Below are 127,705 nucleotides of genomic sequence, written 5' to 3'. Positions count from 1 at the left end.
GTTTTGATTGTACAATCAAGCAGTTCAATATCAATTCCCCCTTCTTCAAGTATCTTCAGATCTTTCATGAGATTCATAAACACTCTCTCTTGGCCAAAGGAATCAAAATCTGTTTCCTTACAAAGCAATACAAGCCGTACTGGATCAATTTTTGATCTGCTGAATGTGTGAAGGTTTCCCAAAACAATATAACACTACAAGCTCTTCGTGTTTCTTTATGGCACTAACCAGAGGATTTACCACTTCAAAGGCGTTTTGGTACAGGGTAGGTCTCAAAGAAGAAGGATTTTCTCTAAACAACACATTTTCTTTAAAAACTGTGGCATCTAAACAATCGTGTAAGTCTGCATGGTGTGGTCTACTTTCTGGATGCAAATAATGGTATCTTACAGTCCTATCACAGAATATGGCTCGAAGTGTCTGAAGAATTGGCATATAATGACACACACTCGGTTGGTTCTTGTAGTCTAGCCCCAGATTTATTGCCACTGGTGAGACATATCTGAAGTGTTCTTTGTAATAACTTTGTCTAGTACAATGGCTTCTCAAAATACCATTTTCCACAGAAGGACACCTCTTAAAAATATCAAGGCTGAAGGTATCTCTCACCACACTGCTGACATCATCATGAGATAGACCTTTATCTAACAAATGTTTTCTGAGAACAGACTGGATAATTTCCTGATTTAAACCATTTATGTTGGATAGTTGGCCTATCAAAGTCTGAATCACTATGTTAGAGACATGATGATTTGCTTGAAGCTTTAAACAAAGTAATGCAAGATTCCTTTCCACTTCCTGTGATATACATTCACTGCTGTCTGGTTCAAAGTGTGTGCTGGGTGAGCTGTCGGGTTCAGAAGACTCAGAGTTATTTTCGTAAGAACTGTGGTCGACAGAAAGTCTGTGATATCTTGACGGCAGCTTCAAAGCAGATTTGCTCACATGGTTTCGTGTTATATGCTTTGCAAATGTGCCTCCTGAAGTTAACATTTCCTGGACAGTCTGAAAATGGGCACTGTACAACCTCGACCTTGCGGATGTGATGCTATAAATGTCATATCTGGGATTTTACACTATCGATGTTCACATCCTCACAAACTGAACCTGAAGTACATCGGAGTTTTATGTGCTTATCACCAGTTCGTCGTTCCCTAGCCGACTGTCGTTCAGCCTGATGATTACGACAGCCGTGTTGTCTGTGTGTTGTTTGGGATCCAAACGCTGAACGACAATTTCTTACACCATGAGGAAATCTCACATTCGGTGTATTGGAATGTACTCTGCTGCAATGCCGCCAATATGTCGCCACAGATTTAAATTCTAATTGGCACAGTTGGCAATGCAACATAGGTCGATGGCAAAACTATATGTAGCTCATCTCACAAGACCAGACTGGCTGCAAATAAATCACTTACTGTTTGTTTGGCGCCTGTTTCTACGTCTTCTTCCCAATTTTCCGCCAATTCTCAATCAACTTGAGAATTGAGCAACCAAAGGTCTCAATCTTTTCGCGAGGGCAGGCGAGACCATTCGGAACTCCAGGGCCCGTATTTCCTACTTCAAGAATTCAAAAAGAAGAAGCGCCATATTTTGGCACAGAGCCTGGTGAACTGAGCATAGCCTGAGATGACACTATCCGAGGTGTCCGGAATGGGACAAAACTCACAAGACAAAATCCAAAGGAAAGGCGAAGAATGCTCAAGTAGGGGGGATCATTTTGGTCAACGCGTGGCGACATCTTGCGGAAAGGAGAGGGAACAATAGGCGACATAAAACTTGTTTTAACTTGTACGCTCCACGCTTACCAAACTACACCAAAACTGAACTACTGAAGGACCCAGTTGGCAGTTTACATTTTCAGATTTGAGATGAACATTTGTGTCACTTTACATAACTTTACGTTTAAACAAGCCTTCCCTATAATTCCCCCACTTTAACTGGGTGTGAGACCTCGTGACAAGTGGTCGATGAAAACCTGTAAATCTACAGCCCCGTCATAGCAGTGTTTTATATAGTTGGTTGGTGTTAAAAACTTGCAACAGTTTCTTCTGTAAACGAAACAGTTATCTGAGAACTTCACACAGGACTGTAAAACAGCAGTGTGCAATGCAAATACACAACGGAGATTGCATAAAATTACCGTGAAAATGATGTCATCTTTTTACAGTGAAACATGATGTGAAATTTTACAGGATAATGCATTGTAAAATGGCAAATAATTGTAAATCTATGGCAATTTGTAGATATACACCACTGGAAAGTAAAGCAACACCTAGTGAATGCCTGTATTATTACACCATAAAGGGGTGTAAACGGATCAACAGGGGAATGCAATGTAATAATTAACATTAGTTTACACTGTATTTTTACACAGTTTTTACAGTGTAGATGCCCTGCTGTTACTGCACGTGGGACCTTTGTGACAGTTGTGTGGCAATTCACTAAGTTTAAAGTTCATTCATGACCACTTGTATTCCACAAAAATGGAGTGCATATTTGTACGTCACATATGGAAAAGTTGTTCAATAACTTGCCACAGGCAGATGGCGATCAATGGGCACTCTAATTTCATCCATCCATAATAATGATCGCCATGGTGTAAGTGAAAAATTCTTGAATATGGCATTAAGAAACAATCAGTTTACTGAGCACTCATAAATTGTAAGAATGGTTTTCTACTCGGCAGTGTGCGGGTTGTGTAAGAATGGTTTTCTACTCAGCAATGTGCGGGTTGTGTAAGAATGGTTTTCTACTCGGCAGTGTGCGGGTTGTGTAAGAATGGTTTTCTACTCAGCAATGTGCGAGTTGTGTAAGAATGGTTTTCTACTCAGCAATGTGCGTGTTGTGTAAGAATGGTTTTCTACTCAGCACTGTGCGAGTTGTGTAAGAATAGTTTTCTACTCAGTATTGTGCGTATTGAGTAAGAATGGCTTTCAGCTCAGCATTGCGTAGGTGATGTGAGAATGGCTTTCAGCTCAGCATTGTGTGGATTGTGTAAGAATATTTTTCTACTCAGCACGGATAATGTAAGAAGAGTATTCTACTCAGCACAGATAATGTAAGAATAGTTTTACGTTCAGCACGGTTAATGTAAGAAGAGTGTTCTACTCAGCACGGATAATGTAAGAAGAGTGTTCTACTCAGCACGGATGATGTAAGAAGAGTGTTCTACTCAGCACGGATGATGTGAGAAGAGTGTTTTACTCAGCACGGATAATGTAAGAATAGTTTTACGCTCAGCACATTTAATGTAAGAAGAGTGTTCTACTCAGCACGGATGATGTAAGAATGCTTTTCTACCCAGCATTGTGCTAACTGTGCGGATTAAGTAAGAATGGTTTTCGACTCAGCACTGTGCGGATTGAATAAGAACGCTTTTCAACTCATCACGGTGTGGGTTGTGTAAGAATATTTTTCTACTCAGCGCTGGTTGTGTAAGAATATTTTTCTACTCAGCACTGTGCGGGTTGTGTAAGAATATTTTTCTACTCAGCACTGGTTGTGTAAGAATATTTTTCTACTCAGCACTGTGCGGGTTGTGTAAGAATATTTTTCTACTCAGCACTGGTTGTGTAAGAATATTTTTCTACTCAGCACTGTGCGGGTTGTGTAAGAATATTTTTCTACTCAGCACTGGTTGTGTAAGAATATTTTTCTACTCAGCACTGTGCGGGTTGTGTAAGAATATTTTTCTACTCAGCACTGGTTGTGTAAGAATATTTTTCTTCTCAGCACTGAGCGGGTTGTGTAAGAATATTTTTCTTCTCAGCACAGATAATGTCAGTAGAGTTTTCTACTGAGCACCGACGATGTCAGAAGTTTTCTGCTGATACTGATACGGGTAAACCAGTCGTTGTGCTATACCTTCAATGCTGAACGCCAAGCGAGGAAGTTACAGCTTCCTTTTTTAAGGTATAGTATTGAACCTTGATTTTTGACCCCCGCTTTACCAACTGATCTATCGGAGAGAAGAGTTTTCAACTCAGCACTGTGTCGACTGCGTAAGAATGGCTTTCAACTCTTTGGATAATGTCTTCTACTCAGTGCAGATAATGCAAGAATGTCATCACAGATCAGATGAGAATAGTTTACAACTGAGCACAGATAATCATTTTCTATTCAGCCCAGAGGAGATAAGAATATCTTTTCTACTCAGGACTGTATGAGGAATGGTTTATTCATCTACGCGGCCCAGTGGCCGAGTTGATCATCGAGTCTCCTCTCACCAATGCAGTTCTTTGCGGTTGTTCACGTACTTAAGAAATTGTTCTTTGCGGTTGTTAACGTACTTAAGAAATTGTGTCAGCAACCTAAAGATGGTTGTTGGTTTCCTCTGGTTTCGTTCTACCATAATGCTAGCGGTCTTCGTAAATGTGAGATATTCTTGTGAGCGGCGTTTAACAGTGATCAAATAAGTAAACAAATTTATATCTTTATAGGGTGAGACTGGCCGGGCACTGGATAGGAGGAAGGAAATCCTGTATCAAGCAGACAAACGAACATGTGAGACGTCAGATCACTGACGTAAGAGTAATACACAGTTGATACAAATACGTGTACTGAATTTGCCTTCCGTAATGAATTTAAAGCTCTCGCTGTTTTGGGGCTTGTGGCCTTATCGCAGTCCAACGTTGACTTTCGTTGAAGACCACTTGTCTGCCATGAAAGTGACCGTCTTCGCTTCCGCGAAAAATTATGGAACGTGCCGTTAAACAACAGTTAACAAAAATTAATTAGCAAAAATTAACTATCTTAAGGTACAATACATGTATAACTAATTTCTGCAGTCAGTCTCTCATTTGTTTTGAAGGTCCTCTGTATTTTATTTATATCTTCCTAAACGGACTTAGACGTGATAATTCACCATTTTGATAATCCATCAATTTGGCACAATTATCAAAAGGATGAATTATGAACATTTATAGTTACTTGTTTGTTGTGTGTCTGTTTTCTTTTTCTTTTGACCGGTCGCGTTAGCACAGTTGTTAGAGCGTCCTCTTCAGGAGCGGTAGATCCACGGTCAACCCTGGGTCGAGTCACACCTAAGACTTGAAAAGAGGAAGTTGCGGCTTCCTCGCTTGGCGTTCAGCATGAAGCGGGTAGTGCGACGACTGGTTGACCCGTATCAGTATAATGGCTAGGGCGGGGCGAATTACTTGCCTTCGGTAAGTCGTCTCAGTGAAGCAGTACTAGATAGAAGAGTGACAATGTAAACGTTTAGCGCTGTAGCTCAGTCCCAAACATTCCGTGACCAATAAGCTTTGGTGCATACCTGGCCCAGCCTGTGAGAAAGAAGCCATTCAAATCTTGACATAGGTTGACCGTCAAAATCTGGACCTTTCTATGCCGGCAGCTGGGAGGGGTGCCTAGCAACGCCAAAGGCGACGTAGCTCGCAGCCTCATCACCACCTGCCTCCTTGTGTCCTCTCGCCTAGAATTTCACGCTTTCATCATTAAAAATCATACCAACCCAAAGCTTAGACAATTTCCAACATTTTGATACCAAGCATGCACATGCACACCAAAAGCGGTAGGCTGGCAGCAAAAAAAGACTTCCAAAAATACACAGAATTACATTCGTCCTCCCGAAAAACGGAAGTTGTAATGGGGGTTTGTGTCCATACTGGTAACATCCAGCTCATGCCGTAACGGTACACCGACTCCACTGCCACGTGCCCAGCCACCTGCCAGTTCTCAGACCGAGCGGCTATCTGCATGCTGTTAACGTTCCTATCTAGATGAGGCCTTATAATAGGAACCTACTGCCCCATTCCCGTGTGGAAAATAAGCAGTTGCGGTCGATACGATATACGCGACTGTAAATTTCCATTTGTCCCACTCCTGTATAGGGACTATAGTTTTAAAACTCAGCTTGTGATTGTGGTCGCTTTTATTTGGTGACGCAAACTATATGAACTACCTGGCCTTTTATTCCGTGGGCATGTGGGCGGTATCACTAAATTTAGCTATACGCCAGTCACCCCTTATATTGCCACTATCCAGATAATTGGAAATTTTTGCTAGAACCAGTGGCTCTTTATCCAGATTTTATCCACCGTCATTTCTGCTCTCTGTTATCGCGGCAGGGTTCTTTGCTATAAATTTATCACGATTGTCACCTATAAGTGTCGTCTGTATTCATCTGTGTGTAAACTCAGTTCCAGGCCTACTCACTACGAGAACTGCCATTGACACGTAACACTACATGTTCTACACATCGATATGTCATCATTTTCTAATTCACATGTTAAATTTCATAATTTAGTTTTCCAGATGAATACTGCGTCAAAAGCAAGTACATGCATGCAACATGCTGGACAATGTTACCTGAACTGTGATCTGACAGTTCCATGTGTGAAATTAGTTTCAAGTTTTAATATAGCTTAACCGTAATAATGGAAATTTATGTATCTTTTCTAGCCATATGTGACTTACAACATTTGTATAACTTTATGAACATGTTGTGCGCACAAACAGATGTGACTTTCATTGTATGTATATTACTTATAATATTTTTATTACAACAGTATTGCTGCAGAGATCGATGTTAATTTGAACTTACATGTAATCTGTTCGCAGAGACTGCAGTGTAGGCTGTGTTAGTGCGTGGCGTTTGTTGTATCTCCCTGGTGAAACACTCTACTCACTGAATAATTATGACGTCGCCCGAGGCAACAAAATGATCTCAAAAACAAACAAATGATCTAGAGAAAATATTATAAATTATATTAAAATTATTATATATTATATTTTTCTGACAAAGGGTACGCTTTTGTCAGAAAATAACTGCAATCAGTCCACTGCTCAGTCCTTCAGGCTACTTTGACATCGAACAATTTTGTTCCAGAAGTGCAATTAAATATTTCCAATGCACACATAGCGTGCAACGCAGGCTGACGTGAGCATGCCAAGAATCTGTACCTGAGCGGCTAACAGTGACAGCATATCTACATGTATTAGCAAATTTGAGCCACTTGTGTTTTGTGTGCATGCCTGTTTGTTAGACAAATCCAATTGTATCCAAGAACATATCAGGATTAAGATTTATTTAGTCAGCTTAATGGTGGGAGGAAACCGGGCAGAGCCCAGGGGAAACACATGACCATCCGCAGGTTAAACATATTTCACATATGTTGAATTGTGGTTAAAGTCTGCTGCCTTTAATTTTGCAAAAGCGTTGCATTGTCCGAGATAATGTATGGTACAAATTATTAAAATTAGGATAACGTGGAAAAGTTTTTGAAGTAAGTGTTACCAAGTACAAAACTGAGTCAATTACAACACTTGCAATGATCAATAATATCTTTACGCTCACTCACTCTATATCATATATGAAACCAGGTTAACTCGGTGTCAAAATTACATAATTTGTTCTCTTTTGTTTCTGATGGAATGGGTATCTTCTCGTTTCGCCTTAGTAGCGTTTCGCCTAAGCAAAATCAGTGACCCCCTGGGTCACTTAAGAGAACTAGCCCATAGGAGAATTGATAAACTTGTAGACAATATTGGGGTTTTTTGCGACGACTTTTTGTATGTAGCCATATTTAAGTACCATTACGATCAAGAAGTTTAGGATAGCAATAGCCAGAATAAGAACTTCTCATATAGATGAGCAATCGAAACTGGCAGGTGGTACAAGTTTCCACTTGACCACAGAAAATGTAGTGCTTGCAGAGTTGTTTATGATGAATATTATTTCCTACCTATTTGTGCATGATATAAAAAAAATACTGGGAGAAGTAAAAATCACAATATTATACTGTCAACCTTGAGAGAAGAAAAGTTTTTGAATTACTGACACCAAGTAATGTACAACTACAAAGCTTGGCGCTGTAAGCTGATAAAATGTAAGTCAATAACTTAATTTGTGGATTGTGCTTTCTCTCCATCTGCATGTGTAGAAATGAGTGAGTGAGTGCTTGGAGTTTAACGTCGTACTTAACAATTTTTCAGTCATATGACGACAAGGAGTCCTAGTGCTGCTTCACTGAGACGACTTCTCGAAGGCAAGTAAGCCGCCCCGCACCAGTCATTATACTGATACGGGTCAACCAGACGTTGCACTATACCTTTCTTGCTGAACGCCAACCGAGAAGTTACAACTTCCTCTCTTAAAGTCTTAGGTGTGACACGACTCAGGATTCATCCTGGATCTACAGCCTCCCGAAGTGTATGGAACTGTGCTGACACTAGTGTATATGTTGCAAATGTTGAATGACAAGTGCCCGTCATAACGAAATAAATTGTTACATACTTGTGTATGCTCATAGGCCAAGAGTTCTATGTAATAATAAACCTGCGCCTGGAACACTGACTGGCTCTTTCCGGCGTTATTAAAAACTGCATGACTCGTCTTAATTTCTTAAATTATATAAACAATGTACTTTCATAGTTCTTTTATGGTCTGTGTCTGTTAAGGCGATTGGCACATATGAATGTATGTTTCGACGCCTATATTACATATTTAGTACGTGTTTTAGTATACGATGATGATATACACTGTAATTGTTATCACAATAGCAGTGCATGTGAATTACCGCACATACGTAGGTTGAAATTGTATAGCATGTTTATAAGATTAAACTTTCAACACACCCCACTCTACATGTATGTATATATACATACATTGTGTTGTCTATACTGTATTTTACAAGGAAATATTTTGTGGTTCTACAAATTAATCATGTCTGTTGTCAATTAATTAATCATTAAATTGGTAATCACATTCCCACCCGCGTGCGCGTGCCTGGGTCAACCTGCGTATTCCATGACAGGAACCCATGTTGAGGGTCACTCACCAACTGACCAAACTGTTCTGTCCGACCGAGACACGTCGTTAACCATATCGCAGTAGGTGTAACAGTTTGTTCAAAACCCGAAAGGTTTGAAAAGGAGAGTTGTTCGTATGCACAACTTTCTACACCAGCGTTATATCATCGTGTGAGTGTTACATTAAACAGACCTAAATACAAATTACAGGTAAGTTCCTCGTATGAAGATTTCATCTTACACCTTTTTAACGTTAGAGATGAATTTTCGATGTCCGGATTTCCTTGTCGTTTATTTAGTTGGAAGAGGATTTTATAGAGTTTAGTTATGTATGGGATAGTATTGGATGTGACATTAGGAAAATGCTATCAAGTGATAAAGCGAGATTAATTCTGGCTCAAGATAGTCCATTAACAGATGTATGCCCTATAACTCCATAGAAGACGCTTTGTTGACCACAGACAATGTATTGAGGAGCTGCTGTGTGATTTTCAGAGGAGTTAACACACCAACTTCTGATGGAACCAAGCTGAACTCTGTTGTCTGAGTGATGCTAGAATGTATTCTGTTATCGCAGTAGATTATTCAGTTAAATATAACACACTTACTCCATTAATTCAAGTCAAGCTCATACTGGCTTCCTCTCTTACCGTACGTGGGAAGGTCTCAGCAACCTGCGGATGGTCGTGGGTTTCCCCCGCGGTCTGCCGGGTTTCCTCCCACCATAATGTTGGCCGCCGTCGTAGAAATGAAATATTCTTGAGTGCGGCGTAAAACACCAATCAAATAAATGAAATAAATATTCCATAAATTCAACATAACTATTCTGTTAGATAACTTGTTTTAGTGGCATTTAGAAGTTGGCATAGAGGTACACTGGACAAGGTATTACTTATGGATTTACAGCTTCTTGGTTTATTGTCACGACGTTTCGATGTTGATACTAGCATCGTTATCAAGTGAATTACATTTTTTTTAAATACTGGTCTTTCCTGGCGGATATCGTGGCCCATCATATCAGTGTTCTATTTTTTTTAACACATGAATATTTCTGATACATAATGGCAATGCGTTGGTATACTATTTACATGAGTCAATTACTGGAATTAATCCTTTTTGTGGTCGTATGTATATAGCTTATTATACAGGTTCAAATGCTGCAATGGTTATGTTTTCTTGCTTCCTCCTCTGTGACGTGGAGTTCTGGTGCTCCCGCCACTTATGCCCGCCGTCTGTATGCCGTTGGGCCAATTGGTCTTGTGCAATAAAGTATTATCTATTTAATTGCCCATAATGTAATACGTCGTAAAATGTACATGAATATTTTTTATTCATTATCTTGATTTGAGTATTTTTTTTTTTACATTTATTTATTACTGACTCAATTGTAATTTCAACAAATCCAAATTCATTTCACTTATACACGATGACGGTTTCACTAAAGTCTCAACGCTCTAACACTATCACTTAGGGTTAGTCACAATTAATAATGTAACATTATTATACTAAGAGTTATGATTATAACCCTTGGTGTACGGTACAATAGTTATTTCATTATAAGCATTTTTTTTTTTATTCCTTTTGACAAGTAGCGAGCCAGTTGATCGTTGTCAAGTGCTTAAAACGCTTGTCTTTCAATCTCTATAAAACACACGAAGCATAGGTTCAAACTAGGCTTTGGCCGGGCAATAACTCTCCGGATCCCTCTGTTTGTCGGGCCTTCGCGTCAGTAAGCGGTCAAGCACACTCGTTCGACCGTTTGTGTATTATGTTTTCTCCCAGCCGTATGTAACCGCATGTTTTGACACCCGTGCATATGTTGCAAATGTCGGACGGCTATTCTGTCCATCAACACGATGTGAAATGTTACCGTACATGGTGGTGTATGTTCATGCATGAGCCATGAGCTCGATGCATTAATAAACCATATATATTACAGTATCACATTTCAGGATGAAAATGGCTGTGGTCAAGTGGTTAAGATGTTTGTCTTTCAACATTTTCTTTAGTTTCTCGCGTACCATGGTGTGCTTGTCAGAGCGTCACGCCGGGAAAAAGTTAGTCAGTAGTTTAACAAATGTCAGCGGGTTTTTCGCCCGGTCATAAACCTGACCAACGCCGTGTAAGTGAAATTTCTTTAGTAGGCTTATGGTGTTAAATAACAAGGCCACCTTTATGACTTTTAAAGTGTTTGGTGATATGATCTTTAAAGCAAGGGTAATGTTTAGGCACATCATCGAGCATGTGGACAGAAGCAGTGGAAAAGGTGCAGTGCATGTACCGAAGTGTTGTTGACGTTTTTCAATGACAGCTGAGGGTGGGGGGAGGTGGTCAGGACGTTTTTTTTTCTCTCTCTTTTTTTCGATAGAGTCATTACTTTTTTTATTAACCAGTGATCAAAACAACAGCACTTACCTACACTGTACTTACCGGAGGAAGTAGGGGCCTATGTTTGTGAATATATAAAGCAAATCAACAGGGATAAAAAAAATCAAGGAGTATAAACAATTTACGAGTGCAAAAATGAATGACTTAATTCTATGTAATGCCCGTTATTTAGTTCAATCATAATTATTTGTCCAGAGGATATACAGTTGTCTTTTGCTCACATAGGCCTATACAGATATCTTATATAGGACCACGTATATTACTTGCGACCAGCAAGTTGTGCAAATGGCGCCAGGCTTTCCCCTTCGATTGTATTGCTCCCTCCCTTGGAACGTCGATTTTGCATGGTTTACAGCCTTTATACATTGACGCCTTCACCTTTAGTTTTCCTGTCCTAGGGTACCACAAGCCTAAGCCTATATTTATACGAGCTGATAAATACTCACACTTACACATCCACCTAGACCCCTACCCCAAGCTCTCTCCCGTCCCCACCTGTCACTGTGCTCTAAAAATCAGTTCCAAGGGCCCGTAGGCTACTGCCCAGCCCAGCCTACATTTGAAACCCCTTGGGTGCGGACTCAGTGCCTTCTAGCCCCACGCATGTACCGATTAAACTAAATACATCAAGAAGATGGTCTTATTTCCACATGCAGGTGCATATAGCCCTGTCCCCACTTCCCTATCCCCAATGTGCCATCAGAATCGGAAGATCTACCTCATGTACTGGTTCCACGGGTTACATGTGGAAAGGGGAGGTAAGTCATGAGTGGCGACCAGTCACGTTTTGCAAAACGCATCTGACGAAAATCTTAATTCAGTGATACAAAAACTATCTAATGGTATACATAGAAAGAGGACATTAAGTTTAGTATAGATTGTGTTTAAGATAATAAATTTATCGCTTATAAACGAAGATTTTGAAGAAATTATACTTGCTCTCCTACATGCGGTATCATTCGTAAAATACATTTGGCTACTACACTTCTATCACACACTGTCGACTCATGGAGACACGCCCTACATTAGGATGTTTGCAAACAACGTATTGCTGGGAGAAGCAAAATTTACAACTAGCAAAACTTCCGTTAACGGAGCGGACAATAACTTAGCATTTTATTTTTATTTTACTAATAGCATTTTATCGAGATTAGGAACGGTGAAGAAATCAGTATTACAGATTTACAACTGTAATAATTTTATCTGTTGATGACTAAAGTGAACTATTTATTGATAATGTTTGCTTGTGATCTCTTGTTCTCTTGTTTAAATAGGTTTTGAATGTATTTAAAAAAGTGTCAAAGAGTAATCTCTTTTATCAGAAGTCTATTACTGGATTTCTGTTTATATCTACATGTGGAAAAGCAGGGGGATTGACTGACATGTATGCTGGGCCAATGTCAAATCTCATGTAAAGCGAGTTTAGCAAGAGGCAGGCCCATATACAGATGAACAGAAATCCTGACCGTATCATTCACTTTACAATAACAAATGTCGACAGAAAACAAACTTCATCCAGGTTAAAAAAAAATTCAGACTGCAATGCAAAAAATTCTACGGATACCAGGATCTATGTTTCTTAGTTGATGTATAATTCTTGTTCTGGCCCCAGGAAAATTACAACGCTTAAAATGAAATATACGTCACCAAAACGGTTAGATACCATGACAGTTCTACGCCAAAGGAACTTCAATTGACAATGTATCACTGTGAAGGAAATAATTATGTTTCGACAATATGAAAATGATACCCATGTGCATGAGCTGAATATTTATCAACATCACTTCAATTAGTGAAAGATTAAGACAGTACATACAAGCAGATCTAGCCCTGGGCTCATTGACTAGCCTTTCTTTCGGATCTCCTCAGGTTGCAAATTTGACTACACCTTAAATCTGTGTGTTTTCATTGGCTATTCTTTGTAAGGAAACGGTCAAATCAATAATTAGTGAGAACTATACCGGAAAGAGAATTTCTGACCAATCAAAAGCCCTTTACAACTAGGTAATCTACTACAGTCCATATGTCCTGCAGGTTGTCAGCGATACCCTGGCCGATTGTTTTGTAAGTATTTTACCTATTTAACAAGTGATTTAGCGTGGTAGATGGATCGACAGGTAGGTAAGTCATTAGTGATGCTATTATTTTATTTTTTATGTAGTTAGATGGTCTTAACTTGCCGAAATCCATCCTGGCCTAAAATGGAATATTGTATGTACAATCGGTCTAACGCAAAACGTCCTTGACCGAAGTCGAAATGCATCCAATCCATGTGATAATGCCCCATGGGCTTATCAACCTGTTCCCACCGGATAGTTTGGTATATAATTCATTCTGTATTATTTATTTGCTTATTTATTTATCTGGTTCTAAGGTGCATTGGGTGAGATTGATAGTCTAATCATGTCATAGACGTGCCAGGAATTTCAACATGGTAAAATTTCTATGTAGGTGGAATGGTCATTAATTTATTTATTGCACTGATTCCTTAAGTTAGACCCAGAGAACTACAACTGCTTTTCTTAGACCTATAATGGCGGTGCAGTGGGTGTGAAAAGCAGAGGTTGGTGTCTTTTATTTGCACTGGGCTTTTCTCTAACAAATCGGCTTGGACCATTGTTGAGCACGAACCTAACACTGTTAGTGTCAAGATTCCACTGATGTTAGGGCAGCATGAAAAAAGGAATTGGAGTCTTTCGGGGCCACCAATGTGTATATATGTCGAAGCCAGGCGAGTATCAGTAAATTATCTTCTAACTGTAACCCAGCCCTTTCAACTTGTTAAATCAAACAGCTTGAAACAAGTGCTGGCTATTCGAATATAAGGGTACTCTAGATATTGGATTTTATTTTCAACAGTTTATCATTCCTAGAACCAGCACGTAACTTGCTGAGACTTGGCAAAATTTCGAATTAGAAAATAGGCAGATGTTGGTTAGACCTGTTCAGTTCAAGCGTTTAGATGGCTGGATTACTTTTAAAAGATGGTTTACTGATGCTGACTTTCACAAATTTACAGTTCAGCACACATTCCAAATATAAGGACTGGTTCGATATGTTATTGTAGTGAAATTGTCTGCACGGGGGAACGTTGGACCGATGCTGACGCTATGTTGTTAGTGTCTGAGATACCTTTAACAAGCATGGTAGGTGAATGCCAGCAAAATATTTTATTTTCAGACTTTCTTTGAATGGTAAATTTTGGTGGCAATGGAAGATGTGCATAGTATGTTTTTATGTACAGTAGAACCTCATAAACTGACTTTGCCAAAGGCCGGTTGGTTACCCAGGGTACTCCAGTTTCCTCCACCCATAAAACTGACTGACATCATATATACTTTCTGGAGTATTACCTTAAGCAACAAACAAATAAATAGACAACCTGTTGGCTCATAAAAATTATGGTGGTAATGAGAAACAAAGCAAACAGTATAAGTTCAGATCAAAATTCAAGGATATTTCATTGCATATTATAAATAAAATATCACACAGTGCAAAGATTGTAAACAGCTCAGGTAGACTAAGCCTACGTATGAAAGGTTGATCCCAGCTTCTCGTATCCATGGGCTTGAACCCTACCTTATTTTGCTATCAACCTACGTTTTGTACATAGGCCTAGTCTTGCTGGGCTAGATCACAATTTCATCAGGACACCATGCAATTAGCCGTTTCTCACTCCGGTTTTGACCATCAGCCAGGGAGCCAGGATTAGGTATGGTGTTCATTAAGACCATAATTACTTAGGCATTCTTCTACTCTGTTTTTATCTAAACTGTCATTCCTAGATCGAATAAATTTTCCAGACAGTTTACTAGAAGAGCCATCGTTAGAAAAATATCAGTTTCACCGATCGGTGAAGCAAGAAGAGTTTACCATGACAAATTACACATCACGTTTGATTTCTGCTGGGACTCCTCCTCTGGTTTTGTCCTATTTTTGACATTTACATATATACTGTAGGAGCTATTATTCTGATTAATCAAACCTATAGGGAACTTGCAAATGTTCGAGAAATTGCGTGTGCTTCATAGACTGGGGTTTAACATGTTCCCATTTAAGAATCGCCATTAAAACATGTTACCGGAAGTGTTGAATCTGGATAATTGTCTTCATTATCACCTTGCTATGGCTGGGAAAACAGTGGCACGTGTATCCACACACGTATTTTGGACAGGGTTAAGTGCATGGATTGCAGACTAAACATCACAGTGATGGGTAGTAAAGCTTTTTCAGAAGGGCACCAAGGTGTTCGAAAAAAAAAGGACCAATTCTTGAGTTGTAGGAGAGCCTGGCCAAGTTTATGGTTAGGGAATCAGCACTAGGAAGCCATCAAGGCTAAATATTTCTCATGTAGACATTAATCTTGATTATAAGGTCAGCTGATAAATGTAGCAAAAGAAATTGAACACACAAATTACATTCTTTTTAAATGGAGACAAAACATTGATAGAAATCAAGGGAGCATCAGTAGAAAGACTGACTGTCTTGGAAATAGCTTTGTTTTTTCTAACCCTTTTGAAATTTGGCATTTGGTTGGGTTACTGCCAATGACCATACTTCTAATGCTGGCCTTGAATTCATGCCTGACACGTAATATAACTGACGGATCCCTTTTTTTATAATTGTAAAGTAACATTTGTTCACTGCATGTTGAAAACAGGCCAGTTATGTGCGGAAGGTAGAAATACGCCCAAGGAATGTAGGTAGAACTGGTTTGTGAAGCCACAAAGCCATGCACTTGTACCTATAATAATTGTATGTACATGTAGACGACCATATCTTGGATGGTGTCTATTTTTTGACCAATCATAGTGCCCCATTTATTAGTCTTCCTGATAATATTTAAAGTCAAAAGTTTGTTGTTCACTAAATGATTAGATGGCCTTATAATCATTTGATTTACCTGGACAGGAGTATTTAGACAGCTCTGGTTCCTCGCTGGTGCAGACATAGAGGTGAGGGGTTTGTAGTAGCAAAGCCTTCAATATGGGTTGTTGCTCTGTAAAACCTGCAGCATTCAGATATCAAGCGGACATGTCTATTACAAATTTGTTCTATAACGAAAACCGCATTTATATACTAAAACTTACCAGTTGTTTTTACTTGCTTTTGTGTGTTCTTATAAAAGAATCCACATATATACATAAATATGCTACATCAGTGAACAATACTTGGGTGCCACCTATAGGCTTACTACACGATGACACACCAAGATGATATTAGCGCTATGTTCTGTTACACGTGTAATGTGCCGCTCTCATGGAGACATAACTAGACTAATTCTTCAACCTATTCAACCACCTATGAAACCAATATTTTGAAACATTCTGAGAGAACTATGGGGTGTATATAGAGAGCTAATTTGCACAGGTTATGACTTTGCATCTTTTGTGACAAAAAACAAATCGTTTTAGCATCAATTTGGTAGTATTTGTATGCATAAATTCCACAGATAAAAGCTTTTTAGAGGTCGATATGGTTGAAGATCTACAGAAGGCACCAACCATTTTGATCACACAGTTAATGGCTACTCTTATAATGTTCCAAGACCTGAAAGTTTGTCCTTGTTTATCTTACGTCTTTAGTTTGTGCATTAAAATCTGATATAATTGTACATGTAGTTATGACAGCAGGTTTTTTTGCCCTCCAGAAAGAAAAGAATATCTTGCAGATTAACATATGTGTACATGTTGCATAGCATGCAGATTTTATGTGTGACACTTTGAATTTATAGGCCCCTAGCTCTGGATGGTGAGAAATGTTTCAGGTTTGGCACTGACTGTACTGGAATGGCCATCTTAACATTATGTGTTTGTAAACTCACCAGTAACAAGCCTACAGATGACACAGTACATGTAAACAGACCTCTGATATATACTGCTCTGGTATTTGATGACCTACATAATTTGGCCTCAAAACTGGCAGAAATAATAAACATTGTATCTTAATGACCTTGGTCTGATTTTGAATTACTGTTATCTTGTATACATGGTAGCTATTTTTTACAGCTGTGATGTGTTGCAGTACCCTAATTCCTCAAATTTTTCACATACTAAAGAGCAACTTTCAGTGCAATTTATGCACATTTTTATGTTGATTTTGGAGACAGTAAACAGTGCCTTCAGAATATGCTGCCATAAATACCTTGCAAACATGCAAAAATGTTGAAGAATTACAGTTTCCACAGAAGTCCATGGTTTTTTTTTTAATTTGTCAGATAGATAAGTAAATGACAATTCACTTGATCATGCATACTGTAAATGTCATAAGTTGCATGTTTTGCCTCAGCCTGAGAGTTCTATTGATCCAAGGAAGGCGTTTTGAAGTTTGTTTGAAAGAATGATATCCTATTAGAAAAATGTAAGATTTAACACCAAGCGTACCATTTTTGTGATCTTTATATGTCTTCTCTTTAAATGCAATTTAAATTACTCATTTTGCAAAACTCGTTTTTTGAAAGCTACAGTGTACATTTAGGACCATTTCCTACAAGAAAGATGTGAGCGTTATACATTCAGGAAAGTGGTGTTTTATGATTTTGTATTTTATTTGCCGTTAAGAATGCATTTTTTCAGGTGAATTTTTAGGGCAAACATTCCTTCACTTATTTAGTTGAAAACTGTCTTTATGTAACATGGATTTATGGTGTTCCTCAATGCTGTCTATTTGTTTGATCTACATGTATGTACTCAGTACATAATTTTTGTTTTGCTTTGACAGATTTGAGAATTATTGGCCTGGGCCCGGAGACTATGGCAGATCAGTCGGATAAGGGCAATTATTCTATGTCCATTTCAAACAGTTCAAATAACAGGTAAGATCACACAGGGTCAAGGGCAGTTTCTTCAGTTGGGCCAATGTTGAATCCCATAATTTGGGCTAAACTGAAGAAATTGTTGACATATATGTGTATCAAATATTAGCCTAAATATGACTTAGTAATATTTGATATCATCTGGCACATCATGTAATATACACTGTTGTGACCCTGACAATCCCTGTGATAACTCAATAACAACACAAACGAGGGATACAGCAGAATAGTTAATGCTCCAACCCTGATCCCAGCGGTCAAAATGGCTATGTCACATAAAAAAATTTGCGCATACATGTACTGAACCCAGCAATTTTTATTTTTCTTCTTTTTAGGAGACCAATACATGGTTAACCTATAGCCATTGTTCCATTTATTTTTTGGAAAATATTTTAAATATATTGAACTGTTTAGTGTTGCTTTCCTCCAAGGCCTTCACTACATTACACATACAGTTGGTGTGCTTGAAAGATGCACCTGATGTCGCCACAAAACTAGATGGACATGTATGCTAGGCAAGACAACTAGCGTATTTCAACTAAAAGTCAGCTGTTTTAACGTGACACGATTTAGTCACTAACCTTACAGGGTCACATATGAGTTTTTTTTGCGTTTTTTTTTTCTGATTAGGAAAACTTAAGTGTTGGCCTTTGAAGGTTCAGTGTGCTTCAGAAAGTGCATTGTCACATACGAAACTTTAGGCGAAATATAGTAGTTGAAGATGTGGCCATTAAGTGTAGCTGACAGGTGGAAAGTACATGTTTGAAAAAATATAACAAGATAAGTATTTCAACGCATTTACTTTATTGCGTACAAAAATTATATGGCCGTTTTCCCCTCCTTGATGATGTTGATAGTAGGATTTGGAGCAGTCTCACCATGTTTTCTACTTCAGGCACTTATCCTTAATTTTGCTGCATTTTGGAAATGGAACAAATGGTTTCCCACTGGCTGAACATTCAGGAAACGTACCATTACCCTTTTCTCCACCACAAATGTTTCACCCTGAAAAAAATCCCGTATATTTTTGGGAGTGTTTTTGTCTGACATGCAGAATGATGGACATTTATGAACTAGCTTTAAGCTGGAGGCAATACTCTCTATCATTCAATAGCTTTAAAACCGGAAATGTTTACACGATGTTTTGTTTGTTGCAAGGCATTGTTGGTAAAACCAGGGTTGATGGCTCAGTGCAACATTGTACATTGTAGAAGGAGTCCTTGGTGGTGTTCATACAGATTGGCACACAATAGCGAAATGTATGCAGCTTCCAAACAATTTTGCATGTTTTACAAACCAGACAAAGAAAGATGGTGCCTTCACACCAGTAGCGGTTTCAAAAACAGTGATGTAATTATGGTTTAGGGCTGTTGAGCCTTGTTTATGATTTGGCAAGTGTAATAAAAATGTTTGTAACAAATGTAACCATGGCAACATGTTATGTCAAAAACATGATGCTGTATTTGACTTGTCCAGGCGTAAAGTTTCACGTGTGGCAAAATGTGACTGTGTTTCTGCACTTCCACAGCTATATGTAACTGAAGCAGTTACTGAAACAGTGACTCTATACGGCCATGGAAAATCTGTCTTGTCTGGTGCAGACAAGCCTGTTTTGTATACCTTACATCCTCCACAAATTGGACCAGTATAGTATAATTTTGACAAAAATTCAAAAATATGTACCATAAGATTTTGAAGACCAAAATGTTGTGTTCAGGTAAGAACATAGATGTATGGACTTAAAAAAATAAAAAATAAAATAATAATAATCTATTCTGATGATATAACATTCATCTGATATGCCAAAACATGACACATGTTTGATATGACACTTAGAAAGTCCGTTAGCAGCATAACTCAGTACAATGGAAACACCTCTCACAATAATCAATCACTATGATACCTGTGTATGTATCTATCCATTGTTTCATAATTACAGTAAAACAGAAAATGTCATGATTCTGTTCCCATTTGTTAGTGTACATATGACACATTTGTTATCATGAAGTAACATTCAAATGATGTCTGATGGTGAGAGAGGGCTGGGGGGTGGGGGAAGAAATAAACAGAGTTTGGTTGCAAAGCCTTTCTTTTAGTGTACAGTAATACATGTGTGTGAAAATGAGTGATTTAAAATGTTGAGTTATTTATTGTTAACTTTTGCTGCCGACATCAAGCTGGTATTATACCAGCCATTGGCTATCAGGCTTGGTAATGTCAGGCAGGATCTGTGTGTGGAATGTATTTATATTGTACTGTGTGAGTTAAACATCTACTAGTGTCAGCTTACTTAGTGTAATCAGCTTACACAATAGATGAACGTGTACAGGTATTGGCCAGGGGTCTACATTGTGATGTGGTAATGTCAGCTGTGCTTCAGACGAATGTTGATGTACAGAAGTTATTCTCAGTAGTGGGTTGTAACCAGTCATATTGAGACAGGCGCTGACAGCAGGACAAGTAAGCCTACGTTCATGTACATGTATGTCACAAGTCATGCATCGAAACATGTGACCGTGTCCTTCTGCTAGAGGTGACACAATGCAATACACGACCTCTTCTCACAGGTGTGAATAGGGATTGATTAACATTCAGCAGCTTGGTTGAAGTAATTCTATGACGTCCTGTATAAATCTCCCACGAACTGAATATAGCGCTGAATTACATTAATCCGTCATCATTACAGTGCTTGGTATTTCCTTACTATTTATGATAGTCTTTTGGGAAGCCTTACATATTGGCACGAAATATAAATACATGGATATGTAAATAACATGAAATAAGTACATGAACTCAATAACTAGCTGTATTTTACAGCAGACAGCCCTAGATTTAACCAGACTTACTGTAGTTCTTAAACCTTTTCAACAGCTTGTGCTGTTTTAAAACCATTCTTAGCCTCGTTTTCAGTATAATTGTCTGAATGATTTCCACAGGAAAAAAAAACTGCGCTACAGGTTGAAACGGTGAAAGATATACAGCATGTCTCCTGTCCGTGTGATTAAACGTGAAATATGAAAGTTTATTGAAAACTTAATTTTTTTTAAGTATTGCAGTTTTGTTGGTGTTTAGGGATAAATTAAGAAATTTCTGCACCATACCCATAGCAAAATATACTTTATTTTAAACTCAGTCTATCTGCATGGGTTTAATGGTAATGGTCAGAGGCTTATTGTAGAGGGGTTAACAATTTTTGTTAAATTTCCAAAAGTAGTTTGATTACCAAAGTATGGTAAATGTCCTGAGATTAGCCCTAAAAAGTGAATTTGAATTCAAGCAAATGTCATAAAATGGATATATTACTTTAGGTAGTGAAACTTACATTTTTCCTGTTGGAAATCATCTTCCAGGTAATAGTCAAATCACCTAAGATAAATAGAATGAGACTAAATGTGGAACATGTTATGGACAGAATTTTAGACCATTTACCATGCTTACCATTTACCGTGAGCCCAATCATAATCCTTCTATGGTTTATTAATATAAGCCTTAAGTTGCTTTAGAGTTGCTGAAGAAGGGGAGGTAACCCGCCATTATATAAGTGAAATATTCTTGAGCATGGTGTAAAATACCAATCAAACAAATAAATAAATGAAGGGAAGGTAACAAGGTAAATCTCTACTGGAGCCCCTTTCTTTGCTGTTCTTGTGGCTGACTGCTGGTGACTAGGACATCTTTTACTAATTCTTCACTGGACAGTCCAACCCTGTTAGAAAAAATGTGGCTGGTCAGCCAAGAAAATTTTTTTGGTTTATTTCTTATTATTTTTTTTTCTAGCCAATTAAAATATACAGATTTGAAAGAGTTGACATTGTGATGGCAACAAAATCAAATGAGAGCTTTCAGAGAAAGGCCCTTTTCTATAAGGTTGGTTGTGTTATACCCAACACATTTTTGATGGCGGCTTTGAAGGGTGCATGAAATGCTTTGGGGCGCTGAGCTGGTCCTGCGCTCCCAGTATGTTCATCAGTTATGTTATTTCCAAATATTTCCTGCCACTGATGGAAAATATGCATCAGTAAAATAGAGGACTTTTAAAGAAGTATAAAATATGCCTCTAAAATGAATTTTTTTTTTTGGCCTAAGTTTCTTAATTTTCCCTAAAACCATAGCCTTCATCTTTTAGCACCTACATGTATTTATGTGCATGTAGGTGTGGTCAGGTACAAGTTATACATGTGATGTTTATGTAATCTTACCCTGTGCCAAAAACCCATTAAGTTCTCTTACCTGGGTCAATCCAGCATGTCTCAGGTGTTAGTGCAGATCATCATTGACTAGTCAACAGTATGTGATGTGGCCAGAGACTGTACGCTGTGCTAAAGTTGTCTTCTACTTCAGGAGCCTAAGCTATTGTTATGTTACTTGGTTTTGAGAAGTTCAGACTTGATCCGACTCCCTCAGAGTGCAGCTGAGCCTGTATATTTGGGTGTGCCTCTGCCATCAGTGAGTGAGCTGGTGGTTAGTGCTCCTTGCCACTGGAATAGAACTGTTTTCGTATGCTGTCAAGTGTCTTTTTTCTCTAAAGGCAGACTTTGCAGGAGACGTTCAGAGGGCTTTCTGGTTTAATTTGGGAGCTGTAGAAATGCCTGGCAGCTTGCCATATTTAAATGCAACAAGGTTTGTTTAACTCAGAGTAAATGTTTGGACACATTCGGGCAGCTGTCAGGCTGTTGGATTTTGGAGTCAGGCATTCAAGAGATCAGATTCTTCCATTCTGTATCACATTTTCAGTTATTTGTCACACTTTTTATTTATAGCAGATGTCTCATTACCTCTGTATTGATATTTACCAAGATGGTGTTTATGATGATGGTTGGGAAGACAATGTTAAAACATTCAAAATTTCTGTTCATTCTGTAAAGCAGAGGCTCCAGATTTTGAGGTACATGGTCTTTGTTATTTACTTCTGGCCACTCTGACCCTGCGCCTACAGCTCCAGCCATGTTCACTGGACTTGTCAATATTTTCTTAGGCTTTAAGACCTGGTTTCCTGTCTGTGACTGCAGGTCAATTGTACCTCTTGCACCCATCCCAATAGACCATCACCTTCTCTCCACCCCCCCCCCCCCCTCCCCGTGCTCCTTGCTGCCTCATCCGGCATCGTTTGACCTCTACAACTAAGTCTCTTCCTGCTACACTGTATGTGCTGTACATTGGTGTGCTGCTACACTTCATTTCCTGCACAAAGACAGATAAATAAAGATAAGGTCTTGTGTCGCCATTTTGAGTCCATCAAATGAACTGGAACTGCTGATTCGCACTTTTTCAAATCCTGTTTTTGTGTGCACATATAAAATCTGTGTGGCGGTGCCAAGGTTTGATTTTTAATCATTCCTGAGGAGTTTTCTGCTTGTCCTGATTTCAGTGAAGTGAGAAATAATGCTTTTGTTAATTTTTTTTATACAATACATGTGTTTCTCCATTAACACAAACCATTAACATTTATTTGTTGAGTTGACAATATAGTATTTGAGAGAACAGTTTACATTGTAGGTACTTGTAGGTTTGGATTGTGTCCATGGTGCTCTACCAGCAATTATGTGAAGCCATATATACTTATAAGTAAAGCTATGAACACGTCCTTAGATAGATTCTGCCATTACTGTTTCACGTTGTGACAAATATCGTCAACAGTTCTCTGTTTGTTCCATTTTGTGCCCTGACTGATATTAGAAGAAGATGGCGTGCCATTATAATGTTATGTCTGTTTAAAACCAGATACTGGTACCAGATGTGAGACTGGGGTCACCATCAGACCACGAGTGTGTCACGGATACGATAGAGAACATCTGTGCCCCATGCTTTCTTCAAAGAGGGACAGATTTGCAAAATTACCCAATATCTATGCTGCATGGGAATCAAATATGCATTCCACATTCCCTCAATTAATTATTAATTATGAATTCACCTCCAAGTCAGAGGGCTATTAGATTGCAATGTCTTGCCTTGCTCTTTTCTTGATATGTAGTTATTGTTGTTGTTGATGCATCAGAATTGTCTTCTTTGCAGTACAGTGTATGTTCCCTATCAGGTATTGAGCCTTTGCCTAAGCATCCCGCCACCCCACCCCCTGTCCCCCACTTCTTACATGCACACAGAAATAATTCACCCAGCTGATCCATGTGCAAGGCAAAAGGGAAGTTACTGTGTTGTCATACACTCACGTGGCACAGAGCATGTTGTTTTAAACTAGCCAGCCCCCAACTCGTGTGCTCAAAGACAAAGTCCGGTGTTTGCTGAGGGCTGCTAAAACTTGTTTACTGAGAGTTTCCCACCTCACTGGCTTGGAGGTGAAAGAGTTCAGATTCAAATATTTCAAAGAAAAATCGATTATGGTATTAAGCAATGGGGGGGTTTCTGAAGTAAGGGTATGCCGAGGTATTCTGGGTACATACTGGGGAGCGACTGTTCACGAAGGGAACTTGCCCACTTACATGCACAGTTCTACTAGCCTTACTACAGGCCAGGTTGTCTGTAATAAACTTGGGTGTTCAATAACGGGAAAACATTGCTCTTTTTGGATGGGTGCTGGATAATGTGTTGAGTTCACATGTTGTCCTGATAGTGACCATTTGATTGAACTTTTCCATCAGCAATGAGCATCTGCCTTCAAGGATTTGCAGCAAGAATTGTGGTGTTCGGTTTCACGGTTATTTGATGGCTGATGGTAGGGAGAGTGTCAGAGTCTGCGTATAAGGAGATACATGCTCAAGGGAAACTGTTTGGATTACCTTGCAAAGCAAAATGGCATCACTAAAAGCTCAGCGAAACTGTTCCACAAGAACTAAGCGGAAAAGACCGATTTTGATCAACTGGCCTTGCTTTTGCCATGCCTTGGAGATGCAGGAAGACAGTGAGAGCGATTCCTTCTGCAGCTATTCCATGTCCACGTGCTCCAGCTGCTCACATTGCTTTCATGGGTCCGTAGTAACAGTTGAATTCCTTTTTCTTATCTTTTTGTAAGCTACTTGGTCATTTTATATACCCCTTAATATAATGTTGGTGTTGGAGAAAAATTAATGTTTAAATGCATGTATGTGTACTCTGGCATTATTCTCCAAAACTATCCCAAACTTTTTATTCCTCGGACAAATTTTATTGTATCTCTGCCATCCATGGATAAAGACTCTTCCCGATCTGGACCAGTGATAACTAAAGAGTTTGGGGCAGACTCAAGCATACCTGTGTAGTGCCGTAATTGTGCTATTTTTTCTGTAGTAGATGAAGCAAGTCACTGAAGGGTCTCCAGTGATCACCTGGAAGTCACCTGTGAATCACCTGGTTACACATGATTCAGCTCAGTCTACTGACATTTTGCCTCATTGTGGACTGATGCCACAATGACAACAGTTACCTTGATGTCACAACTGAATTGCTCCTGTGCACAAAGTGTAAATGGATTTGACAGGAAGTACTAAGCTAGGAAACTACATGCAGAAATATTTAAGTGGGTCATTGATGGCTACAAATATGCATTGGTGATGAGCTGAATTAGGTATTGCTCCTCACTCGAATGCACGGCATTTATTTTCTGATGGTAGGCAGTTTTTAATTGCCAAAATCATGGAACAATTAATTTGAGTGTAAATTTTAAGTTTAAGTTTTAAGTCAAATCATTGAATGATTTGATTTTTAGGTCAGATTGTTCATTTAAAAACATCATTGCATCATTGTTACATACATGCAATTGCTTCCAGAAGTTCAAAGAAGCAGGCAACATATGGATAAAACTGATATTACGTCTCTGCATTTATTTTTCATATGCAGTTTTAATTTTCTTTTATTATGTAATTAGGAAGGCAACTCAGGTCAGATAACAACCCATTTTTCTTGCATTGTATTCATTGTAATGTAGGCAGAATTTCTATCAAGGTAAGCATGTCTATGTAGTATATACATGTATGAATAAGTAAAAAGTTGATTGCTCTTATATGGAGAACAGGAATGAGAAAAAACAAAGGAAACCTTTTCAAATTTCTATTTCATTATACATATTCTAACAGCAGTTTCACACTTTTGTTCTCATCAGGGGTACTGAGTGTCAGCCATCTACAGTCATAATTATGTACAGTGTGGTCAGTGTATAAACATATATGATATATGATTGTGATGAATTAATATAGCGTTGACTTTCAGGTACGTGTATGCTAACATAAATGCATTGGTTGTATTATAGGAACGAATATTGTTATTGACTGGTTCAAAAACCGTGATAACAGTATCCTCAGATCCTGTGATATCATTATTATATCAGTACATGTGTTTAGGCATATGGCATACAGCAGGAACTGATACAGTTGTTGACTTTATTTCAGATCCAGCAGCAGCAGTATCAGCATATCTTGCAGTTCAAGCAGTGACACAGTGGATGATTGTCCCTCAAGTTCAGGGTGCAGGTCAGTTTTTCCCCTCTTTTTTTTCATATGTTGGACAAAACGTTACAAAACGACTTCCTTCCCATAGAAAGTTTGCCTTTTCAGGTTTCTGTCATAAAGTGTTACTTTATCTGTTTCACATTTCATATATATGCTGTGCCATCAGCAGGCTGTCATGCATGTACAAAAGATGTCATGTCAGTCCTCACTCACTAGAAGGTAAACAATCAGTCATTCATTCATTCACTGGAAATACATGTAGCATCAGAGTAACAATTCACCCCGGTTCAGCAGAGGCCATACATGTAAACAGGTTTGTCAGCTAGCCAAACATTTTATATGTCACGCAGGTAAAAGAGATGAGGGCAAGGCTTGAAATATTTGTCAAAAACCACATGTACAGTGTGCACCCTTTTAAGCACATGCACCAGCTGAGATTTTCACGCACAAATGATGTGTGTATGTGTTATATAATGAGTGGAACTGAAACTGAAGTACAAGTACATTGTTTTACATGTATATATTTTCTTTTCACAGTCCACAGTGTGAATTACTTATTAATCAGACAAGTTGTTATCAGACAGACTCTACAGCAAACCAGCAGTTCTTCTAAGAGGAATCGTTTCTACTGTCAGACGACCTTCCCTGACCGGACTCATACTGTATGGACCCATAGGGTGTAGGACTCTTTGATCTTTGATTTCCACCTGCCCACCACATTTCTTACTGCTCTGTGTGTATTGCCCACCACAGTTCTTACTGCACTATCTGTATTGCCCACCACAGTTCTTACTGCTCTGTCTGTATTGCCCACCACAGTTCCTACTGCTCTGTCTGCATTGCCCACCACAGTTCTTACTGCACTATATGTAATGCCCACCACAGTTCTTACTGCTCTGTGTGTATTGCCCACCACAGTTTTTACTGCTCTGTCTGTATTGCCCACCACAGTTCTTGCTGCATATCTGTATTGCCCACCACAGTTTTTACAGCTCTGTCTGTATTGCCCACAACAGTTCTTACTGCAATATCTGAATTGCCCACCACAGTTCTTACTGCTCTGTCTGTATTGCCCACCACAGTTTTTTCTGCTCTGTCTGTATTGCCCAGAACAGTGGCTTGTGCCGTTGTTTGACTATCACTATCGGCGCAGTGTTGTTGGTGTTGTTGCTGTACACTTAACATTTCAATCACACTTACTTGTGTGACTGATGGTAGTGCCGGCGTCGCATCAATGCCTTCCTCCGTTACATCTAGTGACCTTATTGGCAAAAAGTTCGTATTCGTACCATTGTATTTAAATGTATTATGAAATGTGAAACAGATGTAACACTTTATGACAGAAACCTGAAAAGGCAAACTTTATATGGGAAGGAAGTCGCTTTGTAACGTTTTTGCGATTCGAGGAGTCCGCGGATCAAACAGCCGTTCTTCTGCAATGGAGGTAGTTTACTCCGCAATCAACACTGATACATGTATACATGATGAACGCTGACCACAAGGGAGACGGACTTAATCTTGATCCCTAATGCAAAGATTTTTATTGTTTTGAACTATGTTACATGCAGCTTGAAGAAATACAATTGGTCAGTGATTATTTGCTTCATTCCACCTCAAAATATTTAGTGTGAAAGTCCGGTGCACTGTCTATTTTATAAATGCATGTGTGAATGCTTTGTCTTGAGCCTCAGGAGGGAACTCTTGATTTCCTCAACCCTTTAATTATTTTCCCAAAATTCATGGCTCAACAACCTTAGTCCATCTGGGTGGACATAGTGCGCTATTTTTAAATTCAAGTGTTCGTGGTGACAATGAGCCCATCAGTGTCCCACCGCTGATTTCTGAATGCTACTGGTCTCAACGAAGTCCGTGTTTGTGACTCCCAAATTGACCTGCACTGAAAAAAAAGTTCTTTTTTATGTTTTTTTTAAATTGTGGTTATATCTACAGATGTCAATGAAAAACCTTAATTCTGCTAACTTTTAAGACAGATATTACTAGTGCTAAAAGCAAAGAATTTCTCTTCCATTTTTTTTGGAAAAGTAAAGATATGAATTTGTTTTTCATTAGCTGGACTAACCATGTGAAAAAAAGAAACTAAATATTCTTGCTACAGTTGCATGGACAATGGATATAAAGAGCAGACCAGGTGTCCCAAAAATTAGAAGAATTAAGGTACAATACTTTTCAAGCTCATTTCCGAGCTTTTTCAAAAAGACCCGTTGATGGGTTTCTGTTTGGTACCTGTTATCATTGATATGACTTCAGGACAGCAAGTTAACTAGTTTTATCAGTGAGGGTAGTAAATTAAGAAGATCATGTTCACCGGAAAATGACATAAAAAAGTCAACCAGAAAATAATATAGAAAAGTCAGCCAGAAAATGATACAGAAATGAGCTAAGAAGGTGAAGGAGTGGGAAGAAGGTGGGAGTTTGAGATGCGAGCCATGGGTTTTTTTTTTTGAGAGGCAGGAACGGTCTCAGTGTTCCATTGAACTTCAGAATTTAAAATAAAACACCATTGTGCAAATGTGAAAAGAACACCACTCATGCACAACAATGCATGCAAGTGCTGGCATTTTCTAGGTCAAGTTTTTGATGTTGTGTGATTTTGATGTTTTTTGTTTATAGCAATCTGTTGTGATCTGATTCTGGTTGAGGATTTCCGTATTTTTGCTGAACATAGTTCAATTACAACATTATTAGTACAACTCTTATGTCCTAGAATAATATATCCTGCTAATTTATGTGTAGTACATGTAGGTTCATGCATAAAGGTAGAATGGAAGAAGGAACAACTGACCCGATGTAACCCAGCCGGTTGGCAGACATATCCCCTGTGCCTTTGTATTCAGATTGAAACCTCCCGTGGCCTTGTAACATTTCATGTTCAGTGTATGACAGAGTGCTTCAGGGCACTTACACAGGGCACTGGGCATACCACAATCTGACTGATCATAAACAGGATCCCGTAATGCGCAATTACTTTGAGAACAAAAGAGTTCAAGTGAACATAAAGTCTGCCATTATATATACATAGAAAAAAATGATATAGGACACAGTTATCACAGAAAAATATGTAAAAAATTCTATAAAGTTTTGAAAGCCAAGAAGATGAAGTTTAGCATTTGGGATATGGCACTTACGGATAATTCACTCTGAGTACACATGCTGAAGAGGCCCTTATGAACTTGATCAATCACTAGGGTTGAGAGCGTCACGTGATTATTAGCTGTGACGTCAAGAAACCTGTCAGCTTTTGATTATCAGTGAGGTTTCTTATAGTGGATAGACAGATATTGATGCAACAAATTGGATTTTGCAGTTAGTTTAAGTGTTAAGCCGATGCATTTTGAACCTTGAGAATTTTATCCAGTCAAACACGATGCTATTAGAGTGCGTGGCCTAAGCTATGACATTCCTTTACCAATTCACTCCATGAAGTGACAGATCATAACACAAAACGACTGCATAAGACATCATTTTCAGATCGTTCACAACAATTTATTTACGTGTAGCAGAAGGGCCATTTAAAAAGTGTTGTCTGTATCATTTATGTAACACCATAGACGTAAAATCAGGTGATTTACAAACCATGTAATATTCAGCAATGATAGCAACATACAGTCTCCGCCCAAAGTGCATTTTTCTCTTCCAATACATTTTTTGTCGTTCATTTTAGCGTTTGATCAGCAGTTTCTAAATAACAAGTTTAAGAGTCTGAGCAAAATTCATTAGGGGTGCTGAAGGTTTATGGGAATGAGAAGACATCATCTCACAGGACAACGCTTAAACTTAATTAAACATCTTATAATATCATTTTTTTTCTCTGAATTTGTTATAACTAAAGAATTAAAGTTTTGCTACTTCGTCTTTCTTTCATACAAGAGATATTTTTTCTGTTTTCTTTTATAAAATACGCTAAATTTATTGAAACGCCGTGTTCTCTAATTAAATCAGCACTGCTTTCATCTTGGAAGCCACCGCAAGAAGATTAAAGCATAAAATCTAGTGACAGTGGCATGCCTAGATCAACCTTAGGGGTACTTACACTCTACATGAACTTTAAGGATTCCTTCCTTGTCATATGACTGAAAAATTGTTAAGTACAACGTTAAACCCCAAGCACTCACTCACTCACTCACTCATTCAACAAATATTTTGAAACATGCTGAGAGAAGTATAGGGTGTAGAGAAATAAATGGCACAGTTTTATGAAGCTGGCATCTAAAGTGAAATAAACAAATCATTTTTAGCATTATTTTCATAATAATTGTATGCATAAATTCCACTTAAAAAAGTGCTTTAGTAGTTGAAATTTGAAGATTTACAGTAGCTCATAGTCATCGCTTGAAAAATATAGCAGAAATTTGTAGGAGAAAGATATGTTGTGATGTCATTACTTGATGTAATTCATGTACTCTAATTCTCCAGCCTTTTCAACCACCTCTGTATAGTATATTTTGAAACATTCTGACAGAACCATGGGGTGTAGAGAAATAATTTGCAGTTTTATGAAGCTTGCATCTTTAGTGATACCAGCATTTCATTTTATCGTCATTTTCATTGTACTTTTTTGCATAATTGTACTTGGCTCAGCGAAGTTACTGGGGGTTCACTGGAATCACCCTGTCTGTCTGTCTGTCCCCCTAAACAACTGCACTGATTTCGGTGAAACTTACCATACATCGTCCTATCATCTGAACTTGTGCATATTTAAGTTTAATGGCAATTGGGTAATTACTTCCAATTAGGGCTTTGCGTAATAGTGCTTCTCCATGTATAAAGCAATGGCACAGCTTCTTACCAATGTGGTTGCTCTGAGTTCAAGTCTACCTCATACTGGCTTCCTTTCCAGTCGTGTGTGGGAAGGTCTGCCAACAACTATAGAAGGTCGTGGGTTTCCCAGCCCATTTTCTTCCCAACATAATGCTGGCTGCCGTATAAGAGAAATAATCTTGAGTAGAGCGCAAAAACACCAATCAGATAAATAAAATAACTTTAGTAGACACTTTCAACATGCTCACACTACCTTGACGTTTCACAAAGTGAAAAAATCTTATTATAAAATCTTAGTAATCATGCTCTTTAATTCATTGAAAATTAAATAATTTTCCTGCCAGGCTGTTAAGTGTATGTTTGTTGTTTCTTTGTTTCCCCGATAGAGGGCGTATTTGATATAGTTTTTAATACAGTCTTTCTACAGCTTCATTTTTATTTATTTATTTGTTTGAATGGTGTATTTCGCCATACTCTAAAATATTTCACTTATATGACGGCAGCCTGGGGGTGGGGGGGGGGGGGGCCACGACCATTCGCAGGTTGCTGACAGACCTTCCCATGAACTGTTGGAGAAGAAGTCAGCATGGACTGAACTCACAGAGACCATGCTTCATTTTTGTCTGGTGTGTACAAAGCACAGGCATCACCTATGTCATACGAAATCAATATGTTAAACAGAAAGTCAAGGGTGGTATATGAAAAAGTAGTGCGTGTTATGACCTCCGTTTTCTTGCACATACAGAGCCCAACAATACAAAGGGGATGTTCCATTGTTGCTTAGCTGTGTGTACATGTATAAAGTACACGACTGTGTATTACACAGTCTTTTTAGAAAGAATTTTAGAATTAATGTAGAGTATTAGAATGACAACATTGATAAGTTATGTATTGAAGGTTTGCTTTTATGTGTCTCTTACAGGCGAGCTAATCGGTAGCCTTGCTACTAAATCTAAGTTATGTTACCTCTCCCTTCAAGCAGTTTGATGCATTGGTTAAATGACCAATCAGCATTGAGTTTGAGTTCCATGGTCGAGGATTTCACCCCACTTACAATGATAAAACTCACCTGGCTGTCACATTCTTTTCTGTTTACCTTTCAGTGTCTACCTTTACTGACTTGATAGGAAGTTGTGCCATTAATCATTTCTTACTGCCTGGTAATTTGAAAGTGCATTGCATCATTTCATTTTTTGGTTTTTTACATGTTTACTGATTTATTCTAGGTGATAGTTAGAAACTAATTTATTCCAGATGATAGTTACAAATTACAATATTGGGATGACTAAAAGAAAAGGTTGCGTTTTTTAGGTATGATGTTCATGATATCAGTAGATGTAGCATTGCAGTTATTCATCTAGCGTTCATTGGAATACTGAGTGATGTAGTCACACTGAGCTGAATTTTGGGATGATGAACTGTTGGAGGTGTTTTAAGCCTAGTATTTGTGGTTCTGGCATTGAACATGCAGATAAAATGTGTTCTTATATATCTTCTAGAGATCCCATTATGATGAGGATGTTCTTGCCATGTTGGGCAATTTCATCTTTGGGACTGCATGATCACTATTTATGTAGATGGATGGTTTGCATGTTAGCTGGCTTTTAAAGTCCACGATGCTTCTCGGCTTTTTTTAGCTCGCCTTTACATCATGAAGACATGTTCGTGTATTTCTTGTGAGGGGAAAAACGTGACAGTCCTGTGAGTGTCCACTTACAGCCATCCTTCTAGTCTCAGTTTTTCATGCGCAATTCGCAGTAGTTTTTTCTGTGAACAAAAAAAGTATGCTGTCCTCTGTCCTCTTCTCAAAGGTTAAAGGAGAGGAAAACATAAAAATGATGCTAAAATCAGATGGATGATGAAAACTTATTGGAAAATATGGTCTTTAATATTTTTTATGATTTTTTTCTATAAGCAGAAAAGGTTATTTGAAATATTTTTGTATGGTGCGTATTTGAAACCACTTCATGGTATTTATAGTCTTTGCATAATAATATTCTAAATAAGGATGTGATGCTTGTGCAATAATTTTATTTGAATACAAATTTGTTTTTCATATCCAAACAAATACATTTAATCTGAATTATGATAATATTTATGATTATGTTAAAAATATAAATATGATCAAAAGCCAGGTTGAACGCACTTGTTACCTGAAAAGACTACATTCTAGTGCAAATATATTTGTATAAACATGTATGACAACCTCCGTATAACCTTATAATACTATTACGCAAAGACAATATATACCAAGAGATGGTCCCAAATACCTGCCATGTAATAATTATTTTCCAGTGTTTTTTTTTTTCTCTTTAAAGGAAAGTCTTTAAAGAATGAGCTTGGCTTATACAATTATTAGGAAATATGCAACTGTACATATTTTGATCACATTTTATGGCATAAGTATGACTGTGTGGATTCGTAATCCAATAGATCAATCTATATCATGTAGCATACTTGTTTTATTCAAATTCAAAAAATGCTTGGTCACAACATGATAAATATTGTTTCAATGTATCCTCTCATGGGCTTGTCATATGTTAAATTTTAGCAGATTCTGCTCAGTCATTTTCGTTGTATGACATAATCCAATATGGCCGCCAAACCATGTGACCCAGACAAAGCTCTTTTAGCCCAGTCGCCTTTGAATCTTTCATACCAGAAAAGAATTTTAAGGAATTTTGGTGTGATTTTCTTATTAAATTTTCAGACCCCTGGCTATAACCTTATGGATTCTGGGACTACAGGATAATGATTAGAAACATAACCCAAACAACAGGGAACCAGAAATAGTCCTGAGTTTTGCCTCAAGGGTCATACAACGTCCTATTTTCTGTATAACATGCTCTCGCTCTGAGAAAACAGAAAATAGTTCTGGTCTGTCAGCAAGAGCGACACATTGATAGGTCTCATAGTGGCGAGCTGGACATCCGCTTACAATATGGATAAACTCAGGCGATCGAAAACATGCGTGTTGTGCTTTGGCCAGTTTTGTATTCCGACAGTATACAGTCTGTAGACCTATAGTTAGGGTTATATTCAAAAGTTGTATTCAGAGCAAGCCCTGTATTTGTGACGAGGGCAAGTACAAGTCCTATTCACTGATTGATCTTGCTCTGGAGTTCAAACTTCTGTTAACATAATGAGTAGCATGACATGGCCTATACATACAGTGTGTATGTACACCTAATGACTACAGCTGGGATGATCCATAGTCTTTTACTCAGATACCATTCTGTTTGAAACAAAATGTATGAGTAAATACGACATGTGTCATTAATGATGATAGAGTGTATGAGGAAAGATGGTACAATATGTAAGGGTGATACATGTATGAGTAAAGATGGTATGCATATGAGTTAGTTATTTATTTATTGGTGTTTAATGCACTACGAAAGAATATTAAACTTATAAGAAGTCGGCCATTATTAAAACGGAGGTAACCCTTAATCTTGACAAATTTAAAGGAAAAGACCTCTAAAAACCAAAGTATTCATCACTAAATAGATCACTTAAAACTATGCATAAATATACTTTCATTAAGTTTTTTAGATTTAAAAACAGTTAATGGGTTTAAACATTTGAATACTAAGGTGGGCATTATGGACTATACTGTAAGGGTTCAGGAACTCTGACTTCACAGGAAGTTTTTCCAACCCTATTCACGACACTGAAGGTGGGAATAACTTTTTTTACCCATGATTCAAAGATTACTAAAAAAATGTTCCCAAAAATTCCTTCCTTCTGGTGAACATCAAGAGTATATCACTTATACCACGATGGCCATCATTATGGTGGGAAGAAAATCAATCGTGAGAAATCTGTTTCCATTTTCCTAAATTTCCTAATTTTAGTTTTAAATTTATGAGATTTAGGGGATTCTTCCTTCATGTGAAGGATCAAACATTTAGTATGTCCTCAACACATCATTCGATGTACCTGTTTGTCTAATAGTATTAAGAGTGTAAGCACGCAAGTGAACCTTGTCTCAGATCACAAGCCTTGACCTAATTTACACTGGCCAAACCATTTATACATGAGGAAGAGGAGAGCCAAAATCATGTTGTGTTGCATGAAGATTTAAAGATGAAACATATCCGCTTTGTAATTATATGTGAACTTTCCTGCATCTAACATGCACCTGCCCTTTCTTGTGTCACTACAATTGTTCCACTTCACAACAATGTATCAGTAAACAGACACATTTTCTACCCAGCAAAGCACCTGGCAATGGTGGTCTCAGTGACAGTACAGGAAATTATACCAGTATATTCCCAGCTACATGCTCCCTAGCATAGAGTTTTGAGGGCAAGAAAAGCTATCCACACACCTGACTAATCTTGTTTTAAATTTTGGGATCTCCCAAAGGTTATTCTTCCATGCCAACAGAAGGGGCTCATGTGGGGACCTCGGATCTGTGTAAAATGGGATTAACACAGTGGTGGATGCAAACATAAAAGGGGGTCTGTTTTGATAACCTAGGTTTAAAATAAAAATCTTTCGTTTTCATCATGTTACAGCAAGTATTTTGATGTAGTAAGTCTCAATTTGTCACTGTGATTATTCCAGTCCATAATTGAATTAATTTACTTCAAAAAAAAATGAACTAGGGGATCTAAGCAAGTGGGCTATGGCTATAGCTTTAGAGATTTGTCCTTGGATGTATAGGCCTGTGTCCATGTTTCTTCAGTGTTTGTAAACATTTCACACCGGTTATAACCAGAGTCACACAATTCTCAAAAATTCAATTTCGTGAAATAAGGTGTGTTTTTAAGGTATAGCGTGGTGAAAAGAATTGGATCATGGAGAATTCTAAATTTGCTGTCATAAGACGCTGACCGCTGCGAGGTTTACAAGATTTCGTTGAACATTTTACAATGATTATCTCACAAAATGAGTAATTAATTTGAAATCCCTATGGAAACACAATGACACTGGTTATCAATTCACAGGTACCTTGATCTAAGGGTTTCGGATATGGTGTACACTTTAAAGCAGTATAAAGACCTGCTTTTGTCAAGAGCAGGAGAGGAAATTTTATCTCAAAAGAGCACCCGTCACCTGTAAACATACTAATATTTCAAACGATTGGCTAAAAAAAAAAACAAGTAATTAATTGAGATAAAATAAAAAAATTGGGTAAGTGTAAAAATAAAAAAAAGAATTTCAGTCGGGGCCTTTTTCAAGGTCAGTCGCGTAACATCAAATGTATAATATTTTATTTTTTAGCCTTGGAGCAATGGTAACCTGAGAGCCAAGTATACCTTCATCACCATCATAATCAGCCCCACCATAGTCCTCCTCCATTCTTGCCAACATCTCCAGGATTTGCTTCCTCTCTTCTGGGCTAAGGAAATGGTGTTGTGATAAGAAAGTATTGAGGTTTAAAACTTGTCAACATACTATTTAAGCCCCCTAACATGATACATGTGCAATTCTGGCATCTCAGGATTCACACTTTTTAAATGAGATCTAATTTTCCTATCATCACTAAAGTATAGATATAATTAATGAATACATTTTAACTAAATTCCTTCTTAACAGATCTGTGTCATATCTGCTGATTTTACAATATCCCCCTCCTTGAATGTTATGTAGGAAAATTTGATAATGACTGGGTGAGTAGACTGGAAAAAAACCTGTGACTTAACAAGGAAAGTTACAGTAACTAAACATGTTAAATAACTTAAGGTAATAAATATACATCAGATATGCTGAGTTAACCATATTCTCCAACCTGGATGTTGTGTGTCAGTACATTAGGCCTTAGACTAGATTACTGAGTTGAGTATCTATGAAATAGACTTTCAGAAGCACATTAAGGCCTCAATTGGATACTTTTGTTGCCAACTGTTAAGTTGTTCTAATAAGAAATTAATCAATCTTCACAACACTCTTATGTCCTGGTATTAGGCGGATGAATAAGTCAGAATGAGACAGATGTGACGCTTGCAAAATTCTGGGTAAAAAACAGTAGTTTAAAGGGATACAGAAGTTTTTGTACAAGGTTTCTGAGCATACTAAATGTTTCTCACCATGGTAACAGGCGAAGGAACATTAGCGCACATTACACCAAGGACAGGTGTACTTTGATGCCTCTTTCAGACGTCTGTAGATAACAAAGTTAACATCATCTCATATCAGACGTCAGTGAGTTCAAAACTAGGCGAGAACAACACATTACAAATTTGAGGGTCAGGTAAATGATAGGAAGAGTTGACAGAAGATCTTATTTGATAGACATGCGTGTAAACTCTTTAGGTATGCTAAAGTTGTGAATAGATTAAAGTGCCACAGGTCATTCATCCAAGATCATACGCTATGCAGTATCTGCCAAACAATCTGGTACTGTCACAGTCAGGTTTGAAGAGTTTATTTATTTATTTATTTATTTATTTGATTGGTGTTTTACACGGTACTCAAGAATATTTCATTTATACGTCGGCGGCCAGCATTATGGTGGGAGAAAACTGGGCAGAGGCAGGTGGAAACCCATGACTATCCGCAGGTCAGGCCTTCCCACTTACGGAGGGAGAGGAAGCCAGCATGAGCTGGACTTGAACTCACAGCGACCGCATTGGTGAGAGACTCCTGGGTCATTACGCTGCGCTAGCGGGGTAAGGAAGAGAAACATCAAGTACCAGCCTGCTCCTGGGTCATTGTGCCGCGCTGGCGTGCTAACCACTACGGCCACGGAGGCCCCCACCATTAATAGAAGATTCTCCAGATCATAGTAAAGCTGTTGTGATGCTGCAATGCTTGCGTACTGCTTAAGTGTTTATCACAAGTACACCGAAAAATGTAAGGGGAAAAGGCGAAAGAACACCAGAGTACATAGCTTTGGACTGCTTTGTTAAAGGCAGGAAGGAGTTTTTATGGTTTCCCATTGTCTTTTTTTTTTTCAACCCAACCTTTATATTGCGAGTCACTTTATTGGATTTTGATTTTGTTGTAAGTACTGTATCTCCAGTTGTTTCACACATGCGTAGAGGTGACAATATTGGGCCACACATATACCAATCTCAGCGCTCGCAATGATAACTGGATTGTCTTTTTTTCCATGTCTGTTGTATAAATAGTGCATGTAATTGTTTAGTTTAGGCATATATTTAGTTAAAGTTCAGCTTTAAATGACTTTAATATGTCACTTGCAGAAAGTAACTAATGTTCATGTAAATCCACTTCATGTACAGTAAATCTTTGTTTTCTGTGTTTCAGCTTTGACATGTTGCAACGAAAAACCAAACGTAAGGACAAGGTGAAGGGGTTTCTGAAGGAGTTAAAGACAATGGTGAACCTGGAAAAACCCAAAGGGAGCCGTGCAGGAACCCTTTCAACCCTGGAACATGTCGTCAATAGCATGCGGAAAATCAAAGGTACATGTACCTCCCTGATTGTGCACATGTATACCGCTTAAATGTGGCTGCCTAAACCTAATGTGTATAGTTGGTAACTGGTAATGTTCATTGTGATACTTTCTATTAATAAGTTGCTCATTGGAGGACCCTTTCTCATAAGAGAATGCTTAAGCCTGAGATAGTCTAGCTAACTTTCTTGTTATATTTTAGACCTAGATGGGGTTTAATTTGATGTTGAACATTTACACTCAGCTCTGTGATAGATAGGGTAATGATTGGGTTGAGGTTAAGCTTTTGCATTCAGCTCTCTGCTAGATAGGGTATAGATTGTGTTAAGCTCTTGCATTAAGCTTAGTGTGATAGGGTAAATATTGAGGTGAGGTTAAGCTTTTGCATGCAGCTCATTGCTAGATTGGATTATGGTTGAACTTTTGCATTCACCTTGGTGCTAGATAAGGTAATGATTAGGTTGAGGATAAGCTTTTGCATTCAGCGTGGTGCAAAATAAGGTAATGATTGGGTTGAGGTTAAGCTTTTGCACTCAACTCAGTGCTAAATAGGGTGAAGATTGGGTTAAGCTAAAGTTTTTACGTGCAGCTGAGTGCTAGATAAGGTTGAGGTTAAGCTTTTGCATTCATTTCGGTGCTAGACAAAGTAAAGATTGTGTTATGGTTAAGCTTCTGCATTCAGCTAAATGATGGATAAGGTAAAGATTGAGTTATGGTTAAGCTTCTGCATTCAGCTAGATGATGGATAAGGTAAAGATTGTGTTATGGTTAAGCTTCGGCATTCAGCTAGATGATGGATAAGGTAAAGATTGGGGTATGGTTAAGCTTTTACAATCAGCTAAGTGCTAGATACGTATAGATTGGGTTATGGTTAAGCTTTTGCACTCAGCTCATTGCTGGATAGGGTAAAGATTGGGTTGAGTTTAAGCTTTTACACGTAGCTCAGTGCTATATAGGGTAAAGATTGGGTAGAGGTTTAACTTCCACATTCAGCTTAGTATTGTAATGTTATATAGGTGTCTCACTGCTAGAAAATGTGAGAGCTTGGGTTGATGGTTAAACTGCCTTCACATGGATTGATGGATTAACATTTGTACAACATACAGGAGTTTGTTGGTATAATCTTATGTTTTTTTTGGACCTATCAGTCTTCAGGTGTACTGACAGCAACCGCTAACTGTGATGCAAATTTTGGATAGGAGTATAACAACTTCAGGGTTAAGGGATGAAGGACTAAAGTACCCTAAAGGACCTAATATTTCGTCTGTGACTATGTTGCTCATTTTTCCAGATTCTGAGAGTTCTACTGCTTTTAGAAAGGTGATGCCCAGCTGGAAAAATGTCAATTTTAGGACCAGAAGTAATATCTCATGACATTTATTTGCCTCCAAAAACGTTCTTTTGTGGTCAGATTTTTAGGTCATTTAGGGTAGTCTTTTTTGTGCCATGGTTTTGTACGAGATTCAGTATTCAGTAAATTCAGTATTTCTTACACAAGATTGTCTGAGAAAGTGTGATCTTAACAGTCTTGGCTGCTATAAATGTATGAATTCTAATTCTCATTGTTCTATGTGTTGTGCTTTTGTGCAGCTCAACAAATGGAAAGTGATAAAGACAGTCGAAGTCAGCAAAGTCGAGATGACTTGGAATCTGGTTTTCAAAGTTTTACCACGGCTTCAGAAGAAGGCACAGCACAAAATACAGATGAAGTGAGTGTTTTTCATACTTCCATAGCCGTTAGTCTGTTTTTTCCCCGCCCTTAGGAATTGGGGGTTGGGGGGGGGGGGGTGTTCTTGGGAATGTGGAATCCTCTGGACTTTTGATGTTATATTAGGGACAGTATGCAGCCATCGGTATTAATTCCTTTAAGGATTATTTTAAATCGATCTGCTTGAAATTTGTGAATAATCGCAAAGCAGGAAACGCAAAACAAGAAATTAGAAAAAATAAACTCACGCCTCTTGATAAGAAGTTTTTTAGACCCAGCAAGGAAATAAAGGTCTAAACTTTTAAACTATTCTTCAAGTTTCTTCTGCCTTATTTTTCAGATTATATTTTGAATAATTTATTACAGTTTTGAAGATATCTGTAGACTTACATTGTCAGAATGTTGGGTATCCAGACCATGCCAGGGCATTCTTTATAAAATTAATATAATATAGTTTGTATGCTTTGGAAAAGAAAAAATGCATACATATATTTTAAATGATAACATTGCAGTAGATTAATTTGTAACCATGAGTTCTGAGTTTAGTGAGTTTAATAAGTCAACACAGCACAGGTAATTAATTTGGTGGCTTATGTCATACCCACCTTACTCTCCAGCTGTTTTTTCCCACCGTGGACTTCATTAACCCACAGGAGGTCACACACATCCCACGGTTAATTTATTGAGTTGTTCCTTCCATTATTCAGCTACATATATGGTATGGGAACAACATAGTATGGAGTCAGGAAAAGAGACGTTTGACGAGGACGTTATGTATAGAGCAGCTGCACAAGCGCTAAAAATGACCGATCTTGTAGAGTTGTCATGTTGTTTGAATTTTTAGGTGTTAATCAGTATACAATAGGCCAGTGACCATGCGGTATCTCTGAATATGGGTATTGAACTGTATGCCAGATAAAGTTTTTATTTCACATCGTCTCATGTTGTTACCAGCTTCATCCAAGCTTTCACGATTAACATCCCCGAAGAGGCTGACAAGTGTCATGCTGATATACTGGTATTTTATAGTTTAACCAAACCAATGAACAGTTCCCTCTTTTACTTGCAGATTCTTTGCGTGTGAGTCTTTAAACACACATTTATGTTACATTTGGTAAATCTTATTCATGATGTTTATTTCCTGGGATCACGCATTTAACTGTAATACCTGAAGCCAAGGATGCTGCATTAAAATGCTGTTACACAATATATACATTGAAGAGGGTTTTTAATGAGTAGAATTCAACAGCTGATTACAAACAAAGCATTAAATGGAATGACTTCATCTGTAAGGTTTCTTCCAACAACCTTCTCCCACAGATGTAACAGCTGACAAAAGACGTAAATTCAATACAACAGCCTCATCCATGTGGATTATGGCCGGCCACAAGCCAAGTGGATTATTTGCTGTAATTAATTATTTGTTTACATAGGAATTACATACACAGCTCAGCCTTAAAGCTGACTGAAAACTGATATAGCACAAATGCTGTCAGTTTTCAGTCTATGCTCATTGCCGTTTGGCCGCATGGCCCAGACCGGGAGCTCAGACCATCTTTTAGGTTGACCCGTCTGTTAATGATGAGAGGAAAGCAAAAAAGAACAAATTCTTTTTAATAGTATGAAGCAGGATTGTAACGCTGTACTGTCTTTAATGTGATGTCATCACGATGAGCTGGGAAAGGAACAAGGTGCTTCTGCCAGGCTTTTGACAGGCCCCCATGAAAACTTTTTGATTATGGCCCATTTTTGTGAGGGTGGATTGGGTAATCCTAACTCAGATGCTGTGTATTTAGATCCTCATCTTATTGTGAAATAAGAGTGAGTGAGTGAGTGCTTGGGGTTTAACGTCGTACTCAACAATTTTTCAGTCACACGACGACGAAGGAGTCATTAGGGTGCATGCACGTGTAATGTGCCTCCTTGTTGCAGGACGGATTTCCACCGCTCTTTTATTTAGTGCTGCATCACTGAGACGACTTACCGAAGGCAAGTAAGCCGCCCCGCCCGAGCCATTATACTGATATGGGTCAACCAGTCGTTGCACTATCCCCTTCATGCTGAACGCCAAGCGAGGAAGTTACAACTTCCTCTTTTAAAGTCTTAGGTGTGACTCGACCAAGGATTGATCCTGGATCTACCGGTCCCGAAGCGGACGCTCTACCAACTGTGCTATCCGGGCCAGTCCTGTGAAATAAGAAGTTACACCTGACTCAGTAGAAGGCATATATGTACATGCACTTACCAGCTCTGTGGCTGAGGCTGTTAGCATGCCAGCATGGCGCAGTGACACAGGAGCCTCTCACCAATGCAGCCGCTGTGAGTTCGAGCCCAGCTTACGCTGCCTACCTCTCAGGCTGTATGTGGGAAGGTCTGCCAGCTATTGGATGGTCATGGGTTTCCCCATGGCTGGCCGCCATAGTATAAGAACTCAAATTCTTGAGTACTGCGTAAAACACCAATCCAATAAATAAATAAATAAAAAATATGCACAAACATTAACATTATTTGTACACAATCAGATGTGTTCAGTCCTGTTCAATATTAAGTATGGTTAATTTTCTGGTATTTGTTTTTATTTTTTCGTTCATGTATTTTATACTCACAGGATGTACTGGTGCTTGTTTTGTCGCCCTGGACTGGAATGGTGGAGAACATCTCGCAGAATGTAAAACATTTGCTGGGCTATCCTGCAGTAAGTATACAGGTTTTGTTTATAGCAAACATACATGTAGGTTTTGATGCATGCTATACATGTGAAGACCGATTGTAAAGATTAGTTGTGTCTCTTTTGGATTCAATGGAGTGATAAAGTTCATCTCACTGGTTAGGCTTCTTTCAGTTTAATCTTTTTGCCAGGTATCAGCAATTAATATTTTATTAACATGCAGTGGAGACAACAGAACTGGAAATAGCAGTCGATATTCACCTTAGACATGTGTTGGTTTTTTTCCTTATAAATGAAATGGGTTGTAAACAAGATGTCGGTTTTTAGAGGTTTTGTTTTTGGGAGGTTTTACTGTACTAGGAACTGTAGGTAACCGTCATACAGTGACTGGCTTAAAATTTCCCCCGAACTTTTTCATACATCTTCTTGACTATTTAACTATGTCTGAAATAAAAGAGTTTAGCTTTAAAATACAGGCAACAATGCATTAAATTTTCTGATTTTTTTTCTGAGGATGTGGAACAGGTTATGACATTTTATAAACTTTTTTCTCTGTTTATGAAATTTTCTAAACGTTCATGGAATCTTCTGAATTTTTTTCTCATGATGTGATCTAGTTTTTGAAATTTTCTGAATTTTTTCTCTGGATATCATCTAGTTTATGAAATTTCTGAATTTTTTTCTCAGGATGTTATACAGTTTATGAAATTTCTTGAATTTTTTTTTAACAGGAAATGATGTTGGGCCAGCCCTTGGCAGAGTTCATTGGTGTACAGGATCATTCAACTTTAACTAAACTTCTTTCATTTGATGTGTCAGAAATAGATAAATTGGAGAACGGTAAGAGTAATAATGGTAGACTAGTTCATTGTGAAAATGTTGTGACAATAGTCTGATTGTTTTTGTGACAGGAAATTATCCCGTTTTGCACAGCCAAGGCATTTTCCCAATATTGCCTGAATTATTCAATAATAAACAACAACTGTCCATCTTGACTGAGTTTGACATCTTCCTAGTAGTTGTCCTTAAAGTATCTACCTTTAATGTTTAAGAATTGGTTTTTAACAGCATCATGTTAAAAAATGATGAGGTCTCTGGACACATTACACTAACATAACAACATTACACTAACATAATGCTGTGGTCGGAAACTTGTTTATGATTGCTTGGCAGATAAATGAGAAAGGGAGATAATCAGAAATTACAATGTGACAACATTAGGAGACTCTTCACTGATTTGCTTCTTGATTTCTAATAGTGTGACTGCCTCGTAGGCTTTAGCGGCAGCCATTGGAGAGTTTTTGTTCAGGTTTTCTGGGTCACCTACAATATTGTTAATACTGCCTGGCTGCTGAAATTAAGATTACCTCCCTTTCATTTTGCAATACAGTCTGGCTTCCTGATGTATTAAAAAAACTTGTGGAAATCTACCAACTGAGATTATGATGCTGAAAATAAGGTTTCCAAATTGTTGGAGTGATGTCCCCATTTGTGGCATTACATCAGCTTTATTTAGCTGTGTTGGGTAACTTGTGTCTCTGGAGAACTCATGATAAATTCAGGGTAAATTGCCAGCGAAATGTGTTCTTTCGAATAATATTTAAATTAGTTGAAGCCAGTTCAGCAGATTTATTTCTGAATTAATATTTTTGGTCTTTTTAGTACCATTCATACTGGCCTGGAAAAAGAGCATAATTTGTTTCCCCAATAATATATGCTAGAGAAATTTGACACCACGAAATAGTCATTTGTACTATGTTATGGAATCTTCAGAACTCAAAAAACAAATCAGTTGCTTGCCAAAGTCAGAGGATTTCAATAGTTTGCACCAGTTTGCACTACCAATAAACATAACTGTTGTCCAATATCAAAGTCAAATTTTTTTTAGCCTGCCATAAAACACAAATCAAATAAATTTAGATTTTTAAGTTCTAGGATTGTCATGTTCCCCAAAATGATGCCCCCTTGCCGTTAGACTTTATACCCATCAGCTGAAGTTCTCTGTACAAGTTTATTGCAATCTGAATTTACAGTATCTGTATTTGTTTTTTTTTTTTTTGTTTTTTTTTTTGTATATTCAGCACCTGTAGATCCTATGTCTGCTGAAGATGCTAAAAAGATGTACTTCTCTTTAAGGTAAGCACAGATCTGGCCCAGATATTTTAATCGGTGAATTTGGCACGTTCCTTTCCATTATTTACATGAAACTTGTTGCACAACAACTTACACAGAATTTACGTTATTAAACAATATTTTGTCTTTGTTACATCAGAAATAACAATTTTAAAGTGATGAGAAAATTGACTGAAGTCTAAGATCGCTTTGTGATCCCAGGGCGAACATTTTACATGATGCAAAATAACCGACCAATAAGATTTCTATTTAGAGGAAGAACAGAGTTAATTAGCTGTTGTGATCGTTTGAGCATAGTGGATTTTTTGTGCTTGTAGAATGTAAGTCTATACATTGTCCTAATAAGCTAATGCTTAGATACTTTATCTGCAGTAAGTGTGAGCAATAGAAAAGCTTTAAATTTGGTTTTCTTTCTCCTCTGAGACAACAACAAATCGCTCTGTTCTCTAATGATGAAAAGTTCTCCATTCATTTATGGACATTATATGTCTCTGTTTCTGGTCAATGCTGAAAGCCATGCATCTCGAACACTTCGAACAGTTCTTTCATGTAGTCTTCTGCTCATTTGTCCACTGGTGGAATTGTTCATATCAAAAAAATTACAAAATATATGAAAGCTGTTAATTCTTAAACAGTGTTTTTATAGTTAATTTTGTTTTAACTATTTTGGCTATTGGTATAACTGTAGGGCTTCATGGAAAGTTCAGTATTGTTAGTCCATTTGCACATGATATACTCTAATTGTTCAATCTTTTCAACCACCACTCCCACCGATGTTTTTAAACATTCTCAATGAACTACGTGTATGGGGTTTAGAGAATTAATCTGCAGAGTTTGAAAAGGTTAAACTGACACCGTGAAGCATTGAACACAGTACATGTATGGTACAATAAATCAACCATCATAGAGCTAAAAGTTGATTAAAAAAAGCGCCCTCTTAATCCTATGGTCCTCTCTCCTTCAGAACATACAAAGGCCTTGACAAGGGTTTCAACATGGGGGCATGCAATAGATTTATCCCGTTTGAAGTGAAAGTGTTAGTGAAAAGTCTACGAGAAGGTGAAAGCCCAGATACTGTGAGCATGGGGCCAGGTCCCACCCCCACCCCCATACAGCCAGGCCTGATCTCACACGGAAAGAGAACCTGTATTGTGCTCAGGTGCAATGTACTGGAGACAAGCTACAGAGGTAGGTATACAAACCAACTGCAATTTTCCTGTGTCCATCAGTGTTTATAGGAGGAGGGATTCAGAGTGTGCGATTTATCAAATGCTACTGTAATTGCATGTTCAAGTCCAGCTCATGCTGGCTTCCTATCCGGCTGTAAGTGGGAAGGTCTGCCAGCAACCTGCGGTTGGTTGTGGGTTTACCCTGGGCTATGCCTGGTTTCCTCCCACCATAACGCTGGCCACCATCGTATAAGTGAAATATTCTTGAGTACGGCGTAAAACACCAATCAGATAAATAAATAAAAAAACTATTGCAGCTCATGCTGACTTCCTCTCTGGCTGTAAATGGGAAGGTCTGGCAACAACCTGCGGTTGGTTGTGGGTTTACCCTGGGCTATGCCTGGTTTCCTCCCACCATAACGCTGGCCACCATCGTATAAGTGAAATATTCTTGAGTACGGCGTAAAACACCAATCAGATAAATAAATAAAAAAACTATTGCAGCTCATGCTGACTTCCTCTCTGGCTGTAAATGGGAAGGTCTGGCAACAACCTGCGGTTGGTTGGGGTTTACCCTGGGCTATGCCTGGTTTCTTCCCACCATATCGCTGGCCACTGTCATATAAGTGAAATATTCTTGAGTACGGCGTAAAACACTAATCAGATAAATAAATAAAAAAGCTATTGCATGTTCCATTTTCATTTGACTCGCATTTGATGTATCGACTTAACGATCGCACCGTGTGAACTTAGCTTGATATAAAGAATGTTTGGGGATGTTAATTTGTTTAAAAGTGTGTTGTTTAAAAATTTCAAGTTAGACTTCACTCTTAATACATGTATCAGCCTTGCTTGAATACAAAACTATAAAATGGTAGATCAGTTCAGATTAAAGTTTATACCATGCTTAAACCGAATCTTTTCAATTATTTAGAGTTCAGATATTTCATAAGTTAATTTTGATTCTCTTTACCAAGTATATGTTTATGTTGTAGGTCCCCAGTGCACTCCGGAGAACAGAACTTTCACTACAAAACACAACACACAGTTTGTCTACTCTACTTTGCATCGAAAGTAAGTTTCAGGATACAGGCTTGGTAAACCACCCATGTTAAAAAAATACTAAATTCTAAGAATAACCTCCGATTCGGGAGCATTAGATCCATGGTCAATCCTGGGTCGAGTCACACCTAAGACTTTGCAATTTGCAGGAAGTTGCAGCTTCTCTGCTTGGCGTTCATTATGAAGGGAATAGTGCAACGACAGGTTGACCAGTATCGGTATAATGGCTCGGGCGGGGCGTCTTACTTGCTTTCGGTAAGGCATCTCAGTGACGCAGCACTAGATAAAAGAGCGCTGGAAATCCGTCCTGCAACAAGAAGGCATATTACATGCACTCTAATAATTCCTTTGTCGTCATATGACTGAAAAATTGTTAAGTACAACATTAAACACCAGGTACTCACTCACTCTAAGAATAACCTGTTGGTTCACTGTTTAAAACCCATTTGTCGAGCTCGTCAGCATGAAGTATGGTTGTATAGAGTCATAGACAGCAGAATGGACATTTGCAAGTGCTATTTTAACTTCTTAGGTCTAGCTCACTAAAGAATTAGGCAAGCAGTGATATTGGAGTTTACCTTTTTCGTTTAGCACACTAACAATTGGGCAAGGAAATGTATTGGAGGATAGCTTTTACATTTAGTACACTAAACAATTGCGCAAGCAATGGCATTGGAGTTTAGCTTTTACTTTTGGCATACTAAACAATTAGGTAAGCAATGGTATTGGAGTTCAGCTTTTATGTTTGGCACACTTCACAATTGAGCAAGGAAATGTAGGCCGTATTCGAGTTCAGCTTTTATGTTTAGCACACTAAACAATAAGCAAGGAATGGTATTGGAGTTTAGCTTTTATGTTTAGAGCACTAAACAATTTGGCAGGCAATGGTTTTGACGTTTAGTTTTTATTTTTAGCACGCTAAACAATTAGGCAAGGAATGGTATTGGAGTTCAACTTTTTTGTTTGGCACACTATACAATGAGGCAAGGAATAGTGTTGGAGTTAAGCTTTTACGTTGGGCACACTAAACAGTTGAGCAAGGAATAGTATTGAAGTTTAGCTTTTAAGTTTGCACACTAATCAATTGTCAAGAAAATGTGTTGAAATTTATCTGTCGTGTAGCTCACTAAAAAAGATAATATATGTAGTGTTGAAAAAACTTGTTCCAATGTAGGTTATAAACAAGTATGTATATTAAAATTTTACCCAAGATCAGGGGTGTTTAGCTCTATGTCACCTGGGAAAGTTAGATAGTAACTTTCTCAATGTCGGTGGTTAACACCTCGCTCTTGTTTCCTCCACCCCCAAAACTGATTGCCATTGTATGTTACAAAAAAAGGTGAGTATGGCATTGAACAACAATCGGCTAAATGGGTAAATAAATAAATATTTATAATGTGTTGGTTTTTTGTTAACATGTTGAACACAGTTTTGATTTGAGTCTATTCTCTGTGTATCTCTATTTTTCTCAGCGCTATCACCCTGTTGGGTTATCTACCACAAGAATTCATTGGATCTTCTGTGTTTGATCATTACCACCCTGATGACTTGCCAGAACTCTACCATATCTACCACACAGGTGAGATTATCTTGTCTGTCTTAGTACAAGTTATACATGTAGCTTTACCTCGGTGCAGGTTAGCACAAGACCACATGTACCATGTAGCTTTACCACATCTACAACACAGGTGAATTCATCTTGTCTTACTCAGTACTGGTTATAGCTTTTCCACATCTACAACACCGATGAGTTCATCTTGTCTTACTTAGTACTGGTTATAGCTTTACCACATCTACAACACAGGTGAATTCATCTTGTCTTACTCAGTACAGGCTGTACCTTCTGACTCAGTACAGGTTATAGCTTTACCACATCTACAACACCGATGAGTTCATCTTGTCTTACTCAGTACTGGTTATAGCTTTACCACATCTACAACACAGGCGAGTTCATCTTGTCTTACTCAGTACTGGTTATAGCTTTACCACATCTGCAACACAGGTGATTTATTGAGCAATTGCCTATATTCCCTACAGCAGCAGGGTTAATATTTGTTCATATTTTTGATAAGAAACTGTAAGCTTTGAAGCAAAAGCTATATCTCCAGGAATTCCAGAAATCGTGTATGTGACTGGTTTGCTTTAACACACATTACACTTATAATTAGCAGTATACAAGATGAGCATTGTGAATAGATCTATGAAAGGTATGCAATATTACCTCCAGATACTGAAGAGCTCAGGGCCCAGTGACATGTTTCAGACAAACATGGCTGCTGTCAAATATGAAAAAAAAAAAAAGAAAAAAAAAAATAATTGGTGGTCACGTCCTAACTAACCTTAATAATGACCATACTCTAAAGTTGTTATAGGGCTTGTTATAGGAATGTTGTAAGTTTTGTTCTTTCCTGGCTGGCCTCCTTTGTGGTTGTACATGGGAAGGTCTGCCAGCAATCTGTGCATGATCAGGGTCTTATTAATATAATATTTATATAGTTTGGCATAAACACCACTAAAATAAATGAAATAGATAAATTGAAATCCCTGTCTTTTCTAATACCCATAATGAAAAAAAAAAGCATTTTCCTCTGGACTTTATTTTCCAGGAAGGATCAGGTAACACCCATCGTAGAATTTGATTGAATATATTTTTAAGCATTTAAAACTATACATCTGATCCTCAGATTATGTTTGAGTATACATGTTTGACCTGCTACACAATTATCCACAGCAATGTTTGGGGGCATTGATGGTCATACTCTTTGATTGTAACCAGGGTTCAAAATTACCATTGCTTTACTTGTCCAGTTGTTGGACATGCCCAGCTAAAAAATGGTCCTTCAAAATTTATGTGCAGCACAGAAAAGGGTCTGGTTGAATATTTGGCAATAAAAATTTGTACATACATGAAATTTTGCTACTTTGATTAGTTTCCCAAACTCGTGTTCGAGTGGATTCATAGCAGCGCCTTTCAATCGTTAGAAAACATCAAATTACTTCAAAACATCGCTTTGTCGGAAAATCACATTTCCATAAAATTTACCAGACTTCCTGTTTGTGACTTTCCTTAATTTATGAAAATAGATTACGCTGTTCCCATTGCTTTTCATTGAGCAAAGAGGCGCAAGACGCATATTGCGACGTGTAGTTCACATATGGTAGCCATTGGCAGCTAAACGGATAATATCGATCATGCAAAACGAGCGGCCTACTTAAATTTGGGCTTACCAAGCAGTTGACTAATGGATCAATAACCGACCCAAACATTGAAACTTAACCAACAATGACGTCAGCTACACGACAATATTTCAAGGATGACTGGAAGCGATGTATTGCACTACGTGTGAAACTTACGGTGACCACAAATAACCATCCTGGTCAGTTATTAAAACAAGTAGATGTCAAAACAATAAGTACATTGCATTTAATCATATATCTGCTAACAGTTCAGGGCAAAGAAATTCTGTCCTGTGAGTTGCAAAAATGTCAGGTAACTTTTAGTGATCAACGGGACAGTTGTCTTGCTGGTTTTAGTTCTGATTTCTATCTCTGGTAAGTCATTTTGCTATCTTTTGTATTTGTAGTTGTGTGTAATGAAGAGAAACCATACAAAAGCAAACCATTTCGATTACGTGTGAAGAATGGCGACTTTATTGTGGTGGAGACAGAGTGGTCAGCAATGATAAACAAGTGGTCAAGAGAAATTGAGTTTGTCGTTGGCCAGCATACAATTATCAGGTGGGTTTTTTAAAATTTACTTTAATTACCTAATGCTTGTGGGTTTTTTTCAGACACTATTGGAATAGGAGATTTTGTGATATGTGTATTTTTTTGTACAAAATTTGCACACCAAACCTGTGAAACAACTTCTTCTAACAGCTGTCTGTTGCGTATAAATTTCAGATAATTGTACGCTGATTCCTGATGCTGAAACAAATACTCATTGAAAATAGTTGCTTTCTCAACTCATTCTCAAGTTGTAGTCTTCAGGACCTTCTTATAAACTTTAGGTATGAAGATTTGCTTTCCAGATCTGTGAAGTTCTTACAGTGTTTGATTTTATGTTTTTTCTGTGACTAATGTATAGGTATAATTTTATTGTTTTCATCGGGTGAGGAAGAGTAAATTAATGTTGTAACTCATGCTTCGGTTTTCATTTCAGAGGTCCGAATAATCCAAATGTTTTCGAATGCAGTCCTTCACAGGCTAAAGTGGAAACAAATTCCACGAATAAGTTCATTCTGCAGGAGAAAATCAGGAAACTTCTTACGAAGGTAAGGGATAAAAATGCAAAGTGAAGTGTTGTTGTCAAATCTTATTTATTTGTGGAACTTTTGAAATTACAGAGTCTCGGGTCCAGATAGCCCCGGTCTCTTGAGCCTAGAGTTTACTGTGGTACTGTAGCAGGTCAGACATGCTTTAAGAACGGAAGTATAGAGGAAATCTGTGTTGTACCTTGGTGATTTCTGTAAATATCTTTTAGCAGGAATCTAGTTACATGTAGTACTTAGATCCATATATAGGAATAACTCCACATTAACACAAAATCTAAATGCAAAAATGTCTTTCATACAGGAAATAAGAAATACATTCCACATTGAACATGTGTATTACAGAGGGTGATATAGATAATACCATATTCTTCACAATTTGAAATGATTTGTTGTTTTTGTTTTAGGGCTCAGAGAGTAGCAGTGGCGAAAACTTGTTTTCGGTTCCAAAAGCAAGAGGGAAAAAGAAAGAAAAGCCAGAGAAAAGCAGTAAGTAGCAGTACTTGGTTTAACACATTCAGATTCGGCTTCTTTTGATTATTGGGTGACAAGTATTAAACTTATGCGTAATCTGGTCTTTAATTATTCAGGTGTGATAAGTGTATGGTGAATGACCTAAAGTTTCGCCCTGGGACGATGAAAGTGTTAGCTGTGGTTGTTACTGACAGGGGTGGTCAGGAGATTATACCGACAGTGTAACAAACAATGTAACAAACAACCTCACGCTTGACTGAGCAGTTAGTCTGTAATCCTACCACCAACAGTTCATGTTTTCCTCAGTTTTAATCATAGTAATTTTACTACATGCACTTTGCAACAGGTTATTATTATCGTTATTGTGTGATGAATGGGAATTTGGGGGAAGACTCCGTGGAAATTCAGCGTGACTACCCAGTACCTTTACTCATGTGGAGTGTCATGTCAAAATATCCGTTTTCAAACTATAGGGCTCTCTGCATACAAAGCTGTAGCAGAATTTAGCACACTTGGAATTCATACTTGCTAGCTAGGCCTACCAGCAGACAAGATGTCAAATTACAATCAGAGCGACACGTACGATAAATGACATAAAGTTTGGATATTTGACATGACACTCCACACGTGTAAAGGTACTGGGTGGTCATGATTAATCTCCAGGGAGTTCTCCTAATTTCCCATTTATCATAAACTGGCGATCATGAAACAATCAAGGTGCACCTGTTGTGAAGTATGTATATATGCATGTACTAGTACTAAAATCATTATGATTAAAACTGAGGAAAACATGAACTGTTGGTGGTCGGAGCATAGACTGACTGTCCAGTGATGCATGGGCTTGTTTATTACATTCCGGAACTGTCCATATAATCCCCTGACCACTGCCGATGCTCTCCCACTGCGCCTAGTCAGTAAGAGCCACAGTCTATGCCGCGAATAATGGGATACACTTTCCAAGTCCAAGGGGCGAAATTTAAGGTCATTTACTATACACACGTGCAGCTAAATCTTTGCAGCTAAACATATGTAGTTCATTCTGGTGTAATTTGAAAGATTCTCATCTTCTGCCCATATTTCGTAAACATGAATACGTACTTAATATTAAAACCGAGTCCCCTCAGATGAAATTTTAGTCATGCAGATTGGTTTTATCTACATGTAAATACAAGCCACTTACAATCACAGGACTCACATGAGGACTCACATCGATCACATGATTTTTCTGGGCAAAAGGCAAAACAATAATCTGTTGCTGGCGATGCATGAATCATGTGTGGGCAAAACTGGGATATCATAAAGCATTTTGTTTATAATGCCAGTGAAGGTGTTGTGCGAACTCCTAACGTGATAACAACTCAAACAAATCCTGTCTCCTGATATTCCGGACTCACCCACAGAGCTAATGAAAAGGGGTAAAAGTAAACCATGGTAGTTTTTGGAAACCTCCTGTGGAGTATGTTTTCTGTGTTTAATAAAGGTTCCCGATATCAAATGCGGGAAAAGGAACTCTTCTACAATAGGAGGACAGTTCCAACTGTAAAGAAACAAAATATGTGTGTGGACTGACATACTAAATTCGAATTACATGGACATGGGAAGCTGATGACAGATATTTCTCAGTGAAATTCATTTTCAGACACGAATCGTTATATGATTAACATAGGATACTTGGTCTCAAATCAGGACAGTAACAGACTTTTGTGATGGTGGTCGGTCTTTGAACACCGTAGGTGAGGGAGGAACAGGGCTTGAGTCAATATGCTTAACCTTTGTTGGCAAAATTAGTTGGCCATCTTTTTGCCATCTTGGCCATGAAAACCACTCAATGCTACATGTATATTTTCGAATACAATTCAGTTTTTCTCCAAAAATTTGTACCAGAAAAACACAGAATTGATTTTTTGTAACCTTAGTGTTCAGTTTTTAACTGAATTTTACCAGTGAATTCCAGAGTCTAAGATCGATGTGTATGGGAAATGGGGGGAATTGATAAGTTAAACCACTGAGATCTGTTGATGATATGATGAGCAACATATTGAATGACAAAACTTGTGCCCATTTGCTTTTCCAGCCGTAAATATTTCCCATGAAACAAATCTACACGCACTGCAACAGACTTTGTTCCATTGTCAAATGGCAAGGCTTTTGGAAGACCTTTGACAAGTTATTAACATGTGCCCCCGGAAATACCTAAAGAAATAACTGCGTATCTCATGCACTATGTCTTCTTCTTGTTATGTTTTCAGTTCCCTTTGCTGTGGAGAAAATTCCAGAAACTGCGAAAGACTTTCAGGTAAGCCCATATTGTGTGAGCCTTGTAAGAACATAACATATTGTGCTAAGGTAGCTCCTTGGGACAAAAATGTTGCAGTAACACATTGCATGGTAGGCACCATAGAGTGTGAAAAGGCATTCTACATCAATAAAACTTGTAAACTTGTAAAATTCTACATCAAGAAAATGTTTACTTGACATGAAAGTGCATATCTGACAGGAAATGTTTGCAAACTTCAATAAAAAGTGCATAGCCTTTGTGAAACATCCATGGTGTCTAAATACTGTCTTCAGTTGGTTTTTGTTGAACACTGCATCATATATCAGAAAAATGATGGTAAGGATTGGGTAAGACCTATATTTTGTAATAAGATATGATATGAAAGATTCGGAGTGCCTTTCTTTTTTCTATCAAGGCGCTGCCTTTTGCAGAAGTGTGCAATTTGATTCACATATCATTTTCTGAGATGATATTCATCACACTTTGGTTAAATTTGATTTGGTGCTGCACTGTTTTTACACACTGTGACTTGTGATAACTGTACTTGTGAATTGTTCTGATTTTTCAAATAGACGCTGATTCCGCTATATATTATGATCGAAAATGTGAGTTTTTAATGTGATCAAGACTTTGACAATTTTTGATTGCAGAGTCTTTCTCTTGGTATAATTATTGTTGCCTTTGCATGTCTATTTCCAAAGTAGAATTGACATTGGTTGAAATTATTCAGGGATTGGTATTTTATTCATCAAATAAGAATTGACAGCAAGCTATAAAACAAATGAAAGTTGTTAACAGCAGACCACTGAGCTGTACATCCAGTTAGTTTGGCTTATACCTATAAGAAATCAAGCAAATATTCCATCCAACTATGGTTTGACATATAAAAGCTTTAGTTCATAGAAGTGAATCATAAGTTCAAAATTTGCCCTTCAGTGTTTGGCTTAGCAGTAAAACGTAGATATGAAGCATTGAGAAATTGGGCTATTTCCTTTTGTGTTTACTCTATGGCTTTCTCCACTCTGGGTGTCAGAGTGGTGGCTAGCTGGATATTAAAGTAATGAGCCTATTGCCTTAAATTATCAAACAGGACTGTACATGGGTTGGACTACAGAGTGTTTTCCCTGCAATTTAATTCCATAGTTAAGTATGTGCAGCATACTCAAACTGAGCAGTTAAACGTGTCAATACCACGCTCACAGAGAACACATTGTGCAGCATACATGTAATTTAGTGTAGGTATTCTGTCCTTGCATGAATCTAACATTGGACAGAATTCTTGTTGTTGTCGGCTACTCATCTCTCAATAATCATACCCTTATCATCGTACACACCTCCCAGTTTGTATTTCCCAACTGGAAACAGACATTCTGTACCTGTTTTTATACCCCTCTCAACAAAGTTAGTGGAGTATAATGGAATCACCCTGTCTGTCTGTAAACATGATTTCCTCCAAAACTATTGTGTCGATCAGGAGGACTGCTTCTTACATTTCTGGGTCTGGGGCAAACCAACCCACCAACCAATCCCTTCTCCACCAATAAACTGGCTGGGCATCTTTTTACGCCTGTTGCGTCCAGTCATAAAATTTCATTTCCCCAGTAAGATATTTCATGTTAGTCCCAGTTTAGGACTTGTGTTTTATCTAAATTTCATAATTATGTCCATTTGGGACTTAAAGTAATAGTGCTTTCCATGTAGTCAGATTTTTTTCCGCCCACACAAATTGTTAGCAAAGCCTTGACAAAAGAAGTTTGTACTAGGGCAGCCTACCAGTGGTGCCTCTTTTGAAAAGTCAGGAGTACTGTACTCCCTCAGTAAAAAAAAAAAATTATCTGGAGCACTGCACTGTATTCTCTTCTGACGGCTACATTTTCTCCATCGTACAAGTAGTGCAATCGGTGACCACCACGAATGGCCCATGAAACAATCTATATGATGCCCAACTAACAGCATGATATCGTGTCATTTCTTTTAACCTTTTAAGGTTTCTTTCTTTTATTTTTTTGAAATTTTGGGGGATGGTATTTCGGACATTCAGATTATAATTTTTTTTTTTTTGCTCCCATGCTTTTGCATCTTATCTACCCCGAGTAGTGTATGGGCATGTTATTTTTACAATTGCTTACCCAAACCCACCTACATTTCATTCCAAGTCTGTAAATAATATCTCTTTATTATATATTTGGCAAGACATTTTCATTGTCAAACCAGAATTTACTAAAATTTGGAGCTAATGTTTATGGAGTTAAAATGCTCTGTTAGCTATTAATATGGTGACTGTGAAGATGTTCAGTGCTTTTTAGATTAAAGTGCATGAACTGGTGTTGAAGACAAAATGGCTCTTGTTTGTTTAGCAGATGCTCTCATTTTCTGAGATCTTCGTATACTTACGTATAGTTAGTGGCCCTATTTTTGCCTGTGAGCACCAAGGTTGCGTTGGCCTCATGAATGGTACATCCTGGGATTAATCCCAAATCAAGTGATACCAAAGACTTTCAACATTGGTAATCATGGGACTACCTCAGTTGGCACTCAGCCTAAGTCGTAGGGCAAGCACCGATAGGCCTGATGTCAGTATATTATGACTGGGTTGAGTGTCATGTCTGGTGTCTCTGGCATAATGCTCCACTGAGGCAATGATATAAACTTATCAGCACTGGATCCCGCATGCTACAAGGAGACATGGTCATGACATGACTGAAATAAAGTTGAAAGTGACTTTTAACCTCCAACAGGACAAATAAATCTTTTCCTGCATTACCCATTTCTTACTGGTGTAGGCTTAGTAATAAATCAAATTTTACCCCATAGTAAGATTCTGGTAATCTTTTGGTTCATGGAATATTGTTGATTTTCAGGCTTCTTTGGGTATCAGTATTGTTTATCTTCTTTTGTTGCACGTGTTGGTATGTTTTTCTCATCATCAGGAAAGGCGAGCACAGAGCCCGTCTGTATCAGACCCGTTGTCTCCACCTCAAGATGTTTACGATGTTAATCCGTCCATGACATATGAACATCTCAATTACAAGACAAACATTCGAAGGTTAGTCTTTTTTGTAGCAGAATGCCATGAAATCCTTTCAACCCTTTTGGTGCATGTCTAATGACTCTGGTAATTTATTCTGTTGGCATTTAAACTCAAATCGTGAGGCCAGGCTTTGAGAATTCAAATCGTGAGGCCAGGCTTTGAGAATTCAAATTGTGAGGCCAGGCTTTGAGAATTCAAATTGTGAGGCCAGGCTTTGAGATTTCAAATCATAAGGCCAGGCTTTGAGAATTCAAATCATAAGGCCAGGCTTTGAGAATTCAAATTGTGAGGCCAGGCTTTGAGAATTCAAATCGTGAGGCCAGGCTTTGAGAATTCAAATTGTGAGGCCAGGCTTTGAGAATTCAAATTGTGAGGCCAGACTTTGATAATTCAAATTGTGAGGCCATGCTTTGAGAATTCAAATCGTAAGGCCAGGCGTTGAGAATTCAAATCATAAGGCCAGGCTTTGAGAATTCAAATCATAAGGCAGGGTGTTGAGAATTAAAATCATAAAAGTATGAAAATTTAACCTTTTTGCACACCTGAAATTTAAGTTAACATTGGTGATCATCAATTCATTATGCATGAAAACAGTGAACTAACAATGAATCAAATACTAATAAATTGTTGTGTTAACTTCAGGTTTTTGCTGAGCCAGCCAAAGACATATTCATCAGTGGAATCCGCTGAAAAGAAGTCCTTGTCCTGTTTAGAAGAAGATGATGTGTCAGGTAATTGTGATTTCAGCTCAAGTTGCCACACATGTTTTAGCTCATCAAGCTAACTGTTACCCACACCTGCATCTAGGTTCATGTTTAATCTGGTCCTGTTTTGATGAAATTTCTGGTTTCCATGGCAACTTGCAACGGAACGGAATGTTTGAGTGATGTGGTAGTAGTCATTCTGTTTCACACAGGATTCAGGTAAATTCGTTTTCTTTTTAAACAGGCTGTTTTGATCAGATTGATGGTTTCCATGACAACTGATCACAAATAGCCAGTTTCAATGCCATTGCCATAAACACAGTATAATTCATGCGGTCTCACACAGGGGTTTAATATATTTATTGCTTTTCAGGATTCTTGGTTGTGTCTTATTTTATTCATTCATACACAGGATTTGTGCTTCATCTCCGTTTTCACTACATCTTGTCACATACATGTGTTCTATTACTGTAATTCTTCAACCTTTTTGCATGTTGGCAAGGTGTTTATTCAAGCATATTCTATGCCCTGAAATTGGTCAATCCAGAACAAGTGTAGGTTTGTCTCCAAAATCATCTTCAAAATGTGTTGCACCAAACGTTGCTGTTTCACATGCAGAAAGGTTGAGGAATTTGGGTAAACAAAAAAAGTTGACTCTGTGCATTGTAATGATTGCCTTACATGGGCTGAATATAGTGACCACATATGAATTTAGCATAAAACGTGCTGAACAGATTACCTGAGCTGATATTTGCAGGTGAGGGCCTCTGTGGCCAAGGTGGTTAGCATGCCGGCGTGGTGTGGTGCACTGCAGTGACCCAGGAGAATCTCACCAATGCGGTCACTGTGAGTTCAAGTCCAGCTCATGCTGGCTCCCTCTCTGACCATATGTGCGAATGTCTGCAGCAACCTGTGGATGGTCATGGGTTTCGCTCGGGCTTTGTCTGGTTTTCTTTCACCATAATGCTGGCCGCCATCGTATAAGTGAAATATTCTTGAGTACTGCACAAAACACCAATCAAATAAATAAATAAATAATTACAGATGAAGTATAGACCTAGCATAGACTGTTAGTTATATTATAGTTGTGCAGCACATACCTCTAGCAAATTTGTTGAAACCTGTTGTGTTGATTTGTGATTGAAACCTTGGTTTACCTTACAGACGAGTATATTCAAGCAACCTTGGTTGACTTTGCCATCCCTAAACCTCCTAGTTTTGGCAGCAGCACAAAGGTGAGAACAAAATCGTACTTTTTAAGGCGGGCTCTTTGTTAAGCAAAGTACTTCTAAAATGGGTCGCCACGATATGGCTGAAATAATGCTGATGTGGCGTTAAGCCATAATCATTCATTCTAAAATGGGCTCTAATTTTTCAGAAGCTAACGGTGAGTGTGTGAGGTCTTAATATTAAGTTGTGATATATATAAATCTGATATTTTAATTTGTATTACACGGAAAATTGATAAATTATAATACTAAATATACCGATATTGGTCTTAAATGTAAACTATAATTAAGAAATAAAGGCATCATTCATTGCATATATGCTGTGTTAACTGTAGTGAAAAAGGAAGTATCTGTTGTTTTTGACTTTGTCTTCTCTTCAGTCGGTCATTCCACGGCATTTATAGGAAACTCCATGTTAAACAACCACGGGTCCCTTACATTTAGAACCAGTACCACATTTCCTGCGTGATACATTCATGTGATATTAATTGTTGGGTTAGTTTCGGACAAAGTATTTCCTCCTGCGGAAACTTCAGTAGGGAGTTTTTGATGATGGGGGAAATAAAACTAAGAGACGGAGAGACAACAGTCATAAACTGAATTTAGTGAACTTGGTAGCAAGCACCACATCTGAAGCTGCAGCTGTCATCAGCATTGTATGTACTCTGTAGACTGCCTGTGCACATACAGAGCCACCAGATAAGGGCTCCTTGTCACCCCTTGTTCCCAGCCCCAGTATAGAACTCAAGCATCAACCTCACGTTTAGAGTTTTTGTGTGAGCATTGTAAGAAACAAGATTTTCTTAGGATTACACTTTGCCAGAGAGATAAAGACTGGATGCCTTTGACTGGACATGATCCTCAAAATTTTAATGGAAGTTAAAACAAATGAATTAGGTGTTTGAAGAATTGTCATTACTTTTCTTCGTTTCATGTACATCTTGGCAGGTGATATGCCCAGTAGCAACCTTTTTTCCCTTTCAATGCCTAGGGTTGGAACAACCCTGCTGAATGCTGTTTCTCTTTAATGACAGTGTTCAGTCACATGAGAGAATTCCTATTGCATATAGGCTGCCAACATCCCCATGTGTTAAGCTCAGCACACACATGAGCTTAAGACGCAACTCAACTCAGCGGATAAGGGTGTTTGGAGATGACTCCATTTGCGGATGGCCATAAGACTTAAGACTGAACCGCATATACGTTCAGACTGACTGCAACTGACAACCACAATTTCTTTTGGGTTCTCAAGCAACCACAAAGGTGGTTATGGATGCAAACATTGTGCAGTTGGCCTCTTAGTTATTCGAAATTCATGACAACGCAGAAAGCGCTAGTGTTGAGTGAAGAATGTGTATCACTATACTCTTTCTTGGAACATGTCACTCAAATTTTTATGACGGTTGAAAGGCATTTCGTTTATTTAAAGATTTGTAGATTTATTAGTAACCGCGTGACCCAAGGTATTTTAGTCCTCTTGGTAGCTCTACTTGACAGACATAGCTATGTTTAGTGGCAAATTTTAATTCATTCCATTTGAAACTGGAAGCAGTTATTTTGCCAAGTTCTTCCTTTTTTGGTGGTCGAGAAATTTTCTGCTGCTGCTATTTTGATGAACATTGATTGGCTACAATGCTTTTCAACCGAAGACTGAGGGTCTTACACTGTTACAACGCGACTCATTTCATTTGGAGACAGTCACAATTTTCTTGACACTGTCAGAAAGATTGGGTACAACCAGCGCCGATTCCAGTTGAGTTACGTCTTAATTTCGCATACACAGGTGTTCACGAACAGATGCGATGGTGCGGTTGAGTTGGATCTTAGGCATCTGTGTATGCCGAGCTTTAGAATCAGTGATAGCCCTCCTCGGAGATAGACAACAGAGGTTATTAGTATTCTTGTACAAGACATGTGCATCTAGACATGTAAGAAAGCTTCTGTTTTTGATTGACCTTGATCTATTTTTCAAGGTCGTTCGGCCTGTGCCTGCATTTAATACACTCATTTTATAAACACATCTCCTGCAACTGCGCATATGGCCAAGGAGCATTTAATACATCGCACAGTATTTCCTTCTTTTTTTTTTTTATCACAGTGTGATGCAAAATGATAGGAACAGAAACATGATCACTGACTTAAGAAATAAAACGTAATTTGCCATGCTCAAATCACCAAGATAATGCACCTCACGCGAGTTGTCCACTGTTTGAGAACAAGGGGCTGCAGGCCTCCCTGTTATTAATGATTTTGTCTTAACACTGCGTCGGAAATATTTCAACCATATTGTGGCAACTAAAAGATCGGAAAAGTTTCCATTGGTGTCAAGCTGTGACAATTAGTTCCTAAGCCCGAATGATAGCCCACCTTGGGGATAGACAACAGTGGTTATTAATATCCTTATACCAAACATGTGCATCTAGTCTTGTAGGAAAGCGTTTGTCTTTGATTGACCTTGACCTATTTTTTCAAGGTCAAGCCTTTGCCTCCAGTTAAAACCTTGTAAACACACTCTTTGTAACAATCAGTTCCGACTTCCAGAACAGTATGCCTCCTTTAAATGAAAAGAATTTATCATGACTGGTACTAAATCTTTTCTTGCCATTGTGTTTAGGTCTTGGTATCAGAACAAGAACCAAGAGAGGAAATCAAAGAAGATATTATCATTGCAAGCCCCGTACGAGAAGAGCCCATGGAAGACGAAATAGCAGCTCCCAAGGATCAGGCTGAGGCTTATCTACCAGTAACTCTGACCCAGGAGACTCTGCGAGCACACACCAAAATGCAAGAGAAGTTGTACGTGCAGCAGGCCACACAGGAGATGCAATTTTCTCCTACATGTACATTTGGGCAGACAATTGGAAAGGGCTCTAACAGACTGAAGCGGGTGCATTCTCCGGAACGTGATGTTCTTAGTGACCATCTTTACCGCATGGCGAAGTCCTATCGCACAGACAACATGGAGAAGAGATCAAAGGACGTTCTTAAGCCTTTTTTCCCATTGACTCCTATGGAGAAACTGTCGAGCCCAAAGGATCAAGTGCAACCCTTTTCCTGTTGGACGTCCTACGATCCCACCACAACTCACCCCAGCAATTTCCCCACCAACCTAACCAGTGCTTACTCACAGGGTATTCCACTCGTGCAGATGTCAGTGGCTCCTAACGGCTCCTACTCCATTCCCACAACCTCATCCCATAGCTCCATACAGTGGCCTTACTACTCAGCCAATGGTAAATAACTTTCTCTTTCCTCCTCCTCCTCCTCCGCCAAATCACATCATTACCAAGAAAGTTCCTTGGAACTGAAGCATAATACGATCAGTTTGACGGAAAGGGAATTTTTAGTTTAAAATTATTTGATGATGGAAGATTTCTTGATTTATTTCATTGGAATACAGGTGTGCCATGTAATTTGGAAAATGGCCATTTGTACAGAGGTGAGGCTTTCCAAGGTTACAGTCATCGAGTGAAGTTTCTGAAATAGTTCCCTTATCAGGGTTTTCACATCAGTATTATTTGTGAAGTACAGGTCGAGCAGCTGACTTGTGTAATTTAAAAATTCTGTTCAGCAAAACAGTAACTTATGTGTAGTAATACATTAGCATTTTAGAATAACAACTGTACATTGTGTGGAAGTGTGTTTTGTGAATGCAGCTAATGGTTTAGAGGCAGTTGTACAGACATAACTGACTTGGTCATGTCATTTTAGAATTTCATTGATGTGTAAACCAAGCAGCTGATTATCATGGGATACTCCTCTCATTTGGCACTCTGTCAGTTTGAAGAGATGAGCTATGATCGATTCAGTGGCTGGGTCTTGGGTATGGTATCCTAAAAAGTACTGCAGATATTGAGCACACACATAGAGCACAATAACATGAGTGGGATATTCCACTGTTGATTAGATGTGTGCATATTAAGTACCATAAATTACTGAATTCCTGACTTAGTGTATTCTGTATAAGAGTCAATGTTAAACAAAGTGTCAGGGGTGGTATCTCAAAAAGCACTGCATGTATTGAGCTCAGGGTATGCACACATGTAGAGCACAATAGCATGAAGGGGATATTCCATTGTTGATTGAGTGTTTGCGTATTAACTACCATAAATTACTGAATTCCTGACTCAGTGTATTGTGTATTAGAATCACTGTTAACCAAAATGTTAGGGTTGGTATTTTAAAAAGTATTGTATGTATTGACCTGAGGTTTTACATGCATATAAGGCACAATGACGCAAGGGGGATATTCAGTCGCTTATGCTGTGTGAGGGTATTAATTACCGTAATTTACCAAATCCATGATTTCAGCTCTGTATGCATTGAGTTGAATTTTGCATTCATTTGTCTCATGCAGACGAGTTCTTTGGTAGCCTTAAGTTGTCGTGTGCAGATGGATCAATATCTTTTTAGCTCAGCTGTACAAAGTACAGGGGTAGCTTATGTTATTCCTCAAGCATCGGCGTCGGCGTCCAATAAGAGGGAAACAATGTTCAACAAAATGTTAAGGGTGGTATCTTAAGTAGTACTAGTTCAGATTTTGCACACTTGTAGAGCACAATAACTTGACCACTTGCTAGATCCAGGGTCAATCCCAGGTAAAGTCACACCTAAGTCCTTAAAAGAGGAAGTTGAAGCTTCCTTGCTTAGCGTTAAGCATTAAGGGTATAGTGCAATGAATTGTTGACCCATAACAGTGGAATGGCTTGGGTGGGGCAGCCTTACTTTCCTTTGGTAAGTTGTTTCAGTTAAGCAGCACTGTATGAAAGGGCGGTAGATCCGTTCTGCGACAAGGAGGCACATTACATGCCCTCTTAGTAATCTTTCGTCCTCATTTGACTAAAAAATTGCTCAGTATAACGTTAAACCCCAAGCAGTCAGTCATGATGACAGGTGTAATCTCATTTACTGATTCACTCACAATAACCTGAGGGGTTTTGGCCGAGACACATGCTTGCTGTTCTCAGGCATGGGACACTGCTGTGTCATAAGAGGCACATGCTTGTCACTCTCAGACATGAGATATTGCCTTGTCAAATGAGACACATGCTTGCTGTTCTCAGACATGGGATATTGTCTTGTTATATGAGACACTTGCTTGCTGTTCTCAGACATGGGATATTGCCTTGTCATGTGAGACACATGCTTGCTGTTCTCAGACATGTGACACTGCTTTGTAATATAAGATGCCTGTTGTTCTCAGACATGAGATATTGCCTTGTATGAAGCACATGCTTGTCATTCTCAGACGTGAGATATTGTCTTGTCATATGAGACACATGCTTGTCGCTCTCAGACATGAGATATTGTCTTGTCATATGAGACACATGCTTGTCATTCTCAGACATGAGATATTGTCTTGTCGTATGAGACACATTCTTGTCGCTATCAGACATGAGATATTGTCTTGTCATTTGAGACATATGCTTGCTGTTCTCAGACATAGGATATTGCCTTGTCACATGAAGCACAAGCTTGTCATCCTCAAACATGAGATATGTCTGACAGATGTATAAGACAAGCATCTTGTATGTGTAAAAGAGTCTCTTATATGAGATTTACAGTCTTTGGTCTCCCTTTTTACATGTAATACCAAGACAGTCAAGGGTTATAGAATATGTCATACTAATTTGTATTGGTTTCTAAGTAAAAATTTGGTAGAAATGCATGTTGTCTTTAATGTCATTAAGCTAAGAGTTTGTTTTGGGCAGATGAAATTGGGATAAAGTCAGATGTGCAGGTAGCTTGCCCCAAAACCTGCAAAACAGGTATTAATAATGTGTTTCGATATGAAAGTGTAAATGTTGCGAACAGTGATGACCAAATTTGATGAAAAAAAAACAAAAAAACAATGTTTTTAGGGCTAAAGAATTTTTTGTCTGTGAGGGAAATCCACCATGGTAAGTTCATAATGGCCCTTAAATTAAACTAATCAACAGGGATAAGGGCTCATCATTGATTGGTTAACAACCACGCCCAAGTGGTGAAAGGCAGATAACTTTCGCTAGGTACAACACCGAATGTACCACTGTAGCTTGCACAAACTACCAGATAACATTTCTCTTTCCTTTTTGCCTATATTCCAACATTGCACAAAACAACATGTATTTTTCAAGTTTATACCGTAAACATACAGATATACATACATACATACATACATACATACATACACGCACACACACACACACGTGCATACATACATGCATGCAACAAATGAAAGAAAGACTTGAAGGCAAATAGGAGTGCCCCTCAATGTCAGAAACCAGCTGGTAAAACAGGGTGATGGGAGATAGTTATGATGGTAACACTCTGAGGGTTTTGTATTGAAAGGCTGTGCTAACCATGTAAATGACGAACTGCAAAGGCGTATGTTTGACCTGTGCACCTTGTTGTTTCAGCTGCTGCAGCTTACCCCTTCTTGCCCCTCTACACACCGATGACACTGTTGAAGTCCTACAGTAATGCAGTGTATACACAGGCAAGCACCACAGGACGCTCCAAGCGGTCACAGCATCTGAACCGAATTGCTGAGACCCTGTCTTCATCCAGCTTGTCTTCACAGGTATGTTAACTCGCTTGTATTGTCCAGCATGCTTTTTCTACCCTAGACAAACTGTGAATACTTGCTACGTATGCTTAGTCACTGACACTGCACTATGAATTTTTACTCTTACAAGGGAGACAACTTAAAATCCCTGTCCAGTTTGGGACTAGGCGGTGGTCCCCATTGTTGTTTTCCCCTTGGGCTGTGTTTGGTTTTCTTCTTGGGCTTGATTGTGTTTCCATTCCTTTAGGGCAGTATTTGGTTTTTCCTTGAGCTTGTTTCATTTCCCCATGGGCTGTTTGGTTTTCTTCTTGGGCTTGATTGTGTTTGCATTCCTTTAGGGCAGTGTTTGGTTTTTCCTTGAGCTTGTTTCATTTCCCCATGGGCTGTGTTTGGTTTTCTTCTTGGGCTTGATTGTGTTTGAATTCCTTGAGGGCAGTGTTTGGTTTTTCCTTGAGCTTGTTTCATTCCCCATGGGCTGTGTTTGCTTTTTCCTTGAGCTTTTTTCATTTTCCTTTGGCCACTGTTTGGTTTTCTGCTTGAGCTTATGTTCCGTTTCCCCTTGGGCAGTGTTTGGTTTTATCCTTGAGCTTGTGTTTCATTTCCCCATGGGCAGTGTATGGATTTCTCCTTGAGCTTGATTGTGTTTCCCTTCCTCTTGGGCAGTGTTTGGTTTTATCCTTGACCTTGTGTTTCATTTCCCCATTGGGCAGTGTTTGGTTTTCTCCTTGAGCTTGTTTCGTTTCCCCTTGGTGAGTGTTTGGTTTTCTCCTTGAGCTTGTTTTGTTTCCCCTTGGGCAGTGTTTGGTTTTCTCATTCAGCTTGTTTCGTTTCCCCTTGGGCAGTGTATGGATTTCTCCTTGAGCTTGCTTGTGTTTCCCTTCCTCTTGGGCAGTGTTTGGTTTTATCCTTGAGCTTGTGTTTCATTTCCCCATTGGGCAGTCTTTGTTTTTCTCCTTGAGCTTGTTTCGTTTCCCCTTGGTCAGTGTTTGGTTTTCTCCTTCAGCTTGTTTCATTTCCCCTTGGGCAATGTTTGGATTTCTCCTTGAGTTTGATTGTGTTTACCTTCCTCTTGGGCAGTGTTTGGTTTTCTCCTTGAGCTTGTGTTTCATTTCCCCTTTGGGCAGTGTTTGGTTTTCTCCTTGAGCTTGTGTTTTATTTCCCCTTTGGGCAGTGTTTGGTTTTCTCCTTGAGCTTGTGTTTCATTTCCCCTCGGGCAGTGTTTGGTCTTCTCCTTGAGCTTGATTGTGTTTCCTTTCCCATTGGCCACTGTTTGGTTTTTCTCTTTGAGCTTGTGTTTCGTTTCCCCTCGGGCTGTGTTTGGTTTTCTCCTTGAGCTTGTTTCATTTCCTCTTGGGTAGTGTTTGGTTTTCTCCTTGGTTTCATTTACTCGTAAATCTGAGAGTGACCTCCTATGAGTGAATTACTTGGGTATGGCTTCCCCTTGAGCTATGTTTGGTATGCTCTTGGCTATGTTTGGTTGGCTCTTGGATATGTTTGCTTCCATCTTTGGGCTGTTTTAGTTTCCCCTTGGGCTGGGATTGGTTTCTTCTTGACTCTGTTTGGTTTCTCTTTGGCTGTGTTTGGCATCCCATGTTTTTGTTTGATTTCCTCTTAGTTATGTTCCCCTGGGGTATTCTTAGTTTCCTCTTGGGCTATGTTTGGTTTCCCTAGGACTGTGTTTGATTTCCTCTAGGACCGTTTTTGATTTTACCCTTGGACTGTGTTTGTGGACCATTTGGTTCCCCTTGAGCTGTGGCTATTTTCCCCTTGGGCTGTGGCTGGTTTCGTCTTAGGCTGTGGCTGGTTTCTTCTTGGGCTGTGGCTGGTTTCCCCTGGGAGCAATGTTTGATTTCTCTTCAGGTCTCTGGTTTCTCTTTGGCTCAGTGTTTGGTTTCTTTTTTGGTCTGTGCTTGGTTTCTCCTTGGGTCTGTATTTGGTTTCACCTTGGATCTGTGCTGGTTTCCCATTGGGCTGTGTTTGGTTTCACCTACTCATACTATAGAGTGAAGTATCTGGGTATGGTCTAAGGTATATATTGTATGAAAGATTGAAACCTAATTCACAAGTAAAGTTTAATTGATTGATTTCTAACTGGTATGTTTGTTGGTCAGATATTGAGTCAGGTAGCATGTTTACCTATTCAGTGTATTGATGGTTGTGTTCAAAATTTAGGGTAGAATTTGCAGTTGCTTTTTCTTTTAAAAATGACTAGCATAGTAGTATAGTGACAGAACTTAGTAGCCTCTAGTTTAACCTCCTGGAATATCTGCAGCATGGCGTGGCTACAACTGCCTTAGATCTGTAGTGTTTTTTTTAACTGATGAATTCAAGTGACTTTCCATACTGCTATAGCACAGTGAAGTTATGATCTTATAGAGGGGGTGGCAGGGGGACTCAGTTTAACATTATATATTTGGCACAGGAGTAGCTGTTAAGAAAAACAGGTATAGGGTGGTGAAATAACACCTGACAACAGAAAAGCGTGCTTTTATTTTGCATCTGTACATAAAGCTGCCGCATCATACTTGTCCAGAAAATTCTTCTTGCCTGAATACTTGCACCAACCCAATTAGAAATGGACCGACACGTGTGCAAACACAGTCCTAGTGATTATGTTAGAAGAAGGTGTTAATTGTGTTGATGGAGTGCACCTGCTGAGTAGGCTGTGGTCAGCTGGATTGGTGCACAGAGATGGGAACACCCTCAGTGGAGATGACTTACTGGACGCTATGGTTAAAATTTGCCAGTATATGTATCTCCTGTTTGGTATCTCTTATATGATAAAGTGGATGTAATGTGTATTAGAAGGAAGACCTGTTTGTGTTTAGTGACCAATCTTTGTCTGAGCTTGAAATTGTAAAAAATATCAAGGATTGATTCAGACGACCATTTTGAAAAGGAACATGCTGATTGGAGGGTGCTGATCATTTATATTTTCATCAACAGTACTCAGAGACTTGGTAGGTTGAAAACAAACCAGCATTTCACTAACTTTTTACAGTGTACCATACATGTCAGTTATGGTACACTCCTGGTATAAATCGTGTGCTTTCCTCTCGTATTCTAAGACTGACAGGTGCAATTCAAACTTACACCTATTGTTTGAGCTGTGGTTTCCATCTGCACAATGCGGAGTTGCGAAATCATTGTGTTTTGTTGCTTGCATGCTTTTTCATAGTTTTTTGTTTCTTTTATGCACGTAACTGATCTTGAAGACTGAAGATTGTTTCTTCTGTTGGGTATAATATTTGATAATGAACTATTGTTTATACCTCATATTAAAATGCTTAAAGCTAAATGCACAAAGGCTCAAGATATAATTAAGGTTGTTTCTAGCACAGATTGGGGTGCTGACCGATCTATTTTATTGAGCCTATATCATTCTCTGATGAGGTCTAAATTGGACTATGGGTCCATCATTTATGGTTCTGCTAGGAAGTCGTATATAAAAATGTTGGATCCGACCCATCACCAAGGTTTGAGGCTCAGCCTGGGTGCTTTTAACACCTCTTCCATAGAGAGTTTATACGTAGAGGCAAATGAGCCTTTATATAACAGACGTATAAAACTGAGCCTTCAACATGCTACAAAGCTTAAAGCTCATCCAACAACCCCTGCCTACGACTGTGTTTTCAATCTATCTTATGTAGACAAATTTAATAAATGTCCCAATAAGATCCCTTTGTTCGGTCTTGGTGTACTGGACCATATTGTGGAAGCTAACATTAAGCTGGAGAATATAGCTCAGGTGTCTTTTCTGGAGTCTCCTCCCTGTCTTCTTCCACAACCTAAACTGATGTTCGATCTGTGTAAATATAATAAATCCAATACAAATCCTCTTATAATTCAGCAAGGTTTTGCTAAAATTAAGACTAGCTATAGGGATTGTAAATTTATATCTACTGATGGGTCAAAGGATGAGGACAGAGTTGTGACTGGGGCTGTCTTAGAACATGCCTCTTCTTTTCGTCTGCCATCCTGTTCTTCAATCTTCTCAGCCAAGGCAACGGCTATACTCCTGGCCTTATCATATGATTCTTCTGGGCATGCCCATAGGGCAGTGATATGTAGTGACTCGCTTTCTTGCCTGTTGGCAATACAGAATAATGAATTTAAAAATCCGCTCTTTCTTGAAATTTTAGCCTTACATAGAAAACTAATTAAAAGAGGTAAAGATAATATATTTTGTTGGATACCATGCCATATTGGTATCCATGGAAACACAGTCATAGACAGAGAGGCGAAAGCTGCCCTTAATAAATCCATGTCAAACTCCCATTTACGGATTTTCATTGTAATATTCTTACATATGTTCATCACCTTTGGCAGGGTGAATGGAACCTTCAAGTTCATAATGACTTGCTTAGTGTTCGCCCTGTATGCCTCAAAGAGACCAAGTGGTTTTAATGAGGTGTCGTATTGGTCATTCTCTGTCTAACTAACAATTTTATTCTCAGTGGGGGCTCTGCCCCTGAGTGTGTTGGATGTGATGTTCAATACGACATCAAACATATCCTGGTCGACTGTGTGGACTTTGCTCATGTTCGGCAAAGATTCTACACAGTCAACTCTATGTACGATTTGTATCGCTGGCGAAGTGTTTGAGGGCCTTTGGCCTAAATCATAAGATACAAATTTTAATCAGACACCTCTTGAATTTGTTCAGATTATTATTATTATTATTAGTCAACTAGGAAAATTGCAATATCTCAAAAGCTATAAAAGGTAGAAACACCAAACTTTGGAGTCTTAATAAGGAACGTATGTTGTCATTTTATGACTAAAAAAAACACCAAAAATTTTACTAAACTCTGTTCTAGTCTTTAGTAGATGGCCAACGAGCCTTGTCAGTGTAGGGTTCAAATCCAATATATTCCTTTCAAAAACATGAAACATTTTTTTCATGTTTTTATCACTATCATGAACTTTATAGACATTAGGCTACCATTTTGGTTTTTCTTATCTGATTTTAACCTGTCCAAACATTTTTGTTTCCTGTTTGATGTTTTCTCTACTATATTGAAAACCTGAACCGCCTCATGTTTTCGACTTGTTCTCACCGTGATATGGCTGAGATATTGCTGATATTCATAAGTCGTAATCATTCATTCGTTTCTTTTATGTGCCAACTCACCTGGCCATAACATGTTAATTTCCAAAACAAAAGAAAAAAGCCAGAAAAGATGTCTGTCCGAAGTTTTCATTTTTATAAACTAGTTGCTGTTATTCATTCAAACTAATGCTGGAAGTTTGAATTGATTATGTCTTTGTTCTTACCTTGTAGGCCAACAATGAACGCAAGAAACCTTTATGTGCACGTAAAGCAAATCCGGGTCAAGGGAACCAGGCAAATGGCCTTGTTTGGTCTGAGAGCTCTGACTCCTTGGAAGACACCACCTCATCGTTGTTGTATTTGCTTGAGTCTGACAGCCACAACAACAGCTCCTGTTTAGAGGTTAGTCTCTTTCAAAGGCAGAATTAAGGCTGCATTTATTATCTTTATTATTAGAGGTACATGTAATTCTAATTAAACTCAGATGCTGTTGTATGAGTTGTTGTGCTTCAGTGCCCTTCCTCCTCTTTTCATTTAAGAACAACAATCACTCTCCTGTGACAGCGTTTTCACAGTTTCCGGCTGATGGCGTTTTCCCATTTCTATGTCTCCCATTTTATGTCTCCCCATTCACATGGGCAAAGTTAAACTGGTTTATATCCGAAAATGGCTTTGAACAAGTGTGACATCGCTTGTGTGAATGCAAAGCGGAGGCATGTAATCTGCTTTATTTTCTCCTGCTAGCGAAGTGGTTTTGAACAGGTTAGTCTGTGCGACAAGAACACTAACTTGATTAAATGCCCCAGATATGTGGAGGTTAGGATGACATTGCAATTACTATGCCAGCTTATGTGTGACTGTGTGTGAAGAAATGTGTGAACTGGCTTAAAACCGGCATGGCCATATGGTCGTGCGAACGAATGCTTTTTGACAATGGGCGTTAGATTTAAAGTGGTTCAGATTAGATCTGGATTAAATCTTGCCCAGGTTAATGGGGTGTATGAGCTATTATTTCACTGCTTCAAAGATAGTCTCGTAAATAAGTGTGTCTTGAAAAACTTAGTGCTCCTGAAGCATTATTAGTTTTTACTCTTGGGAGGGGGACATTCATTGAAGGATAAGGGATTGAATGTCTCTCATGGAGGTAGTTCACCGTGTAAAAAAAGTTTACAATCCCAATGTTCTTTTTTTCCTCTAAGGTTGTTGTTTTCATTGTAAGTAATATAGATGGCGCAAAAATGCCGATGTCAATGGGGCTGCTGTTTAATTGCAGGAAATGGAATTGATTGCACCAAAGTTTCAGCATCATCTGCCAAAGATGCCCCCATGGCTACAGCGTACCAAATGGACAAAGGAAACAGAGTTACAGTATGTTCTACCCAAGAGGAGTACATTGCGCATTCTGAAAGAAGACCGAGAGAGATTGTCAGCAATGACCCATTCTGATCAGCCTTACCACCAACTGCAGGAGTTATTGGAGGAACTGAACAAAGTTAACTGCCATCCTACAATTGTGAGTACTGTTTCCTCCTGTTACAGATCATGGCACGAAAATTTTGTTTCGATGTTTGATCACTGCCATACTCAAGAATTTTTCACTTTTATGATAGTCAGTATTATGAAGGGAGGAAACCGAAACCCCTGGGGAAAACCATCAACCCTTGGAAAGTCACTAACAAACTTTCCTATCTGTAATGTACAGATATGTACACCATATTTGTGAAAGGCATGTGGTCTTCAAGGAAGTTTAGGGCTGTGCAAACGGACACATAAGCAGTAAATGTCGGGAAATTCTCCAGGTACGTGGTATGGATTGGCAATTTGATGGGTGCCTTGCAAAAGCGGTATCCTTCAAAATATAGTATAGCAGAGCGGTGCAATCACCCAACAGCCTATCATCAATGCGGCTGTTGTGAGTTCAAGTCCAGCTCATGCTGGCTTCCTCTCCGGCCATAAATGGGACGATCTGTTAGCCACCGGCAGATGGTGGCGGGTTTCCCCCAAGCTCTGCCTGGATTCCTCCCACCATAATGCTGGACGCCGTCGTATAAATGAAGTATTTGTATTCTTCAGTACGGCATGAAACACAAATCAAACGAATTAATATTTAAATAAATAAATCCAACATATAGTGGTGTGGCATGTGTTTAACAAAGCCTATTCATGTTTTTTTTTTTGTTTGTTTCAACATTTATCTTACCGTCTCTATGTTCAGTTGGCTTTGTTATTTTTTTTTTATATATTTGGTACTTTTGCTGATCAACTTGGATGTTTACAAATTGAACTTGTCTTGTTGATAGGATGAGGAAGCAGATGCACTGATTTTCCCACACCAGGATATGGACACAATAACTCAAGCTGATGATGGCTTTTCCTTGATTTCTTTGGATGACCCAAATGCCTGTGGCTGTGATCATGATCACGATCATGGATTGAAAAGCATCACCCGCTGCAAGAAAGGTAAGCTGAAAGCCAAGCAAGAATCTTGCCAGGACTCCAAAGAGAGTGGTGACTCAGACACCACACTGTTGATGAAGGATGACAAAAAGCAGCAGGATTCACCCGGTAGTGCCTCAGGAAATGAGGCTGTCAGCTCAGGCAAGCTGAGTGACACAGCGGATGTGGACTCTACCTCGTCGAAGGAGTCCAGCAACCTGACTCCAAGCGACCAGCGAAGTAATGAAGAGGCACCAAGTTCTTTGAAGGAATCGGATACTATGTCCAAAGAGGAGTCGGATACCTCTTGCAGGGATCAGAAAGATACAGAGTCAGACAAGGAATCAAGAAGCATTCCCCAGATAGATTTTTCAGAGAAAATTCTGACGCCACTGAAGATTAGGGTGCCTAAGATTTGTCAGTTCAGCAAAATGAAAAAGTTGTCAAGCTGGATGACAGAAACAACGTTCAATGAAAACATCGAGAAAAAATACCAGTTAAAAATCAAGTCAAAAGAGGAGGTGTTGGAGGAGGATTGGAAGCGATCTCTTGAAATGGCCCAATCAGATGTGGTAAAGGCTCAGTTTTATGCCTGTCAAGAGGAGATTAAAGAGAAACAGTTTGCGAAAACAAGAACTGAGCAGCTAAGAAATGTGATTATTACAGAACTGATGGGATCAATGATGACTCCACAGGAGACAACTCCTGACGCAGCACAAAGTGAAGTGGTCTTGACACAGGGTCCAGAAGCCTCAGCAGGCAGAAACAGTTCTGAAAATGTGACACAGGAAGGTGACAATAGCTGTCCAGAAAATGATAGCATGGAGGGAGAGTGTTCTCGAGAAGCAACATGTAGCTCTCAACAGATTGTGGAAAAGGAACATTCCCATTCGGGAACAGAGAGTGGTAAGACTGAAAATGTTGGTGAAGACATGCTTTGTGAAGAGCAGGTATCTGATGTGCTTTCTGAAAGCTTGACATTAGGTGGACAGGCTGGTGATGATGAGTCCAGATTTTCATTCGAGGGGCTCTTCTCCTCTGTGGGTGATCATGGAATGGAGATGGACACCCTGGGAGATGAATAGAATCAGGGCTTATTGTGTTCTGGTGAAATTCAGATCTCCGACACCATTATGATGAATGATTACACTTTCTACAAGTTTATGGATTGCCTTATGTAGTAGCTGTGTAAGTTGAGTACAGTATCTGCGTCTTGATTTAATCATCACTGTGTGTGCGTAACGGTCACTTTGTGGATAATGGTCACTACATCTGGATAAGTCACTGTGTGGATTACAGTTGTGTGTCTGGATAACAGTTACAGTGTCTGGACATCTGTCGATGTGTCTGGATAACAGTTACTGTGTCTGGACATTGGTTGCTGTGTCTGGATAACAGTTACAGTGTCTGGACATCTGTCGATGTGTCTGGATGTTGGCCACTGTGTCTGGATAACAGCCCCTTTGTCTGGATATCGGCTACTGTGTGTGGGTAACAGTTGCTGCATCTGGATAACAGTCCCTGTGTCTGGATATCGGCCGATGTGTGTGGGTAACAGTTGCTGCATCTGGATAACAGTCCCTGTGTCTGGATATCGGCTGGTGTGTGTGGGTAACAGTTGCTGCGTCTGGATAACACTCCCTGTGTCTGGACATCGGTCGCTGTGTCTGGATATCGGCCACTGTGTTCGGATAACAGTTGCTGCGTCTGGATAACAGCCCCTGTGTCTGGATATTGGCCACTGTGTGTGGGTAACAGTTGCTGTGTCTGGATAACAGTCCCTGTGTCTGGATATCGGCCACTGTGTGTGGGTAACAGTTGCTGTGTCTGGATAACAGTCCCTGTGTCTGGATATCGGCCACTGTGTGTGGGTAACAGTTGCTGCGTCTGGATAACAGTTGCTGCGTCTAGAGAACAGTCCCTGTGTCTGGATATTGGCCACTGTGTGTGGGTAACAGTTGCAATCACCCTATTGCAGGAATGGAAATGATGTGTCTGTGTTACATGTACATGTTGTGTTATGACATAACAGCGATCAAATAAGTACATTACAGTTCCTGTGTGTGTGTGGATTATGATTACGGAGTCTGTGGATGACTATTGGTGAGTCTGTGGATTACGATTGTTGAGTCCGTGGATTATGATTGCTTAGTCTGTGGATTACGATTGTTGAGTCTGGATTATGATTGCTTAGTCTGTGGATTATGATTGTTGAGTCTGGATTATTATTGTTAAGACTGTGGATTACAATTGTCGAATCTATATATATATTATTATGTATATGTATATATATATCTACGTGTATATATATATATATATATATGTGTGTGTGTGTGTGTGTGTGTGGATTACACTTATTTTGAGGTTGGATGTACAGTTGCTGGATCTGTGGATTGCCGTGGCCATGTATGTGGATTACAGTGGTGTGTGTGTGTGGATTATATTGTAGAGTACTGTGTTGTAACTCAACTGGTGACCAAGGTAACCAGAGTGATGGTGTCGTGAGCAAAGGTTCTCTTTTCAGAAACTTCTTCCCGTACATTCCAAATACCACCCATATTGTGTCATAATGATCGCATTTGGTGTGTATAACATTACAGGTCAGTGGGTGAAGGCTGGCTGGCCAAGCACTTCAACAAAGTGGGTTGTTTGTATCATTTCCGTGCTTGCTCCTTGCCATCATTCAAGTGTTTAGTTACAAAACGGTCACTCTTCTATATTGGAGATACAGGTGGTTGAATGTCGGTTGACAACAGTGCTTGTAGCTGGGGCTGTGCGGGCCAGTTTCTGTGTGTCTGAGCTATTTTGTGATCTTTGTACAGTTGTTGTGTCTTGAGTACGATTGCTTTGTCTGTGAGCTCATTTAATGGTGTACAGTAGCTGTGTCTATCTAATACTTTGGCTTTCCCAACATTACATTGTATACTTCTGCCTTAGATGTTGAGATCTAGCCTTAGTATTGAGAGCCATTGGGAAGCTGCATGTGTGTTTTAAATCAGGTGATGATGAGACTTATTGTGTAGATAGCCAGATGTGTATGGAATTGCAAGCTTTTCCCTGATGATGTACCTGTCTTTGTCTTTTGAGGTACAGTCCAGTTGAAGGAAAGAAATTGTCACAACCCTTAATTATTCTTGTTTTGTCTTTCATATGTTTTTGTTCTTTCATTTTGTCACAACATTTTATTAGTTTAATATGGCATTTCATTTCTTGGCTATAGTTTGAACAGGTTACATATTTAATATATTTTCATGATGGATCATAAAAAAAACCCTTGTGAGTCAAAGGTGATTTTATTCATTGTTTAACCAAAAATTTAATGACAATATAAAGTGCTAAGTATTTTGGGTACATGAAATGTTTTAGAATTGCATAGAGTCTGAAAGTGTTTCATTAACTTGTTGTGGAAATGATCACTGATCCAGTTTATTTTTTTTATCCTAGACACTGATCAAGTGATTGTGTTGAGAGATTAAAAGAAAAGACCTCTAGAAATCGAAGTAGGCATCACTAAATAGACCACTTAAAACTATACATGAATATACTTTCATTTATTTTTTTAGAGTTTTGTTAAGAGTCATGAAGGCGCTCAAACATTTGAACTCTAAGGTGGGCTTTATGAACCATACTATCAGAGGTTAGGAACTGTGACGCCACAGGTTTTTTCAACTCTAATCACCGAATGTTGGAATAACTTTTTTTATCCATGGGTGAAGATTACTGAAATAATGTTCCGAAAAATTCCTTCTGGTGAATATCAGGAAGAAAAAGATGTGACATCAGAGTTCAGAACTACATGTAGATACCGTCAGTGTGGTTCATAAAGCCCACCATAGTTTTCAAATATTTGAATGCCTTTCAGCACTCTGATAAAATAAATGAAATTATTTTGACGCATGGTTTTCAGTTGTGTGCATGATGAACCTTACTTCATATTTGCTTTTACTTTAAGGAACAAATACTTCCTGTAGAAAGCAGTTTGTTTGAGTGTTTAATTAGACATGAAGAACAATGGTACCAATTAAGTCGTGTGGCATTGAAACATGTATGCAAGGGTGGGTTTACATGGACATAGTTACAAGCATTGAAACTGTTTTGCATTGCATCAAATGTGGACTCAATATAACCTTTGAGCTGTGCTAAAAATGCCTACATTTATATCTATGTTGTATATGCTGGGCATTGTGTTTGAAATTGTTACATTTGTGTCACATGTCCATAAACATGATGTTTGTGCATTCGTATTAAGTCATGGACACCAGACTTGACAGAATTGACTGTTTTTATTGTGTGCCTATATTTCATTTAATGAATGCATACATGTATGAGTGTCCGTTTGAACCCAGATGGAACTCAAACAGAAAATGACAACTGGTAGGAACTCGTGGGAATATTGTATTAAGGTAGTCTAGTGCTGAATTAGTGTCACAGGACAAAAGCAAGACTGGAATGTTTCCTTCCATGAATCTCATGTCTGCAGGTGTCACATGACTCAACAGCCTACATAAGCCAGTGTTCCAGTGGCTGTGTTTAACTGTATAATGTAGATGTTTTTAGAAAATTCACTATTTCTGTTGGAAGAAAATTGTTTGAAAGAAATTGTCAGGAGATGTATATAAATGAAACTGCAACGGCCATCAGATTTAAGTCTTTGAATTCTGGGGCGTATAAATACATGTAATTATGTGGAAAGAAGGTTTTTCTTTGTTCTCACGAGACATTTTCCAGCTGTACTGAACGACTTGATTTATCGCCTCACCATGTAATTTCTTCTGAACAGTACTTTCATGTGTTATGTGCAGGTTGTTATTGGTGGTGTTATACTGTTGCCCTACAGCCTAACAACAACAACAATCATCAACATTAGTGTATTTTAGCCTCCCCATGTGAACATTTACTTTCGCTGGTTTGCTCACTTAAACAACCGTTAAACTTGCCACATTTGCCAGAATACATCATTTTAAAGCAAATACAAATAAAGGGAATGCAATATAGCTTGTTTTGGTCAACACGTGTCTAATTATTCCTACATCGGCAGTCACATGTACGTACTTCTCAGTAAACATGACACAACTACTAGCTCATTGCTAAACCTCCACAGAATAAATGCATCGTGGACACCTGAAACTCAAAGTGTGGCGAGTGACATGTCCAAGTTTTACCGATATGAAAACATGCCAGATATACCTCATTGAGAAACACTTGTTTTCATTGCGATCTTTAACATATCTAACCGCGTCTGCTGATGTTCATTGTGATCTTCAGTAAATCCCTTCTTAATCAAACTTTCAGTGTTGAAAAGTTGCACCTAAATTAGCTAGCAGCATTAAATATAATGCATTTAAGTTTTAGGTATAAATATAACTTTTATATATGAAAATGTGTATTTTCCAAGGAGATGAAAGAAGCCATTTATCTAATAGTAAAATGTAAGGTGTGATATTAAAAGAACAGTTGTGTTATTTGCTGATAGGTAAAAAAAAAAAAAAAGACACATTGTGTACCATTTTATCTTTTGATGGAGGTTATTTCAAATAATTATGATTCAGTTATGACTAAGTCTGGTCCAAGTAAACATATTATTATATGAACCATGGTTTTATTTATTGGCAATCAATTTTTCATATTTGTAATGACAGTGATTTATTTATATTTATGTATGTTATCCTTTATGTAGAGGAAAGTTTCACCTGTTACTAAAAGTTCAAAGATTGCACATGAACAGCAAAGACAAGTTCCAATGTTATTCCAAAAGTTCTGAAATTAACTTCTTTTAGCTGAAACCATTTGAGCTGTGCTAATGCACAGGTTATGGATTTTTATATTTTTTTTTATAATTTCAGTGTGAATATCTCGCTGTTTTGCTGAATACCCAATCTGTACTGGGTACACCATTAATTTTTTTTTTATACCCTTTTTTTACTTTTTTTTTATTCATGTATTTTTTGTTCAACATAGTTTCAGTTGGCTAGGAATCTGAGAGTGGGAATGTGTTCATGTTTAGTAAAGTCTAGCTTGTAATGGTTATGATTTATTGTAATGGTTGTGTGTTGCATTGGCTATAGGCACTTCCTGTAACATCAAATCTGACGGTCTTTGTTTTTTACCGGGTTTATGTCATGAAGACCAAGAATTGTGTGTGTCAAAGTCAGCATATATTGTTGCTACACTGCGACAGTTACGAAAACTTCGTGGATCAAGGTTGGCTCAGTACCAACATGGACATTTACACCAGAGAAAAAAGCTGTTCTAAACTTTTGTCCATCTTTTTTGTCTGTGTAAACACAAAATGTCAGTTGTTAGCTAAGATGTGTATGAATTCCCAATGTGACAGGTGCATTCGCATCCACTGTAGGCGAATTAGACTTTAGATCTAGGGGTTGACATATAAATGCAAGTAGCCATTAATTGATGAACAAAACAGGACCAACTCCAAAGCCAGCCATTATCAGTCCAGCAAATCTATGGCAACGGCAGCTGTAGATGTTTGTTTTATTTTTGTACATGTTTCTACATGACTCTAAAAATCATGAGATAAATCCTGTTCAGATTAACAACTTTGGCACTGTTATTCACATGGTTGATACAGAATGAGATCTGAAGTGCTTTTAGTGATTATTCTTGTTTGTACATTCATGTCAGCTTCCCCCCCCCCCCCCCCCCCATAATGTATTCATCCAGGAGAACCCTATGGTTGGGGTTTTCTGCTTTTTTGTTCAGGGTATAAATGGAAATGGCCGATGCATTGCTCATTGTGGTTGTGATATTGGTGTCACTTAATTCGTTGTTTCACTACATCGTGGTAATAGATTTGTATGTGAAATGGAAATAAAATACTTTTGTTGCCTCACAGATCACATGGTGTCTTAAATTTGTCTGTTTTACAATTGTTGGTTTAAAAGAAAAGACAACACTAGACCAAATGTATATATGCATCGAAAAAGATCCCAAAGAAAGTTTGAAAAGCAAACTTTTTATTTTTCAGCTGTTGCCTAGCCAAGATATCGCAGTTCAAAGGCAGAAACATCGTGTATACGAAGAAAATTGAAAACACTGCCATGTTATTAATTTTAACCTATCAGAGGCACGCTACTTATGTTGCTCCCTGTGGATTCATAAGAATTTCAGATTAAAAATCGATTTTTCCCAAGTTGATCAGAACAAAATGGCTGTTGCAGTTTATGTCCGTTTCCACCTCTGCCGAAATAAGTAAGGTTAAATTATTTGTTGTCTTTTGTATGCTCATATGGAGCGTCTATTGTCTAATACGGATTGTCTTTTTTTTTTTTCCACTTGTATCAGAAAAACCTGGCCGGATCTTTGAAAAAAGCATAGTATTGATAAATTTGAATGGTCTGTTGAGGAGAAAGAATTGAACAGGTTTGTTCTGAAGCAGTTGCAAAAAAAAAACATGTAAAGACCGCTTGCATGCAATTCTCGTTATTAAGTGTTCTATCAGACACAATAAACCTAGTGCACGTACAGCATAAATTGTGACCATCCAAAGTTCAACCCACTCAAGGGCGTCACCCTGTGGTCAGAATGTTCTACGTGGAAATTCTTAAGAATTTTTCACTGATGAAAGTCAGTTTTATATGTTTTACAAGTGGAGAAAACCAGAGGGCTTGAGGGTAAGCCACTGACCTTTGGCTAGTTACTCAAACTTTCCACAGTCTGTGTATGATACTTACACCATATTGGTCAGTTTGTTCTCATTGGGGTTCAACATCACTGAACATTATGTTAGTCCTATCCCTGTAATGGGATGGACCCAATGCCGACATATTTACATGTATAGCGATTCCCCACTGAAACACCATGCAGACAAAACGCCATATAACATTATAGAGGCCTACCAACACTTGTTCCATTTCCCATATACTAAGGCAAGCAAGGCAGTATATGTACCAAGATTATCTGTGTGGAATTGGGGTATGACTCAATTCAGCAGACGCTCTATCCACTGCAGACAGTACCACAGACTGTACCCAAACCCACACAAGCATCGTCAATTGCTTATTACTCACTGAGAGTGGAAGTTCACAAACCCCAAGTCCAAAATCACTATAGATACATACACAATACATTTTACTCTTCTTGCAGATAAGGTTGATCTGCTTTTTTTTCTTTCACATATGAACAAAACAAACATCTGAACTGACAAAACAAAAAAATAATTACATATTGACATGCAAACTGATTGAAGTTTAACAACATTTAATCAAGAAAAAATGGCTCTCCTGAAAGAAGTACATGTACAGTTGACAATGTTAGTTTACACATTAACTTCCCTCTGTATTACTGGGAAGCAACATTTCTCTACTCATCATTTTCTTCAATGTATTTACAAACTGATATACAAAACTGATAGAGTGACTTGACCTGATTGGAATGAACAATTATTCTACACATTTTTCCCCACATTACTTCACTAATAACAAAGTAGGTGTCCCAATCCTAAAACTTCATGCACAGAGACACCAATTTTACCATACTTGAACATAAATGTCTTCACGTCATATGACTTCTAAAGTACCCAAAAGCATTCAATTAAACCTGCTGTATTTGTGCAGACATTGTTTAGGTGACCATGTTGCCTAACAAGTGAATTCACTTCTAGAATCTTTTCAGAAAGAGTTCCCTCAAGGGCCATGTGATGTGACATGCACCCCAGGACTACAAAGATTTCTGGATGGGAAAAAAAAAAAAAAAAAAAAAAAAGCAGTACTGACTGTGTAATTGGGAGTAACAACATCAAGCCAGGTAGGCCAATACCTTTGCCATGTTTGTGATCAACACAGACCTCTACCCACCTGGGAACATTTAGAGCCTCCATTATCTGTTAACATTTGTGCCTGTGTTGGACAGTCAGATTTATCAAATATTTTCCAGCACATTTATTCGATTGTTGTTAAAAACATCTAAATGCATGGTGTAAACAACCAACTGTTTGAGAGTTGCTGAAAACCTTTCTTATGTGTGACATACACTAGTAGTCTTGCACGTCATACTGGTGGCAGACAAGTGGTCCAGTCCCTGTCCAAGGTTGGGACTGAATTTGTACCTCATGGATTGAGATGAACACAAAACCACACTCTGTCTTCCTGCAGACAGCAGCAATGCTAAAAATGGTTGGAATATTGACAGCGTTTTTTCCTGCAAACTACTCTCCTTTTTTTTGATCACTTGTCAGCACTAATCCAGAGAGTGACTCTGCTTCCCAACCCTTTGTCAGAGCCTCAGTGTTGGTATTTCTTATGTCATATGGGTGTCTTATGAAAGATCTTATGTAATACCAATACACAAGATTAATCAAGCCTTTTATTATGTTGATATAGCCACACATAAAATTAACAGAGTTTGGGGGTAAACTTTAAATGTGGACAGTTGCTATGATCAGGTTTCATAATTACTAGAGGTTTCAAAATTAGAACAAACCATGCTCCTGTAGGCCTATGTATGATGAAAGGAACTGCAACCACAAACGGACATGTTTCTGTGGTCATAATTAAATGTCCAAAAATACGAAAAAAAAAACAAAAAACAAACCCAAAACCTACAGAAAGCTAACCATAAGAAACTTTCAGAATGCAAACTCAAGTCAAGCCATGTTCTGCACTGTTCCCTACATCTACATGTGTACTATTCCTGTTTTGTACTGCATTACTGTAGAGCTATCTGGCATCCACTGTTGTACAGACAGAAGAGCTAGATTTGTGTTCAGGTACATTCAGGTAGGCCCTACTAGTATAAACAATATATTCATAGCCTGAAAATACTGATCATACATGTAGGGCTACACAGTGTCTCTCTACATAACAGATGAACAATCAATGCCATATACTGAAAACACCTCCATGAAATTTGAATTCATTTAATACCGCTGCCAGCAAACAATCTGCAATACTATGCACTAATGCTGAATAATAACAATACAGTACCCATCCATGTTATGTTAAGTGTTTGTGGTGTTGATGTGTCTTGTTACTATGGCATCTGTCAATCAAGTGTCTGGGCTGCGGCATCTGTCAATCAAGTGTCTGGGTTGCAGTGTTGATGTGTCTTGTTACTGTGGCATCTGTCAATCAAGTGTCTGGGATGTGGTGTTGATGTGTCTTGTTACTGTGGCATCTGTCAATCAAGTGTCTGGGCTGCAGTGTTGATGTGTCTTGTTACTGTGGCATCTGTCAATCAAATGTCTGGGCTGCGGTGTTGATGTGTCTTGTTACTGTGGCATCTGTCAATCAAGTGTCTGGGTTGCGGTGTTAATGTGTCTTGTTACTGTGGCATCTGTCAAGTGTCTGGGTTGCGGTGCTGATGTGTCTGATTACTATGGCATCTGTAGTTTTTAGTTACTAGGACATCTCTCTGGCCCATTTGATGTATTAATGCTAATCAACCACTAATCTCTTGAATGTGGTCATGATGGTGGCTTGTTGTGAGAAAATTCTGACAGAAGTTTTACCAAAACACATTACCAGGTTTCGATGTGGCTGGACAGACAAGTAACAGCCCAAAGATGATGGTACTCCTCTGTTGTATCATGAACACTTGAAAACTTCATACTGTATTATACACTTCAGTCATTTCTTAACTTAACATTTCTTAACTTAACCATCATGGAATGGTAAACAAAATATAAAGTGTCATCTTGACTTGAAACATCTTAAAACATGGCGTGGCTCAGTCGGTTAGCGCGCTAGCGCAGCGTAGTGACCCAGAAGCCTCTCACCAATGCGGTCGCTGTGAGTTCAAGACCAGCCTATGCTGGCTTCCTCTCCGGCCATACGTGGGAAGGTCTGTCAGCAACCTGCGGATGGTCGTAGGTTTCCCCCGGGTTCTGCCCGGTTTCCACCCACCATAATGCTGGCCGCCGTCGTATAAGTGAAATATTCTTGAGTATGGCCTAAAACAACAATCAAAAAAAAAAAAAAAAAAAAAAATCTTAAAACATGGCAGAGCTCTTGCTGGCAAATCCATCAGAGATGCGATACATGGGATCGTTATAACAACCAACTGATGAGGTTGTCATCAAAGGCTTTACCCACCTAAAGTCATCCATAAACCACACCCCAGCCATACAAATCACATATTCTTAAGAGTGACCTAAAACAACACAGAAATAAACAAAGAAATGAGTAAAACAAATCATGTACACAATGGCATTTTGTGGCTTCATACATTTCATAAGAGAAAATTGAAATCCTGTGCACAAAGTAGGAATGGTTTTGTAAATCGCCCAAACGAGTCACTGTCCAGTCCAAAGTGAAAGGTTTCTTACTTCTTTCCATTCACAGCTGAATACATTGAACTCTACACAGCTACTGGTCGGCTTACACTTCAAAAGTCTGTCATTTTGGGATTAATTAAGTATGCCACTAAGAGTCAGAGAAAGTTGATCAAAGGAAACAGCTCATGTATTCCTCATGAACATTCACTGCACAAGACCTTATAACACATGGTTGTCTCCTGAGTCACTTCAATTGTGATTAACAAACTGGCAGAAATGATGCCACCTGGAATGATCCATCTACTAGATTGTTCAAATCTACCAAATTTTTCCAACCTTTTAAATCCCTTCTGCAATATGGATATTTTGAAACATTCCGAGAGAATTATGGGGTGTAGAGAAATAATTTGCAATGAGAAATAAGAAAATGAGAACTTAGTTTTATGAAGCTTGCACCTTTAGTAACACAAATGCATCTTTTCAGCACAGACCAGGTTTTTGGCAGCTTGGAGAGAGGCTCCTGGGTCACTGCACTGTGCTGGACCGCTAACCACCTTGGCCACCGAGGCCCCGACTGTGACATCAGTCTCACAGTAAGACTAGCAGACTGTGAAAAGTACAAGGCCTCCAAACCATTGTACAAACTTTTGGAATAATGAATTCGTAACATTCACTTCAACATGATTAATATTTGCTGCTGTTGTTGTTGTATAAGGTCAATTCTGGAAATGAATATGGCCCTGCTTCTTTCGGACTAGCCATTTTTCACCCACTGACGTGGAACAATAAATAATGTGAAAAAGTGACTATATCCAACAAAAACATTCAGGGAAATGTCATAGTTAACAGACCATCGGGGTCACTGCGTTATGCTTTCACATAGGATTGAGAATTACTAGCTGGTAACCATCGTTATGTAGTTCCAAACCATTGCTATTACATGGCGTCCAGACAAAAAAAAACAAATTTAATTAACATTTCCTACATTTATCTAGAAAATAAAGCACTAAGCACATATTGTATGGAATTTTACACCATTATCATTGTTTTAAAGAGATTTTGCGCAAGACGCTCACCAAATGCACATGTACACAAATATTTGTTGGTACACCACGAAAGACTGAAGTACATACAATTAGTTAAGCTACATTTAACAAAATCTCTCTCTTACGTAGTCTCATAACAATATAAGATAATATCAACAGATATTGATCACATCCCAGCATACGTGTTAATGGAATATTTCCTACTGTAACCCATAGTACAGCTCGGTCATTTAGATTTACGTAACCCATGGCAACAGATGACCACTTTCTAAACGTTTTCGCATTGCTGTACATGGTAACATACACCCATTCCCTCAAACTTCTGTCGCATAACCTTTTGTTCAGAAGCCTGCCCAGTTAGGATTTCACATCATGAAACAGTGAAGTTTCACAGTTCAAGTACATGTGTATGTGTAAGTGTATTCCGTACTTGCTTGATCTACCCATATGTTAATGATGAATCTACCTCATCCATAATCTAATTCAGGACGACAAGCGAGCACAGAGGGGGCAGATGTTTGTGAAGGCTCCCGATTGCTAATAATAACACAATCTCTACAGCAGAGTCCTCCATTCATGTATGTCGTCACTTTTGATGCTCAGAATGCAGGGATCCTCTCATCAAAACTGAACCCAATCCACAGCATTCGGGTCACTTGAGCTGGAGTTAGAACTGAAATAAAGAGAAAATTCCTACATCACTTCAGGTTTTTAAATGACTTTAGACATCAGGTGTGACTGTGCGAGTGAAAATAGTGAAAGTAGCAAAAAACTGAGATAAACCTGGCACTAGTAAGTCTTTTCTGAAATCATACTATGTGGGTGACAATACAATGTCAGTAATGAGATATACCTGGCACTAGTGAAGTTTTTCCGGTTATCAGACTGTATGACTGAGGTTACAAGGTCAGCAATGAGATATACCTGGCATTAGCGAAGTCTTTCCTGGTATCAGATTGCACAAGTGAGTACACAGTCAGTAATGAAGATACGTGTATAACTGTACCTGGCCCTAGTGAAGTCTTACCTCACCTCATATCAGACAGTGTGAGTGAGAATACAATGTCAGTAGTGAGATAAACCTGGCACTAATGAAGTCTTTCCTGATATCAGACTGTGTGAATCAGAATACATGGTTAGACACACCTGACACTACTGGCTTCTTTCCTGATATCATGCAGTATGAGTGAGCCTACATGGTCAGTAATGAGATATATCAGAAGTCTTTCCCGATATTAGACTGTGTGTGTGAGACTACATGATCTGCAATGAGATATACCTGGCACTAGTGAAGTCCCCCCAAACATCAGACACCCCTGAGGACTGCTGCTGTTGTTGTTGCTGCAGGTGTGTCATCGCTGGTGCAGAGCTTTCTGTGGTCCCTAAGTCCAGCAAAAAGTCCACATTGCTGTTGCTTTGAAAGTTCTGAGCTGTGTTATTTTGACTACTTGTAACCCGTTTTGATTGGTTGAAACTGGAGGAAGAGAATGCTGATTGGTTGTTTTGGTCTCCAGGGGGAGGAGCTATTTTCACCCCACCTGGAGGAGGTGGTAACAGCCCAGGTGTGGCTCCAGCATTAGGACGTGGTCGTGTTTTCTGATCACTCTTCTTTGACTGGAATGAAAAATGAGGAATTAAGACTTTTTGAATAATATATGTTGAAATTGTCACTGGAACATAATATCAGCTGGTTATTTTCAAGCTTGCTTCCTCTCAACTGGGTACGTTGGAAGGACCTGCAGCAACCTGTGGATGATCGTGGGTTTCCTCCCACCATAATGCTGGCTGTCATCATATGAGTGAAAAAGAAAACCATTTGAATACATTACTGGGTGGAAGGATGAATACTTCTTGTCTGACAAATGTTTCGGTTTAGCATTTTCGCGTACTGGTCAAAACAAAATCTTCCAGCCACCCTCAATCCTATCAGAAAAAAATGAGTCAAACCAGGATTTGACCTGCGACTTGCTGATGGGAAAATGAGACACTGACCCCTATATTGAGCGTGATTGTCTGTCCTTCCTTGAAGCCCAAATCTAACTTGGGTCCTGAGTCAAAAGTCTTGGCTTTCTGTTCAAATTCTTCTTCTTGTTTTAACCATCTGAAAAAAAAGAAAGATACACTGGTAGAGAGCATATTCCCCTTGAGCATTTTAACTCTGAAGCATCAACTTATTTGAAATTGAAACATCAAAATCTGTAAGCCTGGAAGACACCAAGATATAAACTCATTGAAAGTTTCTAAACAGAAACACAACAAATCTCCTAAGTTTTGACAGATTGCTTCATTTCATTATGAAAAAAAAATATTTATGTCGGTAGATGATTAATTTATATTATCTGATAATTGTTGGATGTTTGAAGGAGAAGCTGTAACCTCCTGTGTAACACATACAGATATATTAACAGGCTCTACATATGAGCACCACTGTGTATTGAACACACTGTCCTGTCAGCTGCCATTCAAGCTCTCACAAGCTGGCGAGTACTTGTAACCATAGTGACCCCTATTAATTATTTATTAATTTATTTGATTGGCGGTTAAAACCATACTCAAGAATTTTGACATCTGACATACAAATTTGTATGGCATAGTGGTGGAAGGCAAGTAATCTTCAAAGAACACAACGCCATTAACGCTTACTGTCAAAAACGCGTCAAAAGAATGGGTATTTGGAATCTGGAAATTCCCTGCCGAAGACCAGGATTGAACTGGCACCTTGAAATGCAATTGGTTGACAGTTGGCACGCCATCAGCATTAAGTCACATCCCATTCCCCTCTTAATTATTAACCTCTCACCATACTGCGGACAGTTAAGAAACTAAAGCATGGCCAAAAACTTTCTAACTAGTGTATTTCACCTTAAGTATGGAATTCAATATTTCACTTTAAAAAGCATATTAAGGTCTTTCAAAAAAATCTCAAGTGAAAGACAGCATGTGACTAATGTTTATGTCTGCTGGAAAAACTACCTTTCAAAGTATCTTAAACCAGCATTAAATACCTTTCTAATTTTTTTCAACCCAATAAAAGTTTAGTGAAACTTTGTCTTGGCACAGTTTCAACACGTCTCCATTACCGAAAGCAATGTGACGTCACATTTACTCTAGCTCTCTAGCGCCGGAGGGGTTATGTTGGTGATTTTGACCCCTGTTAAATGTTTACAACTAGATTCAGGCTCTAAGCATGACTGAGGCCAATGTAGGCATTCGACTTTCACTGGATTTTATACTCCAATTATGTAGCGATGGCTTCTATAATAAAAGCTGTGCTGATCTAGTTATCGCAGACGTCAAGGAAAACACTTCACCTTGAACACAGCGTTTCAATAATTTTACTGTAGTTTATAAAAGAAAACAGAAAAAAACACCTCTTGTATGCGAGAAAGAAGGAGCAAAATTCAAATTCTTCAGTTGTAATGAATTCAGATCAAAAAAAATTATGTCACATATACATTGAGATTTAATTAACTTAAAGCGTTTGTCCGCTGAGATCCCGTCTCCTCATTCCCATAAACCTTCAGCATCCTTAAGAAATTTTACACTGACTTTGATACCTGCTATTTAGAAACTGCTGACTAAATGCTAAAATGAACAACAAAAAAGTATTTGGGTAGATGAATGCTGTTTGGGCCGAGACGCTATGCTATTCTCTGACATAATTTGTGATACCATCGTATCAACTGCTTTTACATCTCTGTTAGCCCATAAATGATACAGACTTGCCCCACAACACTTTGTGAGATGGCTCTTCTGCTACACGTAACTACATCATTGTAAACAATGTCAAAATAATATCTCATGCAGTAATTCTGTGTTATCGTATGTCATTTCATGGAGAGAATGAGTAAAGGCTATGTCACAGCTTAGGCTGCACAATCTGATAGCAACATGTTTGACTGGATAAAATTCTCAAGATGGCTGCCTTGACTCACACCAGCCATTTAGGCAGTATTGTCATTTTGTTGTACACATTATTCAGTGAAATTTAAAAAAAAATAATGAATCATGACACTTGTTTAGAAAGCTTCAGTATCCTGCTTTCGACTGAAATATGTTTTAGCCAGGTGCTGTCTTGTCCTTTAAATGGGCCTATAAGGTGGATGGATAAATCACAATCTGGTAAAATGTGTCACTTTGAAGAATGCTAAACCTTAGGTGAAATATAGTATATCTTTAGAGACTGGCAGGAATATAACAATTTGTTGTCTCTCTTACAGGAACAAGATAGAATTGTCAGAGTTTTTAGTAGCAAAAGAACTTACTTAAAATGATCCTGTAAGGCAACATTCAAGTCAAACGAGTCTCCTCTGTCGGAAAAACCAATCCCTATAAATGCACTTCTCCCTGTGGAAATCAGATATGGAAAATTAGATGTTGAAGTCCATTTCCTTAATCTATCAATATATATACAATTTATTTCTCCTATATGATGGATTCAGCATTATGGGGGTAGGAAATCGGGGAAACCAGAGGAAACCCAAGACCATCTGCAGGTTGCCAACAACGACTGTAGTTACTGCCAGACTGTTTTACTCTCATGTCTGAAACCCAACCTGTCACTTTCTCACTGATGACATTCATGTACCACTGACCAAATCTGAAGGCAAATCTCTCAAAGCATTTTTCATTAATATTAAGTGCTCAAAGTTAACAAAAGTTGTACCTTTACAACTTTACATCCCAGTTACACTCTGGACAAGGCTTGTGTAATGTGAACACAGAATGGTGGACAGCACAAATTTCTAAGTCTCCTTAAAATAAAACCCTTTAGTAACAAGATGTAACAAGATGGTTCAGTATTCAACCACAGCCCAGAGCTTTGTTGTGTTACTTACATGTATGCATGTACGTGTACAAATCTTTCCATATTCTCAAATGTAAGATCCATTGTTACACATGTATGTCAGTCTTTCTCACTTTGCAAAGCATACCTGCACATTCGTTTTGATATGGAGTGACACACATGTACATGTAGCATGAACATGGCTATGCACATGTACAGAAAAGTGTTTAATATTTATTTGAATGGTGTTTTATGTCGTACTCAAGAATATTTCGCTTACATGTACATGATGGCGGCCAGCATTATAGAGGGAGGAAACCAGGTAGAGCCCAGGGCACACCCACGATCATCTGCAGGTTGCTGGCATGACGTGGACCTGATCCCATACCACCCCTCAACCGGTATGGGAAACTCTGTTCGGCCTAGTCTCTTCATTAAAGTGTGTGTCAAGTGTTAATGAAGCACACATGCTCAGTGTACTTACATCACTGACCGCCGGTCATTCACGTCATTAACACACGTAAGGTGTTGCATGTGTTTCTAAAATAAATGTAACAGTTTGTTGACAGCATGCATTGAGAAACCAGTGTTCAAGCCTTACTTTGTGACAAATCTACAGCATGGCAAACACAAAATATGAACACCCATGAATTTCCTGTTTTCTTACCATTATCATCCTTTATTCTTAAAACAAAGTAGCGACTGGAATCCATGACAGATTCTACAGCTATGCCTGGGTATTCCTCCACAGGACATTTGGCAAACAGTTCACCTGTGAACAGATCAGATCAAGAGGCTGAGTAAAATGACACTTGTTTTAGGTCTTTCAATATGACAAATGTGCATCACTGGAGTCTGAGTCTTATTATTATACATACATGCACAGTAATGGTATATTTTTTTCTTAAATCCTCATGTTCTATTTATTTATTTAATTGGTGTTTTTAGTTGTGCTCAGAAACATTTCACTTATAAAACAGCAGCCAGTATTATGGTCAGAGGAAACCAGACGTGAAGGCCACGATAATCTGCAGGCTGCAGGCATACCTTCCCATGAACTGGACTTGAACTCACAGCAGCCACACTGGTTCTCGAGTCATTGAGCTATGCTAGCATGCTAACCACTGTGCCATGCCTCCAACTCCCAAACCCCACGCCTACACCTCCAATCCTCATATTGTGGAAAATTTCCCTTTTTTTCTTGCATACAGTGTATATCAAGCATGTGAATACAAAGGAATCCTCTGAAGTGCCCAAATTGTCCTTATAATAAAAAACAAAATGTTGGAAAAGCATGGTAAGCAGGGCCTAATCCAGCCCTTCCCAGCATCCTATTACCGGATGTTGAATTTCCTCAAAGTGCCTTTTGCGTCAAAAACCCCCAAAAAAAACAAACACAAACAGCCCGAATTTATTCTGTAAAAGTGAAGATAAGTAAACACAAACTATTCTGGAAAATGGCGTCTATTGAAACTCGGAAGATTTGAGTTGCACGCCACACTATATACCTAGTGCTGGCTGCATTGTCCACTAGTCATATTTGCTGTTGTCATGGTTCCCTGATCTGTCAAACCAATGCCTGTTGCCGGGAGCCCAGGCTAGCCGATGTCATGGAATGACCCTAATAGTACATGTATTGGTGCCTAACATAGCACAACCCAAGAAAGATGACCATTGAAACAATGGGCTCGATGTCTAACCGTTCAAACTATTTGCGAGTCGTCCTAGATGATTCCATTAACAATCAGTATTCATGCATGTAGACTGTTTCCCTTGAAGAACGGCTGACCAGTACGTGCACTGTTCATAAAATGTCTGTCACAATGTTGTCAAAACTAACGTCACAGCAACCTCAGACTAAGTAAGGGTGCGTGTTGTGGTGTACACGTGGAGTGGAGGTCGCCAGTAGTTACCAAAGCTCGCCAAAGCTCCTAAAAATTCATTAGAATCAAAATATACAACAACAATGAGGTGCCCTTCAGCGCCGGTTCCGCCCTCTGCCCTTCGGAGGCTAAATTAGACCCTGGTAAGTGTATGGCCAGGTCTATATATATATATATATATATATATATATATATATATATATATATATATATATTATTTCTGACCAGGATGGTCAATCGTTAAGTGTCCTGTCACTGTCCATTATGTGGTCACCACAACGGAACAACAGAAATGCTCCAAGCCCTATGTAGTAAACAGCAGTTCAATTATTATAGTTGAAACATGGAGAGTGCCCAGGACTCAGAGGTCCCTCCTAGTCCACTCTGCAGCCCAATCCTAACTTCTCCCTCTAGCAGAGAGCACTGTTTATACATAATCTCCAACAATACAAAGCTTACTTAACCAGGGGTAACTGTCTGGTTGTCAAGATGAACACAATTTATTGTGAGTCTTAACAAGTACAGGAGAGACAATCTGAGTTAATCCTCTTAATCTATAAACAATAGTCTTTGTACAATCACTCTCAGGCACTTGGTAGATTACATTCAATGTTACATACTGACTTCATTATATATAAATTAGGTACTATTGTGACACAGGCACATGTAAAATGTATCTAGCAATTCTTTGACTGGTCATAAGTGTTGCATTTAAATGTTCAAGAGTCATGATGCATATCTGGAGATTTCCTGCCTCCAGATTGGGCTTTACAGCTGTAAGTACTTGTGTACTTGTCACACTGTCATTGGTCGTGAGGCACTGAGAAAAACCAACACAGTGTAGACTGCTAAGACTGAAGGCTAGGACAAGCATTAGCACAAATCAATCCTGCATTCAGGACAATATCCTAACTCCCTAACACAGAAGCAAGTCTCTGAACAGCTGAAATCATCAAGAAGTCTCCATATATCTAAAACTGAAGGATAATCAGCACAGCGAAGAATGACATATTCACTGGTGTTTACATATACTTGATTGGTAGTGCATCAAATGCCAGCTGTAAATGAACTTTGGTAATCAGGATGTTATTTAGGTCACTATGCAGAGGTCAATGTGTTTCCTAAGGCTCTTGACACAACTTTTGATGATATAAAGCCCACAAATGTTATAAAGCCCACAGGCCTTTGTGTCAATCCTACAAGCCCAGTCATTGTATCTTTTATTTATTTATTTGATTGTTGTTTTGCCTCATGAATATTCAATTACATGAGCGTGGCCCACATTATAACGAGACACAATTCAACCTCCAAGATAGATTTTTTTCACTTTTTAGAATTTGTATTCACAAAGAATTTAATGCTGAACATCAAATCTGATTTACTGTATCTGCCCCACGACCAATTCACAGATGTCATAACTTAATATGCAATGAATACTCTAAGGAAAATGTTGGCACAACAGTGTGATCTCACCCATAATGTCATCAAAAAAAAACAAAAACCAATGCAAACACCCTGACTTAACTGCCACTGCAACCAATATTTTGAAATGTTCTGAGAGAACGCTGGGGTGTAGAGAAACAATTTGCTCAGTTTTATGAAGCTGGCATCTTTTGTGACAACAAAAAGTATTTTAGCATCATTTTCACATAAGTGTAAGTTAATAAAAGTTAAAGATTTACAGTACACTATTATCAGGAAATGTACATCCACACAGGTTTTTAGCAACGGTACAGTATTCTACAACTGAGATGTGACTACAACAGCACTCAAATATCCCATTAAGAACAGGAAACTTATCCTTCTGACATGTAGAGGTTGTCAGAAGAAAGGGAATATCACACTGAGCGAACAATATAGTTCTGTACCATGTGACATCAGTGGACATCCAATTTTATAATAGACACCATTAGACTATAGCATGTCTTCACTCTTTCTGCCATAGTTTTAACTTTTAATTAGCTTGACGGGCAATGATGATGAAGTTGTCACCTATGATGAGCATACATATAGTCCACATTTTCATCTATCCTAATTCCTCAACCTGTTCGCATATAAAACAGCAACTTTTAGAGCAATTTATTCACATTTTAATAGTAATGACTTAAGACTACGCTTAAATAAAACTTTGCCAATATGTGAAAAGGCTGATGAATTACAGTGCATCTAAATGATCAAGTGCAGCACAAAACAATTTGGTGTGAATCTCTCCAAGCAAGATGAATCAAGTGAGCTCCATCTCTCCGTGAATGTTCTGAAATACATCTATTTAACAAGATGAAATATAAGCCCTGTGTACCTCTGGGTTGAAGGCACTTTATTTTTAGTCTAATGGTAGAGGCATAGACTTAAAATCCAAAGGTCGTTGGTTCTAACTCGAACATGGTTGTCCTGCCACATGAAGCATCAGCAAAGTCCACTTGAAGAAAAAAATTATACATATACTGTCCAAATTGAAATATTTTCTATATATTTTCACATACAGAAGATCATATTGCTATTATATGAAAAGACAACTTTAGGATTCTGCCTATTCACATGGGCATGGATCTTTGTGTTACAAGTTACATGTACATGCACACCCCATGAATTTTATATATGGTGAAATTGGCCTACATTTACTTAAGAAGGAGGTTACAGAGTATTTATTGAAAAGAATAGAATCAAAACCACTGAATGCTCAAATCTGCTAATAACGCAGCACCTAAATTACTGCTTCATTCAAAACTGGAACACCTGGCTCTCTGGCACAAATTGTGGTAATTTCTAGAGGGTTTACGATTATGCAGAAACACTGATGTAGTCAACTTATCAGGGCCAATCACGTAAAAATAAAGGTGAATAACATCACAGGGGCATAGGCGCCCCTAGCCTCAGGGTCCTGTTCAAACAGGTGATAAATAGGTATTTAAAAAAGCTCAAAATTGCTGTGGAAGGAATGCACCAGAAAACTGAAGATCAATTCTTGCTGATTTGTGCACATAATCTGAGAATGTTATATAAATTACACAAATCCTAGAAAATATGTTCTGGTCAAGGCTACCAGAAGTAGGTTACGTCTCAATTAATATATCCACTGACCATTATTTTTGAGCTCTGACTAAATTTTTACAATTCAAAGATCAAGTCATGTGTGTATGCAGGTTCAAATGTGACTGTTTATTTGACCGGAGCCATTCGGTAGAGACATGCAGGTTTTAAATTTTTGTTAAAAATCAATGGCATTTCTTGAAATTCTGCACAGTAGCCCTACCACTGGTTTTGTCCTCAAGTTTGACAGCCAGTTCTTTCCCCTTGGCGACAACCCTCATCCGACCCGTCCAGTCAGGAGCATCCAGTTTCCAATCAGCAGCCCTGAAAAAAAAGGATCATTAAATGATTGTCTGATTCTTACTTAACACCATACCCAGGAATATTTTATTTAAAACATGAGCAAATACATGTACAGTACATGTACATTCATGGTTGGAAGAAACCAGAGTGTCACACAGATTTTCAAGTGCCACGGGAAGGAAGCAAATGATCTCTCACAAACTTGATGTACAGGCACAATGTAGGGACTGATAGCCAGCCTCAATAGTTTAATGTTAATATTTAATCACATGGACGGGAACCAACATATATCTTAAAGGGACACAGAATCGAAACTGATTCGATGGCTGACAGTGGAGATAGAGTTTTCTGGGTTAAATCTTGCAGCCTTGCTCATGTTTGATTAAATGTACCATAGCCTGGACTTGCATATCTCACATAATATACCAATCAGAATTCCTTATACTCTTATTAAGGCTTTTTATTATTAAGGTAATCATCTTAAATTAACCAAACCATGCAATATTTATTTCCAAATTTAAATTTGTGCCATTTAGCGAAAGAACCCAAATGGGAGACAAGCTACATAAAAGGTCCAAAAATCCACTAAAATGCATCGTTGTCTACTGTAGCATTGCAGCTAATGCTTGTCAACTAGATAGGTGTTTTATGTGCAATTTTGATGTAATAAAGGAAAGAACGAAAGAGCTCAAAGCTTCCGACCGTATTGTAGGTGCCGTGGGAAGGAACTTTATGGGTTCTCTATTGTGACTGACAATGCAGTGGGTTACATGTAAAATGTCAATCCAATATTTTATTTCCAGATCTAAATCTGTTCCATTTAATTATGATCATCTTAATTAATCAATCAATCCACCCATTCCATCAGCCATGGATCACATACTGTAACACACAGAGTGTATTTTAGTGTTAGTGTATGTATTTAGTATTATTATTATTTTTTTTGTACAACCTTGCTTGACGGTTCTACAGACTAGATTGATCTTTTTGTTAGTCAATGAGCCCCTTCTCAGATGTTCATTATGATAAGATGTTTCTTTCATGAACTGACGTCACTCTACCACGTAACACCAACCTCAACTTTAATATTCCCCTCAGCCTAATATAACACAGGGTTTGAATTTTCAGTTAATGCAGTGGTCTGTATGTAAAATTTTTATCTACGCATTCCAGGATAGCCTACGACAGTTATCTACACGAGTCCCGTCATCAGTGTGGACAAAACTGCTAAAATAGCCGATTCACTGAAGCTTATAGTTTACGGGACAGCCACCGCCTCTTTGCCTGCAGTGATCAATGAAAGACATCAGCTGGCAAAATACTGGGTGATTTCACGACCATTTCTGAATAAATGCACCTTTTCAAACGGGACAAAATATATTCTAAATGAAGGAAATCACACAGAGGACCAACCTGTAGCCCCGGTTGGATGGACGAGGTGGAATTCTGTAAACAAATACTTCATTTTTGACACACAGCACACTTTCGTAGTCGGCGGACGCCATAATATTTTCACGTGTCACATCGAGGCTGTGTTGTGCAAAGGTCACAGGGTTCACTTCTGACGTGCGTTAAGGCATTGGGCGGATGGGTCGGGATGAGAGTTGGGGAGGAGAGGGTATTTTAATCCGGAAATTCAATCCTTGCGTAAAAACGATAAAATTAATACCGTAATAAAGGGCATACTTGAGTGTATGGGTGTATGGACGGGGCTGTACATTTTAACTTCTCCTCTGCATTATGCGTAAAGCTAGGAGGAACATTAATTCGATCCAATTTTGAATTTTAATACATGTGTGATATATAAGGCCGACAAAGGCCTACTGAATCATTGCTCTTTTGTTGTTGAAGACAAAAAATGAAATGATATTTGGTTCTATTCTGTAACAAGCCACTGCTAAGGGAATTCGTATTATTCCATTAATTGTTTGCATGCATGTAACGGTACATTCCTGTATCAGTGTGATTATGAAAGTATAAATAATCTCAAGTTCCATTCCAGCTTCCAACATGAAGTTAGATTGCTATTTTATTTCGGTGCATTTGGCGAGCAAATTAGTATTTGTAAGAACCAGTGCAAAATATCAGCATTCATTATATTAACATTATGTGAGCATGCTTCGCACAGCATAAAAAAAATATTTTCTTATTTTATATAGTAAGAGAAAATCCCGTTCAGTGACAGTGTTGGGTGATTTTTTCACAAGCAGGTGATAACAGTAGAAAACTGCGCCAAGATTTTCATCCAATGAAATTGAAGGAAGGTCGCATCGTCTTGACGCATCCAGTATGGCGACAAACGAAATAGAAACGTCTTTGCTTTCGGTTTCAAACAGTGTTGTTTGTTCAATGTAAGTATTTGGTGTGATTGGTAATATTGTGTGTTGTATTGAAATGTGCATTGACTGCTTGTTTCATTTTATGAATGAGGCCTTAGTCAATTTTGTGTCATAAAATCCAGGTAAGACTAAAATCTGATCTAGCGAAACAACAACAACGTCTTTAGTTTCAGGACTCGCTGTGTTGCATTTTGTCCTTTCGGCAAAGTAAATCTGGAATGTATTGGTGGCTGTGTAAGTTTTCACTGAATAATGACAGCTTGCTTGTGCGACTAAAAAATAAAAAAGAAAATCCTCCTGCTTTTTTTTTGTTTGTTGTTGTTGTTAATTTTTTCAAATGTTAAATATATCTAGGGCCTATTCTGTTAATCGGGTCGGAAATTGGAGGTCGCGTGATCACCCTTTCGGGTCTCAAAACGAAATGGTCGTCCATTGTTAAAGCACTGGCGAAAAGATCACTTTTTGCCACTTCGCTTGCGACCAGTAAGGCCTAGTTGTACAAAATAACATCATGAAAGCTCTGCAGAAATACTCAGAATATCTGGAAAGTGAAAATTATACAAATCTGCCGGATACAAGATTGCTGACTGCAATTCGAAAGTAGACATTTTCCTATGCAATAACGTTGGGAGGACCGTTTTCTCCACCCACGCCGTTTGTTACTGAGGAGATCACTGAGGAAGTCTGTAGCTTCTGATTGAGCTTCTGTTGGTGTTAGAACCCTAGCAGTACATGGCGCATGAACGTTAGGCAAATGGAGCCTTTTATACCCCCAACCACGCAGGTTGTATCTCTCATAGGCCCTATAGTAACAGTTAGCTGTGATAACTGTTGAACTACCCAAACGATTAGCCCTGAATGACTCCAACTCCTTTTCTTATATTGGTGAAGTGACGTTGGAGTCTTGATGCTTATAATGTTAATTTCGTACCCAATGAAGGTCAAAGCTGCTTGTCTTAGTTTGTTATTGAACAAGTTTTGCGCAAATAAGACACCAACCTGAAGACCTGCTTTCTGCACCTCCACACCACCACCATATGCCCCAATTTGATTTAGAATAGATTTATTATAGCCATGAAGGTTTCTATGGCATACGCTCCTCAGCCATTTGCTTCACTATGCCAAACTTAAATCTGCAGAACAAGCACTCGTTCGAAGGAAAGTGATAATATGTTTTCCTTGGTGTGTCCACCCTCTTCTCAAGCCAAGTTACTTCAGCTGCAGGGAAATGAGAATTCCTGGTTTTCCGATAAACATCAACTGTTCCCGGTGAAAACAAGCTGCTTAGAAAACCTCATGTTGATTGGTTGCTACTGGCATTGATGACCTCTTTGTTTGTGTCATCTCAGATCACTGAACACGCCGTGGATAGGAAGTGTGTCGGGATCCTTGTTTGCAAAGTGATATACATACAATCTGATTTTAATCAGATTGTTTTGTACTCAACGAAGGTCCAGGCCAATTGTCTTCGTAATTGGACAAGTCTTGTGCAAATAAAAGACACCAACCTACATGTAAAGACTTACTTTCCACACCCACTGCTCCGCCACGATATGTCCTTACTCGCTTTTGAATGGATTTATTATAGCTATGAAGGCCTCCATGGCACACACTCCTCGGCCACTGCCGCCATCCTGAGCAGCTATATGCATGTCCTGCTTCATCATGGAACAGTGGGAGTGGTATAAGAGTTGAATTCTTTCGTGGCTAATGTCAATGGTATGAGGTGATTTGGGGCAAAGTTACTTGGTACAAAGCAACATGAAATCACAGAACAGCCAACCTGTAGTGCTGTAGATTGCTGTGTTTTTTACTAACAAGGTTTACCCTTCTGGCAGTCTACAGCCAAAATCATTTGCTGGTACTGAAAACAATACAAGTCATCAGATATGTCACCTATCAAGATAATGTCACTGCATGTGGTCACATGTTCATGAGTCTAAAGATTTTACTTTTACATCAGATTTTGAACTGATGTCGCTTCCAAGTTTTCTGAAAATAAGCTGAAGGAGAGCCTTGGTGGCTGTCAGAGTTTCCTAGCATGCCCAGAATCCTTTGCATGGGAGGAGCACTTTTTGTATCTATGGTAGTTTGGTGACTACAGCATTTTCAGTTCCTAATATCATACATGGAAATAAGGTCACAACTCTTCAAACCTGACTGTGACAGTGCCAGATTGTTTGACAGATACAGATACTGTGATGCATAGTGTACAGTTTTGAAAATTAATGATTTAGATTTTGATGATCTTGGATGAATGACCTGTGGCACTTTAATCTTTTCACGAGTTTAGCAGAACTAAAGAATTTACATGCATGACTATAAAATAAGATCTTCTGTCAACTCTTCCTATCATTTACCTGACTCTCAAATTTGTAAAATGTTGTTCTCGCCTAGTTTTGAACTCACTGACGTCTGATATGAGATGATGTTAACTTTGTTATCTACAGATGTTTGAAAGAGGCATCAAAGTACACCTGTCCTCGGTGTAATGTGCGCTATTGTTCCGTTGCCTGTTACCGTGGTGAGAAACATTTAGCTTGCTCAGAAGCCTTCTACAAAAACTGTGTTTTGGATGAACTGAAGGATCTCAAAGCCAGGTGACCAAAACTTAACAACTTTTTGTTTCAGTATTCTTGTGTATCCATTTTGTTATCTACTCACACAGACTTGGTTTACGAATATAAAACAAGGATGTGGTATCATCACTGATGGGCTGGTGTGAGAGATAGGCAAGTTCAGACTGTACCTTAGCAAATCTGAACAGTAGATACTGTCCGTTCATTCAAGCATGACCATGGCAAAAGGATTTAACCTAGGACATCCTATCTCAACTGCTTGCCAGTGAGCATCACTTCTATATCCCTTTAAACGCAAAAGTTTAACATTTTGCAAATAACACATTTTTCTTCATTCTGACTTATTCATCCACCTTATAGGGCGACATAAGAGTGTCATGTGAAGTTTGATTAATTTCTTATTAGAACAGCTTAACTGAGGGCAACAAAAGCATCAAATTGAGGCCTTAATGTGCTTCTGAAAGTTCATGTAATACATACTGAAATATTGTCTAATCTAATCTAAGGCCTAATGTACTGACACACAACATCCAGGGTGGAGAATATTGTAAATTCAGCATATTTGGTGTATATTTATGGCCTAACTTCTTTAACAAGGAATTTGTGTCATGTGTGTAGTTAACTTTTATTGTTACGTCACAGGTTTTTTTCCAGCCTACTCACCCAGTCATTATCAAATTTTCCTACATAACATTCAAGGAGGGGGATATTGTAAAATCTCGCAGATATGACACAGATCAGTTAAAAAAGAATTTAGTTAAATGTATTCATTAATTATGTCTTTACTTTAGAGATCATAGGAAAATTAGATCTCATTTAAAAAGTGTGAATCCTGAGATGCCAGAATTGCACATGTATCATGTTAGGGGGCTTAAATAGTATGTTGACAAGTTTTAAACCTCAATACTTTCTTATCACAACACCATTTCCTTAGCCCAGAAGAGAGGAAGCAAATCCTGGAGATGTTGGCAAGAACGGAGGAAGACTATGGTGGGGCTGATGATGATGATGAAGATGAAGGTATACTCGGCTCTCAGGTTACCATTATTCCAAGGCCAAAATAAAATATTATACATTTGATGTTTCGCGACCGACCCTTGAAAAAGGCCCCGACCGAAATTCTTTTATTGTGTTTTTACAGATGCCAAATTTTTTTGTTTAACTTCAATTAATTACTTGTTTTTTTCGCCGATCGTTTGAAATATTAGTATGTTTACAGGTGACGGGTGCTCTTTCGAGATATAAATTTCCTCTCCCACTGTTAAGCAAACGAAATCAGCGAAATCTTGTGAACCTCACAGCTGTTAGCGTCTTATGACGGTAAAATGTAGAATTCTCCGTGATCCAATTCTTACCTTAAAAACACACCTAATTTTGCGAATTGAATTGGTGAGAATTGTGTGGCTCTGGTCATGTGAAATGTTTACACACACTGACGAAACATGGACACAGGCCTATACCTCCAAGGACAAGTCGCACAATCTATAGCCATAGCCCACTTGCTTAGATCCCCTAGTTCATTTTTTGTGAAGTAAATTAATTCAATCATGGACTGGAATAATCATGGTGACAAATTGAGACCTTACTACATCATAATACCTGCTGTAACATGATGAAAACGAAAGATTTTTGTTTTAAACCTACGTTATCAAAGTATCCTCAACAGAACCCCTTTTATGCCAGCATCTACCTCTGTGTTAATCCCATTTCACATGTATCAGAGACCCAAACAAGAGCCCCTTCTGTTGGCATGGAAAAATATGGTTCAGCAGGTCCCAAAATTTAAAACTAGATTAGCCAGGTGTGTAGATAGCTTTTCTTGTGGTCAGAACGTGTAGCTGGGAATATACTGGTATAATTTCCTGAACTGTCATTGGTATCGCTGCTGCCAGATGTTTTGGTGGGTAGAAAATGTGTCTGTTTACTGATACATTGTTGTGGAGTGAAAACACTGGTGGTGACAATAGAAAGGGCAGGCGCATGTTATATGCATGGAAGTTCACATACAATTACAAAGCTGATATGTTCCATCCTTTAATCTTCATGCAACACAACATGATTTTGGCTCTCCTCTTCCTCATGTATAAATGGTTTGGCCAGTGTAAATTAGGTCAAGGCTTGTGATCTGAGACAAGGTTCACTTGGGTGCTTACACTCTTGATACTATTAGACAAACAGGTACATCGAATGATGTGTTGAGGACATACTAAATGTTTGATCCTTCACATGAAGGAAGAATCCCCTAAATCTCATAAATTTAAAACTAAGATTAGGAAAATGGAAACAGATTTCTCAGTATAGATTTTCTTTTTTTAGGTCATGAAGTTCCACTTCACTCTGTCAAAAGTGTCAGCTGGAAAGAATTTTGGTTATTTTTTCCCATGCTCTCCCCCTCTGGACAGAACCTGAAAAAGCTAGCACAAACTTAAATGGAACTGTAGTACACATGAAAATGTTCAGCAGATGTTAATTTCTAAGATCTAAGAATATTTATTTTGAGAATTTCCAGACATTGGGTGACATAATCCAGTACTCCTTTCTGATCAATGTTGAGGAAGTTTAACTGTGATAAATCATCTGAACAGATGATTCTTCTTCCCTTCTGCTTCCCTTTTGTTTCCCTTTTGTTATAAATGGCTTGTAACATCAAAAAAAATAATATTTTAATTTTGGCCTAAATCCTCTCAATTTTTATAGGATAAATGGTTGGCTATTGGAATGTCAGTTTATATACATGTACATTGACTTTTGTTTCAAAAATGTCTTACTGTGACTGTAATTCAGATAAATTGTAATTTTTATTTATTATCTCACAAAGTTAAAAATCTATGTGGTGATGTTTCAAGTTTTGGCTGCATAGACACGACAACTATGTGGGTGGTTTTAATGGAATCTACATACCAACACTCACATTTTCCCTTTTATGCTGGATTATGGTGACTTATATCTAATGATCCTATTTTTTTAACTGGGTGTGTGACAACAGAAGATGACCTTGGGGATAGGATTGCTGGGCTAGATTTAGGTAAGTGATAAAATACTGTGGTCATGGTTTTGAGATTTGTACTCTTGAGTTGTTTCCTTGGGTATTTCCATATCTCTGTACAGAAAATGCACATACACCAGAGTTTAGAGTATTGTCATTAAAGGCTTATCATTGACCTGTGTACATTTATTTAATACAGAAATTGATATATAACACACAGCAAATTTATTGGTAATAATGATAATGAGAAGATTAGGATTGCATTACCGAGAACATTAATTTGCAGAATGGAGAACTCGTAACTCGTATGAAGATTGTCCATTCTGTGAACTCATTTGTTCTTTCCTTTTATTACATCACAAATTATCCATGTGTGTATGTTCTTAAAACAGATATGAAGTACATACGCACTGCAATATCACACAAGAAAAGAATGTTCCATTGTCATTTGGACCTTCTGTGTAACTGGTCATCCATTCTCCCATTATTCATAATTTCTGTGATTTTACACATAATAACTTGGAATATAACTACATCAAAACATCGTGTTAAGAAACCAAGAAGTTGTATATTCATAAGAAAAACTTTCACAGTGTACTTCCTTTGCAACTTCTAATTGCCACTCAAACACATAATAACTTGTTGATAACATGTGAAGGTAGTCATCATCTTTATTCTTATGTGCCAGTGGGAACTTTTCCTTGACCTAGTAGGGCTATATCTAGACAAGCATTAAAGGTTCTGATCCCTAACTTTAATAGTGACATTGTGATTGTTGTGCCTAAAGAAATTTTTAAAATGCAACTCAAAATTATGCTTTTTAAGAGCTTTTAACTCTCTGAATGAAAGAATGTTTTCTGGAAACTTAATTTAATTAATGTTTAATTTTCTTGTTAGCTTTTTTTTTACAGCTTGTTTTCTTTGGCAGCCAATAGATTGGGAGCCAAAACATTTTACAGAACCAAAGTGACTAGATATGGCCCTGTCTAGGTTTTGGAGTAAATTATCCTCCTGCAAAAAAAAATTTGCATGTTTAAAGTCATGTGCGAGCTTTACTCATCAAAGTTTGTGCCATCTCATCTCTCATGCTCTCAGCAACTGTGGTCATAGAAGTGAAAAATTTTACATCGGTATTTAAGAGTATGGCATTAGAGGATACATGAATTGTTTGTTTTTTATATTTTTTGATATAATGGCTTCTTAGCATTCTTTTGGGTACCTAAAATCTGTTTAAACTAGAGTTTTCCTAAGGCTTCAGCTGTCAGTCCAGAAAGTAAGGACATGTAACCCACTGGTGATGAGAACAGTGATAGCTATCAAACAACTTTGTAGGGGAAAGAGCCCCAATGGGATGTAAAAGATACAATATGTGCCTCAAAAAAAGGCTTTTTTTTGGGCACATCTTTCTTTGTTAAACCATATCCTTTAAACAACATACCAGTGAATTTAATGACATACCCTTATGCAGTTATAATTTCCTGGGGGAAACCCACAACCACAAAATGGTTGTACACGTATCTTTCTTACATGGTTGTCACAATGTGGCCGAAATATTGCTGATATATCGTGAAACCATAATCATTCTTACATAGACACAGATTCAGATGAAATCTTTAGAAGGCTATCTGAGAAGGAGAAACGAGAATTCCATGCCATGGTGAGAGATGGACGCCTGGCCAACCTGGTGAACATCTGGACTCCCTGGTGGACAGTTAAGGTAGGGAGGTCATTTGTGACATGTGAACAAAACAGCCATTCACACTGTAGCTCACAATGAGCCAAATTGTGCCCTTTCCAATATGCTGATCATCTAACACTTGCATTGGTTTGTGAAAACTTGTATTCAGTATGAGGATTGAAAGTAATTCACGTGCTGTTGTGGTCAGAATTGGTGGAAAATTGCTGATTTGCTCAGAAGCACCCTAACTCTTCAGCCACCTATGCAACCAATACTTTAAAATATTCTGAGAGAACTATAGAGTATGGGGAAATACTTTGCACAGTTTTGTGAAGTATGTATCTTTAATGACACATATATATCATTTCAGCATGATTTTCACAATAATTGTATGCATAAATTCCACTGAAAAAAGTGCTTTAGTAGTTGAAAGGGTAGAAGAAAAACAGTAATTCAATCCACATTTCCTCTTCTCCTACCCCACCCTCCCTCCACACACACACCCACCAAAATAAAAACTAGATAAAAAAAATGCTTGAAACATTTTTATTCTGAATAAATTATAGTCTTTATACACTTATTCACTCACTTATATGAGTTTTGTATTTTTTTTTTCATGTTGTACATGCAGGACAGTAAATTGGTGTCTGAGGTAGGAGAAGAATCTCCCAAGTCCCCTGTCCCACCAGTACTGAGCTCCATACCTGACATACATGGTTTAATTAAGGTGAGTCTATCAGGTACAGAGTTCATGAGAAAGAAGGAACAAATCGCTCATGTCCAGCAGATAACGGTCATAAGCAGTTTAGTTCAGTATAACCAAAAGTCAGATCGAGTACCGATAACCTGTACTGTACATGTAATAAACCCTTACTGGTAACACTAACCCTTGTTGATGATTGACCTTTACAAAACTTCCAGTGTTTCTTTTGCATGTAGAACCTAGGTAGTTTACTGAATTATGAAGTTTCATGAAACACTTCCCTGACCTAACAAATAAATGAATAGGTTTGTGGTTGTGAGTGGTTACAATAGTGAAACGTGTAGAGGCATAATTACCAGTTTGGGCTGTTGTGCAGTCACTGCAACCTTTATTTATGCAGCACGAGTTTAAGTAAAATCAGCTTTTAGATTACCTTGGGCATAGTTTCTTGTAATATTGCATTTTACTAATATGTAGTAATCTATCCATTTTTTTTTTTTCTTTTTTTCTCAGAACAAGAAGGCCTCCTCCGATGTGAAATACAATGTTGTGAACGCTCTATTTGCGTATGCGTTTGTCTCGAGACTCCACAATGGGGAGCACTTAGAGCTGGCTGTCGAGAGTGCCGAGGTAAAAATAATTTCGATTCAGTCTGTTTGAGTCATGATGTGAAAATTCATGATGGACAAACTTTTTGTGTTCATAGATTTTCGTCTCAAATCTGTTTAGTTATAGTTTAGTTACCTGTGTTTTCTTTGTTATTGTACAGATTATGTTATCTGTAGTCTCTCTTATTGGATTAACATCATCTTACCTGTATCTACACTTGTTGTGAGACATGTTATCAGAGTGTTAGCTATTGGACAAAGCATACCATCTGTATCTGTGTTTGTTTTTGGACAGCACAGGTTGTCTCTATCTATGTTTGCTGTTGGACAGGATATGCTCTCTGCATCAGATATATTGGGGTCTACCAAGAGTTGTACTGGTGTAGGGGAGGCAATCCATATGTCACTGGCAGCTGTGAGCAAGGTATGTAGGTCAGAAAAATTAAATAAATACATAAATAAATTACAGAAAAATAAAAGGTTTTTAGCCCGTAAGAAAAGATTATTGTGTCTGAGATTTAAGTATTGATGGTTTCAATCAGTATTGATTGATTAAGTAAAATGCATCGCACATTATATTTTTCACAGCCTAGGGAAGGAACTGTTCAGTGTTTCACAGTGAATAAAACTGGTCCTGTAAAATGAGTAGAGCATATACACAGTGAAGGTTGGATGCCATCAATATTTTTCAAGCAAAAGGTGGAAATTATAACCTATAAGACTGGAAGTTTTGAGTTGGTTATTATTTCCACCTTTCACTCGAAAAGTGTTGATGGTATTCAGCCTTCACTGTGCAATATTCTATTTATTTATATTTTGACAATATCATGATTTTAGTATTTGAACAAATTCAGGCAATGTTTTAGCTGTAGGCCTTCACATGCTAGAGTTCTGTGACTTGTTGCATGAAGTGGGAATGATAAAGTTGACTTAACTTGTGTTGTGACATCATATGCTGATCTCAGATTGTATTGTCATAAAACAAAATGTTTCATTTTAACATAATGGTGTCTGGGTGTGAAATATCAAAGTGTAATAACAAAAATAACTGAGTGAATATCACTTTTATCAGTGAAGGAAATCCTGACATTTACTTTTCTATAAATAATGAGGTGTTCAAAATACAGTGTCTTGTTTTGCATACTTATGGATGGATGAGAATGATTCAGCTTTTTCTTTAAGCACTAGGTAGGACATTTAAAATAAGATTTATTTTATTTATTAAGCTGATTGGTGTTTTATGCCATACTCAAGAATATTTCACTTATATGGCGGTGACCAGCATTATGGTTGGAGGAAACCGGGCAGAGCCCTGGAGAAGCCCACAACCACCTGCAGGTTGCTGACAGACCTTCCCACATACAGCTGGAGAGGAAGCCAGAGAGGAAGTCAGCATGAGCTGGATTTGAACTCAAAGCGGCCGTATTGGTGAGAGGCTCGAGGGTCATTACGCTGTGCTAGCGCGCTAACCAACTGCGCCACGGAAACCCAAAGTATAAGATTGAAGATCTTATACAGCAATTGATTACTTAACTGGTGCTTTATGCTATACTTCATTAAACTAATTTCAAAGCAGTGAGTATTGATTGAAATACTGTACTAGATGTATTGTTGTAAAATGTTTTTTTGTCCATAATATGTTGCAGTTTGAGAAGTTAAAAGAAAGAGGGAATTCCCAAGAGTTCACTGTATCTGTGATAGAAGATGTGGTGAAAATCATACAAGGCCCGAGCAAGCAAGACTCCTTGGCGTACCTCATGTCTGCTTTGTCAGATCTAGAAGCAGTTTTTCGTACGGCTAAAAGTCAGCTCTCAAAAGGTGTGTGATGATATTTGTGTAGGGAATACAAAGGATTAAAGGATTTTTTTATACCTGTGAGTTTATATTGTGTTATTTTAGAGAATAGTATTTCTGTTTAGAGTCCAGAAACTTGGATGCACTTTTTCAGTTTGTAAAACACATGTTTTAGAAGTGTTGTTGACTTGTTCAACCCAAGCAGGAAATAAACAACTCACAGTGAAAGTTAATGTTCCATGTAGCTGATATAAAAATCTCTTGACCACATGTATGCCAGGGTCAGGTGGAATATCCAGAAGTGTAAAAATTCCATACTGTAACAGACCTGCTTATCATATTTTTATACAAGAGAAGCCTAGTTTAAGTTGAAGTTTTCCACTTTCCGTCATTACGCCAGGTCATCCAATCCTGGTACGTTCTGAGACACTTGGAACCCTTAAATATCAGTTATAGCTGTGCTTAAAATGAAATTGACATTTAGAATCTCATAAATGTACACAACAAGAAATACAAGTCGGAAATATCAGAACAATAGTCGGAAATATCAAAACAATATAGAAGCTTCAGTTGTGTTCACAAGTGGGTTATTGATGATTTACTCAAAACAGAAAACAGGTGGCCTCTGTGGCTGAGGTGGTTAGTGTGCCAGCGCAGCACAATTTCCAGGAGCCTCTCACCAATGCAGTCGCTGTAAGTTCAAGTCCAGCTCATGCTGGCTTCCTCTCCTGCCTCAGCCCGGTTTGCTCCCACCATAATCCTGGCCGTCATCGTATAAGCGAAAAATTCTTGAGCACGAGATAGAACACCAAACAAACAAATAAATAAACCAAAACAGAAAACGATCAATTCGAGCTTTAGAAAATGGAGCAATTTGATTGGCCTTTGAAATAACATATCATATGTAGCATGGCAGTCTTCATAGTGCTCTCGGATATACATGGAGTGGCTGTTCCAAAATAATTCATTGTGACTGGTTAGAACAAAACCCCATATTAAATGAATAGAAAGCAAATATAACTTGTTCTCGCATATTTTCTCACAAGAGCTCACAGTTGAAGTTTTAATATAACTGAAATCTTCGAGCTCACAGATGAGTAATACATGCGTGTACACAATATGCCAAAATTTCTTGATAGAATGAGATTACTGATTCTGAATGAGCTCAGAAAAAATTTGAACTAAATTAATGAGGTTTTTAATGTTTTTGTTGGATGCATTAGTGATGTAAAGAAACTTTTTGTATGCAACTAACTGTTCACCAGACATATTATAAATACAGTTACGTGCAAATATACGAGGGCCATTGTGATTGACAATAAGAAACATTTCCTGCATGTTCACAAGCACATTAAAACTTCCCTAGCGTAAATTGATGTCAACCAAGTGAGCCCCCGTAATCAACTGTGTTTAGGCCAGTCTTGTTTGTTCTCGCATGTGTTTGAAATGGCAACATACGACTTGTGGTCAAAGTGGGAGTAGTGTCTGAAAATGTATTTGTTTTGTAAATTTTTGCTTGTGTGGTGGATTGTTTTTGATTCTGCGCGACTCACAACAGGTTAGTTGGTTGACATCGATTTACGCTGGGGAAGTTTTTATGGGTGTGTGAAGATGCGCTAAATGTTCCTTACCAATACCGTCAATCTCACTCATTTGGGTAACTGTTACTCACGCAACACGCATGGTACTCGATCTGAGAGTTACCCTACAAACTAGAGCCCAGGGGCTGTGAAATGGGTCTGTTGCTTTCTTCTATTTTTCTTTTTCTTGTAACTAATGACCTGTTATCTTCTAGTACAATTCATTGGTCTTCTCCACCCACAAAGGGCATATCAGTTATTCAGTCTGTAATTTAGGACCTGGCCCCACCTTATTATGACATGACTTTAAAGAGAATGCATTGCAACAGAATGTCGTATTATAATATACTGTAAGATTGCAGACATTTTTGTGAAATTTTTTTGGCATCTAAGTCATTACAATTACCTTATAAGAAGTTGGTTGGCATTCACGCAAATAGGAAGATCAACTATTGGGGAGTAACCCAAGGGTTTAAGAAGTGCTACAGATAATTTTTAGAAGTAGTTCGGTATTCCTTACTTTTACAAGAGAGGGACCGGCCCCTATAGCAGAGTTGGTAGAGCGCCCGCTGCGGGAGCGGTAGATCCACGGTAAATCCTGGGTCGAGTCACACCAAAGACCATAAAAAAGGAACTTCCTCTCTTGGCATTCAGCATGAAGGAAATACTGCAACAACTGGTTGACCTGTGTCAGCATATTGGCTCGGGTGGGGCACCTTTCTTGCCTTTGGTAAGGCATCTCAGTGAAGCAGCGCTAGATAAGAGTGGTGGAAATCCATCCTGCAACAAGGAGGCACATCGCATGCACTCTAAGGATTCCTTCGTCGTCACTCACTCACTCCAAGAGAGGGAGTGCTGAGTAAGCCAAGCAAAACAATGAAGAAAACAGCAGAAAGGAAGCTAATATTTGACCAGAACACACAGTCTACATGTATGTCGTCAGCTCACTGACACGTACTTGGGTGAAACTAATTCTGGCAATTTCTTCACATCTTTTCATGCCTCTATTCTATAAAATGGGTCGGAAGTTGGGGGTCACATGATCACTCTTCAGCGTCTTAAAGAAAATGGCTTCCCAATGTTAACGCGTCGGGGAAAGGTCATTTTTTGCCACTTCATTAGTGACTAGTAAGGTACAAAATACTGTCACGAAACCTCTGCAGAAATACGCAGACTACCTGGAAAGCTGAAAATTGTACAAATCCAACCGATACAATATCGCTGACAGCGATTCAAAAATATGCCTTTTCCTATGCAATAACGTTGGGAGGACGTGTTCTTCACCCACGCCATTTGTTTCTATGGTAATCACTATGGTGGTCTCCAGCTTCCGATCCGTCTTACAGAATAATGGGCCCCTGGCGATTCTCACCAATAGTCCCATAAAAAAATTTTAAACTTCTTTCCACAATTTGTTTTTCAGAGATGAAAGACGGGCAGGCTGTCATTAGGGACGCTAATGCAAAAGAATTAAAGAGTAAATTTTTCTTGGCTGCAAAGAAGTGCTCTTTCTTCCTGAGTTGGTGTCAGAGATTTGGAATGTCATTGCAAGGGTTAATCATTGAACTTGAACTGGAATTTTGTAAGTTGCATTTTTATTGCTACAGTGTGTTCTAGTATGTGTGACTTTGCTTTAAGCAGCCTGAATTGAAGTGTGATGTTATCCATCAGAATGTATTTGAGACTATTTGACACGTATTTCCTACATGGAAATCTGTTCTGTGACTGCTGAAACTCAAAGCCAGGGGGCCTTGTTAAGAATAACATTGAGTGTTGCAGCAATATAGTAATTATTATATAATAAAGTAAGTTAGTAAAATCTACTAATTCCCTGTGTAAGGCCATGCTTGAAATCCCACCTCGTGTCCTAGCAATTTCAAGTTATATGTACTTGATCTATATTTGATTGTGTCATATGCGATGAATAGTTAATCATATACAAATGTAAAGAGTCTGTAGCTTAATGGGATTTTCTGCTATTGACAGGTTCTTTGAGCAGTGAATTAGCTGAAGTGTCAGAGACTAAGAGCAAGTTTGAGGAGAGCTGGGGTGGTGCTAAACCTCAAGTGAAACCTGCTAGGCTAATAGAAGAGATAAGTTGATAGAGATGGATACCCGAGGAAGTGATACAGCTAGCAACAAAGGGTGTGGTGCCACTGTGCATTACAGGAACGCAACTTGTTTTTGTAAAATAAAAAACTTGGATGTGAATTAAAGTGAAAGACAGCGCCTGATTAATGTTAGTGTCCACTGAAAGACTACCATACTATGTATTTTAAAGCGGCATCAGATATTTTTTTAGACTTTTTTCAACCCATTAAAGTTTATTGACACAACTTCTTCATGTCTCCATTGTTGAGAGTGAGGTGACATCATGTTTACTCTAGCTCTCTAACATCAAAGGTATTTTCTGTGTAATAGTCTACGCAGAAGCCTATAGCAGATGAAAGTTGTGGACTTCGACAATGAAGTGATAAATAGCCGAGTGATAAATAGCCATCTCAAAAATAGGGCACACTGGAAGAATATTTCTTCCACTGCTTAAACTCTTGATACAATAGGCATGCTGTATATTTTTTTAACAAGAAACTCCGGTGACCCTGTTTAAATAGACTCACTGCAGATGCACGGCCCGGGTATTCCTGGTTCATGTCATAGCCTCTGGACGGGTTGTGGTGGTGATTTTGAACCCATTTAAATGTTTAAGATTACAATACGATTGTTGTACAACTGTTCATTTACTATATTATCGGTTCATGCTCAATTCTGGAAATAAATCTAAGCACCACTGAGGCTGATCTAGGCAATCGATTGTCGCTGGATTTTATGCTTCAATTTTATAGTGGCTGCTAAGATGAAAGCAGTGTTGATTTAGTTATCGCGAACGTCAGAGAAAACACTTTGGCTTGAACATGGCATTTCAATAATTTTACTGTATTTCATAAAACAAAACAGAAATAAATATCTCTTGTATGCAAGAAAGATGAAGGAGCAAAATTTTAATTCTTCGGTTGTAAAAATTCAAAGAAAAAAAATTATATCATAAGATTTAATTATTTTTTAATTGTTGTCCAGTGAGATACCGTCTTCTCATTCCCATAAACTTTCGGCATCCCTAAGTATTTTGCGCTGACCCTGATATTTGTTATTTAGAAACTTCTCTGTTAATATAATGTCACTTCATGGAGTGCATGGGCAAAGGCTAGGTCCCAGCTTAGGCTGTGCAACTAGATGCCGTTCCGTTTGACTGGATAAAATTCTCAAGATGGCTGTTTTGGCTCACACCAGCCATTTGTGCAATATTGTCATTTTGTTCTACAGGTTATTTGGTGAAATCCATACTCATAATAAAGTATGATACTTTTTAGAAAGCTTGAGTATCCTGCTTTCAACTGAAATATGTTTTAGCCAGGTGCTGTCTTGTCTTTTAAACGCATTTCAACACCGCATTGGAGTGATTAGACAATTTCATACATGATTTGGCATCAACACCTAATTGTGTTTTCACAAATCTGATTTTCCATTTTCACAATGTTAGGAAGTGAAGTGTCAGGGCAAGCTCTGAAAGTGTGGGTTTGTGTATGAGTGAGTACTGTAAATCTTCAACCTTTCCAATCACTGAAGCACTTTTTTAAGTGGAATTTATGTATACGGTTATTATGATAATAATGCCCAAAATGATTTGTTTGTGTCACTTAGAAGATGCAAGCTTCAAAAAACTGCACTGATTAATTCTCTTACCCCATAGTTTTCTCAGACTATTTCAAATTGTTGGTCACAGAGGCGGTTGAAAAAGGTGAAGAATTAGGGTAATAAAAAAGTAACATAGTTACAAAAGGAAATGTTTACATGTGATTTTGGTTAGAGAGGCTGCCTTGAAGTCTTGAGACCTGGGATCAAACCTGGATATGGTCATACCAAAGATTTTGAAAATGGTACTTGTTGCTGCCTCACTTTGCTCTCTGCACTGAGAGGTTAGAGCAAGGAAAAAGGACTGGTGGACCCGGTGTTAGAATAATGTGACTGGGTGGAGTGTCATGTCTGGTGTCCTTGGCATGATACTTCAGTGGCAGGAGCACTTGGTAGACTCGCCATGCCACAAGAAGACACAGTATATGTACACACACCTAATGAATCCTCATCATCATATGACTGAAATATTGTTAATACAATGTAAAACCCAAAGGAATCATACATACATCCATAAGACTGTACCAGTTGATAACAGGTATGAACTGAGTGATACAGAAGGGAACTGACAAATTGCCAGACATAGACCTGGTTGAAGAAACGTTTCCAGGCACAGCTTGTGAAAAGCCACACAACTGCAGCTGTAACAAAGCAGCCTGAGCTGATGTAACTCAGACTTTGTAACAAAGCAGACTGAACTGGGGTAAATTGAACTTGTAACAAATCAGACTAAGCTGAGGTAACTCAAAATTTGTAACAAACCAGACTGAGTAGAGGTAAATCAAAACTCTTAACAACCTGACTGAGCTGAGGAATTTCACAACTTGTAACAAACCAAACCTGGCTGAGGTTACAACTTTTAACGAACAAGAGTGAGCTGGGGAAACTCACAACATGTGACAAACCAGGCTGAACTGAGGTGACTAACAACCTGCAACAAACCAGTCTGAGCGGAGGTAACTCACAACTTACAACAAACCAGACTGAGCTGAGGCAACTCCCAACTTACAACAAACCAGGCTGAGCTGAGGCATCTCACAACTTACAACAAACCAGACTAAGCAGAGGTGACTCACAACTTAAACAAACCAGACTGAGCTGAGGCAACTCACAGCTTACAACAGACCAGACTGAGCGGCGGTAACTCACAACTTACAACAAACCAGACTGAGCTGAGGCAACTCACAACTTGTGACAAACCAGACTGAACTGAGGTGACTAACAACATGCAACAAACAAATTGCCAGACATTAGACCTGGTGGAGGAAATATCTCCAGGCACAGCTTTTGAAAAGCCACGTACAACTGCAGCTGTAACAAAGCAGACTGAGCCGAGGTAAGTCAAAACTCCTAACAACCTGACTGAGCTGAGGAATCTTATAACTTGTAACAAACCAAACCTGGCTGAGGTTACAACTTTTAACAAATAAGAGTAAGCTGAGGAAACTCAAAACCTTGTGACAAACCAGACTGAACTGAAGTTACTAACAACATGCAACAAACCAGGCTGAGTGGAGGTAACTCACAACTTACAACAAACCACACTGAGCTGTGGCAACTCACAACTCGTAACTTAGAACAAACCAGACTAAACAGAGGTGACTCACATCTTACAACAAACCAGACTGAACTGAGGTCACTCACAACATGCAACAAACCAGGCTGAGCGGAGGTAACTCACAACTTACAACAAACCAGACTGAGCTGAGGCAAATCACAACTTACAACAAACCAGACTGAGCTGAGGTCACTCACAACATGCAACAAACCAGGCTGAGCGGAGGCAACTCACAACTTACAACAAACCAGACTGAACTGAGGCAACTCACAACTTACAACAGACTAAGCGGAGGCAACTCACAACTTACAACAAACCAGACTGAGCTGAGGCAACTCACAACTTACAACAAACCAGACTAAGCGGAGATAACTCAACTTACAACAAACCAGACTGAGCAGGGGGTAACTCACAACTTATAATAACCCAGACTGAGCTGAGGTAACTCACAACTTGTAACAAGTGAGACTGAGTTGAGAAACTCACATCTAGTAACAGACCAGGCTGGTCCAAGGTAAAATGAAGCCATACTCCTTACAGTGCTTGCACCATTGTCTATGCTCACTTCACATTGCTGCCACCACTAGCAAATTTTGTACAGAAATCTTGAATTCAGTTATCATTTGATGTACATATGCATTTTTCTTATCTTAAGTATTCACTACAAACGAACACCTGAAGCAATTTTATTTAAAAATGTTGATTTAAGTGATGACCACAGTGACCAGATCTAACAGAACTTGGTTAGGTGACCACCACTGGGACCAGATCAAACAGATCAAGGGTAAAGGACTACCACAGGGACCAGATCGAACAGAGCAAGGTTAAAGGACTACCACAGGGACCAGATCAAACAGGATTTGGTTAGATAACGACCACAGGGGCCATATCTAAGAAATCTTTGAGAAATCTGAGTGCCCAGGGTAAACCCTAAACCTTTAACAAGTAAATAATGATCCTTCCCATGTCATACAGATATGCAACACATCTTGGTGGACGACAAGTGGTCTTCAAAAATTGTCCACTGTGAAATGATTACATGATTATATGCTTATGGTCACTCAATTTAAAAATATGGAGAAAGCAGAGGAATCTACAAATTCTGTTCAAGGCCGGATTTGAACCCCCACCTGGAGCAGAACTTTATTAGTTGAGAAAACACCAAACCAGACTAAAACCAAACAAAATTTTCCTGGATATTCTGAAAGAAATGTCACTCATGCTAAGCCACAAATGACATTGAATTAAAAAAAGACCAAGATTGATGTATCAAGAGTTTTACTTAAATGTCAAAAATAATGGCACTGTTTACAATGTTACACTAAAACTTAAGTGAAGCTTTTGATCCAAAACAACTTGAAAAAATTATGTTACTTTACCTGGAAATTTACGAAATCCTTTATTGTGGGCTATAACAATTATTACCATAAAATAATCACTTGACACTGTAACCGGTAATGATACACCATCACATTTATTTTTTCATTTCAAGTCCACCTTTAGGAGGGTAAGAATCAAGTGATGACGGTTGACATTCTGATGATGTGTGTAACAATTTGGATTTCAACAACATCTTTTATGCCACTTCACATTTCATGCCAATTTCCAATAACGCAATTACAAACTAGCAGTCTGGTGAATCTCCACTGTGGACTGTTGGTATATGGACATCAATTCTAGCAGTCGGGTGAATCTGCACTGTGGACTATTGGTACATGGACATAAATTCCAGCAGTCGGGTGAATCTCCACTGTGGACTGTTGGTACATGGGCATAAATTCTAGCAGTCTGGTGAATCTCCACTGTGGACTGTTGGTACCTGGACATAAATTCCAGCAGTCTGGTGAATCTCCACTGTGGACTGTTGGTACATGGGCATAAATTCTAGCAGTCTGGTGAAACTCCACTTTGGACTGTTGGTACATAGACATAAATTGTAACAGTCTGGTGGATTCGTAATCAGTTAGATCAGGGTGTGATTAGTTTTTCATTTCAAAACTTTTACCCACCTGTGTATAATATAATATTCTTTAAAGATAATTATAATCTTTGTGCTTTCCTAGGAAGCTTCCAATCAAAAATTTCAAGGTTCGTAGCACTGTGCTAAAGATAATTTTATGTCCACAAAGATAGCCAGCGTATAGTCCGAAGTTTACTTTACAACAATTGGAGACAGCATACAACCAAACGCACTTTTACTGAACATCTCTCTCTCTCTCTCTCTCTCCCCCCCAGACAACCCAAACAGTGATCAACAAATCTGAACCTTAATGTAAACGTACAGGTACATTTCAAAATAAACTTACCAACACCACACCAACACTTTGCCATGCTTGACCTTGACAATAAGCAGGTATTTGTTTTTTCTGAAACCTCATAATTTTCTAGGATGGCTTAAAATACACTGTCAAATAAGGATGTGAAAACAAGAGGGATCAAAGCAGAAAATCTCAACATTAAAACATTTACACATCCCATCACAGTACCAGTACAGGCATTTTTTTAATAGAATTATATTACAGGTATTTGATAGCATAAATAATATACAGATCTATACGAAGAGTGCATATATATATATATATATATACATATATATAGAGGTATACAGCTAACATATGTACACAATCATTCACCACAATACTGTACACGAAGCTATGAATACAGGCTCTACAATGGAAGAACAAACAACTGATATTCTGTACAGTCAGAGGTTGGGATCCTGCCACCAATCTTAAGTGATGTGACCATCATTTCTCTGGAGGGTTTATGTCCCCTTAACGTCTATAATGACTCACTGAACCAAGATGCCAAAGACACCCGACACAACATGGCACTCAGTGACTGCAAACTGAAGACTGGACTACTGGTTATAAAACCCACGTGCCACTTTCACAAATGCCCAGGTCATACCACACCAAATTTATTTTGTGTTTTACAAGGAGTGGACACTCAAAAATCCAAACTAAACACAGCAAAAATCAGACCCGATCTCAATCTTTTTATGATTTTCCTGTTAACAAGACTTTCCAATCCGGTAAATACTTATTTAACAGTTCACATTTCCCAGAAATTAGGCGATTTATTCAGTGTTTTATTTTAATTTTTATATTCTCCAATGACAATGAAAAACAAGATTCAATCAGCCCTTAAACACAAAAATTAACTGGTGGACCTAAGATATGAAATTTTTTTCTCTGTCTCCAAAGTGGGCCCAGACATCAAACATTGTGGATCCTGTAGCTCTGTTACATGGACCATATGATCATCTTTAAACTGCAGATGAGCAGGTGCGTTCCCCCAGACAGAGCCGAGGCTGAATCAGTATAGCCCTATCACTAAACAAAAAACAAAAAATAAGGCAGAGACATGTCGATATCAAAAAATGACCTCATCCTGTGATGTCTTATGTTCCTTTCCTGGCTACAATCCCTAACATCACAACATAATAAGCCCTTTGTTTTCAAAACTTCGATACTTCTAAGGAGCTGACTGGACTGCAGCAGCCTAATAGAAAAGTCACATCACAATAAGCACTGTCTTTGTTTCTGAGAACAGGATCAATTGGAGTAAAATTTTAAAAAGAGATACCAAGTTTACCACTGACCCTGCTGTACAATATCAACTTTAAAGGCCAAAGCTTGTTGGTTTTATCTAAGTGAATGCCTTTGATATCAGGACAAGAATATTACAAACTATATATCTGTATTAATTTCAACAAAATGATTGAGGAAAAAGTAAATGTCACTCTGCTGTGATTCAGGGGGACAGATATGAATGTTTTTTTTCTGTTTTCATGAAAATTTCTGATGTATCAAATAATTAATTATTCAGCATTTAAACAAAAAAAAATATTGTACATCTACCACAAAAAAATAAAAGAGTGTCCAATTATGAAAACACGTACATTAATACTGAAGGCCAATTCAAGATGGTAGAAATACATGGAAGTAGTCTTTGGTTTGGCTCAGGATTGAACCTTTCCCTTCAAATCAGACCCACTGAATGATGACGTCATTGACTGCATGTTTTTCTACACTGAATGAATTCTGACATTATTTCATTTCCATTCTATTGGTGGAACATTTTTGTTATTTCTGACCTTTTTTGGACCTTCAAAAATCTTTCAAAAGAGCCTAATGTTCTTGTTAATTTTACTAGATAAACTTAAAGGCAAAGACCACTCAAATCATTGAAGTATATATCCAATGAAAGACCAATAAAAACTGTCCAGGAAAATAGTGTGATTTAGTTTTTTTTAGAATTTTTTCAAACAAGTCAAATTATGTTAAATCAGATTCTACGGTGGTCTGTTGTGACCCAGATGGTATCAGTTATGTCACATCCATACTTTTTGCCCATAGTAATTTGTTTCAAGGTCAAATTAGCGAATGCATTCACAGACATATACGTATATGCATTTTGAATGATGAAATGCAGCAGTCTAATGTGTGTTATATACCGAAAACCTTATGTGACATCACTGGTCCCAATGCTGCCAGAAAAGGCCACCACAGAACAAAATATTCAAATGCATTTTACTAGGCTAAACAAATTATAAAAAAAAATAAATAAATAAAAAATGTTCCTTGACAGCTTTCAATGGTCTTCCATCTGACACATACTTCATTTTGGTGTATTCTTTGCCTCTGATCATGTGTTTTCATTCAGCAAGTCACATTAACGACGGTTTTAATCCCACATTTCGCTGCTGAATTACATTGTTCTGGATAAAAACAAAACAAAGCTACATTCCAGTAGGACCACTGATGCCTTACAAGCTCTCTGAAAATCACCATTTAGCTTTTTAAGAGCTGTCCACACAATAACATATACAGTACATTTTTATATACAAACCATAAACATGTAGGGTTATGTACAGATACAGACACTTCAACATTCGACGCCTACTGGTGCTGATTTGGTATCACAAGATGATTAGAACCGTCCTCAGAAGATGAGAAGTTCGTGTGGATTCTCACTCCACCAAATTACGAAGCACATACTTCACTGTCCATGCAAAGGCAGCAAAGCCGACGATGACAAAAATGTTTGTAAGTGCACTGCTAAAGAATCCTTGATTCTGTGCATTTGTGTTGGCCTGCCCAAGGCCCGGATGTAACCTGTTCTCTGATTGGCCGACAGAGTTACTATTGTTGCTGTTACTGGCTGCTTGCAATTCTTCTTCTCTCTTCTTCAGTAATTCTCTAACTTCCTGCAACAAAGAATCATCATGCCAATTCACTGCCATAAAGCCAGCCTACCAAAAATGTGCCTCATTTTCCTGAAAATCTGTGTATTCTAAGGCAATCTAATTATGACATATTCTCTCATAACGCTCAGCCAAAAAAAAAACAAAAATGGACAGCTGACATGATTCCAAACCTTCCAAAAGTTTACTGTAAACCTTTTCAACCTCTAAAGCACTTATTTTCACCAGAATTTATGCACACAAATATAATGAAAATAATACTAAAATAATTTGTTTGTATCACTAAAGATACACGCTTCATAAAACTGTGCAAACTGTTTCTCTACACCCCATAGGTATCTCAGAATGCTTCAAAATAATGGTCACTGAGATAGTTGGAAAGATTGAGGAATTAGGTAAGCCATCTTTCCCATAACCCTTTTTAAAACTGTAAGCCGAAGTCATCACGGTCATCATGAAAAATCGCTCATAAAGTGCTCAGCACCATGAACCATCACTTGTAACGAGTACAGCACCATGAACCATCACTGGTAAAGTGCACAGCATCATGAGCCAACATCAGTAAAGTGCACAGCACCATGAGCCATCACTGGTAAAGTGCACAGCATCATGAACCATCACTAGTAAAGTGCACAGCATCATGAACCAACAGTGGTAAAGTGCACAGCATCATGAACCAACAGTGGTAAAGTGCACAGCACTATGCGCCATCAGTGGTAAAGTGCACAGCATCATGAACCATCACTGATAAAGTGCACAGTACCATGAGCCATCACTGGTAAAGTGCACAGCATCATGAGCTAACATTAGTAAAGTGCACAGCACCATGAGCCATCACCGGTAAAGTGCACAGCATCATGAACCATCACTGTTAAAGTGCACAGCATCATGAACCAACACTGGTAAAGTGCACAGCATCATGAACCAACAGTGGTAAAGTGCACAGCACCATGAGCCATCACTGGTAAAGTGCGCAGCATCATGAACCAACAGTGGTAAAGTGCACAGCATCATGAACCAACAGTGGTAAAGAGCACATCACCATGAACCATCACTGGTAAAGTGCACAGCACCATGAGCCATCACTAGTAAAGTGCACAGCATCATGAGCCATCACTGGTAAAGTGCACAGCATCATGAACCATCACTGGTAAAGTGCACAGCATCATGAACCAACAGTGGTAAAGTGCACAGCATCATGAGCCATCACTGGTAAAATGCACAGCATCATGAGCCATCACTGGTAAAGTGCACAGCAACATGAACCATCACTGGCTAGGCGCGTAGCAAACTTCATCTTTTCTGCAATGTCAAAACAATCCTCCAAAGAAGCTCTTCAAGATAAACATTTTGTCTTTTATCAGAGAAAATATATTGGCTTTATGTAGTAAGCAAATTATGCATTCTTACCTCTGCAACGTCAGGAAAAAGTTCACAAAATATTTTGTCATTGAGATTAAATGGTCCACTTTGTGCCGCCAACTGTCTTTTCTACAACAAGACGACAACAACAAAATTGTTTGTTACATTCATAAATCTACCGTGGAAAATAAAATAAAATGGCACCATGGATGATAAAATAATTCCAAAAATGCAGCAGATTGCAATCCTGTTTTTCCAAAGTACCCGCTCAACTTGAACTAGTATACCTCCAAATTAGTGGTGCTACTGATGGCCATAAAATCCCAAATCTGATCTTGGCTTGTGAAAAATGTGCATAAATCTCAAAACGTATATAAGCATAAGTGCTCAAACAGGCTACTTTTAATTGAGGTGTGGGTACAAGTACACTGGATCAAGCAATGATGGACTATGTCAATGCGATACTCCAATGTGTTAACGCCAATGTCTTAAAACCATTTGCTGCTGATACTATGTGTAAACTTACAGTGTAATCTGAGGTTTCAATACTTCCCAGTGTCGGACTTCTTTCCAACTGCAGAGAGAAAACAGATATATGATAACAAGAAAGGATTATTTTTGTTCATTTCAACCACACTTCCTTTACATGAATGTGATCAGATTTAACAGTAGTAGATATTAAGATTTCAGAGGCCAGAGAAAACAAGCACATGCTGCTATGCGGTTAACAATCCTAATACTGGCATCAAGCTGTTGCAAATGGATTGTATCAGGTAGACTATGCATCTATTATTGATTAATATTCAACATTTCTTACATGTGATAAAGTGATGCCTTTATACCAAGGCAGATATCAAGTCTGAACGAAAGAGATATTCACTCTTTACATCAAACTGCCTATATATATATATATATATATATATATATATATATATATATATATATATATATATATATATATATATCTCATGTCTTTTCATACATAAATAGTTTAAGGAGTTGAATTTTGGATGCATTTCAATCACCATAAGTTGTTAGTTTGTTTGTATGTCACTAGCCAGAATACAAATGTATGCAATGAAATACAATAAAGATACTAGTAAATATTTATAATTATAAACAATGGCTGAATGACTAGGCTTTTCCACACCACAATCAGAATGTCCAAGGACTAAGGGCTACCACCTTACCTTGTCAAGTGAATGACAAACCTGACGATATAATGCTACAGCCCAAAAACACTTTCTCAGTGTCCACAAGCTATCACACAATAACACTATAATATCATACCAATTCTCCAATTAGGAACCAAAGTTAAGATATGATATCATTATCTGCAGACAATATTACGTCACCTTTATAGGACAAGTTTAATAGGAAGGGTTAAAAGTTGAAATGCAATTGTATTCAAAATGCTCTGTAACACAGTAAACTCTTTGCAATGACAATGTTGTTTAGTTCTATTGCTTTGTATGTGTTTTTTCTTTTAATCATACACTGTGTTTGACCACATGTAAAAACTACAAAACCGAAAAGAGAGTTTATTCATAGTGCAAGGGTTTATCTGCCTTTGGAGCACAATGACATAATAGTGGACCTGAAATAGTTAGCATTTTAATTATTTAGGATTTGTAATGTATTAAAATTGAAAGCTTTTCACTTCATCTTTATGCCACACCAACTTTAGTTATTGTTTTATGAGCAGAATAAATATTATTTCAATGACAGAGGAAAGCTTAACAATAAAAATTTTAAAATCCTCAACTGCGGACAATCTTGGCAATTTTTCCTCTTGAAGACATATTTTCACAACTGAAAGGCCTTGAAAAATAAGAAAATCATAAAAAAAAAAAAAAACTTTAAGATCGATCAAAATAAAAAGGTGGATTTTCAGTTTTATATTTATTCTCTTACTGGATATTTAAGTGTCAGCTTGCCTGTAAAACACAAAAATAAAATTGGTGTCACCTCATGAACCACAAAGACAGCTGGTTGATATTTTACAATGAAACAAAGTGCATTACCATGAAGCTGAGGAGTCCGGTCAGGATGGTGGAAACAGACCAGGCTGGGTTCCACGTATCCGGGTGAAAATCGCTGATTGACAAACACAGTCTGAAAAACCACAGAATATATGTCTTGTTTAATGCTAAAAGTTAAGTATTCCAGTAGTTTACATGCAGGGGGATAGTGGTGGCCACCCATGTAAGAAAGTTAATCAGTCACATGAAGCATAAAATACTCTGGATTATGACATTATGTACCTATCACTGAAGTTATATCCAGGGATTCTTGGAGCAAAGACCTTGAAGTTTTACAAATTTTCAAAATCCTTTCTATTCAATTAAGTTTTGAAATGATCAAGTTATGTAAATTTAGGCAAAACTGTAACACTGGTTTTCTCAACAATATCTTGATCAAGCAAAGTTCTTTCAAAAGATCTTTAAAATAAATCTTAAAATCTTATTATAATATATACTGTATTAAATAGTTACGATTCAAACACATGGCAACATTTAGCAAAAACTACAGCACTCACCTTGTGTTACATTTAAACCGTCCATTTGGTGTGATCATATAAATGCTAGGAGGTTTGAAGGGGAATTCCCTGGGAAACACCAGTTTCCCATGATAAAGGCCACCTGAAAACCATAGATCAATCACATTAATGCAATCTAAAACTGTACATACACACAACTAGATGACAGTAGATTATCATGTCAGCTGAGTTTTGCTTTGAACATGGCAACAGGAAGTGAATCCAAGTATGCTCCGACTACTCTTAACCAATGTACATACACAATGTCAAATACAAAGTGTTTTCCGAGTCAAGTTTTATCAGCAACAATCTGCTGCTGTTCTTGGGGATTGTATTTTTCCCCGAGTCTTGATAGTGGGGTACACTTTTGCGGTCACCATAAATCAAAGGATTGGATTGCAGAATGGTCTTTTTTCCTTGTTAAAGAAATAATAAGCTACTACACAAGCTTTGAAGTCATTTATTTTATATAGAGTAACCCTAAACTTCATTCTTTTCAAATGATCTGATGGTGTAGTCACATATTTATAGTGAAATATAAGTAATATTAAGTAATACTTAACAGAGAGAGAGAGAAAAAAAAATTGATTTTATCATTCACTGTTTACCATTTTTATAATTTACAAGTTTCACAAGTCCTCTCATGAACTCTGTGACATCCTGGTGTACCAGATGGTTGGTGGATATGGCATCTTGAGTCTCTGATGAATCAGTGTTAAACAATAATAATTTCCTGAAACCCAGTTTCAGCTGACCTATGTAATAAAAGCTATGTCAGCAGAAAACAAAGAAAGTCATAAAATATCCTGTTTGTCTTACCTTCATAGGGGGAACCTTCTGGGCCATTCACGATGTAATGCCTGAAACAGAACGAGAAGACATGTCAATGTCACAACATCCCTCAGTACAACCTGGCTAATGCACATCTCTGTGAAGTGTGAATTCACAAAAGGGGCACTCCCAGTTAGCGTGGCCAAAAGTTTCTACTTAGTTTCTTCAGATAACTAAAATTAGCTCAACGGCCCATAACCAGTGAACGGTCTCCATGTTCCCAATACCACAGACAGCAGTTTCCATGCCATTTTGCACACCCTAAGGCCATCCTTAAAAATATCTCTGATGGGGGTAACCTAACACTATCCCAAACACAGGGGATGTTAGTGAGGAAACCCACGACCACTCGCACGTTGATGACAAACCTTCCCATGTACAACTGGAGATAAAGACAGCATTGGTGAAATACTCATCAGTCACTCTGCTGCGCTGTCAACATTAACCACTCAGCCAAGGAGGCCCTCATACTTTACTTAGGCTTATTTGAAGTCCTTACCATTCCAGTATATTAGAGGGCAGAGGCAACGCTGTCACATATGGGACTGGGTCACGGGCAATTCTCATGTAGTCCTGTTTTAGCCGGGCTGTGGCTGTCGTGTTTACTCTCTTTGCAGACATCTTTAATCTTAATGAACAAAATATAAATTATCATGTAGTTTTATTAAACCGTTGCCTAACAACTAATCAAAATTATTCGATTCATTTTACTGATTGGTGTTCAATGCTGTACTTCTGTGAAACTTAAAAGTGCATGCAGTTCTTGTCAACAGGTAGACAGCTATCCACAAATACTCTAGCAGTTACTGAACTAACGTATGTACCATCGTCCCAAATGCTATCCAGTTCAAAGCTGAAAGTTTGTCCAAGCACTGTTCAATATAGGCCAGGGTTCATTGCAACTGTGTTCCACATGAAGCAGAAACTCTGGGGAAGCCTGCTACCAAATCATATTTTCCCCACATCGCTGCTGCACCTGAACAGAAAAGAAATACATCCTACCCGCTCGCTTGAACAGGTCACTGGCCACCATGTTGCCATTTACAAAAATCAGCTTCCGTTCACAGTACAGAATGCATCAACTGCAAAAATGACAATCACGCAGAATATGGTGATTCATGAATCGTGATGATGACAACATGGTGGCTGGTGATCTGTCCAGGTGAGTGAGTGGGAAGTGTTTCGTTTCTTTTTGGGAACAGCGGCGATGTGAGGTAAATATGATTAGGTAGTGGGCTTTCCCAGTATTTATGTTTCATGCAGAGCACAGATGTAGAAACGACTGGCCTAAATTGAACGGTGCGGGGACGCACTTTCAGCTTTACACCGGCTTATGGAGTTTTAAAAAAGACTTCAACACAGATCAAGTTGTTGTTGTTGTAAGTTACAAAATACCATCCTGCAACCAAACCCAATTTTGAAAAATTTCTCTGTCCATCCCTCTACATAAAGGTACACCCAAATATTGAATGGTTTACAAAACAATCAGTACAAACGCATACCTGATTACTCCTTTCTCTGTCGCTTACGTCTTAAATTTGACAGTCTTAGTTGACACACGTCCAGAAAGTACCTGTGTTCCACTTCCGTGCACGATTTGTCGTGACGTCACCAGTTATGTTGTAAACATGGAGTTCTGAAGTTACGGGTTGGCAGGAAGGTGGTGTGCTGCAACTTTGTGTGATGAAAATGGTGCCATGGTAAGAAGTTGCTAAAACGCTACAAAAGCTATGCGTAGAACCCATGAGTTTCAGGCTACAGTTTTGCGTGAAAATGACATAGGAGAAATAAAGAAAAAAAAAAATTAATCCACGATGCACGTCGTGATACTTTACAGTAGGCCTACTGCTAGAACAGCACGCACTTGTGTTTTCCCCTAGCTTAACTTTGCGCGGTTTCCTCCCACCATAATGATGTCACTGGTCTCAGTATGGCCACCATAGAATCCAGAGTTTCAAATGCGTTTTACTGGGTTGAGAAAATTCTAAAAAAAACAAACAAAAAAAAACAAACAAACAATCCCACTATACTTGTGAACAGTTTTTACTGATCTTTGATCTCGCATATAGCCTACTGCTCGTTAGTGGGTTTTTGTTTTTGCCCTGAATGTCAAATGACTTGCAAAGTAAAGTACAAGTTATGGCCAGTATGATGTGTCATTTGTCATTCTTAACAGAAAAACCTTACCAAAATGTGTTAATAATACCTGTAAGTATATTCCACCATTTGTGTTTCAGAACTGCATTTATTAGGCCTACTATGCAAAGAACTGTGAAACCAAGTGCACGAACATGCTTTGATGGCGAGGAGACTCTTAGGACATAATAGAAATGGTGCATTCTGGGAGATTCCCCCCAGGAGTTGACCGCCGTCTCAACAAGTATGCGGGAACAATTTTGATTGGTGGGATTTTTCTGTGCTTCAGTGTTATGATGTATTTGACATTTTGTAACATGCCTTGTGAGGACAAGACGTATGGAATTTTCCAGGAGGATCTGGAACTCGTCAAAAGTCATTCCTACTGGAAAAAGCATATTTTTGCTGCCAAAAAGTCTCAGGCAGCATCCGTCATCATCATGGTTCTGTCAGGGCCACAGAATTTGGAAAGAAGAGACGTTATCAGAGAGACTTGGCTGAGCAACATGCCCGAAGATGTGATGGTCAAATTTCTGATCGGAATTAAAAAATTAAACAAAAATGATCTGCGTGGT

General features: G+C 38.4%; 5 protein-coding genes across 9 annotated transcripts in view; 3 read left to right on the top strand and 2 right to left on the bottom strand.

The window, feature by feature from the left end:
• Positions 1-13,189: 13,189 nt before the first annotated feature.
• On the top strand, positions 13,190-75,396 carry LOC135474878 (period circadian protein-like). 2 transcript variants are annotated; one of them, XM_064754530.1, is made up of 24 exons: positions 13,190-13,224; positions 17,881-17,974; positions 26,293-26,373; positions 38,350-38,507; positions 40,088-40,206; positions 42,814-42,900; positions 43,605-43,713; positions 44,955-45,009; positions 45,971-46,194; positions 47,171-47,249; positions 48,710-48,816; positions 50,822-50,975; positions 51,400-51,511; positions 51,916-51,997; positions 54,232-54,278; positions 54,833-54,865; positions 57,191-57,306; positions 57,934-58,022; positions 59,160-59,230; positions 61,839-62,457; positions 65,623-65,786; positions 71,056-71,226; positions 72,098-72,337; positions 73,125-75,396. In XM_064754530.1, the coding sequence occupies exons 2-24, from the start codon at positions 17,913-17,915 to the stop codon at positions 74,343-74,345; spliced, it is 4,200 nt and encodes a 1,399-aa protein (XP_064610600.1). In that variant the 5' UTR covers positions 13,190-13,224; positions 17,881-17,912; the 3' UTR covers positions 74,346-75,396. The 2 variants fall into 2 exon arrangements, with proteins under 2 accessions (XP_064610600.1, XP_064610602.1); XM_064754532.1 differs by lacking the exon at positions 54,833-54,865.
• Positions 75,397-84,206: 8,810 nt separating this feature from the next.
• LOC135475352 (adaptin ear-binding coat-associated protein 1-like) lies at positions 84,207-97,043 on the bottom strand. Of its 2 annotated transcripts, XR_010445038.1 has the most exons (8): positions 96,952-97,043; positions 95,459-95,559; positions 90,990-91,094; positions 89,802-89,883; positions 87,529-87,637; positions 86,816-87,150; positions 86,003-86,209; positions 84,207-84,366 (listed from the first exon to the last, which is right to left on the bottom strand). XR_010445038.1 is itself a non-coding variant. In XM_064755212.1 (7 exons), the coding sequence occupies exons 1-7, from the start codon at positions 97,041-97,043 to the stop codon at positions 86,158-86,160; spliced, it is 876 nt and encodes a 291-aa protein (XP_064611282.1). In that variant the 3' UTR covers positions 84,207-86,157. The 2 variants fall into 2 exon arrangements, 1 of the variants encoding a protein (XP_064611282.1); XM_064755212.1 differs by having other exon boundaries at positions 84,207-86,209.
• A 705-nt stretch (positions 97,044-97,748) lies between these two features.
• On the top strand, positions 97,749-112,362 carry LOC135475137 (zinc finger HIT domain-containing protein 2-like). Of its 3 annotated transcripts, none has more exons than XM_064754900.1 (11): positions 97,749-97,889; positions 100,328-100,477; positions 101,391-101,476; positions 103,446-103,481; positions 105,035-105,159; positions 105,752-105,847; positions 106,337-106,453; positions 106,763-106,855; positions 108,078-108,249; positions 111,229-111,387; positions 111,792-112,362. In XM_064754900.1, the coding sequence occupies exons 1-11, from the start codon at positions 97,828-97,830 to the stop codon at positions 111,905-111,907; spliced, it is 1,212 nt and encodes a 403-aa protein (XP_064610970.1). In that variant the 5' UTR covers positions 97,749-97,827; the 3' UTR covers positions 111,908-112,362. The 3 variants fall into 3 exon arrangements, with proteins under 3 accessions (XP_064610970.1, XP_064610969.1, XP_064610971.1); XM_064754899.1 differs by having other exon boundaries at positions 103,443-103,481; XM_064754901.1 differs by lacking the exon at positions 97,749-97,889 and having other exon boundaries at positions 100,351-100,477; positions 101,396-101,476; positions 103,443-103,481.
• Positions 112,363-119,301: 6,939 nt separating this feature from the next.
• LOC135474883 (ubiquitin-conjugating enzyme E2 J2-like) lies at positions 119,302-126,631 on the bottom strand. The gene is made up of 8 exons (XM_064754538.1): positions 126,497-126,631; positions 125,494-125,622; positions 124,983-125,023; positions 124,164-124,266; positions 123,649-123,739; positions 122,151-122,198; positions 121,673-121,753; positions 119,302-120,265 (listed from the first exon to the last, which is right to left on the bottom strand). The coding sequence occupies exons 2-8, from the start codon at positions 125,613-125,615 to the stop codon at positions 120,029-120,031; spliced, it is 723 nt and encodes a 240-aa protein (XP_064610608.1). The 5' UTR covers positions 125,616-125,622; positions 126,497-126,631; the 3' UTR covers positions 119,302-120,028.
• LOC135474882 (beta-1,3-galactosyltransferase 6-like) overlaps positions 126,610-127,705 on the top strand; it is a 1,826-nt gene continuing 730 nt past the window's right edge. Inside the window, exons 1-2 of the mRNA XM_064754537.1 lie at positions 126,610-126,694; positions 127,232-127,705. The exon at positions 127,232-127,705 is cut by the window's right edge and continues 730 nt beyond it. Of these exons, the coding sequence (XP_064610607.1) occupies positions 127,325-127,705 (381 nt within the window). The 5' untranslated portion in view covers positions 126,610-126,694; positions 127,232-127,324. The remainder of the gene's footprint in view (positions 126,695-127,231) is intronic.

Source organism: Liolophura sinensis, chromosome 9 (assembly GCF_032854445.1).
Source record: "Liolophura sinensis isolate JHLJ2023 chromosome 9, CUHK_Ljap_v2, whole genome shotgun sequence".
In the NCBI taxonomy this organism is placed as follows: Eukaryota; Metazoa; Mollusca; class Polyplacophora; order Chitonida; family Chitonidae; genus Liolophura; species Liolophura sinensis.
The sequence above is the reverse complement of the archived record's forward strand: the minus strand, read 5'-3'. Positions and strand labels throughout refer to the sequence as shown.

Excerpts from the sequence above, each read along its gene's own strand:
- LOC135474878 (XM_064754530.1), top strand. The coding sequence starts at position 17,913 with ATGGCAGATCAGTCGGATAAGGGCAATTATTCTATGTCCATTTCAAAC. Across the intron at positions 51,998-54,231 it reads AGAAAAGCCAGAGAAAAGCA|TTCCCTTTGCTGTGGAGAAA; the intron begins GTAAGTAGCAGT and ends TTATGTTTTCAG. Across the intron at positions 72,338-73,124 it reads TTAACTGCCATCCTACAATT|GATGAGGAAGCAGATGCACT; the intron begins GTGAGTACTGTT and ends TCTTGTTGATAG.
- LOC135475352 (XM_064755212.1), bottom strand. The coding sequence starts at position 97,043 with ATGGCGTCCGCCGACTACGAAAGTGTGCTGTGTGTCAAAAATGAAGTA. Across the intron at positions 95,560-96,951 it reads CCATCCAACCGGGGCTACAG|GGCTGCTGATTGGAAACTGG; the intron begins GTTGGTCCTCTG and ends CTTTTTTTTCAG. Across the intron at positions 91,095-95,458 it reads ACTTGAGGACAAAACCAGTG|GTGAACTGTTTGCCAAATGT; the intron begins GTAGGGCTACTG and ends ATCTGTTCACAG.
- LOC135475137 (XM_064754899.1), top strand. The coding sequence starts at position 97,828 with ATGGCGACAAACGAAATAGAAACGTCTTTGCTTTCGGTTTCAAACAGT. Across the intron at positions 97,890-100,327 it reads AACAGTGTTGTTTGTTCAAT|ATGTTTGAAAGAGGCATCAA; the intron begins GTAAGTATTTGG and ends TGTTATCTACAG. Across the intron at positions 111,388-111,791 it reads TGAACTTGAACTGGAATTTT|GTTCTTTGAGCAGTGAATTA; the intron begins GTAAGTTGCATT and ends TGCTATTGACAG.
- LOC135474883 (XM_064754538.1), bottom strand. The coding sequence starts at position 125,615 with ATGTCTGCAAAGAGAGTAAACACGACAGCCACAGCCCGGCTAAAACAG. Across the intron at positions 124,267-124,982 it reads AGAAGGTTCCCCCTATGAAG|GTGGCCTTTATCATGGGAAA; the intron begins GTAAGACAAACA and ends TATGGTTTTCAG. Across the intron at positions 122,199-123,648 it reads CCGGACTCCTCAGCTTCATG|TTGGAAAGAAGTCCGACACT; the intron begins GTAATGCACTTT and ends TTCTCTCTGCAG.